Source organism: Hoplias malabaricus, chromosome 8 (genome assembly GCF_029633855.1).
Source record: "Hoplias malabaricus isolate fHopMal1 chromosome 8, fHopMal1.hap1, whole genome shotgun sequence".
Lineage (NCBI taxonomy): Eukaryota > Metazoa > Chordata > Actinopteri > Characiformes > Erythrinidae > Hoplias > Hoplias malabaricus.
Window position 1 is genome coordinate 10,005,739 of NC_089807.1, and position 144,179 is coordinate 10,149,917.

Consider the following 144,179-nt stretch of genomic DNA (forward strand, 5'->3'; position numbering starts at 1 on the left):
ACTGCGTTTGAGCAACTACAGACACGTAAAGCTAAAATCCACAAATGTATTGGAATGCGCAAATTTAAAACAACAACAAAATAATAATTTAAATTCACAAATGTGTAAAAAAAGATTTGCATTTGTAAATCAAATGTCATGAATGTGTGAATTTGTACCTTCTCAAACGGCTTAAAATAGCGCTTTTCCGCTGCGGTTCACTGGAAAGAACCAAGGTTCCAAGAATCAGGAACAAACGCAGTTACAAAGTCCGTTACATTTGTGAGTATTGTTTTACAAACTCAAAATCTTTTTGACCCTTTTTTGACTCCAGAGATATCACTCAGCAAGCAGTTAGTTAATCAAAAGCTACTTAGCAAATTGACATAAGGTAGGTTAACATCACAAACAAAACTATAATGGCCTCTTCAGGATTGCTCTGTACACAGAATTGACATCTGGTTAAGAATGAGTGGTCTCAAAAACTAGGCTACACATTTGGTTTTGTCACTCATTTGACTTTCTCTGGACATTTAGCTCTGTGGGAATGTGGTAAGAGGACCTCTAAGATTCAGATGTGTGTACCCTACACAGAAATGCCCTAGACAAATAATGCCCTTCTTAAGCTCCTGTGGATGGGAGCTAACTATTTTCCTTCTAAAAATAACTTCCCCAGCTGCCACAGGAGCAGCACATGGAACTGACCACGGTTGTCCAGAGCCATAAAGTTTCCCTGCACCCCACCGGGGAAAGGGGATTCTTAGAGTGACGATCTCCTGCAATGGGGTGCTGTAGGGAGCCAGACTGCTGTATCATACATGCTCCACTTCAAATGCAGACTCAGAGTTCCCTCACACTCTGTAAGCTAAAACCAGCTGCTGTGACGTGTGTACCCTGTGCCAGCTGGAAATGGACGGTTCTTCCAAGCTCAATCTAGTTTCATTCAGGATGTGCTCCATGTACTCAACAGAGAGTTCCCTCTGACATGTCTCCAACACCCTGCTCTCTCAGATTTCTAAAAAAAAACATATGGGGGGAAAAAGAAACACATTCAATTTGCTTTCATATGATAGAGGAGAAAAGGTGTGTGCCCCACAGTTATTCCTCTGATGAAACCTAATATTCTCAGAATGATGGAAATGTGAAAACCTGACACTATGTGAACACTGTAGGCGTAGATTTTTTCTGACAAAGCTTGCAGCTCTTTTTACCTTTTCTGTTTTCATACCCCACAGTTTCATTTTAACTTATTTTTCAGTTTAACTTATTATTTTTTTTATGTAATTTTTCTTCCCTTACTGCACATGTTTTCTTTACCTTTGATACCATTTTGATGTTTTTCTTACCTCCTTCTCTATTCTATTGTATTTCTATGAGGTGTTTATACATGTATCTTTGTGTTTTATATTATTTTGTTTAAGTAAAGAAGAGACTTTATGATGAGGAGAGGTTCACCACTGTTCCAGTTGTCCAAGTTTAAATACAATGTTCCTCAGTGGTCACTGTCACACAGCTCCAGGCTCCTGCGAGTATGGGTTCACTCCAGGTGAGTCCAGTTTTGTGTGTTCTCCCTGTGTCTGCGTGGGTTTCTTTTGGTGATCCGGTTTCCTCAGACTGTCCAAAAACACATGTTGATAGGTGGATTGGCTGCTCATTAATTGTCCCTATGTGGGAGTGTGAGACAGTGTGTTGCCCTGTGATGCACAGGCCAGGGTGTGTTCCCGCCTTGAATGGGATAAGTGGTTACAGACAATGAATGAATGAATGAATGTTCCTCAATGGGTGACTGCAAGTAATTTAGGTATTCCTGTAATTAAGCCCAGAAGGACAACTGAATACCTGTGACCTTTGATCCTTCAGATGCTCACTGAAAGAGAGAGAGCTCAGGTGCACAAGATTCACTGTAGCAGCACCTAGTAATACGCAAATCCATTCCATTAATTGATTAATCAAAGATATTTACAAAACTGTACCTTAGGACAGTCAGTTATATTCAGATTAACTTTTCTATTGTTTCTGCTTCTTAGTTTCTAACAAAAAGTCATCTCTAATCACACCAGAAGGCACTGTAAACCTTATACTTTGATGGAGTATCCAGCCTGTTTAGTGAAGAACTGGAAACAGTTTAATGTCTGTCCATGCTCTCACCTCAAACCAGAGCTGTCTGAAAGAGAGGGATCCTTCTCAGATGGCTTTGTTCTCTCCCCAACCCAGAAGACGTCAACATTATTCAGTAATAAATGTGAGTGGTAAAAAGAGCTGTAGAGTGGTGGGTGTTACAGTTAAATTCTGGCGCCTGCTGCACCATTTAAGCTGGAATGAAAAAGGCTATTACGTTATTAAGAGGTTTTTCTAGTAACTAAAGCACAACTACCAGCCGTGCTAACTCTGTTAGTTTTAGCGCAGTTCTTTAGTTATTACATTATTAACTTATAACCTATATTAAATTGTTATAACAGCCCACCTCAGCTCTAATTTTCACTTATGGTAATGTTTGCCTTAGTTGTGTCTATATCAACTCCAACATGGATGCCCCAAAAGCTGGAGGAAACCCAAGTGGACTTGGGGAGAACACACCAAACTCCTCACAGACAGTCACCTGGAGCGGGAATCAAACCCACAACCTTCAGGCCCTTGGAGCTGTGTGACTGCGACACTACCTGCTGCACCGCCGTGCCGCTGTGAGTGACCAAAACTTGCAAATTAGTCAGCAAAGTCATACATCTGCAACTAATGGTATATTTATTTTACATACATTTTACAGTAAATGCAGCCTGTTTCCTAAAAGAATTATAGGAAACTTGCAGTAAATGAGGAGCCTGAAATGCAGTGCGTATACGATCACATCATATTAAACTGAAAGTACAGATGAATTCATGGAGGTATGGGAATGAAGTGTAAATGTTCTGTAATACAACTGTTAAGTGATTTAGGATTGCACAAGAAATCCATATCATTGCTCTGAATTTAATTTATAAGCTGGAAAATCATGACTGTTTGATAGCATGAATGATTCCCTTAAAAAAACAGCATGCTTCAGCATGAACTTAAATTCAAAAGTCAGTGTCTCAAATGGTAAGGGGTTTATTGGTGGCAGTGGCATAGATGAAGGCACCTTTAACACTGAAAGATATCGACATATCTGTTATATAGGAACTTTACAGGAAAAAGCAACAGTGTAAGAAGTGTTAGCTATAATACGAAGAGATTGATTAGTTGTCCATTAATAAAATGTTTACACAATGTAAAGAACAGCTGTTGGGAAAATGAAGATGAAAGCCTAATTGTTGTTGTTGTTGTTGCTAATGTGCAGCATTTTGACCAACATCTTTTTCATAGACACTCATGTTTATTTCAACAAACTACATTATGCACAGTGTAATATCAGCTGTTTCATATAACAGCTGTATAATCAGAGAAAATGGGTGTATAATGAAACACAGTGCATTGATGTACAGTTGCACAGCTGAATGCTTGTATAATATAAAATATACATGGATCAGTTAGTGTCTTTAATCACCAAATGATTTACACTTAAGAGATTTATTTGGGTGCTTTTATCCAGAGCGACTTACAACAGTGCTTTGTTATTTAGTCAAAGACGTACGTTAGAGTTCAGCTCTAGTAGATACAGGGGCAGAAACTGAAAACTAGTAAAAAAGCAGTACAAAAATAAGTATAACCAGGTGAGCATCAGATTTAAAAAATCTGAAGTGAGCAGCTGCTAAAAGCCATTGAAGAATGCCACAGTTGAGTAACGAGATAAGGTTTGCAAAAAGGAAGAGTGATGTAACATCCTGCCCCAACCCTCTTTGGGAACATATAAAGTACAGTTATAAATATCAAGTGCAAAGTATAGGGTATGATCTGTGTAACTAGATTCTAATAAGGATCAAATGCAATGTAGAAATCCTGCTTTTTGTTTTAATTTCACATGCTGGCCCAGCTGTATTGAAAAGTTAAAGTGAAAAGTAAACTTTAGTTTAAATTATGGTTTATTTTGCTGTAGATACAACACTACACATTTAACCTCATAAATATAGTAATACAAGCTTCAGTATGTGTGTGTTTGAGAGACAGAAACAGAATGACAGCGTGGGCGTTCATGTGGTGTATGTGTGTGGGGAGTGTGTGAGCTAAAACTTCTCATACAACATACCACAACAGTGCGCTGATGTTATCTTACCCCTAGATGGCGTACACAAGCCTTTTTCTTAGCAGAGGAAGATCTTCTGCTGTCCTCTAGTCCAAACACATGGACCTGCGGCCTGTCTGGATTGTTGTAAAAGGCAATATGCTGAACAGCTCTTGTTTGGGAGCATATTTGTAGGTTTGGCTGTAATGGAGTTGGCTGAGGGTTCTGTATCTGTCAAAAACACTGCTATAATTATTATAATAATTCCAGGACACTAGGAGGTGACAGAGCACGCTGTTGTTCTTGGTCAGTGACAGTTTAAGTAGGCCAACTGTGTCCCTGCTAAAGCGCTTGATGCATCTAAGAATGAAATGCAGTACAATCTGCAGCTTGTTGCTCTGTACATAAAACGGTATGAAAATGTCATATCATGGTTATTGTGGCCAAAATTATTATGTTTTCTTAAAAGTTGAAGTTAAGTTAAATTCACTATTGTTTTATTTTGAAGAAACAAAATTAGCAGCACAATACTCATTTAAGTAAAGTTTAAACAAGAATAGACATAAATAAACATTCAACTCGATTTTCTGTTTGCCTTATATAAAGCAGTGAGATAGCAATCATTGTATTAGTTTTTTTAGCTCAGTATCTTAACTGTTTAAACTTCAATTTTATTGTTTTTGTGGAAATGTGTTTGGTAGAGAGACAAACCCGAGGTCCAGTTTTTAAGAAGCAAATATATTTCAGATAGCTATAACTGCACAAAGGAAAATAACATAATGTTAATGCTGGCAGCAGAATGATATCGAGTACCGTTTAGTGTAGAAAAAGTAAAAATGAATTATCAATTTAAAGTGGGGGAGGGGGTACTCAAATATTATTATAGCGCCATTTACATAGAACGGTGAGCAGCACCATTTAAAGGAACACTATGTAGTATTTCAACCTTAAAATTACAGGCTCTAAATGATTGTAATGTTCTACAGGGCTGTAGTAGGGAGAATAGAGCATCGGTGGCGGATATGCCGGGTCCTCTGCTAGTTTACTGCACTAAGCAAGTTCTGAATCATGGGGCGAAGGTTTCTCGCAAGAAATGGGTAAGACTTAACTGCACATAGCTCACAGGTGGATGTTTGCCTAGCTACAAAAAGAATCTAGCTCGGTATTCCCGGTACAGACATTGTATGGCAGAGAGAGAGAGAGAGAATGAGCAGCCAAACAACAGTTGATTCTGGACTGAATTTACACATTAGGGTGAACTGAAATGTACCTGAGTGTGTTGCGATGCTAGTTAGTGATAGTTTTGTTGACGAAAGTGTTATAATCCATTTTTGAGCATAATCCGTTACTGAGCAGTGAGCCAGGGTTTGCAGCTGCTAACTTTAGCTGGATTAGCTCACTTTTTCACCTTAGACATAGATTTTGATAAAAAGTGCTTTTCGCCAGTTGTTATGTAGCTTAAATGACTGAAGTTACACTTTGTTTCTGTGGAACCCAAGCTTTGTTGAGGACAGTGAATGAGGGCGAGCAGTAGTGTCTGTTTATTTTAGCCAGATTAGCTCAGTTTCTAGCACTGGGCATCGATTCTGGTAAGTGCTGTTGGTGGCTGTGGTTATAACAGCTGTTGTACCACCAAAGTTACACTTTATGGTTGTAATAACATGGTCCAGTGTGTATTATGAGCGATATATGGGTTTTATCATGTAGTCAACATTATTTTATTTGATGACACATATTCCCCCCGGCTCAACATCAGATGAAGCCCCGAGAGCCGTTCGCTACTTTTGTAAACATCACTCAATGAGTAAGTGAGTGCAAGAGAGAGAGACAGGCAGAGAGGGAGAGAGGGGGGGGGGGTGTTTGTCTGTGAGACAGGGAGAGTGTGTGCAAGAGCGAGAGTCTTGCGCCAGATTCTGTGACCATCGAGTTCTGTGACCCTAGAGGGCGCTGCTTCATGTCCAGCATGACAGCTGCCTTCAGAATTTGTGACCCCACTGAATATTAATTACATAAATGTAACGTGATTGTTTATAAGGTTTATATGGAGATTCAGTGGGGGTCCCATATTCTGATGGCAGTTGTCATAAATTGTGACCCCCTATGCCAAGGCTAAGAAGTAGTGTCCTCTAGGGTCATAGAGCTTGACAGTTGTGTCTGAGTGAGTGAGCGAGAGAGAGAGAAAGTTGTGTGTGAGACTTGATTTCACGACAGTACTCTAAACGTGAATTACACTCAGCAGCAGGTAGGGGGTGTTCAGGAGACAAAAAAGACCATTCTTACATTGTATTCTTTCAAGGTGGAAGGGGCTCCACATTTGTAATTTTGGCTAATTTTGGTTGTTCTTTCATAAGTTTTAGGCCACAACTCTAGAGTTGGTCTTTAGATGTAGCAGCAAAACAATAAAAGTAATATTATAAACAGGTGGGTCATTCATCACAGGTATTATGCTGTTTACTTACAGAACACTGGACACAGAGAGAGAGAGAGAGAAAGAGAGAGAGAGAGAGAGAGAGAGAGAGAGAGAGAGAGAGAGAGAGAGAGTCCCCAGTAAAGCAGATAATGACTGCTCAGGCAGGACAGCAAGCCCTACCCTAGAATCAACTGTCATGGCCCAAGATTAATCACTGTTTGCATTTATTCTCCATTCGAGCATTCTCCACGAGCACCCACCCATCATCCCACCCACTAATGCTGCACAAACACATAAAGCAGCCCACATAAACACATACATGTTCACTTCACCCTTAGATGCCACGCTGAGCATGGACTCACCACTGTTGGTGAAAATATTCCTGTACATTGTTCATCAAATGAGGAAAATACGAGGTTTCAGCTACAGCAGGTCTGGCTGTTCACTGACTATTTTCAGCAGTGGAAGATTTCTTGAGCTCTCCATTTCCTGTTATGCAGCACAGATTGAACTTGTAACAAAAAAAGATTGAGCCAAGCAGTGAGTAGGCACAGTGCCAGAGCTTGCTGCCTTTTCTTCCCTCCACTGCTACAAGGATACTGATCTGCCTCGAGCCTGCTGTACAACTCCTCTTTAAGAAATTCCACTACACCAAGTCATGAACAAGATCAACACCAAGGATCTTACACAAGACAAATCTTCTAACATCGTACACAGTGATGTTGATTAGACATGCACATTTAATGTTGGTCTACAGGCTTTTTTATGCACTAAAATAAATTCCACCAATTCTCAAATAATTCTGCATTTCTGAAGGGTTGATATATGAATGTTTAATGTGAAGCATACAGCCCAGGAACCAGGGTTCTCTCTGCCATTTTTTTTATTCTCAAAACCCAGGCGTGCAACCTACAAGAGTTCATTCACTTATTCATTCATTCATTTATTGTCTTTAACCGTTTATCCAGTTCAGGGTCACAGTGGGTCCAGAGTGTACCCGGAATCACTGGGAGGGGTGGGGGTGGGGGCGCCAGTCCTTCACAGGGCAACCCACACACTTACACATTCACTCACACACTCACACCTATGGAGTCACCAAGCCAGCTACAAACCTGTGTGTTTGGACCGTGGGAGGAAACGGAGCACCCAGAGGAAACCAATGCAGACACAGGGAGAACACTCCAAACTTCTCACAGACAGTCACCTGAAGTGGGACTGGAACCCACAACCCCAGGATCCTGGAGGTGTGTGAGTGCGACACTAGCTGCTGCACCACAGTGACGCCCCCTGCAAGAATTCTCTGATTGTAAATATGAAACAACACAAAGTGTCATTGATGCAGATCTGATCCAGAAGGTGCTTTGCATCTAATGGTCTTGTTTGATTAATCTATGGCATGCATATACAGTCAACCCTAAGGGCACCACTGGTCAAAATTAAGTAAATATACACATCATCGGCAGCGTTTTACTTAACGTACTGAAAACAGAAATAAAACTGGAAAATTGCAAAATTGGTGTATTATACTTTTTTGTTTGTTTTGTTTTTGTTTTATTAGTTTCCAACATCTTAAACTTAGATGTAAATATAGAAGGTTGTCATTTATTTTCTTTTGGAAAAATTAAAGAACTTGTTTTAACCAATAGCAATAGCAAAGAGTGTGTTTTTAAAAATGATATTGGAGGCTAAAAGTTAATCTCATTTCTATAATAAAATCTTTCTCAGGCATCTGGCAGTGTGTTTATACACATTCCTGGGAGGTAGATTTGTAAGAAATGGACGTCTGGTTCCTATCACCACAATATAAATGCAGAGGCAGTATCCTGACGTGGGAAAGCACAGCATCATTTCTGTATTGAATGCTTGTATGAAATACTACCTTCTGTGGTTCCACCATCTGCCAGATCTTTGAAGGCAGTGATGTATCTTTTGCTGCCTTGCACACCCAAGAAAGACTTACTGCAGAAATGTTTGTGTTTTATCTCTGAGTCTAATAAATACATCTGATATTATATGAGTGCTGTCTGATTTCTCCCCCAAATTCTCTCCCATAATCATATGTGTCAGCACAGCCAGCAGCACGTTTCTGAACAAAAAAAAATGGTAGAAGCAACAGCGATAAGGTGGATCCAGTTTCAGTTTCTTAAAAATGTAGGTTAGATTTCATATAGATTGGGGGAGGGGATACCTACTTATTTGTCTATGTGTCTTAAAGGTGCTGCACTTTGACCACACAAATTTCCCATATTTGTGATAATAAACCCAGTAAACATTTAGCCGTTGATTCAACGTTGAAATAACGTAATGACTGCCGTCTAATCAACGTTCTCTTATGGTTGAAAAGGAAAGTTGAAAAGACGTCCAAACACAAACATTGAAAAGACGACTATTAGACGTATTTTCGACGTCCATTGACGTTATTAATTGGTCCCGAAATAAATTACTTGTATAAAACGCATTTTGGACGTCCACTGACGTTATCGATTGGTCACCACTTGATAACTAACTTATTAAGATGGATTTTGGACGTCCATTGACGTTTAAAATATGTCCTTGACCCACAGACTACTATTAGACCTATTTTGAAAGTCCAGGGACGTTCCTTGTTTACTGGGAAGTATACTTTGGCTTTGATATTTCTGACCAAAGTAAGCCAGAGTTTAGCTAACGTACATTTGATCATGGGTATTTGACAGCATGTTTGCAAATTACTGCACTTCAAATCATATCTCAGAGATGATTTGGTTTACAGCTAAATTCATGTCAAAACACAGCCCTCTAAGGAACTGACTCATAAGACAACAGGACCAGCAAGACACGGAGGTTACTACAATCTACTACAAGCTTTAATGAGAGGCACTAAATAGCACACCCTTGTGGAGCTTTACCTAAAGAAACGGAATATGTGAGTGAATATATGTAAGAATCAGAGTTGATAAGTGCATGTGAAAGTGAGTATATATGTGTGTGTGTATGACTGTATGTAGAGTTAGTGTGTGTGTACGTGTATATATATATATAAATATATGGGTGTATATGAGTGATTAGATATGTGATTAAGAGTGTGAGTGAGAGAGTGAGGTAGTGTGTATGTGACTGAGTGAGCTACGTTGAGCCAGTTCCCCGAGCTTCTTCTCCCCTAACAATTTCAGCTCCTCGCAGCCAGGCTCTTTAAATAACAGTACAGCGCCGTGCAGCACAGCCCTGCCTTCCTATTGGCTGGTTCGAGAAGTGGGCGGGGTCGCCGAATGAGACGTCCTTCGAGCCTCTGCGCGAGCTGTCAATCAATTCTCCAAAGCCTCGCAGTTAAGAGTCGAGGCGTTTAACAAACAAATCTTTCCTCTGCCTCACGCTCTCTGACACCCAGACGATTCCTCCGCGCTCCTACGGATGAGAAAGTGGGGGCGGGAAGTGAAGGGGAACCTCGACGACCACCGGAACGGCATGCGGGCTCGAGCCTGCCTCGTTCTTCTGAAGTGTCCGCGGGAGCAATCCAGGAGTTACTTTCGTTAAACAGGACCGGACGAGTCCTTCAGAAACGGGTGAGTGGACACACTAGGAGCTCTTTACGCTACTCTTTCAGTTTCATTTGGAGTCCAATTCGGGGCTGACCTGCTGTAAGTCCGTGCTGAGGCGGGTCAGAGTGTAGAGTGACCGTTTGGTGGTGCGGGTGGACTGTGAATGAACCTGTCTGCGTTTACCTCAGTTTAGTTCTGGTCTCAGTTGAGCGGACTGGGCCTGTTAAAGTCCGGACGCGTCTCTCGAGCTGCAGAAATGCCACTGTTGTAAACGAGAGGGAACCACATGACACGCTTATGATCAGTGTTTCCCCTCAGTCCCTGTGAAAGCGGGAGACACTGGCCTCAGTGCTATTATGTAAGTGTTTTATAAGAGTCCAGAGACTTGCTTGGTGTTGTGCTGCTGTTGCTCTGACCTCCACTGAGCTCCTCTACACCATCACTGACTACTGTCCAGTACCTACCTCAGGGCACTCTGCTCCCCTTCAACACGTTCACCAAGTGACTAATGAAGAATACCAACACAGATTTGTCTTTCAGTTCACTTCAGTCAACAGTAATTGCATTGATATTCATTGTATACACATGGAGATGCTGCACACGTTTGAACAAAATCTGTAATTTTCTAATGTTAAACTTAAGCGGATTGTTGAATGTGAATTTTTATATGACTTTAATATGCAGTTGTAGGCAAACATTCAGAACCCCCTGCTTAAATGACATGTTTTGTGGTTTTTCTCAGTTAAAACAAGTTAAAACTTTTCCTGGAGGCTGCAAACAGAAATGTGAGAGGGGTTTGGGGGGGGGGGGGGTTATATTGGGAGTTATTGGCAATGTTCTATAACATTGCTGTCCAAAGAATGACATGTATCTCCATTTTTGTCTTTGTTTAGTTTGCTGCATCATGTGAACACAGCAGCTGTTCTTCACATTGTGTGAAAATGTCACGATGAACAGACTGATAGAAATGCTCCAACATTTCTCTGAATAAAACCTTTTCTCATTGACGTCCATTGAAAGTTTCCTTTTACTGTAAAGTTACCATTTTGGAGGTTCGATTCCCGCTCCGGGTGACTGTCTGTGAGGAGTTGGTGTGTTCCCCTGTGTCCGCGTGGGTTTCCTCCGGGTGACTGTCTGTGAGGAGTTGGTGTGTTCTCCCTGTGTCCGTGTTGGTTTCCTCCGGGGGCTCCGGTTTCCTCCCACAGGCCAAAAACACACGTTGGTAGGTGGATTGGCGACTCAAAAGTGTCGGTAGGTGTGAGTGAGTGAGTGAATGTGTGTGTTGCCCTGTGAAGGACTGGCGCCCCCTCCAGGGTGTATTCCCGCCTTGCGCCCAATGATTCCAGGTAGGCTCTGGACCCACCGCGACCCTGAACTGGATAAGCGCTTACAGATAATGAATGAATGAATTACCATTTTGGAGATTCATCTTTTTCTTTGAGCAGCGCTGCCACGTATCACATTGAAATTAAACTGTACATTTCTAAATGAGACGATTGATAATTTTTTTTTCATTCATTCATTCATTATCTGTAACCACTTATCCAATTCATGGTCGCGGTGGGTCCAGAGCCTACCTGGAATCATTGGGCGCAAGGCAGGAATACACCATGGAGGGGGCGCCAGTCCTTCACAGGGCAACACAGACACACAGATACATTCACTCACACCTACGGACACTTTTGAGTCGCCAATCCACCTACCAACATGTGTTTTTGGACTGTGGGAGGAAAACTGGAGCACCTGGAGGAAACCCACGCAGACACAGGGAGAACACACAAACTCCTCACCGACAGTCACCCGGAGCGGGAATCAAACCCACAACCTCCAGGTCCCTGGAGCTGTGTGTTTGATAAATTTCCCCCCACTATATTCAATTCAGCAAAATAAACTATAATTGTACGTTCAGTTATGAAGTAGGGTCTGATCTGTACACCGTTATTTACACCCAGAAAATTAACTAAACATATCATTTGTTGGGCACTGAAACAGTTGTAGCTTAAAAGTTACAGAAGCTTGGGACCTAAATGTAACCTGTGCAATCCCTAGACCAACAGGAAAAATGGGGTGGGGGAATGAAGGAACAGCACTCTCCTCTCCCTGATGTCTACAGGTGAAGTGCCCTTGAGCACACTTTACTGCTCCCTAAACACAGAGGTAAATTGCCCCCTCACTTTAAGTGTGGGTTCATATTCACTACCTCTAGCGACTAGTGTGTGTGTGTGTTCCTGTATGCAGTTGCGATAAAAGCAAGTTTCATTTGTACAGGTGTTACACACAGATGTATTGATGTTCATAGTAATTTTTGTTTAGGAAATGACTTTAGTATCTTGTGTTTAGCAGTTGGTGAGGAAGTGCTGAACACAACAGGAAATTGTAATGTATTGAATTTGCTTGGTGTAATTGTTTACATGAATACAATCTATTACATCTTCAGGATTATTATCACCTGAAACTAAAGGACACTGCATTGTAGGTGTAATATTTTTCATTCAGGGTTCTGCAAATTTTGTCTGTGTTCTGATACTTACTTACGACTATAACCCATTTATTCTGATCCAAAGAATTTCTTTCAGCAAAAAGCCTGATGTAATTATCCTTTTACAACTGCAGTAGAAGGTGAACACATCAAATCTTCCTTGACTGGCTCTTATAGGCTGTTAATGTGAGCAAGGTCTGGAGACACGAACCCTGGCTTCTTGTGTGAGCTGATGGCCCTGAGCCTCCACAAGGAGACCAATGTAGGCTTTCCATCTTTTCTAGCCACACTTACTCATATTGTAATCAATGGTGGTGGTTGGTGTTTTTTCTATGGCGGATTAGAGAAGCGCATCTAATTTTGCTGATAATCCAGATTACAGTGCTGCTCTGTGTGCCGAGCTCAGAGCTCAGACTGATTGTGCTCACCTCATTAGCCCAGTGCTCACAGGGACGTGTACTATTAGCTCTTTGGCCTGTATGCAGTCCGCTTGCCTTTAGTGTCCATGTGGTCGGTATGCACTTTATTGATCAACTCTCTGTTGCTGATCACGTATACATTGTTTTCCTGTTGACTGTGCAGAATGTTATGCTTACTTCCTTTATTTCTTTATTTGTCTATAGGGGAATTCATCCCAGGGCTTCAGGCAGTGACCTGCTTTCTGTTATGACTCATAAGGAACACTTACTCTGTGTCGAACACTTAAAAACTGAGGATGTGTTCACCCTCATTAATGTATTCATGACAGAAGTGACTCTGTTTCAGATGTCGTTCCTACTGAGCAATTGACAATGTGAGTTTTAAATCAGAAGTTAGCAAGAATTTCAAAAGTTCACTATTTCAGTATCGTTGTTTGTTTGGTCAGTTCACAGTTTGGCCTGTCACCTGAATTTACAGTTGTTGGCCTGTTCACAGCAGCTTGGGTTCTTGTGTGTGTGTGTGTGTGTGTGGTCTCACGCAAACACACCACTGAATTTCAGCAATGGTTTACCATAAACTCAGTATTCGACTGGACTGTACATCCATCCCACAGAGGGGCAGACCACTCGGTTTAATCAGGTTCAGATATAATTTCACCACTATTTATTGGAACTAGTCAAATAACCTACGTTCTACAGTTTCTCCCTGGCATCTAATCCTTCCTCCGAATGTGATTTGATGAATTTGACAGTCTTGATTTTGTTTTAACCATCTATAATTTAATATTACATTTAATATATTTTTTAAATTATTTATTGGTGCAGATAAATACTCTCAAGTTCTCTCTAACAAACTAAACACAGAAAATCGCAAACTGCAGAGAAAATGCCCAGTCATTTGAGTGTGGGTGTGTGCAGAGCCTTGTGCCTTCATCTTCCACACCCATTTTACTCTGAAATGATGCATAGTTCTGATCACTGACATTTGTTCCTATGTGAATCAGTAGATGATAGACATTTTGAAAGAGAAAGACCGGCTGAGAAGCGAGGAATGTAAAAATGTTAGGGATGTTTATTATCTGAAACAGCTTTGAAATCATTATATATTTTATATTCTAGAAAAATGCAGACAGTGAAGTACATGCCATAATGTTTGAAAATGGAAGTAAAACATGAAGCAGAGCGATTTAGTTTGCAAACCTGTAGAAGGTGTTGTTCCATGTGGGATCATATAAACATCAGGTGCATCAGTTAAATCTCTGATCATTGAGGCACGTTTGTGAACAGTTTTTTTTTCCCATAGCCCCAATATAGACACAGTAGCTGTGGACACTTTCTTGGTCAAAGCAGAAGTGCAGGGACCAAGTGTCTCTGGAGCCACAGTCATGTTAGATCTATACACACATACAGACACACACTCACTCACGTGCACATACACACATGCATTCTCACTGTGTGAGAGGCCTCCCTCCTGCAGCCTGTTGTACTGCAGCATTAATATTTCATAGGTCCACCTTTAGAGGAGGAGAAAGAGGATGTGGAGAGTAGCCTAAGGACTGGCCTAAGGACAGCCATGAGCCAAGGGAATGCTCCATTGCAGAACACAACACACTGAGCTACTGTTCACAAATTGACAAATTATGACGCTTAACTTCTCACACACTTTACTTAACATTTCACACATCTCACACATTTCACCAGGGTACAGAAACAGATGGGTGACAGATTTAAGGAAGAATCTACCCAAGCGTTTTAGTAAGTGTTGGTTCACGTGTCTGAAATTGTACTGAGAAATAGAACAGCATTCTTCCAAAAGATGTTCCCAAGTTAGTGATTTGATGATGGTGGTGGAGAGTGCAGTCAAACACATCAGTTCAAAATCCTCATAGCATTTGATTTCCATCATGATTTTAATCCTCACAAATCTATTCATTGAGCCCTTGTACTCTGTGGATGGGCCATTCAATCAGAATGACTTTGCAGTGATTTGGAGTGACCCTCCCTTTGAAGGAGAGATCTGGACGTGTTTCGTCCGCAAAATGCCTCCACAGCAAAACCAACCCACTGGACCTATTCCCTACTGGAGTCTGTCATTCAGGCTTGTACTCTTGTTTTGTTGTATGCCACATATGTACATACCCATAAGCCACATGGAGGACAACGGAGGAAAAAGACCATATCACATTGTCCCACGTCTCTGTAGATGAGTGCTTATAGCTTTGCAACACCTGAATTCCGAGTGCATTAATGTATGCATTGTAACTATTATAAATGGGCGTATGGAGCCTGTTCAGTTTTTATAGAAGCCACAGAGCATGGCAGGATGTTAATTGCTTAACAGTATCATACAGCACACCTGTCTAGAATTATCTGCTCTCAGTTCTGCGCTCATTTTTCAGGTTTCCGGTTTTCCCTTAAAGATCGATTCACAGACAGTGTCAGTCTGCATTTACAGTATATTGCACATGATCTAGTTATAGATGACCGAAATCACATAGTTCCAGTACTACTTAAATATCTTCACATCTATTTTTTTTGTGAATACATTGCTCATTATCATATGCAGTATTCACCCCCTTTCACATAATTACACTTCTTATTGCCTGCTGAATGGGTACAGTTCCTGTTTTGTGAGAAGTGCAGTGGGTATTAATCAGTTTCCTTAATGTTGAGAGAAAATAGAAGTAAGAAGGGTCACACAGTTTTGATGGTCAGTTTTATTAAAGCTTGTAATACACTGTGTGTAAACAGTGGGTGAGACTGAGGAGAGGCCAAAAGGTGCGCTTCAACCAGGTTTTGCTCATGCTCTGGGAACAAAACTCTGTTTACACATTCATATGGTGGAGACTTGACTTCATTTTGGGGACCAAAAGCTGGCCCCAATGGAGATATGTTTTAAGTTTAGTGTAAGGTTAGGGTTAGTCTAGGAGTGTATGGTTAAGACTATGGTAACTTCTGAGAGTTTATGACACAGAGGAAATATGAACTGTAATTACTGTAATCAGAATGTATTTACATAACAATCATAGATGCTTTTTAGTATTAATTGCTTTGAAATTAATTTTTCTCAGTTGTGGAATCACCTTTTTGGAAGGAATCACATTTCTTTTTCTTTATTAAAGATTCAGGTTTTTTTTTTAACATGGTCATCTTTTGGTATTAACTTCCAGTGAAATTAGTGTTATTACTTTTTGTTTGGTAAAATATGTTTTTCCATACACTGTAACTGCAATGCTGATGTCACTGGTATAACCAGTTTGTTGCATCTGTCTTAACCCTTTAAAGCCAAACGTATCATATATGATACATGATCTTTGGAGGTGGCTCTTTCATCATCTAATGAAGAGAAATACCGAAACACACTTCCATCTGAGTTCTCTTTACTGAACTATGAAAGAAGTGGAAGCATTTCCATTTCATAGATGTAGTGTCTTCTGTCAAATGCTCATTAATTATAATAAATATTCAGAAATTTCAATCTATTCTTTAAAGCAGCAAAACACATTTAGACAATTTTACAAAGTATTTTTAGTTTTCGAAAAGCCTTTGTCTGTTGACTGACCTCATACCTCAATCCAAGGTTCAAACAGTAACAGAAACAACTGTAGTTTCTCTAAATATGGAAACAAGGTTGTGCCGATCAACAAAAAAGAGCCTTTGTGGTTCTAGTGTTTTTATTACAACAAATTTTATGAAATGTAAAAAGGTCAGGATGAAGAACTGAGTACTCAAACGTCAAGGACCTCTGGAGCAGTGTTTCTCTTCGGCTCAATGTTACGTTTTCCTGTAAAGTTCTGAAGAACAGAGACAATCATTTGCTATTCGTTGTTTAATTGGTATTAATCAAAATTAAGGAAATCTAAATTTTAACTGATGCAGTGAACTAAATGAAAGGCCAATTAAAGAAAAAAAAATATTGTTACAGTGTAAATATGCTGCATTCAATATGTATATGATCCAAAATTTAAAAATTAACTACGTTAGTATTTTTAGTTAAAGGGCCACATAATGTGTGATTTAATGTGTGGATTAAAATGTCCAAACTGCTGCTACTGTTCTTTAAAGTGACTGACAGTACACACTGTGTGTTTAGTGCTCAGTAAGTGATCGTGTAGTATAGGATCTGATCGTGTAGTGCAGGGTCTTGCTCTTCATGGCTGCGTGCTGCTCTGTTTCCTGCCTGGCAGAGTGTTATTATGCTCCAGCGTGTAAAACTAGAAAGCAGGGGAATTCTGATGACTAAGCAGCCAGACACTTTCTGCTGTTAATGTGTGTTTGATATTAGACGACCAGTGCACGAGGGACATTCGCCACACTTTGACTTTTATGATTCAGTTGATTGAACACCACAGATCACAGGGTTAAATTTGGCACAAGGAAGCAGTGGGTATATTGGACACAGTACTTATTGTGTAAAGGTTTGTTTTGTAATATTGTGTTCTGTTGTGAGCCACAATGTTTTAATCTCTGTGAGATTTTCCTCGGATTTTCTCAGCGCTCCTGCAGCACAACCCAAAGTACAGAGTTGAGACGACTCTTCTCGTGTCTTATTGTGCAGTGAATTGTTGCTGTTGAATTATAGATGAGCAGAATATGTGATGTGACACACACACACACACATACACACAAACACACACATTCACATTCATCTTTTCTGCTGGATCACTGGGCTCGATTCTAACGTGACTTTATTTATTTGTTTTCTCTCTCTCTTTCTCTCTCTCTCTCTCTCTCTCTCTCTCTCTCTCTCTCTCTCTCACACACACACACACACACACACACACACTGTCCACCCTCTTCTTGTATGTGTATATATATATATATATGTGTGTATGTGTGTATATATATAATTTTTATATATTGATTTATTTATTTTGGGCTTGAGGAGACATAAATTGAAAAATGATTCAAAACGGATTCGATGAAAAACGCTAAGATGGTTATTCACCATGTTTCTGTGTTTCTAAAGAAACTGATCCACTGCGATGTGAGCAGCAGCTGCATCAGTGATGATGCCAAAGGAAAACAAATCAAGAGTTAGCATTGTTTTCCTGCATTGTCTAAGTGCTTAATTAATTACTTACTTATTAATAGAATGTATTACATTTACCTTGCCTTTGCAGCCTGGCGTCAGGTTTCAGGCTACACCTTTTGTGTTTTGATGTTAACAAATCACAGACTCTGAAAGACTGGATGAATGGAAAAACAAACAAGGCAGTCTTCAAGCAGTAACAAAAACCTGCTGATTTATTTTCTACATAGAACCTTTTACATACAAGGAGCACCACACAGGAATGAGCACAGACGCTGAAGTAAAGGATGTATTGTGGTGGTTGGTATGATGTAGTCAGTAACACTAACTTCAGTATAGCAGACCTGGGTGAGTACAACACACTTAACACTGCTGATGTTTGTAGCATGATTATGATTGTAAGTTGTTCCGGATATGAACGCCAGCTCAATGCTTACAGTAATAACCTGTTAAAGTGTTAGGAATTATGTTCAGGGATTTGTAATGGTGTAGCATGGTGCGCTGACCCCGGCAGTACATTTGAACCTCAGTATTATAACGGTACACCATTGTGATTAATATATTATTACTAATGAGAACCTTATCTTAGTCCAGAAAATCGAGCATTTATTTATCTGTCACTTCCTTATCTGCGGTCACCCCTCGGTTGCCAGTACTAGGTCACGTTGTTTTGCACCAGAAGGGTGATTAGCAGCTGATTGGCAGCTGTGGCTCTGTTTCCCAGCATGCACGGTTTGTTAGCGGCTGAGGCCAGTGCTTTAGTAAAGGACACGTAGCCTGTGCTGGTTTGGTGCCCTGTGTCATAAATGTGTGCCAGGCCTGGTGAACAGAGGCTGCAGTCAGGCGACAAGCTGCAGGAATAAAGGCCACATTCTCCCTGAGCCCAGCCCTCTTCTGCAAGCCCCTCATTATGTGGATGGAGTGGAGTAGAGTCTGCTCCACCCTTATTATAAAACTCTCTATTATCACACACCACACTGCGCCCACTCCTACACTCCTGCCTTCATGAGCTGCCTAATCGCTTTTTCACTGCTCACTGTCGCTCTGCTCCGGAGCTCACGGGTTATTTCAGTCTTTCTGACTGTATGAGCTGATCTTACAGTGATTTGATGCTGTTAAACCCTTATAAGCTAAGAGTCTGTATGCTGAGCCACACTTAAATATCATTCATTCATTCATTATCTGTAAGCGCTTATCCAGTTCAGGGTCACAGTGGATACAGAGCCTACCTGGAATCATTGGGCGAAGGCAGGAATACACCCTAGAGGGGGCGCCAGTCCTTCACAGGGCAACACACACTCACACACATTCACTCACACACACGGACACTTTTGAGTCGCCAATCCACCTCCCAGCGTGTGTTTTTGGACCATGGCAAGAAACCAGAGCACCCGGAGGAAACCCACGCGGACACAGAGAGAACACACCAAACTCCTCCAAGACAGTCACCCGGAGCGGGACTCGAACTCATAACCTTCAGGTCTCTGGAGCTGTGTGACTGCGACACTACCTGCTGCTATATTTGTTATAGTGCTTATAAAGATGGAACTTTATTGTAGAAGTAACACATTGCTCACCACTTTGAAATAGTTCATTCCATATGTTATTAAAGGAACACTAGATAATATATATATATATATATATATATATATATATATATATATATATATATATATCTACCATCCTCCAAAAGTTACATAGTGCAGTTTCTGCAGTGCTAAGCCTGGATTAGCAACTGCAGAGGTTCAGATCGTCCTATTAGAGGTCCGTGAAGCATCACAGTGATTTTGAAGCTGTAATTTTAAGGTAAAAATATTACAGTGTTCCTTTAAGTCATCAGATGAGGAGATCTGCTATTCGTGAGAGGCTTGGAGTAGAGATGCTACTCATTCAAACTGAGATGTTCAGGCATCAGATAAACATATCCCCTGCTCACGCTGCACTGCTGCTCTACCAGGCATGGGCAACTGGAAGGAAGCCCAGGGGTAGACCCAGAACTCACAGTCTGAGAATGCCTGGGGAAGCCCCAGGAAGAGCCAGAGGAAACTGTGAAGCACAGCAGTATCTGGGCTTCTGTCCATGGTCTGTTGTCACGGGGACCCTGAAAAGGCTTAAGTGTACAAGAAGATGAGATGAGATAAGTGACATGCCTTGAGTTAGTAAGTGACAGGTGAGGGGCATGTAAAATGTCAATTTTTATTCCTGGATGCGCCCCCTTGCCTGTATTAAAATCATTATTTGCATTTCATTAACACATTGATTCATCTAAACAGCCTGTGTGGATAGGCTGGTCCTTCCTGGTACAGTGCTAGCCAGCACAGGTGTCTGTTTGCCTTGACTTGACAAGTTTGAACAGTGTTCTCCTCCAGGCCTGCTGAATTGTCCAGTGACAATGCATTAGTAGGAGTTTGAAAAGAGGAGATAGCTGGTTTCCCATGTCTTGAAGAAACGTGTGCTTGCGTTCACCCTCCCAGGTTGCTGGCATTGTGCCTGATTTGGGGAATCCTAGCTCTATGGTTGTCAATCAAATGACGGGGAGAAAACTGGGACACAAAAGTAAAAACACCCACGGAAACCTGTAACATCCGCCGATAGTCGAGATACAATCAGCAAAAAAGCACACAAACCGCTGTCATTTGTTAGAAGGCTATTTCACAGTTTTCAGTAATATCTCAGTAATAATCTCAGTAATGATTAACAAATATATGGTTGTTATCAAATAAATACAGCCTTTTTAGGAACCACTTAAGAATCTTGCTGCTGCGGAAGGCCTGAAAAATAAGCTTGTAGTTTGAGGTGTTTGAAGTCAGTTAATCTCTGACACACAGTACAGTGCACACCGGTTTAGTTTAGCAATGGCTCCCCCTGTGGAGGAGAGGAGCTGTATCTCACGTGTGAGCCAGTGTGAATCAACGGTCACCTGAGTCTGCCCGTGGCAGTCATGGTGCTCCCAGCTGCCTCTGTGAGAGGTGTGGCCTTCCCATGCCTCCTCTGCTTCACCAAACAGATGCTTGAGGTCTAATCCAACCTGCCTGACATTATAACGAGCGAGGGACAAAATGGCTGGCTGACAGTGACAACATGTGTGAGGGGCTCTGTGTGCCAGATGAGAACGGGTGGGCTGCCAGGACTGTTTCAGTCTGGACTGAGATCTGCTCAGCTGAAAAAACCTGTAACCATGGGCTTCACTGGCTTCTGTAATAATTATGAACACAGCAGCTCTATAAGGGAAGAGGTATTGGCTTTCTGAATCATCCTTGTCTTGCTGCTGAATAACAAGTCAAAGAGTATGAGGAAGAAAGAAATAAAGAAAGAAAGAGAAAAGAAAAAGAAGGCTGGCTGCTGGGAGTCCTCCTGCTGTAGCAGACACCGCTACTGGCCAGCTGCCCCCTCTGTCCCTCCCTCCCTCCCTCTCTGTCTGTCTGTCTCTCTCTCTTTCTCTCTCTCTCTCTCTCGTCTTGCTTTCCTGCCTCTCTTCCTCCCTCATTTATCTCTCCTTTATTCTCACTCTCCTCAATCTCACTTTTTTATCCTTTCTTTCCCATCTTTTGTCTTGTGAATTTATTTCTTTCAAGTTTGTATTTTTTTTATCTCTGAGTTTGTCAATCTGTCTGTCTGTCTGTCTCTGTCTCTCTCTTTCCCTCTTGCTCTGTCGGTTTCTTCATCGTTAGTTCTCTGTGTGATTCTGTAATCTGAGGACAGTGCAGTGTTAGCAGAGTGAGGGTAATAATGTCTGCAGTATTTACATTAGGTCTGTGTCCTACATTTACTATATGTGATGTGTATAGTAATTTGGATACTGTTTCACACTAAATATTGCTATCCTTTTAGTTTGACATTAAATGGGCATGTGCTCTGTCAGTAGCACTCTTCTCCACATTCCCGTTCACTACAATGAACTGAATTACACTGGATGATTTGTATCAACCTCATTATGCCACAAGAAATAAGGACACTTAGAAAACACTATCGTTTCAGACTCTATGAGTGTGACACTTCACAATGTAGTTTTTGTTTCTACTAATTTATTTACAGCAAACAACAGAGAGTCAAATCTTAAGCCTTTTTTTTTTGCCCAGAGCCCTAATCACTGTTACTGCAGAATATATATTTTGCCAAGTGAATGTGGACAAAGGACTTGGTGTTTGAGTGTGAGGGTGGTGGGGGGTGGGAGGGGGTTAGAGGGTTAGAGGACAGGGTTGGGGTGTGTGTGTGTGTGTGTGTGTGTGCTGGGGCAGGGGGAATGGCTGATGGAGAGTGCTGGTGCAGTAGGGAGGGGATGGAGGAGGGGATGTGCTTTTGTTTTGTTCTCGGTTGCTGAGCGATAGGGACTAAAGCATTGGGAACAGCTGTGAGGGCCGAAAGCTTTCTCTCCCCTCTGCTGGAGAAGCCCCGAAGGCAGCACACAGATAGAGCACAGAGAGAGAGAGAGAGAGAGAGCGTTGCAGAGGGGGTGGGAGGCACTCTACCGGCATATTGCAAGAAGGAAAATATGAGGGAGAAAGAGAGGAAAACAGTTGCTGGCCAGTAAAGACCAGGAGCTGGTGAACAGAGGATGAATTAGTTCAATTGAAGAGCCCTTATACTCTTCTGAAAATGCTCTTATACTGCTGCAACTGCAATAATAAAAATAGTAATAAATATGACAACAATACAAATAACAACCATTTTCTAAATCTTACAGTGTGTTACAGTTTTTTTTGAGCTGTGTCTAAACATAGGCAGAAACACTCAAATACACAGAAGAAAACATCACAGCACACTATGAGTGTGTTCATTCAGGTTTGATTTGTTACAAATTATATAGGGTTTTCAATCCAGCATTTTCTATTAATACAGGCCCAATACAAATAATAATAAATAATAGAAAAAATATATATATCTGCTGTGTGTTTACTGTCATTTCCCAAGTACAAGCTGAAGATACACATCAACACACGCACACACAAAAGAAGAGCACTTGTAACGGCTCAAGACATTCATTTGGTTTATGAGGACAGTAATGTATGCTTTGAAGGAGTACTTTTCCCTCATGTAAAGCATTCACTGTCCGTGCTGACAGACATTTCCTGTAAATCTTCCCTTGTTTTATCCACAGAAAACCTGCTGCTGCTGCTGGTGAATAATGTAAACAGAGAGAAATGTTTAGGAATTTGAGCTGCTTCATTTACCTACTGGTAGTCATCAGTTAATCACTGCTTAGGGATGCCGAGTGTTGGTTTGCAGCTTGTCAGTCATACCATTACCTTCTAAGAACTGCAGCTTTGTGGAACACTAGGACATGAGGTCAAAATGCCTTCTAATTCAGTGAGCTGCATAGTGTAGATGTGGGGGTGTAGAGAATCGGTTATGTACCACAGTGTGTGTGTGTGTGTGTGTGTTAGTTACAGTATGATGGCTGGTTACTGGGGCAGCAGACTCTACTGTATATTCTCACACCAAGGGGTCTCCCGCTGTAGGGAAAGCTCATGATTGACTCACACCCACACACACACACCCACACACACAACATACAGTGTTAAGACAGTGTTAAGGGCCATTTTTAATATGTTTTTCACTCTGCTCTTCATAAGTTTGAAATCACTTGCCCTATTTGCAGCATTTATTGCTTTAGATGATTACAGCTGCTTTGTGAACTGTTGAATTACTGTGAATAAGAAGTGGATAAAGCTGTAAATAACATACTGTAATGACCTTTTTATCCGACTTATCAGGCTCTACATAATGAGGGCCCAGCATGCATTTCTAAGCTCCTGTGCCCATTTGAGAGGGCGAGACCCTTAAGATCCTCTAACCAGGGGCTACTAGCGATGCACAGAACCAAACCTAAGACGAGGGCTTTTGCAGCGTATGTTCCTAAATTGTGGAATAATCTCCCCACTGACATCACATATTAAAGACTTACTTTTATTCTGTTGCTTTTAGTAACTCTTGAATTTGGTTGTCTTTGAAATACGTTTAGTGTTTTTGGTTCTGTTATTTCATTATTTTATTTATTTTTATAATTATATATCATTTTTATATATCTATTTTGGGCGGCACGGTGGTGCAGCAGGTAGTGTCGCAGTCACACAGCTCCAGGGACCTCCAAGTCCCGCTCCGGGTGACTGTCTGTGAGGAGTGTGGTGTGTTCTCCCTGTGTCTGCGTGGGTTTCCTCCGGGTGCTCCGGTTTCCTCCTAAGGTCTAAAAACACTCGTTGGTAGGTGGATTGGTGACTCCAGAATGTCCATTGGTGTGAGTGTGTGTTGCCCTCTGAAGGACTGGTGTGTGTCCTGGGGTGTGTTCCTGCCTTGTGTCCAATGATTCCAGGTAGGCTCTGGACCCACCGCGACCCTGAACTGGATAAGCGCTTACAGATAATGAATGAATGAATGAATTAATTAATATTTTTATTTTATATTTAATTATGTTGTACTGTGAAGCACTCTGTGACTTGCTCTAGAAAAGTTATATAAATAAGATTTACTTACTTACTTACCTTTTTTACATTATAGCTTTTGTCAGGTTTCGAACTTGAGTTTTTTAGCCAAATGTTTAATCCACTATTTCAGCGTGTGAACAGGTCTCACATATTCCAATCATTTTATATAAACTAATATTTCTGCACACATATTGGTTTTATATTGAAGAAAACACTGATACTAAATGTTGGAAAAATGTATTCATGTTGTGTAACTACTTGTAGGAAAAAGTTACACTGGGAACATATCCCCACTATTTTTGGGAAAGTGTACCCTGAACAACAAATAACATCTTGCTGCAGGTACAAGTTTATACAGCGTGTGAAAATGGCTGTAAGACCACGTGGAAGTCATGGTTTATTATATACTCAGTTAGGTTCTGAAACTTTCGTGTCAGACATCATTCATAAGGCTACATGATACTCATGACAAATGACATGACGAACTTCATGAACATCTATAAAGGTTTATTTCAACAAGCGTAGCATACAACACGCCTGGCTAAAGCAGTTCATTTTTTATGATATCTTTCTTGTGGGGGTGAGGGGGGAGCTATATTTTAATCTTTAAATGTTCATGTATGTTTATGTCAGTTGTAGTAAGATATTATATATTCAATTATTATGTTGTATAGTGTGGATTTTAACTAGTCTTTTTGTAAGACGTTCCCAAGCAGCCCCCATTTTGGAATCAGAACAGACATTAAGACCAGGCAGTGTTACTTCTGAACAGCACTAAATAGCAAAATGACTGCCTTGGATTGCTTTGTTTTATTGCATTTCATCTCTGTCTGTCTGTCTTGTGTTCTCGTCTGTAGCTCAGTGGGTATACGGCTTGGCCACTGTGCATTATTCTTACAGCTGCTAAATTCTTTATCATAAGTCAGGCCACACTGCTTCCTTATACTAATATGACTACAAATGTAACTAATATTCATAAATCCACCTCCCTTTCATCTGTGCGTGTGCACGTCCTCAACTGTTTGCTATCAAACTACTGCTTGATGTGGGATGAGAAAAATCAGATATGCCTCAGTGGAGCTGCGAGAAAAACAGCTTCTAGCTTTGAAGACGGGGCAATGTCCAAACTGTGGAATGTTTATTGAATTAGTCAGCATGAGAGAAAAATGTCTCCATGAGGGTTTACCATCAGCAAAAAAATAGTGTTCAGCCACACATTGCTGAGCTGCTTGTGTTTCGGAGTCACCATGCTTTCCAAGTGTAGGCTTGGTACAGTGTAACTTCTCTATGAATAGCTCCTCTGGAATGTATCGCACTCACCAAGCTGGTTTTGTCTGTAAGGAGCAGCACAGGCCTCGCTACTGTACGTTTGTGTTGGTTCACACATAAACAGTGGCTGCTGGCACATTGGAGCACCGTATACGTAATGCTTATGAAAATAACCTCTGATAGTATACTGTCTATGGTAAGTGCCTATGACAGCGCACTAATACACACACACACTGCAATCAGTTGCAGACTAATACACAACTACTGTGCAAAAGTTAGAGACCACACTTTATTTATTTTATTTCTAAACTTCTAGTAAGTTCAAGTGTGTTGTTTTTCTGAAGAGGGACCAAGCAGAAAAACACATGGTTATCAGAGCATGTGGTATACAAAACCCCACCGAACTAAATATAATATCAATATTCACTGTGTATGATGCTTTTCCACCACATGGTCCCTACTCTTCTTGACTAGGCTCTAATGGGCTCTATTATCGTTCCACTAGGCAACTTGGGTACATAGAACTGGGTACTTTTTTAGTCCCTAGTTCCACGTGAGTGAAGTTGCTGATGGTTACAGTTTGGTGCCATTTTTTTATTTATTTTAAACTTCAAACACAGTAACTCAGAATTTACTCAAACTCATTAGGACTGGAAATAAAACAGACGAGGGTCAGTCTCTGACTTCTGCACAGCACTATGTACTGGTGTCATTGTACAATTCAAATTTAAGATAAGAATTATTATGTAGAGAAAAATAGGCAAACCATATTTTATCTCGTGGAGTTTCAGATCCAAGAGTGATCCACTTGCACGTTTTCAGCTTTCCTTTCTCCACACCTTTAAATGTTTCTCTTCCACTATGAACATGCACAGTTGCTGAATCAACTTTTAATGGGACGCCTCCTTTTCCTGCAGGATTTTATTGGGGCAGATCCGTGCCAGAACCTTTAGTCTTGCTCTTTAGTGTGAAACCTTTCCGCTTGCGTTGGATTGTTGTTTGCTCTCTTGAAAAAGTTTGCTCTCCATAAACGCAGCTGAGGCTTTTTAAAATGGCTCTACGGCGCTGTCCAGGAGAGGCGAAATGAAAAGGAAAAACAGGGTGATGAATGGAGGCCTGTCACATGTGGAGCCCACTTCCAAAACCACAGCCATTACTGTCTTAGTTTCCCTTCAGCACGGGCAGGCGTGTATGTATTAGTGTCTGCACACATGCAAACATGTTCCTGTGTGTGCGTGTGTGTGTTTAGAGGGGTATCAAAATCTAGTGCTGTATCAATATTGTTCTCCATGACAACGTAATCAACCCAAAGTGCATAGATTTTCCCATTCTTTTTTGCTGTGTAGGCACCAGTCTGTCTCTGCTGCCGCCCAATCACTCTGCATCTCCGCCCTGTCAGTGAAGCGGATCGCTGACAATGATCCACAGTTTTTGCTGCCCCATCATGCTGGCTATTTTTCTTGCATGATCACATTTTTACCTTCTGCATTTATTCTTTTTTCTTCTGTATGTTGTGCTGTGATCTTTTCTTTGATTCGGTGAGGACAATCCCTCTCCCCTCCCTTTCCTCCTCTTCATTCCCTGTCCAATCCAGCTCAAGGCTGTGGCCCCAACCAGCCCACCACGCAACGCGCAAGCACACACACACACACACACACACACACACACACATATGCACAGACACCCACACCCTCTCTGTTTCCAGTCTAGTCAATGCTATTGTCTTGAATCAGTACAGTCAGTAGACTGAGTCTAATATGCATGTCCTTGGCTGTCCATGTCTCAACTGAAGGGTAAATGGTGTAAGGCACAAGACATAATATGGTAATTATTATTGCAGTTTTGAGAGTGGTTTGACAATGTAGGCATCTAAAAAATAAAAATATTATTTGGTCAAAATGATTAAGTCCAAAGAACGGACAGAAAAACATTTTCAAAATTTTGTTAAAAATCTCTATTAAAGGAACAGTAGGTAAGATTTATGCATGTGATAGGTGATATATTTGCACCGGGGCTCCTCCTACAGTTGTGAAAGTTTCTGTTATAGCACAGTTCTGAAATCAAGAGGGGGTAGGAATAGTACCATACCCTCCTCTAAAAGTTACATAGTGCAGTATCTGCAGTGCTGAGTCCAGTGTAGCAATGACAGAGGTCTGTTCTGCCCATTGCAGGTCAGTGGAATATCACAATGATTTTGAAGCTGTATTTTTACAGTAGAAAATACTACTGTTCCTTTAACATAATGTGATTAAAATTAAATTTGATTAAAACATAAACATAACCAAATAGATTTATTTATTGAACAGCAAAGAGAAGTAGCAGTAGGACAGTGATACAGAGCTTTGTCATTCAGCGCTGGTAGGAGGCAATACACAGAGAGAGGGCTGCTGTGTGGGAGAAGAGTGGGCAGGAGGAGAATAGGCAGCTGGACACCTCGCTCCTGAGATGCTCTGCTGCAACTCAGCCAGCGGTACAACCACGTCATGCTCGCCTGGCAGCCTGGAACGCAGAAGATCCCTCAGACACGCACCAAAGCAAATAATAAATAAATAAAAAGCAAAGCAGGAATCACATTTCAGACCTGCTTTAACTCCTCCCTGCCCTGCGCTATTCATTGCCCTGAAGCTGCCTCTCTGCAACACGCCACTGTTTATTGATAGGCCGTTATTAATTATGATGTTAAAATGAGGAAGCACACTCAGGCACCCCCTGCTGATGTGTGGCTGCATAGCTAATGAGCCAAATTAGATAATGAGGGGGGCAGAGGCATGCCAAGTGCCCTCCACAGAACAGGGAGGGGGCCATGTTGAGTGGAAGAAGGATAGAGGGAGGTAGAGAGAGGGAACATTAGCTGGAGGAGACCGAGAGAGAGAGAGTGAGAGAGAAGAGGGGAGAGAAAGAGAGAGGGAGGGAAGGAGTTTAACTGGCACCACAACTCCCTGTGTCTCTTTCACCAGGACCCTGAAGAGGCCTGTAATTAAGAGCACTGTAATCAAGCAGCCTCTTTGTCTGTACATATGTGTGTGTGTGTGTGTGTGTGTGTGTGTGTACATTTTCATGACCAATTAAATGGTCCTGACTTGAGTGCTTTTTAAACAATGCTACAATTATCATTTGAAACTTAAAGAGCAATAGCACAATGCCATTTTTTCAGAAAACAGTATCAAACACAGTGCCACCAAACTGAGAGGATGAAGCCAAGCACATTCTTCCTCAAAGATACGCGAAGCCAGCCACAAGCTCTTTCTGAACTGCTCTAACAAACTGTCATTGGACAGCTTAATGTGCTGGAGGTGAATATGAATTCGACAGTTCGACTTTACAAATATTTGCAATGTAAATTTTAACAAATGTATTAATTTTCGCATAAAATTGTGATATATTTATGAAAACCAAAAACGTGTTTTTATGAATGTATCTGTATTTGTGCAAATTGCAGTCTGTGAGACACAGATTGTGATGTATTCATTTGTGAACAGTGAAACACATTTGTGACTTGTGTATAATTTGTGTATTAATAGTAATAGCAGTAATAGTCCAGCAGTTTTAGAACAACATACTTCCACAAGTGATTGCAATGGCTTTATACGTTTCATCCTCTACACTCGATAATATCAAAACACTTTTCATCCTCGCTCCCACAAACACAAGTGAAAGCGACGTATAGCAGATGTCCAAAGATCCCACAGACTTCAATGAGCTCAAACTCTTCTGAAATGGAGCCACTACATCTTCATGAAAATAATGGATGTTGTGCGCCCTTGGCCAAAAATAGAATTGTTACCAGCGTAGAAGTGGAAAGCCAGGGTGTGTCATAGATTATGGTTTTATTAGTGCTCATTGCACAGGCAACTTGCAATCTGTGGATGCACCATTAACACTTAAAGGTAAATACACCTCTTGGTGGAGCACACATTGCCATCTTGTCTTTTTCAGAGATTATTTCTGCATGAGAATACCAAGGTAATTTCTGGACTGTGTTACAACAGCATCACTCTGTAAATGTTACTCTTCTGGCTTTTCAAATGGGGGTATATTCACCAAGAAAAACAAAAACCACAACACTTTTATAAGGTAAAACCTCTTTTTTGTGTTATGTTAAAAATACATACTGATGGTTTCTACATTATATTATTTTAAAGTGTGTCTGCATGTGTTTGTAGAACAATCCTCACTAGAGGAAGGTAGTGTCATTCTGCAGTGCTTTTAGTGACACTTGGCTGTATTGCTGGTTTGTTAGCACCTTTTTTGGTACCACCTTAAAATAATAGTTGCTTTTAACGCAGAGATAGAAAGGAAAACAGTGACCTCTTCCGTGTCTAATACTGGAAGTGTCAGAACACTTACTGAAAATATCAAAATAAAGAATAAGCGCAGACCTGCGGATATGAATTTAGTCATTTCACATGTTAAGGTACTCCACATTATCACTGATGTATAAAAAGACACTCTGTTGGTGGTTAATTCATTCAATAGTTAAACTTATCAGCAAACGTGTTGAAGCCAACAGGCTTAATGCCGACTGATGGAGAAGGTAATGTATGGTCAGTATCTGGCAAGATCTGAGGTTTAACAGTGTAGATGGATGTGGGTTCATTATTTGGCAAAAACAAGGCACCACTGCCCTTTTGATCTATGTGTTATGACTGATTATTCATTCATTCATTCATTCATTCATTCGTTATTATCCAGTTAAGGAGCCTACCTGGAATCACTGGGCGCAAAGCAGTAACACACCCTGGAGGGGGCGCCAGTCCTTCACAGGGCGACACACACACATTCACTCACATACACTCACACCTTTGCACACTTTTGAGTCACCAGTCCACCTACCAACATGTGTTTTTGGACTGTGGGAGGAAACCCATGCGGACACAGGGAGAACACACCAAACTCCTCACAGACAGTCACCCGGAGCAGGACTTGAACCCACAACCCCAGAATTATGGAGTTATGTGACTGCGCCTGACAGAATGACCAATAATATATTAACAACATAATTAATAACTATATAAAGATATTTTAAACCATTTATAAACCCTTAAATGAAGTCTTACTCTAAAGTAGTACCTTTTTCTTTTCTTTTTAAATCAGAGCATGGTGTGCTGTGAATGAGATGTCAGTTGTTCATTCACATGTAGTGATATAACAAACGCTACGTGAAAGCAAAATTTTTTTTTTTCTTTTCTAAATATAGGGACCCAGTAGCGAGACTGAATTCTCGGCTCCAAACTGTTGCTCATGATTTAATGGTGAGTCATGCTGCCCACACTGGTTGTGCAGCACTCAACGTGAAGGCTGTTAGCAGGAGGCTCTAATAATGTAGCGTAAAGATGATCAGGCAGTGTTGTAGTGCGTAAGAGAAAAGAGAGAGAGAGAGAGATGGAGAAGGACATGGTTTCTTGCTAGTCATGTAGGGAACAAAGGGGATGTTGTGGATGTCGCCCAACAGCCAGCATTTCTCATTCCTGCCCCGACTGCTCACTGAGCCATTTCCTGTTTTTGACCTGAAATCTTTATTTAGAACCACCCCTCTGCTCACCACTCTTCTCCTCACTCATGACACACAGAGATGGGCAGAAAAACACGGCTTCGCACCAGCTCCGATCCATTCCAAAACAATCCTCTGGCAGGGTCCACTTGTTGACAGTTCCAGCTTTTGGACGGAGCTACATTTTTCAGATAAACTCACACACTGCAGACGTTTTCGGGTTTGGTACAGTGTTTTCTGGAGAACTCTCGGCCTGTGTTTTCTCTCCTACTGTTTCTGAGCCGTCTGAGCCTGTTAGCTCCTGGGTTGGCTGCCCTAAATCTGAAAACACACTGGAAACTTAAAATAGGAGAGAGGCCATCACCCATGACATCACTGTCACCATACCTCAGCAGAAAATACACACAGCACTGTGTCACTGGAGTCACAGTATATGCAGCATGTCCAACTCTAAAGATTTAAAACAGCTTACTCTGCAGGAACAGTGTAATCCAACCTGCAGTTTGAATAGACAATAACATTATTCTCTTACTAGGTCTATAGACAGGACTGTCTGTGGATATGATAGTGGTTTTAAGGGGTAAAGAAGCAAATCATTGTCTCATATTTGCAAGCTTTGACTTGTTTGCTGGTGCAGGGGAGTTGCAGAATACGCTTCATTCCTGTCTGAACTTCTGTGAATCTTACATATATTAATAAACATTATTGTAATATGCTTTTTATCAAACGTTTATTGCCTCATTTACTGTTAAGTTCAATGTATTCTATTTTAAAATGCTGATATTTAGCTGTATTGGTACACGTTTCTTTATATTCCTTTGAGCAATGACTTTTGGTAAGCTGTTGTTGTTATTATATTAACCTAACACTGTAGTTTAGATCTGGTGAGCAGTACACCTCCACCATCTTACCACATGAATGGGCTTTGTGGCATTGAGGCACAGTGGAAAGGCAAACAAAGCAGCCTTACTGCCCACTACTTACCATACCCCAGATATTAACATTTAACTCAGTTATTTTCATGGCATGGTTTTGATAAGAAAACATTGTTCGTTTGCAAACCAAGACTGCCTCATCTAGCCACTGTCCACTGTGGAGAACAAGTGAAGAAAATATCTACGTGATACCAGCAGATTTGATTTCCATAATATTCTGCAGCCACTATATATCTGTCTTAATGATGATGGCCCTTGCTAAGACCACTCATATTATAGCCTTACTACTTAGGTAACAGGCCACTGACTGTCATTAAATAAGGATTTATTTACTCAATGATAAGCTCACCTATTGAGCCAGAGACTGACCTATTAAGATGTTAAATAATTCAGACTAATGCAGATGTATATCCATGCTTTTTAGAGATCAGAAGTGTGTTGTACCCTCTCACTCATAAATAAATCAATAAAATGTAAAAATAATAATAAAATAAAACCACATACAGGGATTATTATATACAGGGATATGTAATAAGCAGTCTCTTGTTGTGTCTGAGGGTTTTATACAATTGAAGAGTTAATTACTAAAATGAAAACACATTTGTTCAGTGGATGTCAGATGTAATGATTTAGATTTGAACTCGTTTTTGAACTCGTTACCCGTTTTTGAACTGTGCACTTTTTCACCTTAATGCGCAAGGTCTGGCGTTGTTGTAAAATTGTGAAGCAAGTTCTAAAGTAGTTGAATATTATGTAATATGTATATCATATGTTGGATAAGCGGTTACAGATAATGGATGGATGGATGGATATATCATATGTTTATTGATCCCAAAGGACATTGTAGTGTCACAGTACTGTACATAGTGCACAAGAGAAGACATACAGAAGACAAAAACAATAAATATTGCAGGGATATAGAAGTGCGTTACAGGGGAAAAAAGGTGTGGTTCAGTGCTGTGAACCACGCCCCCTTCTCACTCAAGCGAACCAATCGGAGTAGGGGAGGGCGGGACTAGATTGTGAACGAAACGCTTGTCGAAATTCTATGTAAGCTCTAGAAAAACAAAATCCCGGACATTTTTTTAAGTCTAAAAAGAGGACATGTCCGGGTAAAAGAGGACGTTTGGTCACCATATATAAGTGATAAGATATATTACAACACAAGTGAAAAATGTCTATATACATAAATGACAGTGTACGAGTCAAAACCAGTGTAAACAGACAAAAACAGACACCACACATATGTTGGTTTTAGGAATGCTAAATACATTAAAGAGAAATGTCTCTTCTAATAAAGCATAGAATAGTAATGTTGCATGTGCTCAGTGTTCTGTGAGGGTTACCGCATTTTGCAAGGAAAGTGATCTTTGGCCAGTAAGCTTGTTTGGTATCTGTTAGATCTACAAATATATTTTAAGGTGTTTTTTGTGTAACGTATAATTGTAATTCAAAATTCAAACATTCTTTTATCATATTATGTTAACTGTTGCACTGTAGGGCGGCACGGTGTAGGGCGGCACGGTGGCGCAGCAGGTAGTGTCGCAGTCACACAGCTCCAGGGGCCTGGAGGTTGTGGGTTCGATTCCCGCTCCGGGTGACTGTCTGTGAGGAGTTGGTGTGTTCTCCCCGTGTCCGCGTAGGTTTCCTCCAGGTGCTCCGGTTTCCTCACACAGTCCAAAAACACACGTTGCAGGTGGATTGGCGACTCGAAAGTGTCCGTAGGTGTAGGTGTGAGTGTGTGTGTGTCTGTGTTGCCCTGTGAAGGACTGGCGTCCCCTCCAGGGTGTATTCCTGCCTTGCGCCCGATGATTCCAGGTAGGCTCTGGACCCCCCGCGACCCTAAATTGGATAAGCGGTTACAGAAAATGGATGGATGTTGCACTGTATTAAAAGTGACACGTGTAATTTCATTCAACAGAATATAACCTAAAAATAAAGTAGTTTGAAAAAGGCAAGTGAGAAGTATGTATTCATCACAGCATTCGTTATGAGTTCCATTAGGAAAAAGCTCTGCAAAAGCAAGTGCATCCATTTGTTCTGTTCTTGGGGATAATATTGGTTCCAAAAGTGTGTGTGAATTTTGGATTTGAATACGTGTTTTTACTTAAATGTTTTTTAAAAATATATATAATAATAATTGTCATATTTAATGCTATGCAGTTACCATAAAATAACAAAAGAGCGTGGGAATGTTTGAATTTGTAATTACAATTCTACATTACACACACTGAAAAAAGTTATCCATACTTATTTGTAAACCTAAAAGTAAACTAAACAGATTTTGGCTTCTAAATAGACAGGAGTGTTATAACAGTTCACACAAATCACAAAGTGACCTTACTGTGTCCTGCTGAAAACTGGGCAGAATGGAACACACTGGCTGAAGTGATCTAGGAGCAGATGGAAAATGTAGCTCACTGAGAACCAGACAGTATCGTTGTTGTCCCCTGTATCTGCTTTATTCCTGTACATTATTACTGCCACATTCTTTCTGTCCTATTAATTTTGGAGAGCAGTTGACTTCACCATGTCTTATGCTCTGGCCCTCTGCTGTGAGTCATATCACCTTGCATGTTTCAACACCACTACACTAAAAATACATCACAATGACGATGGAACCTGGTACTGGGTGCCCTCAGTTCTGAATCTTCTTCTCCTTTCTTTCTCTGCTGCCTACGTTCTAGTTCTCTACTGGCACTCTTACAAGTCCACTACCTTAATTGGACAAAAATTAAGCATGCAGCAGTATGAGTCAGGGGATGGTAATGAACACAAACGGAGGCAGGCACTTATAAACTACCGTAGTACAACACCGACTTCATACAGAAGAACGACGATGAGTAAATTATTTCACGAGATAAACTAGACTAGGTCTCGTGTAAAAAAAGGAAGGGGGGGGGGGGGGTAATGCAGTGCCTAAACTTGCCATGTGGTGGCAGTTGAGCTCGTGTAGCTCAGTCCATAAAGAGGGCTGGCCATAACACTGGTTTTCTTCTGCTGGACATGAAAGCCTGTCATGTAGCCTGCTTTAGAGTTAATGCAGCACAGCGTGGAGAACTCACCGGAGAATTAACTATGATATTAAGTCATTAAGTGACATGCTGTGAAAAGTAATAGCATTTAGGAAATTACTGTGAACGCCATTGTTTGGAACTGTAAGAAATGTGGTATTATTAATAACAGTTACGGTGTGATAATGTAATTACAGAGTTGGAGCCGTGGGTAAATTGTCACGAAATAATTACATAACTTTTAGCAGAGAGAGACAGACAGGAAAGTGGGGGAGAAAATGGAGAGACAGGCGAGAGAACGAAAAAAGAGACAAAGAGGGGAGCCAGACAGAGTAGAAAGTGAGAAACAGGCAGGAAAGAGTGAGAAGAGACAGGTGAGAAACAGACGAGACTGAAAGGAGAAAAAGAGACTGAACGCTAGACAGAAAGAGGGAAACAGGGTAGAGACAGACAGTGAGAGACAGAGAAAGAAAGAGACGGAGAGAACGGGTTTTAAAGGGTGGGTGGAAGTATAGGGCACAGTCAGGGGCTGAGCTTGTGTGCGTGCGGACTCTACGTCACTCCTCTCCGAGGGCTCGCGCTGCGCTCCGTGCTCAGTCCGCCTCCGTCTCTGCTTCAACTCACCGCTGTTTCTCCTCCGCGGTCTTCTGTTCTCCTCCTCGCTTTTTCGCCGCCAGTCTCTCTCTCTCAGGACCGTACGCCCTCAGCGTGGAGACTCCGAGACCGTCGCCGGGTTTGAAGTCGCGCTGCCGACGATAAAAGCGATTCTTCCCGATGATTCAGCTCACGGCTCCGCTCCGAATAACCGTGGTGAGTGACCAGCTCCGACACCGAGCGCTTCAGTGCTACTGTGTAGAAGTGGCTTACTAAGCTCTGGCTGCGTTAATGTAACTCAGTGTTGTGTTTGTGGTCGTGTGAGAGAGTGGATGTAGGCTGTGTGTGTGTGTGCTGGCTGGGAGCAGTAATGTATTCCTTATTGTTGTCTGCTTCTCCCTCGTAAAGTTGAGCTCGGTGTCGAGAGAGAAGCCGAGGACTGGACGGAGATAGTGCGGTCTGTGCCCTGGTTGTGTTCACGTTCGTCGACTTTGTTTACTGGCGTCTCCTCGCCGTTTCTCGGAGTTAACCTTCCGAGGCAGAAGCGTGTCCCCTCCGAAACGTCTCCTCGAACATATCAGCTGTAAATAATGGATGTGGTTGTGAGATAATGCTAGCATGGATCCTACTACTGTCCTTTCAAGAAAGGCTAACGAGGGTCTGCTTTACTCTCTCTCTCTCTCTCTCTCTCTCTCTCTGAGCCGCTGGACTGTGCTCTGTGAAGGATTAACACTTTATCATTTTTCAGTTCATTCGCACTGTACTTTATTACACTTGATTAAAGTTATGTTTCAGTGTATAGTATTATAGACCACTTAATTGAAGACGATAACAGTGTAGGCGTAAAGTGTTTTAGACTTGAGCAGAGTGACAGTATCTTATATTTACTGTGGTATAAATATTACAGTATTTACATATTGCTGGTATCTGATTAAATGCAATTTTTTTTACAAAGAACATTAAAATACTCGTGTTTAACTGAATGTAGATGTGTTTCTTAAATGTAGCATTACTTCTGCATTGGGTCTGTGTGACCCAAGACATCAATACTTAGCATGCTAGTTTGAAAGCTGCCTACCATTGTCAGCTATATCTTAAAACAAGCCTGCGTTGGAGGCCTGTGCTATGGTGAAACGCTGTGTTCGAATCCCTAACCTGTTGTTTCTGTGGTTAGTTCTCAATGAATGAGATAAGGAGCAGGCTGAGTTATTGCTTGCCATTTGGCCTTGGGAGCATTTGTGTTATTCTGCATGAAGATTTAAAAAATGGTTCACTGAAATCTAAAACTTGCAGCTTTTCCCTGCACCTCAAATGCAGTCAGTCAGTCAAGCCGTGGTTGGTGTCCAAAGTTTGCTTCTTTAGTTGTGCACTGGAGTTACAAGACTGCTTTAATAGAAGTGGATTTGTGGTGAAAAAACTAAACCAAAACAAAAAAATTGCAAACCCCAGACACCAAACGTGACATGGCTTGTTTACTGCATGTCGAGGAAGGGGAAAGTTATTGAAATGTAATTTTTGGACAGATGATTTTTTAATGTGTGCAAAAAGCCTGCAAATATATGAAACTGTGATTTTTTTTTTAAATAGACCAGTATTTCTCAATATCTTGGAAAAAATAAAGCTACAGTGCATTCTGCAGTACCCCTGGTGAGATCAAGGCAAAGTCCAAAGTACATTTACACGCTTCTCTCTCTCTCTCTCTCTCTCTCTCTCTCTCTCTTTCTTTCTCTCTCTGTGTGTGTCTCTCTCATGCACACACTCACACACACACTACATTTAAAAGGGTTCAAGGTCCAGTTAGATTGGCTAGTGAATGTCCCTGTTAAAGTAGATTACACTCATTGCTTTTTTTTGGGTTATTCAACTTAATTTCTCTAATTTTTTCCTGTCTTTTCCTGCCTGCCTTTTTCCTCCACTAACCTTATGCAAGAAAATGTGTATTGCATGAATAAAACATCCATGGAGCTCCCCTGGCTGAGGCCTTTTGACCTCATGAAGCTGGGCAGGACATGTGTCAATCACGTGTGTGTGTGGGCGTGTATCTGTGTATGTAGTCTGGCACTGTAGAAAAACCCTAGCTTGCTAATGTTGGATGGGCCAGACGTGTATTACCAAGCCTAAGTGGCATGCAACAAGGTCATTTAAGTTAGTGCAGGAGGTGTGGGCAGCTTTCACATCTCAAGTTGCTGGACTTGGTCAGTGCAGTCAGCTGGAATGTGCAGCATTCTTGAGGTGAACGCTTCCATGTACTGCTCAGTCCATTGTGCCAGTATAAGTGGGCCTTTTGTGCTGTTTCTTTACTCTCAGAATGCATACAAATTCATATTGCTGCAAGGTTTCCTTAAACACTTTGCATTCACATTGCAACGAGAGAACGCACCCATAGTTTCAACATGTAGAGTTCATAAAGGCTCAGCTGTTTCCCTCAAACTCTTGAACACTCTTAATATTCAGTTATCGTACATAAACATATTATACTTTGATTGTAAGCACGAGAGCAAGGAATGAAGATAAGACTTCCACAATTACAGATTGTTGTTCATTTGTTTCTCTGCGTAAATAAGCCTCATTTCACCCTGTTTTCATGGGTCAGTACCCTGACAGGACCACCAAAGAGCAGGTATGATTTGGGTGGTGGATCATTCTCAGTGTGGCAGTGACAATGACGTGGTGGTGATGTGTTACTGTGTGTTGTGCTGGTGCAAGTGGATCAGACACAGCAGTGGTGCTGGAGTTTTTAAAAAAAGTAGCTAATCAGTTGCTGCACACTTCGCGTTGGTCGTCCTCTAGTCCTTCATCAGTGGAGTCAGGACGCTGTCGGCTGGATGTTTTTGGCTTGTGGACGGTTCACAGTCCAGCGGTGACCTTAGGGTGTATAATAATTTCAGGAGCAGTGCTGTGTCTGATCCATTTGTACCAGCACAATACCCACTAACACACAACCACCAAAACTTCAGTGTCACTGCAAAGCTGAGAATGATCCAACAGCCAAATGAATACCTGCTCTGTGGTGGTCTTGTGTGGGTCCTGACTATTGCAGAACAGTGGAAAGGGGGATATCAAAATATACAGAGAAACAGATGGACTACAGCCTGTAATTGTAACGGATAAAAATGGAAAACGAGTGTAGATAAAAGATGTACCTAATAAAGTATTTGTATGTAAAACTGTACACCATATTATTCATATTCATAAGGCACTAGGGACATTCCTCTATTTTCATTACTCTAAATCCTCTGTTAAATTACAAAGCCATAAAAGTTTTAGTGAAACTACATTTAGTGGAAATAATGACACTTAGTTTGTAGGTACTATTGTGTAGACTGTCATGGCTAGATGTTTGGTTTTATTTTCCCTTAACCACAACGTTAAGTGTGTGTCTCACACCCCCACATGCTGCATTAAGCCTTTGGCCCCTCTGGTCAAACCGGTTTGAAAAGTGTTCTGCTCTCTGCCAGCATTTAAACTCTCTTTAACACAGCTGAAGAGCAGAGTTCAGATTGAAGTGCCTTCACTGCTTTAAAGCATTGTTTTAAGTTCAGACCCATTTCTGAAAAGCAATGGTAAAATGCATCTGAAACCTTTAAAAAGACTGAGTCTTCTCTTTCAAAAAGTATATTGTATTAGGTAAAAAAAAACTGCAAACAAAAAAGTTTAGATGGGGCCAGTGTTGGAATGAGGAGGATGTTTAGGCGATGCTGATTTACTTCACTAAAATGTATGCTTTTTTATTTTTACAGCATTCGTAACCACACATATAAAGCCTGTATTTTCTGTAAAACATAACATTTGTAATGTTTCTGTATCACTATAAACTGGTGTTGAAATTTCACAGTAAGAGAGACCAATAGACCAATAGTAAAATATGCATTATCACCCTGCACATGGCCATGTATTAATTCCCAGTTCACTGAGCTATGTTAATTGATTATTTTATAAATCAAGTGAATTGATAATTCATGATAGTACTAATTCCTCAGCTGTACACTTTTCCACATTCCACACGCGCCGCACATGTATGGAAGGCGTAGAAGTGTACAGTCACATGTAGAGCCCAGCCACATTCTGCGTGCTGAGGGCTCTGCTGCTGCTGCTGCTGCCACTGACGTAAAGCCTTGACTGCAGTCTGCATGCTGCTGCCTCACTGCACATGTGCCTGACACCCACAACACTGGCGGCACCGTATGGCCACCATGAAAATTCTGTTTTCCCTAAACGCTAAAGAGAAATGCAGTGTCGCTGTGGCACATGTCAAGGAACAGAGCATAGTGTGAGAACGTGCAAGTGATAAACCACGGAACATCAGTTATAAATGAGTCATTGTACTGTACTGTTTTACTTGAATTTAAGAAGTGGCTGTGTGTAAGTTTATATGGTTACTACAAAGGGTTCTACAGCAGCAAAGAGGTTTTTGCCTTCATGCTATTTTAAAAAAAAAAGCCTCTGGCTGTAGGTTATATTGAAGTGATGAGGAATTCGAACATAATGCACTGGGCTGCCTGTAAGTACAGAGTTCATTTTACTTGATTACTGCGTGTAATTAATGTTCAGTTCGGTGTGGAGAACAAAACCCATAAAAGAGAATATTCCACAGCAGCAATGATGAAAAAAGTCATTGACATTAGGGTTATCCTGGAATAATAAAGACTTCTGTAATGAACAGAGCAGTGAACGAATTAATGCGGTTGCTTCAAGTACAACGCGTTTTTGCATGGTCACTGCTATTTATTATTAATGTTCAGTTCAGTGTGGGCTTTACAGCACCAAGATGACTTTATCCTTATGCTTTAAAAAAAGGTTTGAAGTTATAGTATAGAACTAAGACACTGAAAACCAAAACACTTAATGTCTTATAACTCCAAAGGAGCAAAGTCATAGAATCATTCAAATCTGGCACATTATTCTGTTAAATTGTTGGCCTTACTTGTTTTTATTTTTTTTTAAACTTTATTTACTTTATTCTTTTTATTGACAGCAAACAGAATAACACAAACATGTTGCATTTATAATGTGTCATCCTTCTAATATTCCCCATCCCTCCTTTATCCCTAATTATACTCCACCCTTTATATGTGTTGGCCTTGTATTAACACTTCTTGTTATTCACGCAGCTGGTTTAGTTAGGAATGACAAAAATGTCTGCTACTGCTAAACCTGTGCTGTACCATAAATATGTCATTTGGTCTGTCTGCCTCTCTACCTATAATGCTCACTGTTTGTATCTCTGTCTCTCTCTCTCTCTCTTTATCTCTCTCTCTCTCTCTCTCTCTCTCTCTCTCTCTCTCTCTCTCTCTCACTCTCGGGTCCCTCTCGCTCTCCTTTCCTGCTCGTGCTCAGTATTATTGAGCCTTCGTCAGGAGGGCCCACACAAATGACACCCCGTCTTTGTGCCGTCAAGTGCCATGACAAAGCGCGCTGAGTAAGTACAGAGGCCAGGCGGAGAGGAGGATGAACATGGATTATGTGCCTGTAATGATACTGTAAGATGACACCAGAGAGAGCGCTGCTTCTGCTTCTCTCTCTCTCTCTCTCTCTCTCTCTCTCTCTCTCTCTCTGCTCCTTCATTTTCTCTGCCTATCATTCTTTATCTCTGTCACTCTCCTCCCAGTTCTCTCTCATTTGACACAGTGATATGTGTGTTATTAGATGCAGGCTGAGGAAGTGATGTTTGATGGCTCTAGCTGTATATCTGCTAACGGCTTCACCTCACCATCTGCGTGGATCCATGACCAGTTTTGTTGTCCAACTGTCAGCTATGTATGTATGCATGCATGTTACTGTGTGTGTGTTTGATTGTGTGTGCGCGTGCATATGTGTGTGTACGTGTGTGAATCTGTACCCTCAGGACCTGAAATAGCACAGCATAGAGGTGAGGGGGAGGGGAAGTCAGAAGCTCAGGCATGGAAACGTGCAGATCCTGTTACAGGATCATAATATCACTGAAAAAAACTCAGCCCTCGCTCCCTCGCTCACTTGCTCAGTCAATCTCTTAATCCCTCACCCGTTCAGACTGTTACCTGTTCACTCACTCATTCACATAGTTGTTCACTTGCTTGCTCACACCTTCACCGGGTCGCTTCTCATTTGTTCACTCTCTCCCTCACTCCCTTGCTCACTCACTCAAACCCACACGCTGTTGCTTACTCACACGTCCAATCATTTCTACACCTACTCATTCATCCTTTATGTATTTACTCATTCCCCACGTCACTGCTCTATTCACTCACAACCTCGCTCACTTGCCCCACAATCACTCACTCATTCACTCCCTTATTCACTTCCCACGCTGCCTCCCTCACTCCCTTGCTTACTCACTCACTTGCAACCTCACGTCTTTGCTTAATATCTCCTCCGCCCTCTCTTCCATCCTCACTTACTCACTCATTCACATCTACACTCCTGTATTCACTCGCTATTATTTTATTTTTTATTTAACATTTAACATTTAACTACGCAATTCAAAAATAAAAACACCTTCTTATTGACAAATGACCAAATGCCACTCACTCACTTACTCACAGCCTCCTCATTCGCCCCTCACTCTGTCCTCCACACGGTTCTCCTCTGCTTCTGCAAGCAGCACAGCAGCTAATAGACTTCATCCATCTCACCTGGTCCCTCATGTGAAGTTTTCTGTTGTGTGTTGGGTTAGCACACACCGTGCAGCCAGACTAGTGGCACTGCGGCGTTTTTCCAGCTCCTGCTCTGGCAGCTCTGTGTTCTCCTGTCCAAAAGTCTCAGCCTTGGTTTTTACACTAATTCTGGACTTATCCGGTGCTGTGTTTCACACACTTAGCTACTGGCAGGAGTCGTATCCAGGAAGTGAGCCGTGGATAAAGCTGCACTTTTAAAACTGCGCTGTAAAACCGAGCCTTTGCCAGCCATTTTACAACACACTAAAAAGAGAGTGAGAGAGAGAAGAGAATAATGAGCTCTCGTTTGATGTAGTGTTTTTTCTGTTCGGCGAGAGATATTATGCGGGAGGTTGTGGGGTGGTCGAAGCAGGGCCGTTGCACGGTACTGCTGCATTAGTGCTGGAGAGAGGTGGCCAGTGATGTGTTTCTGAGTGTCCCTGTGTGTTTGTGTGTGTGTGTGTGTGTGTGTGTGTGTGTCAGGGAACAGACTGTGCTGTGAGAGGCTGGAACACAGCACTCCCTGCTTTCTTTCTCTCCTCTGGCTCCTCCTGTTGTCTCAATGCGCTCTGTAGATTCAGGTCAGGGGCAATAAGTAACAGCTGCTCTTTTCCGCTGACCCACAACTAGCTTTCTCTCCCCAAATCTCAGCCATAACCACCTCTAAGCAGTCTGCTAAACGTCTATTAGCACAGGAGACTAACTACCAGGCCCTGTCTATCTCGTCTTCAGCTTCTCTCCTGCACCAAGTAACCTCTCACTTCAGAAGTGGCAAGATGAGGATGGAGGGTGAAGGAGAAAGAAACGGAGGGAGAAAGAGAGAGGAATGTGCAGGGTGGGGTAGCGGTGGCGTTTAAAGTGCTGCAGACAGTGCTCTGAGTCACAGGGACTCGTTCAGCTGCCCTTACATTCCTCTCTCTAGCTGGAAAGAGCTGAATTTTTAGGCTTTGCTAAAAGCTGAAGATAATGGTTTAATGTATGGCTGCTCAAAGTGATCAGAGCCCACATGGGAGTTATGAGGAATAGAACCTTTGTTTGGCCCAAACTTGTTATTTATTTATTTATTTATTTATTTATTTATTTATTTACTCACATTCACTTCATAAATCTAGTCAAATCAACTGTGAATACATTTATTTTTTAACAGTTTAACTCGTTAAATCCCAAGGGCCTGTATGTGGGTCTTCACTTTCAGTTCCCTCTGTCATAACTACAGACATAATGCGTTTGTTTCATAATAGTTACAGGATCGTTTACTGTCATTCTGTTGTCAATCTTTTTGTGATTGTGTTGTTAACTCAGAAATATTCTCTAAATAATTTTTCCTTCATCTCCTTAACCGTGAATACGGATTGATCTGTGTAACACTGCCTTTGTCCTAAATGCTCTGTTTGGCCATTTCATTAATATTCACTTGTATGGACTTTCAGGACTGTTGTGCTTTTGTACATGGTCACATCAAATAACTATTAACCTTTTATCAACAGTATCAGGAGAAGATCAGGCTGAAATTTTTACCGAATGACATCAGTAACTGAAATACATCTTTTTGTTTTTTAAGAAGGTTTCTTCCAGATACATTCACAGTACATTATATAAGCCTACACACATCTATAGTTTTACAGAGGCTTTGCAAGAACTTTTAGAAATAACGAAAATAGCTGTTTTTGTTGGCCCAGTGTGTCCTGTTTTAATGTTTGATCACAGCGCCTTTGAATCAGTCTGTGTTTGAATATTCAGGAAAGCCTGGATTGTCCATAGAATGTTTGTCCAAACAGTGACACACACACACACACACACACACACTCATATATATGGGTGGGGTAAATTAGACACCAAGTGAACAGTCAGTTCTTGTAGTCGATGTGTTATAACTGGGGAAAAATGGGCAAGTGTAAGAAAATGCATGACTTTAAAAAACAATTGTGATGGTCATATTGTTTTGGTCAGAGCATCTCCAGAATATAAGTCATATCAGATGTTCCCAGTCTGCTGTGGTACGTACCAAACAAAAGTTGAAGGACGGTCCATAAACAAGCAGGTTCATGGCTTCCGCCAACAACTTTATGAGCCGACTTGTTGTTCACTTGCTGCCTAAAATATCCCACTTCTTGACAGGTGCCACTGTAGTGAGAAAATCAGTGTTATTTACTCACGTGTCTGTGGTTTTAATTTTGTAGCCGAGAGTTTTATATTCATTACTGTTTTTTTTTTCGCCCTTTAATTTCAGTAACCCCCTCCATCTCTCTCTCTCTCTCTCTCCTCTGTCTCCCTCTCTCCTCTACCTCTTTGTCATCTCGTTGGGTGGATTCCCAGCTGACTGTGTTTGTCATGGTAACAGGCAGCGGGCTCAGCCACTTGCACTTCCTGACTTAGTGGAAATGCCTGGCAGAGCTGCGGCTGCGCACTGCTTACATGCACGTGTTTGTGTGTGTGTGTGTGTGTGTGTGTGAGCGCACAGACAGGGCCAGGGTGCATGAAGCTGTCAGCCTGGATTAGGTTCAAGCACACTGCAATACTGCCTACCGCTACTGGGCTTTACTTTATGGTAATGAGGAGAGGCCTCGCGAACAGGCTTCTTTTTCTCTCTCGCTTTCTCTCTCTCATCTTTCTGTCTCTCTGTCTCTCTCCCTTTTTCTCTCTCTTGCTTCTTACTCTGTCGTCTATCTCTTGCTCTCCACACACTCCTTTCCACCTTTCTTTTTCAGTACCTTCCCTTTCTTTTCCTCTCTTGCTCTTTTTCTTTACTCTTTCCCATTCTTTCTTGACATCCTCTCTCTTTTTTCACTCACTCCGTCACTCCTTGTTTCTCTAAACTTCCCAAGATTCTCTCTCTTTTTCTCAGTCTCTTTGACTTTTCTCTCTTTTCCTCAGATTCTTTTCTCTGTCACTTTTTCCTCTGTGTTTCTGCTGCCATGACAGTGTTCGTTGTTATTTTCTTTTTCCTGCCCCATCGTGTGTTTATTTAGACACGGAGAAAAATGATAACGTTTCAAATAGGGAAAGTTCCTCATTTTATTTTGCTATGGGAGCATGTAATTGAATGTTTCAAAATAAACCAGGTTCACTAGTGTTAAGTTCAACCTGTAAGACTGGGACTGTACATTGTGGGAAAGAGGGATTGTGGCTGTTGTCAGTTCCTGCAGCATGGAAAACTACGTTAATGTATATTATCTCTATTTTCTTTGTTTTTCTTTTTTTTTTCCTCCCACCTCCCCCTTAACGTCCACTCCCTCTGCTGTATACATACATTTACTTTGAATTTTAACATTGACCACCTTGATTGTATTTTGTAAATATAAATCAATTTTGAACCTGATACCTTTTCATATAATATTTAAGTTACGGCGTTTGAAACGTTCCACTGTAAGGTGGAGTGGTGAACTAGTAACTGGCAGAGGTGTCATGACCGAGTATAAAAGGATTATCTATTAAAGACTCATTTCATAAAGAGGCATTTCTCAACATGGTGCCTAACGTCCTGAGAGAACTCTCAAAACAACAGTCCTAAAGTTGAGATTGCTAAGTGTTTAGGTCATTGACTGTGCAAAGAAAGATTCAGTCATTGCATGAGAAATGGTAAATGTAAAAATTTAAAAATGTAGACATATCGGCTCAGGACTACTTCATAACCCTGTTGCCATTAACAATTTTTGTTTAATTTGATTGTGGCTCCATCAGGAAACACAATTTTAAACTCCACTAAGAAAGAGAAAGCCATACTTCGATTATCTGCAGAAACACATCTGGAGCAAAGTTACTCTCAGATGGTCTGAAAATAATTGTTAAAATATTTTAGCGAAATGTTCTCTGTGTTAGAAAACAAAAGGGACACATGAAACTAGATTGTTATCAGTGAAAAGTCCACGTCTGTCAAATTTAGGGGGTCCATCATTGCAAAAAACAGTGATCGTCAATCGTTAAAGAGTAGCTACAATCTTCTTTTCAGCGAACTCCACCCCTAATTCATCTTTGAAAAGATTGTGGAGTGGAGAATATCTCCTTTGGTCTGAGCTCGTGTTCTTCCCGTATTTATGAGTGTGACCAAAGTCCTTCTAGACAAACCTGTCCACACAGCAGCCATATTTAAAAACCTCAGTGCAGTTGCTTCAAGTCATACACCTTTAGTTTTGAATAGAGAGAGACCAAAACACTCAAAACTGAAGCTCAAATTCCTGTTTCAAAACCATCTGCAATCACTGATACTATCAGACAAACAAAACATATGAATAGTTTGTAACTTTTGTCTCAGTGAGGCACAAAATCATGATTTTCAGCTTCTTCTTGGTACTGCACTTGTACAGATCTCAACATCGAGGGGGGCTTTCCTCACTAGCACCGCATAGTCGTCCACACCGACGACTGGTGCGACTTTATCCGTACACAGATGCTGTGTTCAGTGTTACGAGAACCCCTGTTTATATTTGAAACCGTGATCAGTCTCTTTATGTATAATAATCAAGCAGTAACAATGGTTGACTGATTTGAAGACATTTGAGATGATGTCTCGTCATCGGCACTTATAGCAGGGTCGGGCCAGAGGTGGCGCTGCAGAGCCACAATAAATATGTTATTTTGACAATTCGGAAAAACAGGGCTGTTATATTTTATTATTATAGAGCAATACATTTCGGGTGTTAATAAAAAAAATTAATGGGTCTTAGGATGTAATTACTTTTTAAGTGTTATATTGCAGTTAAAACTTTTAAATTAATTTGTTAATTGTTCAAACAAGAAGAAATCCTACACACATACACACAGTTTACAGAGACGCAGGACGATCTAATCTGTATCTTGGTGTGTGTGTGTGTGTGTGGGTGTGTGAGTGAATGGTCACTTGCTGCCTCTTTGTCAAGCACCTTTTGTATATATTATATACAAAGATTATATATATGTTATTTAGAAAATAATCTTGAATATTTTTTGCTATGTATTTGTAAAAAAAATATTCTCACTTTCTCTCTCTAGCCTCATGTTCCCTCCTTTTTCTTGTTTTCTGTCATCCACTCTCTCTCTCTTTCTCTCTCGCTCTCCGTCTCTCTCTGTCTCTCCCCCCCTCCTTCTGCAGCACTGTGGTGACTCAGTATACTGTAACAACATGGCGGCCCCTGAGAGTGGCTGTAAATCTAGAATATGCTCTATCTGCGAGTACAGTAGCCTCAGAGAGCGTCGTGCTGTTCCTGTTTCCTAACATAGGGCCAGGGTCCGCTCCCTAGCCGGTTCTCTCTCCTTCTCTCTCTCTCTCACACAGCCGGACACTCTGCTGCCCCGCCGCACTCTGCCCTCTCCCCCTGCGTCCCACAGACGCTACAGGAGCCAAATAGAAGAGCTGCGTACTTGCATGACACATTTACACCAAGACCTCTTACTGAAAGTCTGACACACACTTGCCTCCCTCCTCTCAGCAGCACGGCTCAGGAAGCCGTAGTCAGAGCAGGATTCCTGTAATCACTCCTGCACCCCTTCTTCTCTCTTTCAAACACTTCTCTTTTGCACATTTGATAAAGGTCTTAGGGGCTAAGACTGCATCTGAAGAACGATGTTAAGGTCACATTTCAACTGCCACTAAATTACCTGCTTATTATTTTTAATAACTTCTCAGAATCTTTTCCAATGCAAAAACATTGGGTTGTTTATGTTGTCTGTGTTGATTGTGTAAAATTCTTTTAGTCACATTTTTGCATTGTGTAACGCTTCTGCATTGTTTCTCAAAGAATCATAATCAAAGCAAATGTTTGTGAATCAGAGATTTAAGCCCCTAGGGAACTCCTATCTGATTCTCACAGGAGTGACTGATAGCAGGTTGAAGTATTTGTCATTTATAAAGTTGCTGGTTTATGTAAAGCCCTGTCCCCATGTTGTGTTACCTTATCTGTTTGGCACAGTTGTAACGTGAGTCGTTATGTGCTCTTTCTTCTCCGCGGCGGCTGCACAGAGATTGTAGTGAATCTCACCCCAGTGGAGGCTCAGAATGCTAATATGATGACAGCTTGCGGGCCAGTGTCATGGCAACAAAGCTACAATCTGGTAATAGAAACGGTCTTTTTATTTTTAACCCAAGTCAACTTGTTGATGCTCCAACCAACTGCTGTTTGGGTTGGCTGTCTGTTTCGTTGGTCGTGTATTTTGTCCGAACATACCATGTACCAGCTCATAATGTTTATCTGCCTTTATTTATGATGACTTCAGTTTACGTGCCTAACAAGTTTTAACATACCATCTCATCAACTAAACGCTACGTGGTTCCTACCCAAGGAGCATTTTTTTTGTATATTACTGTGGTATTTGGCCTTTATTGCTTTTTATTTCATAATTGTATATCCTTGTCTTAAGTTCTATAAACCTTTTACAAGTCACTGTTATGGCTAGTCATTGTTACAATGGGAATGTGTATGTTTCATACACATTTAACATTTTCTGTTGATTTTCTTTCATTAGAACCTTATGGAAATATTTATTAAAATGCTTTCGGTCTGTAAACGGACATGTATGTTTAGGTTTATAGGTTTATGTCATTTGATTTACTTCCACATGAAAACCATAGTATGACTTGGATGGGATGAGTTTACAGGTCGGTGAAGTAAGGTTCCCACAGTGCAATTCTGATTTTGATGCCACACAGAATAAGACACGTTTATAATTCATATGTTTGCAAAAGCTGAAAAGCAAGCTTGCATTAACCAAATTTGACCCTGAGAAAGTAAAGACTGTGTTTTCAAATGTACATCGTGCTTTGGACGTTCCTGGATTTTAATAATGAAGATTCTCCATTTTAGGCCAATCTCTATCAACTTGATTTGGGCAACAGACAATATGCAAACAATCCCTTGCTACAGAATACGTCCCCGTATGTTGTTTCAATATTTTTTGATTGTAAAAGATAAAAGCAGCCATCATGTTATATCTGCAAGAGCTCACAATTTATAAAGACTTATTAATATGGCAGGTCCAGGACACAGATTCTCTGGTAGTATTTACTTGAGCATACTTCACCATGTAAAACTAATCCTGTCCAAACTGTACTTAAGCAAAAAGATTACAGCTTAGCCTCTAATGTTTTCTCTTGCTCTCTCTCTCTCTCTCTCTCTCTCTCTCTCTCTCTCTCTCTCTCTCTCTCTCTCTCTCTCTCTGTTTCTGATGTAGATATATGTTGGGTAAAGGAGCAAAGCGGAAGCTGGACGAGGATGATGAGGGCGTGGAAGGCAAAGCGTTGGCGGCTGACGGCCTCTCCAAGGTGTCCTACACTCTGCAGAGGCAGACCATATTCAACATCTCTCTAATGAAGCTGTACAACCAGCGGGCGCTGTCCGAGCCCAGCTTGGAGAAACGCGTGCTCATCAACAACATGCTGCGGCGCATCCAGGAGGAACTGAAGCAGGAAGGCAACCTGCGGCCGCTTTTCTTCCCTCCGTCTCCTCCGCCGGACGACCCAGTGGATGAGGGCTTCCGGGAGGCGCAGCCGGCCTTTGGTGCACTCTCCATTGCCTCGACAGCTCCGCCGACCCCTCCAGCTGTGTCCCCTGCCCCGCCTCCACTACCCCCAGCCCCACCAGTGACCAGCCAAACCCCGCTGGACACCTGCCTCACCCCAGCCTCATTGTTGGAGGAGGACAGCGCTGCCTTTTGCACACCTCCGCCCCCCTCACTTTCCCCTACCCACCTACAGGATGTCACGTCCCGACTCCATCCACAAGTGGGTGGAGACACATTTTCCTCTGCCCTGGATGACATCGAGGAGCTGTGTCCAGCATCCCAGGCAGCAGCAGGGCCTTTAACTACCTCCTCCTCCACACTCACGGCGGTCCTACAGCTGCCCCTCCAGGCACCAGTTCAAGCCAGTGGGGCCTCAGACTCCAAAGACTGCAGCAAGCCCTGCAGCCCCAAACTAGAGGGGCTCAGCCTGCCACCTCTGGAGCGTCCACCTGCAGCTACAGCGGTCAGTGACTCTAAAGTGATGGACACTCTCCCTCCCAACGGTTTAGACATGAGCACTTCTCCCTCCGCCTCTTCTTCCTCAGGCTTCCTCACCGACCTGGCTCTGGACGATATCCTTTTTGCCGATATTGACACCTCCATGTACGATTTCGATCCCTGCACGTCGGCAACAGGGGCCGCCTCCTCCAAACTGACCCCTGTGATGACGGCCGACGACCTCCTTAAAACTCTGTCCCCATACAGTGGCCCCACCCCAGCTGTCAGCTCCAACCAGCCTTTCAAAATGGACCTCACAGAACTGGACCACATCATGGAGGTCCTGGTAGGGTCATGACCAGGTCTGAGAAGGGGAAGAGGAGGAGTGGGTGCAAAAATAAATCAAAGAATTTTTTTTAAAAGAAATACAAAGTGTAAAAACTGAAGACTTATCTCTGTGGATGTTTTGTACAGTTTATAAGACAAGGCAATTGTAATAATCAATGGTGATGTCACCCAGTACTACTTCTCAAAACACTGTGCATGCACTGTGCTCGCCTTTCCAAAAAAAAAAAGAAGAATATGAAGGAACACACTTGGTCAGATTTGAGTGCCTTCATTGAAAAATGACCACTTGGTAAATTTCCTATCCTTTCATTATTGTCTCTTTTGCATTTCTCATACTAAGCAGTGAAGAAGTAGCAGCTCTCTTTCCCCTCGTCAGCATACAGGTGCAAGTGCGTGCAATGCTGGGCCTATTTGCCTGTTACTTTCATTTTCACAAAGCACAACTGATTTCTTTTTAAAAAACAGGAACCTGGTATATGTGCTTCTTTAGTGTTATTATTCTTATGTCATTGACATTAGAGAAATATTTACATGGGTCTGCTCCAGCTTTGTCCTGACTGAACCAGGCTCCCACTTTGAAATCTCAGATATGAAGTGTACATACTATACCCTGTCTGGCTTATTTATACATGAACTTGGTGTAAATGTGGAGGATTGGTGTAGAAGTTTCAAAGGGTCTACACTGTTCACTTGGGTTCAGGCAATAAGTGCAAACTTCTTTGATGCACATTTAATGTTGTATAGTTCTAGTCCTGTCAGAGGGAGTGCTTTCCCTGAATGGGAATTACCAAGTAAAATCCCTTTATTCTGTAAGAAATGGATGCAAATAATTCCCTCTTTATCAAAGTGTTAACTGCTTTTAGCTCTTTATTGTCATTATCTGTTGAAATGCATGAACGTGAATTAATTTCTTTATGTTTGGGGTTTCCATAACGAATTCAATCTCATTCAAAAACACTACACAGAAAGTTAGTGCCTGTTCATGGAAACAATATCATTTTCAAGGGTGATTTATTTTAAAAGAGTCTCTTTTATTTTCATTTGTCATCTACTCTTGTTTGCCAAACACTTCCTCTGCCTCCGGCGCTCTCAGATGGTACGAAATGCATTTTACTGCATGCAGAGTGACAATATAGTAGGCTAAAAGCCAGTTGTAGGATTTTAGGTGGATTGGTTTTATTTGACCGTATTTATACCATTGTTTGAACTGTACTGATTGCCATCTGCTTTTCTCCTCATCTTCTTTTGTCTCTCAGCTTTCTCTTATTGGTTTTGGCTAGTGGCGAGGCTCACAGTGATCATTAGCGTGGAACATCACTGGAGATGTACGGTTTAGAATATGCAAATGAGAAGGTTTGGAATGACCACATAGAACATTTTTAGATGATCTTCATTAATTGCCCTTTATTCCCTGATTAAACAGTACCTTGTGTGTGCAGATGTAAAATATCTTTGGCTCTGAAACTCACTACAAACCACTGAATTACTTCAAACTGGACTGTTTTCTGACTGTCATGAGCAAAGGGACCATTTCTCTTATCAGCTGCTTAGTGTTACAGCCCGTTGCACTGGAGAGCGCTGTCTGTCAGTAATGGCTTCATGATCAATGTCATTTCCTTTCACAGTTGGATTTTAAGGATATTTTTGTTTCATTGTGCAGGTGGGCACAGACGTGGTCCTTATTCAGGTGTGACCATTGTGGATATGGGGTTTTCATTCACTATTTACAGAGAAGCCTTGAGTGGGAGTCCGTTTAAACAGGTCACAGTCAGAGGAGCTGGAGATATTATCTGAAAATTGAATACAGTTATGAGTGGGAGTATGAGAGCCATGCAGGCAATACTGTTCATTCTTAATGATAATTATTATTGATTATTTTAAGATATTTGGATTTGGAGTGATTTCTTTTTGTTTTAAATTATTTATTCTTCATTTCCTGTGTAAATATATTTATTTTGATGTGAAGCTACCATCTGGATTGTAATGTGTACAGAATGTATGGTAGGAATGTACTCTGCTTATAGGAATGTATCATGCTTAATGAATTGGGTTGGAAGCCATTTTATTTTCTGTTTTGAAAATGCATTATTTTGTCTCTGTTTTGTTGCCTATATTATAATTTTTTTTGGGGTGGAGTTTGTAGCTGTTTCTAGGTCTACACTCCCAACCCCTATTTAAAGATTATTATTTAATGTCTGTTTATTTCTGTTTGTGTGCAAGGGAAATTTTGTGAAGCAATATTTTATTCTCTTCAAACTTCAGAGGTTCAGACTCCAAAGCTTCTATTTTTGTTTTTCTGGAAAGTCTGTCGCTAACACTCAATGCCAAAATGTATGAAGAGCAGAAGTGAATGATGTCTGATTCTGGTTTCTGTTAGTTTGACATGTGTACCCATCTTCAGCCTGCGACGTGGGCCACGAGTTTGGGGAAATATTAAAGTAGGTAAGTGGTTTTTAGGAGAGAGACAGAGACCACTGCTGGGGTTGGAGAAGGGGAAGGGGAAGGAGGGGGTTATCTCTTCTTCTGCTCAATAAGAGAGGCTGTATTTTTCACAGACCTTGGAGCTGTGCCTTTTTCTATGCAATTACCAACATATTCATTTTGAGAAAAAATGAACCCATCACTGTATTTGCATCAAGGTGTGGACTGTAGAATATATATAAAATATGGACAGGTGTCTATGAATTTGAAACAGTCTTACTTTTGTAGTTTTATATCATACAATAAACTATTAAAAGATATGTTTTGTCTTTTTTTCATTTTATATTTAGAAATGTCATATTGTTTATAAAATCAATGTAAATGTTTCTTACCCATAACATACACAACATACATTGAATTTTATTCAGTTTGGGAGTTCTTAATCCGTGACTACAGTCAAACTATTTGTAACCGACATAATGAGATTGATTGTGCACTTAGAGTTCTACACTGTCCATTCCTTCATTATCTGTAAGCGTTTATCCAGTTGAGAGTCGCGGTGGGTCCAGAGCCTACCTGGAATCATTGGGTGCAAGGCGGGAATACACCCTGGAGGGGGCGCCAGTCCTTCACAGGGCAACACACACATTCACACACACTCACACCTACGGACACTTTCGAGTCGCCAATCTTTTTTTTTTTTAAGAAAAAACAAAAATAAGTAAAGTGACGAAAAGCAGTGATTCTGCTCCTCATGCTCCTCACTTCTGGAGTAAACTGTCTTGTACTCCACAGAAGCTGAAAACATTTGTCAAGGCAAGGAGAAAGGTGCTGTGTTTGATCCTTGCAGTATTTTGACCAAAGCAGACTTTTCCTTGAGGACCTAGAATTTTTTTCACTTGTGGTAAATAATATGTCTATAAAGGCTATAAATATTGGTAGATGGGGTGAAGCATGTAAGTAAAAAATGGCAGGTCCCAGAGTGCATTGAAGCCAGGCATGGTGCTGTACTCTGAAAGTAAACAGGTTATTTCAGTTAAAAGTTCCATTTGAGGATGCAGTAGATGAAGCCTTCAAAATGAAGATGATGCTGAAGTATGCGGACTTGGCGGCTGAGGTGAGGGAACGCTGGTGGCAGGCACATGTTAGACCAGTGGAGATAGGTAGATAGGTTAGGTTAGATAGTAAGGAGATTTGTATCCAGGTCGGCCACGTCCCTGTTCAGCATCAGGGGGCGGACACTGGTGGCAGCTGTGAAGGAGTTATCAGACACAGCTGAAAGGTGTAGTCAGTGTTTGTGGATAAAAAGAGCACAGTCTAGTTTGGGGAATACTCTGTAGAGGTGTTATTATTGTTGTTGGTGATGTAGCATATAAAGATCACATCACATGGAACTGGTGGCACTGAGCATGCATTAACGGTTCCAGTGGGGCTAGGTACAGTCTTAATTACCAGGGAGGCCAGTGTGGATTTGTGGTTGTGGACGGTAAAGGGAATGGTAAGGCTGTAAACTTGCTTGGACGGAGGCTGGGTCTTGGTGTATTTCAGCAAATCACAGATGATGGGATGCCCCCTGGGAGGAGTTAGCGATGCAGTGGGTGGTGTGGTTACTAATGAGCTGTGCTCTGTGAGTAACTTTAGTTGTTGTAGCTGGTTGCTAATGTTAGGGCCCTATTCGAAGCCCTAATGGTTTGGCATAGGATATTGTACATCGTATGATTATAATGTCCTTTTTTATCATTGTAAAAAATATTTTTGAAATACAAGTATATGAAATACACAATAAAAAATTGAGGTTTATTAGGTATGTAAGTGAATATAATTAAAATACAAACACTTTAGTTTCAAATACTTTTGTCCATGTCCACACTGAGCATTTCTCTGGATCAACAGTTGCCTCCATTTTATACTGGTGACTCATGAAGTACTGTAGGAGTCTATTTCCAGCTCTGGGGCCATGGTGCTGTGGAGGGCAGAGCCACTTTTAGTAGTTTTGTGTCTGGCCAGAGTGTGAGGCAGGAGAATCTGGACAGTGGAGAGTGGCCTAGTTGCTGTAGGGTCAGTGATGATGTTTTTCCCTCTACTGTCTATATGTGATGAGTGACTCATACTGAAGTCACTGTACCACTCACTCATTCACTCCCTCTTACTCACTCACTCTAGCAATCTCTCTTAACACACACACTCTGTCATTCACACTGTTTCACTCATTCACACTCACCTTCTCATTCACACATTTATTCATTCGTTCATTCATTGTTTGTAACCGATCACCAAGTTCAGGGGGTGTCTTCAGGCAGGTCTGAAGCCTTCCTGGTTTCATTGGCCACAAGGAAGGAACACACCCTGGAGATGGTGCCAGTCCTTCACAGGGTGACACATACTCACACATTCACACCTCCGGACACTTTTGAGTCGCCAGTCCATCTACCAATGATTGTTTTTTGACCATGGGAGGAAACTGTAGCACCCAGAGGAAACCCATGCGGACACAGGGAGAACACAAAATAACTCCTCAGAGACAGTCATCTAGAGCAGCATTTGAACTCACAACCTCCAAGTCCCTGAAGCTGTGCGAGTGCAACAATATGTGCTTCACCACCATGCCGGCCCACTTTTTTATTTGGAGGAAGTGTGATCCTTAAAGTGACAGGGTATCATCGGGTACTCTTGTGTTGAAATGGAGTGGTGCTTGTGATCCAGAACTAATCATCCCACATCAGTACCTTCCCTCATTAATGCCTGAATGAATTTGATCTGCGCTGAGTCTGATTCCACTGCAATGTTCAAATGTTTAAATCAGCAGGTGTTCATTAATCTACATATCACTCTCCATTAGTGTTTCACTGCAGTGAGTTCACAGTATCTGATGAAGTTCATTGCTTTTCCTGGTCCTTCAGGATCTCTCACCAAACATTAAGATGAAAAACACTTCAGGGTTGTCTTCAGTAGTCACCCTGCACACACACACACACACACACACACACACACACACACACCTGTCCAAAGGGCCAACTGTTCTCTGCCACCCACCCCCATGTTTTAGAAAACATGGTGAACAGGATTTAATAACAGATTTTTACCACACAATTTCCACCCAAATGTTTAAATAAAGAAGTACAAAGACAATAATTTAACTGTTGAAACTGAGAAAATTTGGGACAGGGGCATGATTACCACTGTGCTGCATCACCTCTTCTTTTAACAACACTTTGTATGTGTTTGGAAACTAAGGAGACCAGTTTTTGTAGTTTGAAAGTGAATTTTTCTCCACATTTAGACCAATCCGTGCAGTGAAATACAATGAAACACACATTTATGCACTCACTAGTGAGCACTAGGTGTAGTGAGCACACAACCTTAGCCACGGCGCCTGGGGAGCAGTTGGGGGTTAGGTGACTCGCTCAAGGGCACATTGGTCATGACCTGCTCTGGGGATCAAACTGGCAACCTTCTGGTTACAAGCTTAGTTTCCTAACAACCAGGCCAGGGCTTCAAATTATATGGTTTCTTTATTCAATAATAGAGCTTTAATTTGCATTTGTGGATGCAAGTGAATCTGTGTTTCACAATGATTTTCAAAAGTATTTCTGACCCCATTCTGTGATTTCCAGTATTTAATTTAGGGCCTGAAAATCACGGCCTGATAATAATGGTTTTTGGCTTTGTCTTATGCATCTAGAAATTTCTTTAGATTTTATGAAACTTTATCTACTGTCTATGATCCCCAGCTTCTTTATTGTTTTAAGTTGAAAAACATCATTCTAGACTTGTTTCAATACTGACTTCCATTAAAGCTTTGTGTTCATTTATAGGCTTTTTTCCTAGAGTCAGTAAATGAAATGGCTACATCATGACTCCTTCCTGTCACAGATATCGGAATACTGTGAATGGTTTTCTGTAGACCACAGTTACTGGGATGTATGGAAATAGTGGGAAAAAAGGGAAAACCTTTTGGAGAAAAAAAGTTTTCTCCATTTTTGTCCATCATTCACATGCTTAATGTACACACTGCTCCCTCTATCCCACTTCTCTGTCTCACTCTCTCTTTATTTCCTGCTGTATTTGTGCAGTTCTCTGGTTATTTGATTATTCTGTAAATATTCCACTGTGAGAGAACAACACAGAACTACTGAGCAATTAGAGAGCGGACAGAGTCAGAGACAAACTGCCGAAGCAGCTGCATTTATAATTGGATTCTGCTCAGTTCACAGAGGCCATATACAGCCTTCCTTGTTTCTGTGGAGAGAGAGAGAGAGAGAGAGAGAGAGAGAGAGAGAGAAATATATCCCCCTATTTCGACTTTTTGCTATTTTTTCTCTCATTCTCTTTCCCTTCTTCTCTCCTTCTTTCACTTTTCCCATTCTCTCTCTCTCTCTCTCTCTCTCTCTCTCTCTCTCGTTCTCTCCTTCTTTCCAGTTTTCTGTCTCTCACTCTCGTGCTGTCAGACTGGCTTTGTGTGGATATGTGAATGATGGTGTTCTGCTCGCGCCGTGGCTGTGGTAGGAGCCACGCCTTCTCTCGGTCTCACACACACACACACACACACACACATACACACACACGCGGAGCCATACATGTTTATATAACGCCGACGTCTGTACAACAGCGCCCCCACGGGCTGGAATGTGAATTGCAGGGTGTAATATCTCCCCCACCTCTCTCTCGTGCAACATGCTTAACTGGTGATGCCACATATTTGAGTACATTCACACGCTGAATGACAGTGATTCCAACACACATATACAGTCATAAGAGCACATTTGGTCCCCCTAGACAATATGTTCATGCATTCATTCATTCGTTAATTCAACCATTCATTCATTAATTTTCTGTAACCACTACATCCTGTTCGGGGTTGCGGTGGTTTCAGAGCCTACATTAAATTCTAAATGTGTTTTTGCATTCTTCCATATTTTAATGCACAATTACTGTTTACCTGCAAAATGTAGCACACTAAAAAACTATTTTATGCCATTTTCTTTGTATTTTATGCTTAGCTTTTTTTCCACGGTGAACTGTAACTTTCGGGGAAATAGCGACCTCCCTGGTGAAAAGGTGGAAATACACACAACGTAAGAAAACATTTCGTGGCGGTTGTCACAAGTGAAAATAACTGTGAATCTGACTCTGATTGGGATCAGGTTAGAAGCCAGTTCTAAAGAGAACCTAAGAGTCTTTGAGGTATGAAGTGAATTTTCTGATATTGTCGTCATATCTTCCTCATTTTGAGGCGCTCTCATATTCTCACATACCAGCACATGTCCTCACCTTTATCAGTAAAACTCCCATCAAATCCCACCCCACAAATCTGATATTTTTGAAGTTTCTCAGTGACTCACAGCAGCACAGTCGTCATATTTCAGTGTGATTTTTCCTCTTGATTCAGCTTTAAGAGTTCAGCTTTAAATTTAGCAAGTATATAAAAGCTGTGCCATATAATTTAAGGGGAAGTGCCATATCTAAGTTTAAGCTCTGTTAACTTAAATAGGTTAAACATTTTTGACCAGAGGTGTCCAAACCTTTGCTTAAAACTGGAAGTAGTTGTTTACAGAATTAACTTGAAATCTGCAAAACTGCCAAAGGAAATATACATATTCAAATATGCAAAATTGTGCAGATGTTTTGTGTATACTGTATTGTCCTTCTCCTGAATAAATTCAAGGGATGCATCTTTTTTCCACATTTTCTACAAAACCATGAAGCTCAAAGGATGTGGATTATGACATTTATAGAAGGTGAAAACAGTTATATTCCATTCTCCTTAATGTCTAGCTGTGGCCTGTTTACGCCTCATGCTTTGAAATATCACATAGTGACAATGTAATTTTTCATCAGTTTGCCTCCATGCAACACCAGATAAATAAAGACCTTCAGATGTAAATATACGTATGGCTTATTATAACATGGAAAATATAAATGAGGTTTAGCCACTTCTCTCAACTGGAAGCTGTTGTGGTGTTACTCTGAGGGGGTCGAGACATATGTCAGTGCTAAAGGTCTTTGAGAGTTAATGATTATAAAATGCTGAGCTGCTGTGAGTGGAGATACTGAAGAGCAGCTGAGAGATGGTAGAAGCTCAACAGCTACAGCTCAGAACTTATGAGACAAGTGACTCTGTGGGCTGTGGACAAAGATCCCTAGATATACATGTCTAGTAATACACTTTAAAATGGACATATTAAACCCATCCATTATCTGTAACCACTTATCCAATTCAGGGTCACGGTGGGTCCAGAGCCTACCTGGAATTATTGGGCGCAAGGCAGGAACACACCAACACCTCACAGACAGTCACCCGGAGGAAACCCACGCGGACACGGGGAGAACACACCAACTCCTCACAGACAGTCACCTGGAGCGGGAATCAAACCCACAACCTCTAAGTCCCTGGAACTGTGTGACTGAGACACTACCTGCTGCACCACCATGCTGCCCTCATATTAAACCCCTTTTCCATTAAATGATAATGATCCACAGCTCTGTTTAGCACAAGAGCCCAGCTGTGAGGCACAAGGAGCAGAAACTCCTTTGTCATTTATTTTTTCTCCATTCTTGTTTACTTCATATTTCATCAGTACATTTATTTCTCCAGGCTCCTTGTGATTGTTTGCTCTATTTAAGTTTGTCTTTGTGAACTCACAGAAACTTGAGTGCAGAGCTGTGGAGGGCTTCAGGGGAGGAGGTGTGGCAACTCTAAAGTGCCTGCACTCTGCGTAAGATACAGCACAAAATTGCAATGACTCACTTTATCTCATGTTTTTTGGACTTAGGAAGAGCACAAAAAACTGACTGTTTCTTTTTATTTCACAGTGTATGGTTTGGTAGATGCTATAAATACACACATTAATTTGTATTTGCACTGATATTGTGATTTATTTTTTCCCTCTCGGAGTTTGTACCCTTTAAGCCAATTTGAAATCAGAAAATAAAATTCTTACACACGTTCTCTTCCATCCATCCATTATCTGTAAGCGCTTATCCAATTCAGGGTCAAGGTGGGTCCAGAGCCTATCTGGAATCATTGGGCGCAAGGCGGGAATATACCCTGGAGGGGGCGCCAGTCCTTCACAGGGCAACACACACTCACACATTCACATCTACGGTCACTTTTGAGTCACCAATCCACATACCAACATGTGTTTTTGGACTGTGGGAGGAAACCGGAGCACCCGGAGGAAACCCACGCAGACACAGGGAGAACACACCACACTCCTCACAGACAGTCACCCAGAGGAAACCCACGCGGACACGGGGAGAACACACCACACTCCTCACAGACAGTCACCCGGAGGAAACCCACGCGGACACAGGGAGAACACACCACACTCCTCACAGACAGTCACCTGGAGGAAACCCACGGGGAGAAAACACCACACTCCTCACAGACAGTCACACGGAGGAAACCCACGCAGACACAGGGAGAACACACCACACTCCTCACAGACAGTCACCCGGAGGAAACCCACGCGGACACGGGGAGAACACACCACACTCCTCACAGACAGTCACCTGGAGGAAACCCACGCGGACACAAGGAGAACACACCACACTCCTCACAGACACTCACCCGGAGGAAATCCACGCGGACACAGGGAGAACACACCACACTCCTCACAGACAGTCACCCGGAGGAAACCCACGCGGACACAGGGAGAACACACCACACTCCTCACAGACAGTGACCTGGAGGAAACCCACGGGGAGAACACACCATACTCCTCACAGACAGTCACCCGGAGGAAACCCACGCGGACACGGGGAGAACACACCAACTCCTCACAGACAGTCACCCGGAGGAAACCCACGCGGACACGGGGAGAACACACCACACTCCTCACAGACAGTCACCTGGAGGAAACCCACGCGGACACGAGGAGAACACACCACACTCCTCACAGACAGTCACCCGGAGGAAACCCACGCGGACACGGGGAGAACACACCACACTCCTCACAGACAGTCACCCGGAGGAAACCCACGCGGACACGGGGAGAACACACCACACTCCTCACAGACAGTCACCTGGAGGAAACCCACGCGGACACGAGGAGAACACACCACACTCCTCACAGACAGTCACCCGGAGGAAACCCACGCGGACACGGGGAGAACACACCACACTCCTCACAGTCACCCGGAGGAAACCCACGCGGACACGGGGAGAACACACCACACTCCTCACAGACAGTCACCCGGAGGAAACCCACACGGACACAGGGAGAACACACCACACTCCTCACAGACAGTCACCCGGACGAAACCCACGCGGACACGGGGAGAACACACCACACTCCTCACAGACAGTCACCCGGAGGAAACCCACGCGGACACAGGGAGAACACACTAACTCCTCACAGACAGTCACCCGGAGGAAACCCACGCGGACACAGGGAGAACACACCAACTCCTCACAGACAGTCACCCGGAGCGGGAATCGAACCCACAACCTCCAGGTCCCTGGAGCTGTGTGACTGTGACACTACCTGCTGTGCCACCATGCCAACCCATGTTCTGTTTAGAATTAAAAATTGCAAATTACATGCTACAAGATATCATTTGAAAAAAAAGCAGTTGACTTTACAGATGAGGTTTTCTGCTTCGAAACTGCAGTGTTCCAAAGACATTCTCAAACGTGCAGATTCAGACAGCCAGGGATTCTTTCATCATCTAAGGAACTAATCCAGTCGACGTGTGGAGCAGGGCTTTCAAGCTATAGGCAAATGGTGAAGGTGTAAGTGACCTGACAGAGCGTGACTGCATATTCACAGATCCCTGCAAACTGAATGAAGGTGAAAGTGTACAGTTAATCTTAGCTAGGTTTAAGAAATAAGGGGATAGAAAATGACTTCTAACTATGTCATTTTGATGAACAGGGCTGTGCTTTTAAAGGTTTAACAAGAAGGGGGCTTCCTAATCAGTTAGGAGCATTCCACCATTTAACACAAATTTCTCTACAAATCTCTGAGGTGTTTACAAACTCATTGAGAGCAGTTTGATGTGAAATGGGTCATTGCAAAGAAAACGGTCTATTTCACTTCAGCGATGATGACAGGAACCAGGGATCGAAATGTCTGCAATGCAAATGAATCCACTCTGTTCTGGCTAATATCTTAAATCACAAGTGGACCCAGACATGTCTTCTGAGTTTATATGCTTCACGACGGTAAATAAAGATTATTAACTTCCTATTTGGCATTATATGTGACATGTCATCATGTTTGAGCTTTGAAAATGTGTTTTAAGGCAAAACCTTGGGCCAGACATCAGCCAGAATAATCATTTTACTTCCTGTAAGGTCCGATTTAAAGATATGAAGCTCTCTCAACGTCTGATACTGTCAATAGCTCTTTGAACATTTCTGACTCTCTATGTTTCTCTAGAATGAAGCATTTTGATACCAGGTCACTCTTATGACTCTGTTTAATTCTACAGAAAAGCTGAGTGGAATTCCCCTTAAATGTTTTCAGTTTTTTTGAGTTATTACTGAATATAACGCCACGGAATTCTATTAAACTTTTGGAGTTTAAGAGTTTAAAGGCATTGGACAATGTTTGTTTCTGCTGAATATCTAAAATTTTAGTGATTTCTTTTTGTTGACCCCAAAGAACATCAGACCCTAAGGGATGCCATAAGATAATATCTCACTGTGACAGGTGCATTATACTGAAACATTTAAGGCAACATATATTTTACAGTTTACACCAAATTTCATTTGAAACAAAAAAGGAATGTTTCAAATAGCGGAGTCTGAGCTGGAGACAGAGAAACAATCTTGAGTCTCATCAGCAAATGGATGACATTTAACATGGTATTTAGACACAGACCTTTATCAGTGAGACCACGGTAAAGCACACTCAGCCAACCTGAGCATCTGCAGCTGTATGCGTGAGAAGTTATGTGTGACTGCATATGTGTGCATGAACGTGTTCATGTGATTTCCAGTGTGTGTGTGTTTGTGTGTGTGTGTGTGTGTGTGTGTGTGTGTGTGAGTGGAAAGGCCCAAAGAGAGGAGCCAGAACAGGAAGTATGAGGCAGACCACACACAGCTGCAGCATGGAAGCAGTGGGTGTGAGGAAGTGTGTGGGAGTGTGACATTCAGAAAACACAGACAAACAGCCATATTCAACGAGAGAGAGAGAGAGAGAGAGAGAGAGAGAGAGAGAGAGAGAGAGAGAGAGAGAGAGAGAGAGAGAGAGAGAGAGAGAGAGAGAGAGAGGGGGAGAGAGAGGGGGGGGGGGGTATACAAGTAGATGAAGAGTCATAAACAGTGTTGAACATCATGGAGAGAATGACATGGTAGAAACGTTTTAGGGCGTCTTTGCCAGACAGTACTGGTTCAGGCCTGTGTTTGGCACCTGTTATGCAGAAAGCTTCAAAATCAGGAGCAGTAGGTTAGCCCTTTTATTTACAGCATTGTCTGAGGACTCTTAATAGTTTAGAGTGATGTTCCTGCATGAACAGGGACCTGAAGCCTGCTTTGCTCTGGAGAGGAGTTCTTTTACACTGTATGCTATTCCTGTGCTTGTATTTAAGCAACTTTGGGTTTTTTTGTTCCATGAGTGCCATACTGGTGGCTGACAGTTGGTGTCAGTTGGCTGGACGCTGACAGCATGCGAGGCGGGCGGTCAGGACAGAGCGAGTGTCCATCAGGCCCAGGTGGGCACGGCCCGAACGGTGCCAGCGCCAGGCTTGTCTGCAGGGCTTTCCGCCTGAGCAGGTGAAGAGAATGGAGCAGTGGGAGAGGAGGCCTGTGCTGCTGCAGCATTAACCTAATTACAGCCTGGCCCCACTAAATAAACACTTATTAAATTTGCATGCTCAAATACACTTATGCGCAGACTGGGTCACAGTGCATGCTGCCTCTCGCCACCACTCAGGAAAGAACACCAGGGATCCACACACTCTTTTCACCCAATTCATGACCACAGTGTATTTGCTTATGTTAAAGATAAGGCAGTGTCCTGGAGCCCTGAGGGTGGAAGTATACGGACACATTTTCTAAAAATCTACAGATGGCAATGCCCATGCAAATTTAAAGTCCTTTGGGTAAGAGTTAACTGATGAAAAGAGGAAAACTACTGCCCAGTGAAACCTTTAGGTTCCTCAGTGTGACCACAATAAAGCACAAACCCAAGTGTCTGTGTGAGAAATGACTTTTGTGTGTGTTTTCCAGCGTGTAACTGTGCGTGAGAAAATAACATATCACTAAACATAACATTTCAGAGGCCAAATAATTATAGCACTAATGATTCAGGCCCTATAGCACCCTATAGGTGTGGAGCCCTCATAGCCCTCCATTGACTGAACCAACAGTACACATTTTACTGGTTTACTGCACAACACTGCCCTCTAGTGTTTTAAAGGTGGCTGATCCTTAATAATTTCACAGGAAAGGAACAATGTTTGAAAGTATAAAAAAATAGATGAAACTCCCCTAAATTCAGGTTTATTACAACAAGTGTACATAAGTACAGCATGATTTTTTAAAAATAAATAAATAAATAATAAATCAAAAGGAGTAACAAAACACATAGAATATTAGTTTTAGAAAAGCCGTATTTCAGATTTTAAAGTTGGGGGGTGGGGGCACGGTGGCGCAGCAGGTAGCGTCACACAGCTCCAGGGACCTGGAGGTAATGTGTTCGATTCCCGCTCCGGGTGACTGTCTGTGAGGAGTGTGGTGTGTTCTCCCCGTGTCCGCGTGGGTTTCCTCCGGGTGCTCCGGTTTCCTCTCACAGTCCAAAAACACACGTTGGTAAGTGAATTGGCGACTCAAAAGTGAATGTGTGGCGCCCCTTTCAGGCCTTGCGCCCAATGATTCCTGGTAGGCTCTGGACCCACCACGACACTGAACTGGATTAGTGCTACAGATAGGACCTAATACATTACATTACTTTATTGTATGTACAAACTTCATTCCCAGAAAAGCTGGAACAATGGGCAAATTGTTACAAAAATATTATTTATTTAAAAGAATATTTATTTATTTACATTTTTTATTCAATTTAGATTGAACAATGTTCCAAAAGGTTGGGATGATGAACAAAAGGCTGGTAAAATTGTGTAATGCTACACAGATTTAATTCATTTCATAGGCAACATGTTTGTGGTGAGTTTTTCAGAAACAAATATGGGGAACGGTTCACCATTCTGTGAGAAACAGAATTGTCCCATAGTAAAACAGAGGTGGCAAGGTCCATTACAAGTATTTGATGCGTTATGAAATGAAAAATACTACATTGGAGACCTGACAAATTGAGCAGCTGAAATCGTGTATAAAGGAATAATGGGAAAACCTTTCACTTTCAAAACTAAAGCCATGGGTCTCCTCAGTGTTGTTAAAATAAGAGGGGAAGCAACACAAAGGTAAACACTGCCCCTGCTGCTGGCATCACAAACAAAATGGCCACAATTTCAACTTGTCCAATCAATTTTTTGGACACTGCTACAAGAGACACCAGTACATAATAGAACATATCTTTCAGAAACGGGCTTAAAGATATTCTCTGTGGAGCTCTGTCTCTAGGGAAATGCATTTATACCTGGGCAAAAAAATGTAATGTATTAAAAGGGAATTCTGTGAAATTTCCAAAGTGTGTGTATAATTTAACCGTAAAATAATCCAGAATGTTTTGACGTATAATGTGCTATTTTCCTTGGTGTTAAAAGAAATGTGCTGTCAGAAATGTTTAAAATACAAATTTATTACATGGAATAGTTATACACTACCCTAGGCCTGGGAAAGCTATAAATAAATAAACAAATAAATAACCAATGTTTTACCATTTACATCATTACATATACCGCGACCCTGAAATGGAGAAGCGGAGAAGAAAATGATGATGATGATGATGATCATTACATATTAAATGTCAAAGCGGTTGTGTTGTAGTTTCCCAGGTTGTTTTCATTTTAATGAAAAATGTAAAGGCAACATTTAATTCAGTACGTAATTAAAGAAATTGTGCAAACCAAGCAGCTCTGTTTCAAAGAACCACTTGGGGGCATTACTCTCTCTCTCTCTCTCTCTCTCTCTGTTGTGAAACACTTGGTTTAGTATAGTATTCTGGAATTTAACACCTTTTTTAAATTAAAACAGAACTGTGGTGATATAATAGTGATACACAATCATGATCTAAATTTCTGCACCAGTTTTTTTTTTCTCATCATGTAGCCCTCATGCATCGGTGTGTGGTTATACAGGGGTTGGACAATGAAGCTGAAACACCTGTCATTTTAGTGTGGAAGGTTTCATGGCTAAATTGGAGCAGCCTGGTGGCCAATCTTCATTAACTGCACATTGCACCAGTAAGAGCATGTGCATCCAATGGTTCAAACATTGTGTCCTGAAGGCGGTGCCGTGTATCAGGACGACAATGCATCAATACACACAGCAAGACTGGTGAAAGATTGGTTTGATGAACATGAATGTGAAGTTGAACATCTCCCATGGCCTGCACAGTCACCAGATCTAAATATTATTGAGCCACTTTGGGGTGTTTTGGAGGAGCGAGTCAGGAAATGTTTTCCTCCACCAGCATCACGTAGTGACCTGGCCACTATCCTGCAAGAAGAATGGCTTAAAATCCCTCTGACCACTGTGCAGGACTTGTATATGTCATTCCCAAGACGAATTGATGCTGTATTGGCTGCAAAAGGAGGCCCTACACCATACTAATAAATTATTGTGGTCTAAAACCAGGTTTCAGTTTCATTGTCCAACCCCTGTACGTGTGCAGGGCTATGCAGTTAAGAGATATGAATTTTCTGCATCCAAGAGAAACATCTTTGATGCACCCAAGGAAGTGTATGGAACTTGGATCCACTGAGAAATTATAGGCTCCTGGATGGGGCTGTGTATTGTCCAAGTGGCTCCTAACCTCTCCTTATTGGTGGAGGGTTAAGGGGCAGAGCTTTGGAGAGCAGTTCACATTAAGCATGCATCCTTTAAGAAGAGATTTCATGTTCTATTGGCCTTTAACCTGTGTCCATTATCCTATACTATATCAAAATATGGCCTATTTCATATTGCTGCATTTAGAGCACGTCTAGATGAACAATGCATGGAACTCAATTCATGTCTACAGCAATACAGATTCATTTTTTAACTCAAAGTGTTCATCCAAACAGATTATTAACCCTCTATGGCATAGTGTTGCCCTCAGGCAACAAACTACATTTTTGGCCATAAAATCTTCCCTTTAAAAAAAAACAAAAAACAATATTTAAATAATTCCAGTGTCACATGACACATCAGTGACCAATAACATGGGGTGCAGAATGTCGTTGTCAGTTTGAGGGTGGAGCAACCCTTTCGGAAAGCAGTGCTGCATAGGTCACAGTGCTAGCAAAAGCTAAGAAAAAGCCTTAGTTTTTCATGTTTTTCATAGACATACATTCACACAAAGATATTCATATGTACATAAATCTTTAATGAGCTACATTTTATTGTTTAAATACATAATTTGTTTATAATTATATACTAACACTTCATGTATTCATTTGTTGCCACAAGGCAACATTGTGCAACTAGACTACTTTTTAGTTCCATATGGATGGATATGTGGTAGGGTGCAAAATAATGATCACATTGAATGTTTTTGCTGTCCAATCTACCTGTTCTCACAGAAAATGAGACACAAAAAAAATGTTATGGCCAATAGAAACCTGATCAAGCAGTTAGCAGCGTAAAAGGTGTAAAATGTTTTAAAGTAAAATAAGATATACCCATGGGCTTTTTGGTGAGGTATTATGCTTCCAGTATGGGAATGAAATTATATAAATAACATTTGTATGAAATACACCTTGCGCCTTGATCCTGAACTGGATAAGCACTTACAGATAATGAATGATTTAATGAATGAAATGCATAAGATCTCATTTATCCCTGCCTGCTTTCTTCTTGAAGCTGATTGTTTGCCTGTTGATAATGATGAAAATGAAGAAAATTATGTTGACATTGCTTTGCATATCATATAGACTTTACTGCTCTACAATGACTTGCAAAATCTCTTCAAAAAAAATAGCTTGAAGTACTCCAGGGGAGACCAGATTCTGGGTAATCAGTAAAGTTCGCACTGTGTTGGGTTCTCCACCGTGGTAAGCATGGAACATCATTGTCAGGTACATAATCACCCTTTTTTTCAGCATTTTTCTGAAGACATGTTGCAAGTCATTGTAGAACAAATCTATATGCAATGCAATGTCAACAAGCCCCTAAATCTCACTGTCATAGAACTGGAGCAGTTTCTGTGTACTGTGATGTATGTGTCATTATTTGGGTTGCCAGGCACACGCAAATGCCGGAATTGTGATGCACACCTGTGCTTCACAACCACCAAAAAGTGTGAAGTTCCACACAGAATAGGAATTCACAATTAGCTTAAAAAGAAACATTTTATGAAAAAATATCCCACAAAAAAACACACATTCCATCACACACACACACAAAATACCTATAGTATAGAGTTCCAATGTTACAATAATGATGCATAAGTCTTATTTTGTGGTGATTAATAAATCCTGGCTGAAGCTTGTTGTAATATAAAATTCTAATGCATATATCACACGTTTTTACATTGTTTCACATATTAAATGTAATACAGAAACCCTCTGTGTTTTAGTACAACTGTTGCACACTGTTGCCCTGAGGCAACAAAGTAGCACTGGCTTGTGGTTTGGGGGGGTATCAAATTGTATGACTGTTACATTATCAGGGACCCCCAAACTATAAAAAATAGGCAGTAATATTTTTTTCTAAATAAATAAAAATTCATGCCATAGAGGGTTAACGTTATAAGGTCTGTTACTACAACACTGTAACACTATTTTAGCATTAGTCGTTGACTGGACTTCTTAAACATATTAAACACTTAAATTAAAATACGCTTCTTCTTTTATTGAGGAATTGTTGTATTGAAGGTAAAACAAGTACAGAAATGATGTACTGTGTGCTGACAGACAGGCTGCCGGTGGGCCGTGGCTCTGAAATCTCTCCAGATTAGCTTCATGAATCTCTGGATTAAGCTCCGTCCTCATTCACGTTTGCGTCATCGCAGTTCCCCGCTAGAAGACTCCTTAATCTCGGGGCATATTTTTCGACCCCCAGTACCCTCCCTGACCGCGGACCACCGGCTCAGTGTGGTCAGACACACCTCTCTCTCTCTCTCTCTCTCTCTCTCTCTCCGCTGCTCAACATCCTAATGCTCTTCTGCACAAGATGGCGGAGCTGAGCATGGAGAAGGACGCAGTAGTAAGTAACGGAGGGCGCTGAAGTGTTCCCGTCTTTATATTTTTCACGTCACAATTATATGAGCATGAAATGTGTGGGAGCGCGGTAATCCTGAACCGAGAGGGTCTTTCCGTTGCGGCTTGTCTCTCCAGGTCGCGGTGGTGGGTCTTTCTCCGGTGCAGCGCAAGACTTATTTCTCTCACAAATCTTTAAGAAACGGATTTCTGGGCGATTTGGATTAACTGTAGGGCCTAAGTCTGGAAGGAAGAGGGAAAGGCAGGGCCTCGGCTTCTCCTCCCTGTCGTGAAATGTGTTGTATCTGTTTACATTTCAAATCTCTTTCCCAATTGTCTACTGTAAGGTGTGCGCCTCGGTATTGTTATTGAGCATCCGCGCGCTGGGCGGTTTAAAGCGTTTGTTCGTTAGTGACAGTCTCTGAAATAGCTTGAGAAATAGCGTTTGGCGATGCTTTGCACCTGCTAACCATCCCTTATCTCTCTGTGTCCTGGCTGAACCCGCAAGAACACCGAAGATGACCATCTTAATAATTCCTTAGGAGACCCCGGCTTAATCTCCCCCGACAAAGAGGACATCTCCCGGATTCTGGTAGAGTAGCCCCTGCTATAGCACTGACGATGTGTGTTCTAATATTACTAGAGTAAGACAAGCCTGTCTGATTCATCCTCCCCCATTTGTAATCTTACAGACTGTTCCGTTCAAAGGGCGGATCAGAGGTGGGATGAGGCCAGGGAAGAAGATCATTATCATGGGCATCGTGGATCCAGAACCAGACAGGTGGGCAAGAATCAGCATATGGTTTAGTTGAAAAAAGGTGTGTGACCCTAAAGAGCCTCATCATCCACAGTTTAAGGAGGGTCAGTCTCACCCCGGGGCCAGATTTCTGCTGGAGCATTATACGTAGAGACAGGGCATGTGTGTGCTAGACTGTGAACCGGACTGTGGGGGTGAATGGCCTCTTGGTGTGTGTGTGTGTGTGTGTGTGTTTGTTTGTAAATGTGTGTGCTCCATGGGCGTTCACCTACTCTGCCACAGAGAGTGATCTCAGAGAGATTTATGGAGTGTGTCTGAAACTAAAGCTCCACCTCAGCAAATGTTTTTTGGTGTTGGCCAACATGGTAAACTTTGATTCATGAAATATCAGACCCCACATGTGCATCACAGAAACTGTGGTCGAAGAGAGACCTCTGCATTTTACCCATCCATAGAATTAAACACATACACAAAGTGATCAGGCGCAGTAAACACACACACACATACAGACAGAGCAGCTGGCAGCCACCTTCAGCACCCAGAGCATTAGGTGACTTGCTTAAAGACAACTCTTAAAGGACTGAGTAAGGAGAGATCATTGTTCCCCGCAGCCTGCAGTTCAAACTTCACCTCACTTCACTAACTTTAGGCCACGTCTCCCTTAATCTCTCTGAACCTAACCCATTAAACCATAGAATTATTATTCAGTAACTACTAAGGATTATTGAACACCTGTGATAAAATGTTAAATATTAAGGGGTTTTACTCTAAATACAGTGCCTTAAAAATAACCTTTGTTGTTTCTCCATATTGATCCTTTGTTCTTTGTTCAGTTTTGACATCAATCTTACCTGTAGCTGCAGTAAAGAGAAGGATGAGGAGGAGCTCAGAGATGTGGCCCTGAAACTCAGTGCCCGATTTGCTGAACGGCAGTTCCTACGAAATGCAAGGGTCTCTGGAAAATGGAGTGAAGAGGAGGCTTCCATTGCATACTTCCCTTTCATTCAAGACCAGCCCTTCAGGGTAATTAAACACATAGTACTCTGCAGCATTGTTTATAAGTGCTAAAACCGATAGACTTGATAGAAACATCACCAATGTCACGTGGGTCAGTGAAGATTAGCTTTGCTATCGAAAGAAAATTACATTCTAAAACCAGAGGTCTTGGGTAGTAGGTTTTGTGAAAGATGTGTCTTGCTGAATGTTGTAGAAAAACAGTGAAGAGACCCCAGAGCCAGTGGCAGTTTCAAAAAGGCTGAGAAATGTGTACATTTTATTCACCTCTTAGGGATTTGTGTACAATTTTCATTATGCATTAAATTCAACTTTGATTCATTTAAGTGCAGCTCCTGGCAAAGACTCGTTTAAGTGTTGCTACAACACTAGAGGCATGTCGGCAGGATACGAGTGCAGAGTCTCTTTTATTGGGTCTATAAAACACTAATTGTCAGAAAAGGCTAGGGTTAAAACACAGGCAGACAACGGTAATGCCTGTGAATACATCATCAAAACCCAACAAACAGAACAAAGGTTCACTAACCCTTTAATTAACGGGAAATAACATCAACAGAGCTTCAAATTCTTGATACCAAGCAGACTTCAAAAAACACGGTCAAAGAGAAGGTTGTATTGGAGAGTCCTGAGGAGCCCATGGTCACCTGCAGGTGTATTTACTTGTGAAGAGGTGGAGTCAGGGAGGAGCTGGAGGAGGGCTATTCTATTCCCCAGGGGTAATTGTTCATTGCAGGCTCTGTGACAGTAACCTTGTTTATATTTATAGTACTATTTTATTATTACTTTAATAGATTATAAGGTACTTATAATAGGTTATGCCTGGTAAATATTTTGCATATTTTGTTGATGTTGACTTCAGTAAATATTAGGCATAGAGTAATGTTCAGTTTAATAAATATATATATATAACTTATTACCCAATCCTTAAGATGATCAGTAAATTACTCGTCTAATCGATAGTGACAGTCCTACTTTGGCCTACGCAGCAGTCAGTGACTAGCTCCATTTGAACTTAAAAATAACCCTACAGCCACAGCATTGCTATTTCTTAAAGCCAAAGATCTTTGGGTCAGTTGAATTTTGCTGTTGAATGATCGTGTCAGATTGTGGAGCAATGTCTCAATGCTGAGTAACTGCACTGATCACAGACTTCTTTTGTCTTTACTGCTACAAGAATGCACAATATGTTATTTGTTAACCATTATTGTGATATTGGCCTTAGGAGAATGATAGTGCCAGGGCTTGCAATATGTAAATAAGCCCTCAAACAAATCACTAATTGTTTGATTGTGCTGTGAGCATCCTCACCACTTCCTCACTGGTGAGATGAGTTTAATGGGTGTCAAGAAAATATTTACTTAAAGAAACATTAAGCTTTTATCCTTTTATTACATACAAGAAAGAAATAATGATCACGGCACAATCATAATCACAATTATAGTATTTCCTCTCTGCCCTGAGGAGCTGATATTACAGTTAAGTTCATAAATATTAAATGTTTTTTAGCAACATGCTGCTTTATTAGTATAATCTCTAAAAAATACATGTCATCAGAATAATCTTTACCGTGCAAAATGTATGGTCACTGATGTAGAGCAGTGAGCTGTACAGTGGCTGAAAGTAAAGATGGCGGATAATGAGTTGGTGAATGGGGCTGGAGAAAACGGGTCACTCCACTTTCAGATCAATCAGTGTTCCAATACAGAGCTGAGATAAGCATGCAAAACCAGACTAGAGCTTCCTTTTAGCATTCTGCCCACAGTATGAGCCTCAGTGACAGGAAGGCTTTTTCAGTCTTTCTCCCTCTCTGTGTCTCTGAATGTACATTCTTTCTCTGCTTTTGCTCTCATTCATACAGATTGAGATCCATTGTGAACACCAGCGTTTTCGGATTTTTGTCGACGGACATCAGCTGTTTGACTTTTATCACAAAGTGAAGTCTTTGATGACCATTGATACGATCAGGATAGATGGGAGTCTACAGATCACCAAGCTGGGCTGAATTCCCACACACCTGAGCATGGTCCAGAGAGAACTTCTCACAGGTCACATAACCCACCTGTGTGTTGAAATGCAGCGACGGTGAAGGCCTCTGGGCCTCTGCTTGTTCCCACAAAGACATCATCACAGCCTACATTTTCTCATTCTATTTTTGTTCTTTTATCCTTTCACTACTCTTCTTCAGAGACTAAGATGTAACAGGTGAATGGTTGCAATGTCAGCTTTGTGTCTTTTGGGGTGTTCTTGAATCACACTTTAGCTTTTTGGTTTGGTGCAGATTGTTTCGAGGGGCTGTGGGTCATTATATGCACTCTGTGGTACTACCCTGCACCAGGGGACCAGGGGAAACTTGCTGCTCCAAAAAAGGTACTGCTTATTCATAGTTCTGCACAGTGCTGGCTCCATACTGATGGAAAACTTTTAAAGACTCAGGAAATCCAGTATATTAAGTCTGTTTAAAAACATAAAGCAACATGAATAAACAGAGGAGATGATTAACATATATTTGGATTTGCTGTTCCTCCCACATTTAGTGTGTTGCCTGACTGTGATTTCCATTTCCAGCTGAATGACCTAAATAAGAGGCATTGAGGATTATCTGGTGAGCTCTACGTTGTGTAGAAGCATGTATGATTGACATTATGTAAATACCTTAGCTTCTCTGTGTAACTGCTGTTCATTGCAACCATTCCTTTTAACTGGGGATACAGATCTTGCACTGACATAATGTAGAATGTAGTACATGGGGATTTGTTTGGAGTCGAGTATGAATACCTGGAGCAGAAATGAAGACCTGATTAATGAAGTTAGTAAGATCTTAAAAGCCATTGAAAACCATAATGATCACTCTATGGTGATTTGTTTTAAATGAGCATAACAAAAACAAAAAAACATTTTTTGCAACTTTTTCTTTAGTCAAATTTCCAGTTATAGATAGAAATTTACAGACTTTGCAAAATGTACATTTACAAAAAAGTTAACATTCTTTGTGCTTCGTGGTAATTACGACTGAAGTAACATAGGGCTGAATTCTGTCATGAATGTAATGTCATGAGCTAAATAGCTAAGACGGAAGAAGAAAGAAGCTTAGCTATGAAGTATCTTAAACTAATAGCACTAAATCTTATTATTCTATTTAACTTAAATGTTGTCATTCCTTACAAAACTACTTTGTGGATTACATGGCCAAAGAATGGCCTGCATTGTATAGCCATGTGTCTGTCTCTCTCAGCTTTGTGTTTTATTCATGATGTCTTTGGTATCTTTCTGTTCTTTCCTGGGCTTTAAATACCCTGTGGGGTTCTCCCCAGATGGAAGGACATATGTTGTCTTATCACTACCACATCTGCTTGCATATACAAGTTGATGGTGATTAGTATTAGCATTGTTTGTAAGCTATTACTAATTATCATTCATAACCCAAGGTACAGACTGAGCCTCATACTTTGCATGGCATTTTGCCAAGCGGTATTTATGGCAAGTGTGGGTCCATGCCAGTATAGAGGGATGTGTCTCAAGTTATTGACTGATAAGTATTTTAACTGAGCACTGCTGTGTCTTATATTTACATCCCTAAACAAGCTCTGCTAAAGTTGTGACAGATTCTTGACGGTGATGGTCACTCTGATTTGAATGTCCTATCACAGCACAGCATGAGGCTCGGAGCTACTACAATACCAGTTTTCAGCTGCTCTCAGATCAGTTATAGTTGCAGGCTTTGCTCTGCAGGTGCTTAAAACTAAACCTTCATCTGGAGAGTCATGTAGCAATTGTCTGGTTTGTGCCATTAACTGGTGTTCTAGCACTTTTTTTTTTTGCTTTGTTACCTTAAGCACACTATTTTGACATCAGTGATTTAGCAATACAAGGATATGGCCATTTCAAGGGCCACATTTTATTTTTTATCATCACTTCAAATATATCGCTCTTCCAGGTTCTATTATGAAGTGTGACTAAAGACAGGGGTTAATGAGGAATTAATTAATTTTTTCCTTATTTTTATATTACTTTATCACACTAACAAAGGTTTCGGTTGTTCCACATAGACTCTCTTATGATATATATCCTGTACAAACCTTTTCCCTCTGTAATTATGATAAATAATGATGCTCGTAGTTGGTTGTAAGTAAGTAAGGCTTATTTTATAACAACCACTGGAGGGAGAATGTGACTAGAAAGTGGAGTTACAGGCCAATTCCAGATTAAAGTACCATTAAAAAAACTGCTGGGTGTTTTCAGGGGGACATACATTTCTAATTAATAACAACTTCTGTTTTATTCCTAGAGATCTTACTATTTATTTGTGATATTATGAAAAGACTAAAGTCTATGTGGGTTGACTGAAAAAAGTGGTAGTTTGGAATTTAAGTTGTTATTTATTTAAAAGAATATCACATTCTTGGAACATCATTGTGCACCTGAACAGTGTTGAGTTTTGAATAGTTATTAATGTGGTGTGTCATTTTCATGCAACTTGGTCCTGTTTGAATGTTCAGACATGATGAATTGTTTGAACCAGCGCATCACCCTTAAAACCAGGAGCAGTGTACAGCTGTAGTGTGAGACCGTCTCAAGATCACTACGCTCTGGAGGAATGGGGAGGGAGTGAGCTGATCTGTTTGTCATGAACAACTGAGTGGAATTCATTAAAGCTAAATGTAGAGAGTCAGTTCATAGTATTCTCAATCCTCAGATTAAAAGGATAGATTAGTACAACAGTCAGTCAAAACACGCTGGTCTCATTATTTTTTGATTTCCATTACTTCTCATTGAAATTGCAAAGAAGTTTGGATCCAATGATTTGCTTAAGTTCATGGGTCACCAGCTCCGCCCCCTATGATCCAGATTGTCCTCTAGTGTCTACACACACACACACATATAAATATATACATACAGAGCATTGTTTTTGGACTGTTGTGTAAAAACCTCCAAGAAGATATGAAAGGATTTGAACTGAATGATGTTGTCCCTGATTGTACACTATTGTGTTTATGACTTTGGATGTATTTATTATTCAACAGTGTAAGAGTGTGTTCATTTTCTATTTAACATCACTGAGAGTGAGTGATGGTGTGTGAGATAAATAACCCAAGTGTTACTAGATTGTCATGATGCTTCTAGCTGAATTACTATCTTTTAAAATACATAGCATGGTAATTATGACATTTTTTCCATTGCATAATTTGTAGTTTGCCATTACGCTACTGTGATGAGGAAGAACCCAATGTGTCGATTATTTGATTTTGGGAATATTTCACATCTATTTACACAGTGGCCTAAAATGTAGAGCTAGTTTGTGCTGTCAGACATGTTAAGTGTGGTTGTACAATCAATTTGAAAAGTTAATTGAATGCCTGAGGTGTAAACATCGGCCCTGTGTGTTCCTGTAGCTGCATTTTAATTTAAAGATGTGCCTATGGAATAATGGCTTTGGTTTTTGCGAACCAAAATTTGAATATTTACCAAAATATCTCACAGATTGGCTTAGTATTTCTTTAGCACTTTTGAAGCTAGGCTTAGAGTGTGTAAGAAATGATCATGAACCTCTGTAATGTAAAAAAGCACTTTTTATAATACATGTTAACCACGTGCAGCCATTGTAAAGCATCAATAAAACTCAAACAGATTTCCTGGCCAAGCTGCTCATGTTTGTGTTGCACATGTATTTACAATAAATAGCCTTCATTTGTGTGAGGACCCATGTGACCACTGCACTAAGACTAAGAAGGTTGTGTTGAGGGCAATATTCAGACCTTGGTCATGGATAATATTCCCAGTCATGGATTTAGTAAATAATAAATTAGAGTTGGCAAAAATAGATGGTTATATTTTGTGTGCTTGAGGCCACTCTCATGTTTAAAAAATGGCTTGTCAACTTACCGTTTTTAAACAAGAGCTTCTTTGTGCAGTCTCTGTGAAGCGACTTTGTTTACTTTGATTACAGTGCTGTGGTGTATAGCATTGTTATTCAGGCATTTCCTGACCGTTCATGAGGGTCACTGGGGTCAAGTGCTATGTCAAACAGCACTGTGCAAAATTGAGGGAACATCATATGAATGTATTCAAAGCTGAATAAAATATTAGGGGAGAAAATCTAAACACAGAAGCATAAAATATTTTTGAGATACTTGTTCACAAATTTTAAAAGCTCCTTTAAAGCTGCACAAATATTCAGACACTGTAGAGTTATCTGTTTAATAAAAGGAGAACAGAAACACTCACATATATTTTCAGCTCTGAAGCTACAGTGAAGCTTAATTTTTTTTTTTTTTTTGTCTGTCTCTGTAGGAGAATGTCAGTGGTCTACCAGGCTTTACAAGCTTGTTAGAAATGGTATATTCTCTAAACCTTTAAAAACATTTATTGAACTCTTATTTTGAAAATTTTTGAATAATATATAGTCATTTGATTTTCCTCTTCCTTGTGCTAAGGGATTGTTTAATCTCATAGATATAACCTCAAACAAAATAGTGTGCATGTAATGGTTTGTGTGGTTTTGAATGAAAATACTGAACTGTGACTTTTATAGATTCGCATCATGGAATACTTCTGTTTAATGTGCACTGTACCCTCTCAAAAAAAAAAAAAAAAGTATGCTACAGGCACATTACTGTCACTAAAGTTACAAACAGTGTAAATGTACTTTTAAAGGTAAAGCAGTGAGTTTAAAGTCCAGTTGTGTTCCCAAAAGGTACATTACACTCTCTTCTCCACACAGAGGGATGAATATTTGTAGGATTTCATTACAGAATTGTGTAAAATAAAAGAACATAAATCCTGGAGATTAAATTGGGCATATGGAATCGACGCCATTTTAAAACATGTAGTTATAATAGAATTAACTACAATTATGTTCCCTAATTTAAGGTAGATATATCCTTAAGAGTACCACCACTGTGATGTTTTTCTGACCGTGTATATTTTTAATATTGAAAACCAATATGTGTCATTTAATATGAAAGCTGGTGTTTTCGATGTTTTGTCTCCACCTACTGCCATCTATAACTCACTGCACTGTTATGGAACAGGCCAAGAAAACTGACAGCATAGAAATACAAGAAACAAGAAAATTATGCTATATAAGGGTTTAATAAAAGTATTTTAAACAAGCAAAGCAACATACTTTTCATAGTACACAGTTGCCATGATCACAGGAGGCTGTGGATCAAACAGGATTAGGGCTTTTAATTTATTAATTTTTTTTTAATGTGAAGTACGTTATATTCCGTTAATAGCGGAAAGCTTCTCACATGTATCCCGATGTCAGATGTAAATACTGTCCATATACTATTAGTCTTAGAGTGATATACTGGAGTTATGCAATGTATCTATATATTTAATGTTAGACAATATTACCATCATTTGATTGCATTTCTTTCAGCGGGATTATAGAGGGAGCTGTAAATCGCAGGGGGATTTGTGTATACTTGGCAACTTCGCCTGAGCGTGGCTCTGGGCAGGACTCGCTGAAGTGCTGGGGTTAAACATAACTATTGCAGCTTTCAACATGGCAGTGTTTTGCAGATCGGCCGCCTCAGTTCTGAAACCAGTCGCTTTGATGCCGTCTGCGTTTGCGGCTGTGCGACACTGCAGCTCGGGTAAATACACAGAGTTTATCTGACTGTGACTGAACTGTGAAGTGTTCACTATGTTTCAATGTCACCCGCTCACTGAGGACGGTCGGTCAGTGCACACAGCTTTAACGTTAGCGTGTGGATAAAATGCAAACCGCACTGCACTGGAATATAATGTCATTAAGATATAAAACAGAGGGTAGTCACGGTTTAGCTCAGCTGGGGTCGAGGCTGGCATTGGCTTCTCATTCGAATGTTCATTTCCACCTTAAAAGGTCCACCTTAACTGGTGCAGCAGTTCCACTATTTTTAAGGTGGAAGTAAAAATAAGACGTATGGCTAATAAGAATCTTTAGTGGCGTCCAGTAAATGTAATACGTGTGTTGTTAGCCTGCCAACTAACTCAACAGATGTTTAAACATAGAAATGTTTGCTAACTTAGCATTAAAGCTAAAGGATGCAAACTATCGTTAGCTGAAACAGTTTGACGTTACAATGAAAACGCATTTAAGAGCATTTTCTTTAACGTTTCTTCTTAGATGTATGAAATACGATTAATATATATATATATATATATATATATATATATATATATATATATATATATATATATATATATATATTCTGTAATTCCATAATAAGTTTTCTAAATTAAATCATGAATATGTCGACAAATGAATTCAGAGTGGTTTGATGTGAAATATTTACACATTTCTACTTTTAGTGATAAGAAATAGGATCGAGTGTATATTTAACACAATGTTCCCTGTCCAATCAGAACAAAATCAGAAGAAATCATTCTTTGAGGTTGGACTGTTTTGCTTTATAATGTTTTTCACTTCTATCTCCAACCTTAGTCATTCTTAAAAATAAAATTTCTGCCCAAATGTGATGTTCAGTGCCATTATAAAACACTATATCTTACGTCATACCACATATTCATAAAGATTTTGTGTAATTTTAGATGCTTTTAGGAGACATTCAGAACTTAAAATATTTGGTTCCATTGCCATTACTTTAAACACTTGTGAATCAGAATGTTTCTATTTATTGGAAGTTTCTGAATCTTAAATATGTCATACAAATGTTAAATAGATGTGAATTTATTCTTCTTTTTTGCTGTCCCTTTCATAGGTGGCCAGTATCAATATATCGTGGTTGACAAAAAAGGAGAAAAGAAGAATGTTGGATTCATCCAGTTAAACAGACCCAAGGCCTTGAACGCTCTCTGCGATGACCTGATGCTTGAAGTGGGTAAAGCCCTGGATAGCTTTGAACAAGACAGTGAGGTTGGGGCTGTGGTCATCACGGGCAGCGAAAGAGCATTTGCAGGTTTGGAACAAAATATTCAAATGTTGTTTAAGTATTCATGTGACACTGTCAATGTATGTGTACTTCATGTCCTAAGATTTTAATTTCATCAATGTCTTGTTGTTTTTAGCTGGAGCAGACATCAAAGAGATGCAGAACAGAACGTTTCAGGAGTGTTATGGTGGAAACTTTTTGGCTCATTGGAACAAAGTGTCAACAGTTAAAAAGCCTGTAATTGCTGCTGTAAACGGATTTGCTGTGAGTAATCAAACGTTTTAACTGCACTTTTACCACCACCTTATTCGGCAGTGTTGTATTAATATTGTCAGTGTACCTCTTAAAGTATTTTATCTTCTGCTTTAGCTTGGAGGAGGTTGTGAATTGGCCATGATGTGTGACATCATTTATGCTGGAGAAAAGGCACAATTTGGACAGCCTGAAATATTATTGGGAACTATTCCTGGTAAAACAAATGTTTTTGTTTTTCTCTGACTAAGTCAAACAAAGTGATGATGTGGTATTTTTAACAGCTGTTTGGTTTTTGCTGCATGTTTGGAGTTGGTTGATTTTTGAGTAAATATTCTCCTAAACAGGGGCTGGTGGTACTCAGAGACTCACTCGGGCTGTGGGTAAATCACTCGCCATGGAAATGGTTCTTACAGGAGACCGGATCTCAGCACAAGAAGCCAAGCAATCTGGCATGTACTTCACTTTTAAGTCTTTTGTTTTCCCCCCCCATTCATGTTGTTTTCAGTTTAGCTTTGCATTGCCTCATAGACAAATATATTATTATTCCAAGCTGAGTTTTCTCTGCATAATCAGCTGTCTGTAATAGTGTTTAACCTCCATAGGTCTCGTGAGTAAAGTGTTTCCTGTGGATCAGTTGGTATCTGAAGCCATTAAATGTGGGGAGAAAATAGCCAGCAATTCCAAGCTTGTGTCAGCAATGGCAAAGGAGGCAGTCGGTGCAGGTGAGCTGTGGTTATACCAGATTCTGTTGAGGGATGTCTGTTTTTTTTTTTTTTTTTAACCTGTTGTAAAAGTAGATTTAAGGTTTAATGATATTTGGAAAGTTTTGTTCAGTTAGAACAATTTTGGTTGTGATATTTGTTACTGTAATAAGAGCAGTCACATCAGTGCTGCGATTAATACCTGACACACTTAAATAAGCACACCAAGACTTGAGAGAGATCCATGCAAATTCTGCTGTTTTATGTTTTTTTAAAATAATGATTTAGTATGGGCAGCATGGTGGAGCAGCAGGTAGTGTTGCAGTCACATAGCTCCAGGTGCCTGGAGGTTGTGGGTTCGATTCCCGCTCCGGGTGACTGTCTGTGAGGAGTGTGGTGTGTTCTCCCTGTGTCTGCGTGGGTTTCCTCTGGGTGCTCTGCTTTCCTCCCACAGTCCAAAAACACACGTTGGTAGGTGGATTGGCGACTCAAAAGTGTCCGTAGGTGTGAGTGTGTGAATGTGTATGCCTGTCTATGTTGCCCTGTGAAGGACTGGCGCCCCCTCCAGGGTGTATTCCTGCCTTGTGCCCAATGATTCCAGGTAGGCTCTGGACCCACTGCGACCCTGAACTGGATAAGCGCTTACAGATAATGAATGAATGATTTAGTATGAATTAAAGACCTCCTATACATAATATATTGACAGTGCCTTGTAGCACACATTCTTTTCTTATAATTATTTTCTTAATCAGTTCTTAATTTTAAATTAATGTGTGTGGTTTAAATATAGGTTTGATGGATTATCTCATTTAGTTTTGCATAAAAGGTCATGTCATAAACCTGTCCTATCAGTATTTTTATTCAAATAGCTTTTATCTTATGGTTCAATGTCATACATTGGAGACTTAATAGATTGATTTTTGTCTAAGCAAATGTTCTCTGGCTTTGGTGTGCTTCTGAAACTGTCATTTGCATTCATGGAAAAATTATCCTTCGTTTTCAGCATTTGAACTTACACTGACCGAAGGGAATAGATTAGAGAAGAGATTATTCCATGCCACATTTGCTACGGTACGTTTTACTGCTAATTTGATGCTATTTTAAGATTTTCTTCATTTATGAGAGAAAACTAATGACTGGACTCAATGTTTCTTAAACAGGAGGACAGAAAAGAGGGCATGTCTGCTTTTGTTGAGAAGAGAAAAGCTGAATTCCAGGACAAGTAGAGGTTTATATCAGAAAATGGTGATTGTAAGACACTAATGTTGGTGATTAGATGATGTTATTAAAAGACTGTACTTTGCCTTAATATGATTTCATATCAAGGGTTGAATCCAGTGTCAAGAAGCTCACAAGGAACCATCACAATCTGAAGCCTGTCGTTCCATCGCATTTGCCTTTCCCTCTCCAGCAAAATATATTCACAGGAAAATTGAAGTCATTTTGTGCATTAATGTTTAGACACCATTGTCTAATAAACTTCAGATAATGTAAACTGTACCTGGCTATTATCTGATGAGGTGTGGATACTGTGGTTAATGTCAAACACTCTGTTATCTGAGTATTTTATTTTATTTTATTTACAATCTATTACATGTGCAGAACTGAGTGCTGGAGTCTGATGTAGCATGATGCTTTGCTGGTGTAAAATTCTGACTAAATCTGGTAAAAACTGTTTATTATCCAGTGGTCTCATTCATAAAGTATATGTAGATATAGTTCCACATAGGTTTTTAAGGTCTATACATTTGCCTACAAATAATATATAAAACTCAGTTTGTTAATTTGCATAGTTAAGCGTATATCGCTCAGAGTGGCGCTGCTGTGTTTGATTATAAACTTAACTTTCATAAATCCAAATTTTTACGTCCACATTTTATAAATCTTTAAGGGTATAAATTCCCTTATATTTTAAGCTCACGTTTTACATACAAATATATTATAAATGTGGTCTAGATTGATTTTGATTCATTTTTGGGCAGAAACTTCAAGTAAAATCCTAATGTTTTGATTATGTGGGGTTTGTTGTAGTTGCATTGTTTTAACACTAGGTAGCGCCATTGCACAGGTTGATTTTTAGGGTCTCTACGTAGCTTCATGATGGAGAAGGAGAAATGTGACTGAGAGCTTGTATACACACGAAGGAAAACTCAGTCGAGTCTTTATTATAATGTTTTCTCCTCTGATGTATATTCAGCATTAAACATCTTGGCTTAGCGGTCACTTTAACCAGACTCCGGCGCTCTGGGCTTTTCTGATGTTAATAATGCAGTTTTTTGAGAAGTGTTTGGTTTTGACAATTCTACCCAATGTGTTTTTCTCAGATTCCTTTCTCAATATCCTTCGTCAGAATGTAGAAGTGTTTTAAATAACAAAAAAGTGGTTTATATATAACTATACATTCTGCTTTCATTCAGGTGCTGATCTATTAATATGAAATTAGTCCCCACCTCTGTCCGCACGGAACAAACCCGTTTCAAACTCTTTGGATCTGTGAAGTTTGAAGCACTAATTTCCCTCAAGATACGTCAATGATAACAGGGAGCTCGTTATAGCCCAGGTGTGGAGTATGCATTTAAAATACACAAGGAAGAATTAAAAAATACACAAACATTATTCTACCATGTATAGTGTAGTCAGGCATCTGAATAAAGGCCGGACCTGACGCTTTTTGAGTTCTCAGTCCTCCGTCCGGAATAAGGCCTGTATTGAGCCTGAAGTGACCTCTTTTTTTTTTTTTTTTTTTGGAAAGAACTAGTGAATTAATTGGTTTCTTTTTTTAATTGTGATTGCGCGTTCATTTTCCCCTATTGGCTCACGCACCAGTCAGAAGTAAACCCTTGTGTTTAATTGGTTTAACGGCGTTATGTAAAATCGTAGCTCATCGCCCACCGGCTACTGAAGCTCCGCCCTCGCCGCGTTGCATGGAGCGTGGAGAAATTAGATTAATCGTCTCAAGGAGTCAACGCAGAGCTTGAGATTTGTGGGACCCAGGGTGTGCAGATATAGACCACAAAGACCAGGCTAATAGCAAACTTTGCAAGGAAAAGACTTAAATATCACAACATCGGGTTTGGTGAGATCCTGCTCAAAATAGTGAATTGTCCAAAATTAAATGTTTTTTTTTTTGGTGTTGTAATGTCTGTGCCCCTGTTTCTCCTCATTTGGGCTAAAGAACGTGACGCACAACCGCGTCTTTAATGATATTAAGTACAATAAAGCAAAAACATAGGACAGAGTGAGTTTAAAAGAAACGTTCTGTAAATAATGTGACAGTAGATGTTTAAACGTTATTTGGAAGCATCCTGTCACATCTGAACAAGACACAGCGAAGACGGGCCTCCTCGTGGCTCTGAGGACAGCCATAACGGCTCACTGGACTTCATCTACGCAATAACTCCGCGGTGTAAAATCATAGCCGATATAATATCTTGAACCTTGAAAACGTGCTAAATAAAGATCTAATAAATTTATTTAAATGAGTCTGATGCGTTCCGTTGGATTAAAACAAACCTGCGAAAACGAATGTGTTACAGCGTTGAAACGCAGTGGCGAAGAAGCGAGTTGGACTCTCACTGCACTTCTGCCCTGAGTGACCAATCATTATCGCCGCATCACTGCACGCCACAGACTCTTCCGTTACTATGACAAACAACTGGAGAAAATCATTTGGCGCATGCGCTCTTTCGTTGCGCACGGCTGATAAAATGTTTATCAAAGTTGTTTAATATATCAAACTATATAGACTATTTGTCGTGATGTGTAGAAAGGAAACGAAGGGAATTAATTCAAATTAAATGTGTAAACCACACGAACTCTTAGAATGTACTGGCCTCGGGTCACAAGCCACTTTGACGCGCAGGTCCTTTTGGTTAGTTTTTAACAGCCGTTTTGTTTTTATCGTTTTGAGTGCAGTGTGGATATAAAGGAGCAGAGCGAATTGAATTATAGCCCAGTCTCTCTTCCTGCAGTCCGCGGAGAGGGGTTTTTCTGGCTGAAAATCCCGGGGCTCCTTCACACGGCGCCTTCCCACATTTCCTCTGAGTCCGTGGCCTAATTGATTTTAATTTTCATTCAGTGTTTCCCTTCTCCGCGCTTTCTGCTGAAGCTGAGGAACAAAACTCTTTTAAAGGAGGAGAATAAAGCGGAGAGGTCTTCTTCATGAAAGCGCTCGGAGTCGCGCAGGCGCTTTGAAGTGCATCCCCCGCGAGCGGAGAGGTCAAAATAATAAATGTAGACCCAATTGAGGCGCTCCGCGCGCACAAAGGCGGCAAAACGGTACATTCTGGCGGAGGCAGCCCCTCATAGCGAGATCAACTCATTAAAAAACAGCAGAACCAAAGCTCGAGCAGCGTGGTCCCCCCGCGCAAAGAAAAGAGCCTTCACTCTCATCACACACTCCTGGCTCCGTGGAGTCTCTCTCTCTCTCTTTCTCTCTCTCTCTCTCTCTCTCTCTCTCTCTCTCTCTCTCTCTGTCCAATGCCATTAACTGGAGATATTTCACTCAGCTGTCCCGGGACCCTTCCATTCTGGTCAGGTGGGTAGATTAAATTAGTGGTTTATTTAAAACGTGCCCAAAAGAATTTCAATGGATTTCCACACTGTATTTATTACACACGTTGTTTGATTTAATAAATCTCAGTTCGGCTCCCTAATAGAAATTTTATTAGATAATGTTCTGTTGATGACAGGAGGCCCGTGACTGGGTTAACCCTCTGGGATCTAAGGACGTTTTCTCAATCCTTTCTAATCTTAAATTCACATTTACACGTATTTCATCTTCACGTTTCATATCAAACTTCACAGACTCATAACTATTCAGATTCATATGAAGATTAGGAGAATGTAAATGTGAATTTAACCCTTTGAAGATTTACAAAAATTCAGAAAACACCCTTAGACTCCAATGAGTTAATGTTCATTCGCTCATCAGCTTTTATAAACTTTAGACAGGATCCGCCTAGAAGTAAAAGACCAGAGCAGACCTTATCCGAGTCTCTGAGCTCATGATGGACAAGAAAGTCCACCGCGCTTCTGAAACTCATATTTCCGAGCTCTTCACCTGACCGTTCACTTTTGTTTTCTACTGTATTCGGAAATACTTTAGTTAACAGTTTCATTTGATTGGTTTAGAGCTACATTACCTCAGTTTGGCTGTTTTACCTGATGGATCACAACATTTGTATTACTTTGCCACAAACAAATAAATATTTCAAATGTATGACTGAGCATTTTGGCTTTATAAATAAATAAATATATTTATATATGTAAAATTATATATGTATATATATAAGTTTACATTTAAAACCCAGAGCTTTATAGAAAAACAAACAAACAAATAACTGAAAATGGAAAGGATTGTAAAACTCCTTCAGGAAGATTTTCCAACAAAACCAGTCGGTTGTTCACACGTCTGTGTTTAATATTTGGTGAAAGTATAAGCAAATATGCCTTTAAAATAACAACAAAACAAACTGATAAAGGAGTCAGTGTTTGTGAGAGAACTACAAAAAAATTGTGTTAATTAAATAAGATGCAAAAATAGTAAAGTCAAATAAATAAAATAAAATAAAAGCACTGACACCTAAACAGACGAAATCAAGGTTATAAACACTCCGAGGAAGCGTGAACCGACTTTAGAACAGTTTTACATTAGTGCAGATGCGGACCAGCAGAGTGTTTAAGGACTTTTTGTCCTTAAGTGAATGTTCCATATTTCACTCTATAATTTAAAGGAATTTATATAATTTAAAGGAATAATTGTTTTGTGCCATATCTGTGATTTATTTATTTGCTTGGAAGTGCACACGCTACAACTGTGTGGATGAAGGTGAACATGTACTAAATAAGGTGATTCCTTCAGGGCCAGGACCTCTTTTATCTTCACTCACACAATCATTGTTAATCATTCACTATGTGTTCTTTTTTAGTTATATATATATATATATATGTGTGTGTGTGTGTGTGTGTGTGTGTGCGTACACATAATTTTGTCATGACGAAAGACTCAGAAAAAAAAAATAAAAACAAAAAACACAACAAAAACAGCAACAAAAACCTGTTTTAATTTGACTTCCGTTCAAAACTAGCGACCTCCTGGTTATAAATTTACTCTGAGGTGTATCGTGGAGAGAAAACTAGAGAATATTTTTTAAATAGAACAACAATTAACAAAACCACTCATTTACATAACGCTAAACTACTGTGTTGAACACGTAATTCGTTGCTGTACGTTTTTTCTTCCTAAGTGTAATCTAAGTTATTACCTTATTCCCAGACATTTTACCTTCATTTCAGGTTTCAGAGTCCAGAGTGTTTTCTGCAGAATCGTTACGGCAGGAGAAATAAGGCACTGTTAAAAATCCCTGAAGAATATGATGCATTCACAAAGCAACGTCTGGTTTGTTTTGACGTGTTGAATTTATACACTACATTAGCTTTAATTAAAGTAAACAAAACAAACAAACAAGACAAACACCGGTGAGGGGGCTGCTTTGAGATTATACAAGACAAATCCAAATGTGAATATTTACTGTGGTGAAGTGGATGATTTATTGTTTTGTCCTCGACTATTTTTTTAATTTATTTCTGAGTTTGTAAAGAAATGAAAGCACATCTCTCTCTCTCTCTCTCTCTCTCTCTCTGTCTCTCTCTCTCGCTCCATCTCTCTCTCTCGGTCTCTCTCTCTCTCTCTCTGTCTGTCTGACCAATGAAAGCCTCTGCGGTGTCACGTGACTTGTTTCGGTTTCGTCCGTGGCTTGTGTTGTTCATTTGAATGCTGTGAAATGGTGGTGTTAAAGGGAATCCCCGCGGTTATATCGCCCGAGCTGCTGTATGCTCTGGCGAAAATGGGCCACGGAGACGAACTGGGTAAGCAGCTTAGAATGAACAGATTTAAAGCATTATCTGCGCCATCAGCGACTAATGATTCACCGGTTCGGTGTAAAGTTGACAGTGTGTGTACTCTGTGATACAGAGCAGATTTCTGGCCTGTAGAGTCATTAGACTGATTTAGAAATGCTCATGTAATAAACTGAAAGTCATTTAGTCATATTATCATACAGAGGCCAAACGACAGTTCTCCCGTATATTGAACATCTTATACTGCTGTAGATGCCATACTCTATATTTCTCATTTCCCCTTTAAGACACACAAAATGGCCTTCCTCTGTTTAGTTGCCTTCTATTGATTTTAATTCAGAAAGCAGAAAAGGCTGTCCAAGCTTTCCATTCATTCATTTTCTGTTACTGCTTCATCCTGTTCAGTGTCACCTTGGCTGCCATGAAGAAAAACACCACAGGGTGCCAGTCCATCAGAGGGCATCACACACTCAGCCAGTCACTCACACACTTCAAGCAGTTGGCAATTTCACACAGCAAGTCCTAGCAATATGTGTTTTTAGACTGTGGGAGGAGAACGGAGCACCCAGAGGAAACCAGTGTAGACACAGGGAGAACAATCCAAACTCCTCACAGACAGTGACCTAAGTTGGGCTTTGATACCACAACCCCAGGAGCCCGGAGCTATTTGTACAGCAGTAATACCTGTTACAACAGTGCACCCCCTAGAACACTTCCCACAATGTTGATGTCTAAATAAATGTAGGTGATTTAACCTCCGTAGGCTGGATGTGTTATTTTACATTACATCACGTAAACAGCATGTATATTCAAAAAGTACTATTTTTGGAGCTTAATTTCCAGATAGAAAAATAAAAAATGATTTTCCTTAAATGGAAATTTAAGGAAATTTGTTGTTGTTTTAGTCCTTGCAGATATAAATTTCCCTGTCTCCTCTGTTTGCAAATCTGGACCCACGGAGATACGAGCTGATGGTATGTATTTTTTGTGTAAAATCATAAAGAGTTAAACCACAAACTGACTTGACTTCTGTAAAGTGGCAAACTTTCTCCAAAATGGTAACTTTATAAGAGAAAGAAAAAAACGTTTTGTATATTTTAGTGGACATCTAAGTAATAAAGATTTTATTCTAAGTCACTTTGGAGTATTTCTATTGGTCCATTCATCAATAAATTTCACAAGACGTGAAGCACAACTGCTGTGTTCAAATGATGTAGAAAACTAAAAATGGACAAAAATGGAGATACATATTTCTCTTTGGACCATTTTTATATAACAGTTGCACATAGATTTTTCAAGATGATAATATCTTGGGCTTTGTTTTCAAGGTGATAATATGTTGGCTTATTATTCTTTCAGGTTTGACCATTCCTGTCCTTTTGGAAGCAATATTGAAGTTTCTTCCACTTGATACCTATGCTTCATATCAGGTGGGTCATCATTTCTGGGGTCATTCATTTTATTTATAGATGCATTAATATTAGGCTTTATGACAAATCTCTTGCCTTGACTCATCTCTGTATACATCTTCTGAACTAGTCTGTATTTCCACAATTAATACAGTCACTGAACAAGGTCTTTCCTTGCAGGCAGTAGTCATGGATCCTGTGGAGAGTGATCGGGGTATAGAACTACCAGTGTGGCACCTATACTCTGTGTTACTGAAACAAGCAGAACCACAGGTACGCTACACAAGATAGGTCCATGTCTCACTGGTGTTTAACTAAAAGACCAATACTAAAAAGGTCAGATAATTAAGGCACCAGCAGATAGTCTAACTAAAATGTATTACAAAACATTTCTAAATTTAAATGTGTGTTATGCAATATTCTGCTAGTGGCTGTTGGACTAGAGACAACAGAATCTTAGACCAAAATAAACAGTGCCTATTCAACCACACCTCCCCTCTCCCATTGAGCAGAGGACCATATGTGGAGCTCTACAACAAGAAATCATGCCTACTCCTGCCAGTGAGTCATAAAAAAAAGACATGGAACATTATTTAGCCATCAATAGACAGAGACAGATATGACCAGGTGATTTACAATGCGATTTCAACTGTCTTATTTCTGTTTTATCCCAAGCCACACACTTGATAGGGTGTAAAAAATATGACAGAAGGTAAAGTGCAGTCAGGTGTGATTTGGGACACAGAGTACAACCGGTTCAAAAAAATGCAAAAAAGCAGCCGGGATATTAAAAAACGTTTTAGAACATAGTTGTTCAGTGTGTTTACTAAATTGCAGTGTGAAACTAACACTTCCCTGATCAAATGTGTACAATGAAACAAAAACACAAACTCTTCTGATCCTTGTCAGTGCTTTTAGGTTTGAAATGCTTTTAGTGTCCTCCAGCTTGGAAAACCAGTCCAGTGTTTATTCCTGTTGTATCAATCTCTGTCAGAGGTGTTTTTAAATGAAAATGTTTCTTTTTTTTTTTTTGGTGGAGGAATATTCTGCTATCTTGCATGCACAATGATGTGCCTTGTCTCTTGTGGAGGGCAAAACATACAGTGACCAGTGTGGCTGGCCAAAGTTTCCACAGGGTGGAACCAATGTGCATACGCAGCCGTCACAGCTATGTGACAGTTACTTTAATCCACTATATCTTTACACTGAAATTGGTTGTTTGCTGTTATATTAATGCTTAAAATGATGGCATTTATTAGACGTTATTAAAACAGGAAGAATAATAAATCATTTAGCGGCACGGTGGTGCAGCAGGTAGTGTCGCAGTCACACAGCTCCAGGCACCTGGTGGTTGTGGGTTCGATTCCCGCTCTGGGTGACTGTCTGTGAGGAGTTGGTGTGTTCTCCCTGTGTCTGCATGGGTTTCCTCCCACAGTCCAAAAACACACGATTGATGACTCAAATTCCTGCCTTGCGCCCAATGATTCTAGGTAGGCTCTGGACCCACCGCAACCCTGAACTGGGTAAGTGGTTACAGATAAAGAATTGATGGATAAATCATTTAGTAACAGTGCAGTTATCAAAGTTTATAATTGGGGAAATTTTCTTACATGATAACACTTGTTTTACAGGCTAATTTAACTACACTGGAGCGGTTTGCTTTCTATGAGCGTGCTAAAAATGCTTTTGCTGTGGTTGCAACAGGGTATGTTGTTGTTGTTTTTCTTTTTAATCTAGCATTAATTTTACCACATTTTAACTTCTGTTTCAGTATTTTAATTAATCTTGAATCTCTGACAGGGAGACAGCTCTTTATGGCAACATCATCATCAAGAAAGGGGTCATTCGTCCTGAAGAACTGTGCTGATCACCACCTGAGATCTGTTTCCTAAAAATAATAAAAAAAAGACTGCTCCAAAGAATATTCTAATAATTGCATGAATTGTGGAATAGTAGATTTGATGAGTACATGATTCAGTACGACAAGGCACAGAATAAGATTGGACTGATAATTATGAATGTGAAAGTGAATTTATGTCATCATGGGCCTAACTTGGTCGACTGCACTGTTGCGATCTTACAGTTATCAGCTTAAACCAGTTTGGCTACATTTTGAGGAATTTAGTTGACAGAAGAGTGCAAACAGAAATCATTGTGACCTGACCCATATTCCTTTGCAAATCAGAAAAAAGGTGGATAAATTTGTTTGTAAACCGACTATAAAATGCTTATTATTTTAAAGTGATAACATGTCATTTCTGCTCACCAGGGTTGTAAACTTCTCTCCTTGTTCTTAATGATTGCTGCTACAATTGATCACTTTAATTTTCTAGCTTGCATTCAGCATGCTCAATGCCTCAAAACTAAAACAACCAAACCAAACATACTATGTACACACAAAATACACTTTAATAAAATGTGCAATTAATAAACGTATTTTCTCTGCTGAAAAAGGAGCATAGACTGATGTTGATTTTGTCTGGTCAAGAAGGAGCTTGTGATTTCTTTTTCATAAACAGCAGGGTTGATGGTAATAATAATTACTGGTGAAACTTATTTGACCAGCAGTCACAAGTGTGGTTTTATTACAGAAGATAAGTTACTGAGATACTTTTAATACACATTGTATACGAATACAGTTAAAATAATCAGCTTAAAGTGGCATAAATCCATGATAGTATTTATCTCTGTCTTCTTCTGGTTCTGTGTAGACCCCCTTGGGCTTGTCTTCAAAAATTTGCATCACTTCCAGTACCGACTCTGATGGAATGTGTCCATGATACAGGTCGTCTTTGTCCTCTTCTGGGCTCCAGTGCATGAACTTATCAGACATTTTTGCTTCTTCTGAATCTTCAACACTTGTTATCACTGGTTCTTCCTCTTGTAACAGCTCTTCAATGAGCTTCTGAGGTTCAGCGTGGTAGAGATCATCCCTGTCCTCCTCAGGTTCTTGATATAGCTGGGACTGACCATAGAACTGTGGCTGGACACTGTCCGGCAGCTTGATGTCAGCTGTGAGTTTTGCATCAAATGAATGGTAAAGGTCATCTTTGTCATCTTCAGGCTTGTTGTATTTCTGCTGTTTGACAGCTTTCCATATTAACATACTGGGGTCAACATCTGCTTGGGTTAGATCCAGTTCCTCTGGAGGTTCCACCTCCTTCAGTCCAAACGTCATCTTCTCATCAAATTTATCAGACCTAGTGTAGAGAGAACATGTAAGATCAAGGGATGACCTGTTAGGAATATCATATCCAAAAAAATATATATATATGAAAGGAACACACTCACAGCCATTTTGTATCTTGTAGTGCTTCATCTCCTTTTCTCTGCCCAGGAAACAAATAAAGATTGTGGTTATCTTGAGATATCAAGGGTTATAATGCTACGTTGGATGTCTGTCTTATCAGCATTCTTTAATACAGCTATGGCTAAGATTTATGTTCTGGACTTTACTCAACATGAGAGTCCAGGGTGATTAATGTCTTTTCTGATACAAAACACCTATTTGAAAGCCTCTGTAAAATGAGTAAAGATGTGGGTTTTTTTTAATTAATTGTATGGTTTACACAATCATTTTAGTAATTTAATATAGTCATAACACTAAACTAAACAGCGTTTAGTTTTTAGTCTCAAATGTTTTCAAACCTGAAAAAACACTACTTTTCAAAACCAGTGTAGTTTTAGAGAATTATATGAAATTATTCTAAATATGATTCTTGTGTAATTTCACAGGTTTCAGTTATTCATTAGTAGGACAACAGGAAGCTGAAAAGAAACATGTAGAAGTTATAGATGTACTCAGAATCATCATTGAAGAATCCTTAATGTTTAAGAATGAATTTAAAAAACCCTTTGGCAAATAGTTTGTGTAGTTATATTGACACCTTATGAGATATCATTGTACATAAAAAGGTTAGTGACTTGCCATTGGTAAGTGATGTACTGTAAATTGTTATACTTTAGATTTCCAGTCTGGTAATAAAGCAGTTGATAATTAAAGGTTGTTAATGTCTTACATTCAATGTTCTATAATTTACATAAAGAAAATAAATTTGAGTATGTGTAAAGATGTGTAAAGACATCCTCAACAACACAAACATTAAATAGTGTCACACATGAATACTTCTAAAGGCACAAGATTACAGAACCATGCATACATACCCATAATTTGTAAGGGCGTGAGGAGCTGCCATACAGCAGCACTGACAGGCAGAGCAGAAGAGAAACCCTTCAGTTAAAAAGAAAGCATATTGTTGATTATTGAAACACCTCTAAACATTCAGGTTTCTAGCTTAAAACTGTTTTTTCCTTTGCCATAAATCTTTTGAAACTTACCGGAACATTGTGCCCCTTGCACCTTCTTAAATCTTATTACTGCAATGAATATTGGATGGAAGGGAACAAAGCTGTGGTGTAAAGCAGATATTGTCATAAAAAGAGTAAAGTTCATTTGCTTAATAGACCTTTCCTGGTCTTTGGACTTCAGCGTTATGCAATAATTTACAAAACTGAATGGATTGTACTTTTAGAGTACACCAGTTGTGTATAATGTTGTACATAGAAGTAGAAACCTTGAGTAAAGCCAGAGACACAAGGGGACCCATCAGTTTCTGGTTTATAACAGATAGCCAAACCTCAGACCACTGTTGCACCTATGCACACAGCTACGCTCTTTGAACTTCCACTGTACCTTTTTTTGTGACAGAAAAAGTGATTACATGACATAGGTTTCAATTAATGCACCATATGTAGGAGAATTTTATGATGTGAATATCTAACATATTTCTGTAAACCTGACAGAATAACATTAATTTTGAATGGGCAGTCCTTTCTGATTATTGTAGAGAAAGTCCCCCTTGTAAAAGTCGTATTTGCCAAACTGGATTGACTAAAGGCACCCACACCTCCACACGACCCCCACTAAGCTGTGTGAGGAAGATTGAAGACAGATGAGCATGTTGTGATCTCAGTGCCAAGCACTTGGTCTCATTAGCCCAATCAGCCACAATAACAGGATGATGTTTACCCAGAATACTGGAAAATGGAGATGGAGTCAGTCTGACTCACTTTCACCTGCAAGGCCTTGTTTACAGGCTGAGAGGACAGACTCTTCAGAGCAGTAACCGAATGCGTTCGCCAGTTGTCAGGAGTTTCTAGATGTTACTGAGGTGTGTGTGTATGTGTATGAAAAATGAAGCAGTCAGTGAGCTTATAATAAAAATAATAATGTTACACTTATATACTGCCTTTCACATCCCCAAGGACCCTTTACAACTGAGAAGGCTTTAAAAAAATAGAGTGAGAAATATTTCTGAGAAATGTAGGATTTGACATCTCTAATGATGCACAACAGCCCTTACTCTTGGTTATCAAAGGTTATTGACATGTTTAAGATGATGCTTGCGTGTAATGTAACATGCCTATATTCTGTTTGTTGTTTGTGCCTACCCATCTACCTTTTAGCTGTTTCTTTTTCCTCACAGTCCCCTCCTCCAGTGTTAGATTTGAAAGACTTCAAATTTGAAGAACTCTCAGGCCTGAAAATATGCTTTATAATTTTTAATACCGATTACAAAAAATGAAATAATATATGCCTTTTTACCTGTTCAAGTTGAACCTGAACTCATGAAAAACCATAATCAGACAATTTACCAAAGCTTCTTGTTCTAAAGCAGCAGATGACTCATTTCAGTATAAATGTGTAATGGAGTTAAGATGTCCTGAGCAGAGAAAGAAGCCACACCTGCTCTGTTGTGCTGTTCTCAAGGCCTTGTTTCAACCTCGAGATGGCTGACTGTCCTGCCCTGTGGAAAATTTGGCCCTCTCCACATTTGTTTTGCCCTCTACTTGGGGAAAAATGTTCTTCAGCAAAACAGCTTCTAACAAAGATTGAGACAAATAAGCATCACATCTGTACTGACTCCATCACGTCTCTGAAGTCTAGAGTCCTTTGGAAGTGCTCTCCCGGGTTAGTGACTCCTCTTCTCGCTAATGTGGTTTGATTGTGCCCTGAGAAATACTGCTTTTGCTTCTCTTTGTCTGGTATGTTCCTGTTTCACCCGGCTTGTGTGCTCTCTGGGGACTGGGAGGGTGGATTTTCATGTTCCACATTAAATACTGTTGCAGTTACTCATTGTCTTATGATATGAACGTGATATTAGCATGCTCTCCTGTTTCTTATGAAGATTCTTCATTTCACCTTAAAAGGTGCTGTAAATTAAAATTGCATATTGCTCTGTGTTGTTCATTTGCCATTCAGAGCGTTTACACAGTTTATTTACAAGCACACTCTGTGTTAAAAGCAAGGCTGAAGTTATAATTTCGATTCACCATTCCATCTTAAAAGCTGCTCTAAATTAAACTTGTAAAGTTACTGCCATGCTGTTCTTTTCCACTCAGGGTATTTAGAAAATGCTTTATTTTTCTGTGCGTTATTTACATTATATCAGTGTTCATTAGCACCGACCTGTAGGAGCTAGGTTTTACCCTAGATTTCAGCATAAACTCTAAGGAGATGTGGTTGAGGCGGGAGAGGGCGTTGCTGATTAACTGCTTTTGTTTGGTTTTGAGACGCTAGCACAGTGTCGATCGTGGCAAACATTGCAGTGAGCTTTATCTGTTGGAAAGCTATCTGAAGGCTGTTAATGTACTATTTCCAACAGCTTTCAGCAACAGCTGGAAATCAGTCGGCAAGTAGCTGATAAACAGAAGGGGCCCTAGGGTCACAAACAGAGACCTGTATTGATTATTATAAAGAGGCACAACACTGGAGATTTTCTCCATCAGAGCCGAGGAAAATGAAAATAGCAGAAATGTCCGAACTAGCCATTTTTCTATTTTTCTAAATTCTAGAATTTCAAACAACTTAATCACGGTTAAAAAAACACAAACACTAAAGTTACCGTATATTTACCACTTTTTATAGTGCCACCTCGTTCTCGTACGCAGCTACTGCACCATTTAAGGTGGAACGTGAAGTGAAAATTAAAAGGGCTAAATGTAACCCAGTAAACAAGGAACGTCCCTGGACGTTCATTCATTATCTGTAACCACTCATCCAATTCAGGGTCACGGTGGGTCCAGAGCCTACCTGGAATCATTGGGCGCAAGGCGGGAATACATCCTGGAGGGGGCACCAGTCCTTCACAGGGCAACACACACACACACAGTCACTCACACCTACAGACACTTTCGAGTCACCAATCCACCTGCAACATGTGTTTTTGGACTGTGGGAGGAAACCGGAGCACCCAGAGGAAACACACCAACTCCTCACAGACAGTCACCCGGAGCGGGAATCGAACCCACAACCTCCAGGTCCCTGGAGCTGTGTGACTGCGAAACTACCTGCTGCACCACCGTGCCGCCCCCTGGACGTTCAAAATAGGTCTAAAAGTAGTCTGTCCGTCAAGGACACATTTTAAACGTCAATGGACGTCCAAAATCCATCATAATAAGTTAGTTAAGTGGTGACCAATCGACAACGTCAGTGGACGTCCAAAATGCATTTTATACAAGTAATTTATTTCGGGACCAACTAATAACGTCAATGGACGTCCAAAATACGTCTAATAGTCGTCTTTTCAACTTTCATTTTCAACCTTAAGAGAACGTTGATTAGACGGCAGTCATTACGTTATTTCAATGTTGAATCAACGGCTAAATGTGTACTGGGAACTGCCAAACTAAGGGGGATTCACTTTTTTTTCCTTGTCACTTTTGCTTCAATGTCCCCTCTTTTACATTTGTGTCAATTACATAACTTTAGTTTGTCCCCTATAGGTTTTCCTGTACTGTTTTCTCTAGTATGAAATACAATCAGATCTGTAAGTTTCAAGCTAGGTTGCAGTTTTGTCACATTTGCCTTTTCTATATGAATGCTCACACAATAATGAGGATGGCAGAAGTTTTCAAATGATAGACATTAGAAGTAAAGAAAAACAAAATAAAACACATCTCTTAATGTTCCCCTTCAGCCACCGATTAAACATCCCAAAAAGTAATTCCTCAGAATGACAGAGTTTATTGCCAAGAAGTTTTTTTTCACTCCATGGCATATGTTGAACATTTCTTGATCGCTAATAGTTGGAGTTTAAATCCATGGGCATTTTTTTTGAAAGCCCTGTTTGTTTTGCTTATGTCCGGCTGCCTGTGGTGTAATTATTATCCTCTCAGCCTGCTCAAAGGGCAGGGATTATGCCATTTTGATCAGCCACCTGGAAACTGAAGCTTGTCTTCCACCACAAGCTCTAGGGCATCTCTTTAGCAGCTCTTTATCATCTCTTACTAACATGCAACTTGCATATGCCTGTAATTAGACTGCTTGTGCTTTTAATGTAGCCAAGACCTCATAGAGGCCTTTGATGTTTATTGCACAGCAGCCTTTAATGAATAATAACATTAAAATGTAGACTTTGTACTCCCCAGTGAAGTACATTCAGTGCTGATTCTTTAGAATTGAATCATTTTGGATTGATGTACAGTTTAAACAAAAAGGGAACTGAAGATAAAACATGCAAGCATTCAAAATATTGAGACAATTTAAATATTGGATATTCTGTAACACCATGTGAAAGTTACTTGCATAGTGAGGTTATACCATTAGACATGAGACAATATGAGACAGTGTTGGGCACAACGCTAGCTTTATTTTTCTGGCACAAAACAATCCCAGGTTACATCTGGGAGATGAGAAACAGTTACACTAACTGTCAGGACCTTTACTTTGTTTTTTCTCTGAAACCAATAACACTTTCAAGTCGATCACATGCAAAAGCGCTGAGTAAAATATTTAACAAAATGAGCAAGCTGATGCCTAAAAGAGTGAGAACCCTGTGCTGGGTGAAATATAGAGCAGGTAGAGCCCTGTGCCAGGTGGAATAAAAATAGTGTGTATGTGAGAGAGAGAGCTCTGTGCTGGGTGAGGTAAGGAGCTGTGACAGATCTCTGTGCTGGGCTGTGGCTGCACCTGGAAGAACTGTTTTACTTGGAAGAGCTCTGTCTTGCCTTTCCTTGCTGTCTGAAACACAGTTGTTGGGTGATGGACTATGGGAGCAAATGGCCCACGGCATGGAGCTAAATAGAATTTTACAAAATATTTATTAGAGCCAGAAATACAGACCTCAATCTTGATTGAGTCCCTCATCTCTCCTCTACATGTGTTTCATTGAAGAAGATGGTGGTTTATATTCCAGGCTTGCGAACAGGTGGAGGGAATTTTATATGAAAATATTAAAGAAAGGAATGGAGACCACTGATCACAAGTCATCTCATTAAACAGAAGTGAATTTGTAATGAACACTGGAACTATCTCTGTTAAAATGTGCATTTTACATGACATTTTCATCATTTTACAGGACAAAAGGCATATTATTTTTCCCCATTGGAACTCAGCAACTCGCCTTTACACTGAGCACTGCATGTTACATGAGACTTAGAAATGCCCAAGAACGATAATGTGTAAAAAATTATCACTGCATTATTTTCCATTAAATATTAAGAACATTTTTGCCTTTTTACCTTTTGGAATTTTTGCCTTTTGGATAGCAACAAATTAATTTCCTGGTTTCAGTGGTATATTCTGCATCAGTTAATTTTTTATTTACTGAATGAATGCTACTAAACGTTTCTAAAACATAAAATCTTTTGATTCATTCATCTTGTGTAACCGTTTTATGTTGTTCAAGGTTGTGATTGCTCCATAGCCACTGGTATCACTGGGCGTGAAACAGGAACACCAGGCCTTCACACACTCACACAGTCGCTCTTTCTCTCTCACACACAAAATTGTGGACAATGTCACACAGCCATTTCACCTACCAACATATATTTTTGGATCGTGGGAGGACACTGTAGCACCCAGAGGAGACCCATGCAAACTCATGGAGAGCACATTAACTCTTCAGAGAGATTTGAACCCTGGGCTCTGAGACCCTGGGCCTGTGGGGCATTGACACTGGTTGCATCCACTCAGTGCCTCCCAAGTTTTTCATACAAATTGCAAGTTTATAAACTCACTTGTTTTTGTTCTTTAACGTTGCAAACATCAACCAAAAATATACATCTTGACATCTTTATTATTACGGGTGTACGTGGAGAAGGAGAAACATTTTCAGAAAGAACAGTACCCTGCAATGAAGGATCTGTGTAATGGGTGTGTTCTTGCCTTTGTGCCCAACTTTTCCAGGCAGAATCCAGACCCACCGTGACCTTGATCAAAGATGAAGTGGTAAAGGGTAATGAATTACTGAACGAATAAATAATAAATTAACAACAATATTAAAAATCTATTAGAAATTTAACAAAACAACAAACAACACAAGTTCAAATTAAATTGTGCACATATGAGGACACCCAACCAGTGTTTACAGTGCTGATTTTCAGGTGTCATTTTATGCATTTTCATGGAGTTTAAAATCTTTTTTTTTTCCGTTTTTACTCATGTCAAATGGTTGCTGAGCTTTGGATGAAGGATATAATGATCTATGTTCCTAACTGTCAAAGTGGAAGAAAATGACAAGCCTTGTAACAGACACAAGAACATTGTACTTTGAAGGTAATTGATAAGTCAACAATTTTTTTTTTTTTTTAATTAACAATCTCTTTCTGCAGTTCAATATGGCCGTTATGTATATTTTTCAGTATATTTATCAGCAGGGGCAGATGATTACAGCCAACAGCACTCAGGAGCACTTAACGCTACAAACCTCACCCTGAGAGGCTGCTGACATATTAGCTGATGATGGTATATAATCAGAAACCACAAATGTCAGCAACACCACCGCCGCCTCTATGCAAAATCCAGAAATACCCACACAGATGGAGGATTTAGCGTGCGGTAGTGTCTGGCTGTAATATTTGCCTTTAATATTGTAATTTGCCCATGGCTTATATCTTTTTTTACGCGTAACAGGTGAGGGTCAGTTTGATTTGATCACATTTGCTCATAAAATGCAAACTTGGCTGTGTTTCCTTTGGGCCGTGTCCAATCTCCCACTGTGCACGTTCTCTTTTGAGCCGCTCCAGGAATGTTCCAGAGGTCCGCAGCACTCAGACTCCGCGGCTCACTGCGAAAGACGAGCTTTGTGTGAAAGCTTGCCCAGGGATACTGATGCTGATGGCCAGGCACCTCTGCCAGCTCATAACATATACTGTAATGCACCGTAAAACTGCACTGTGTTTATTGTACAGGCAGACTTCTCACTGCAGGCATAAAATAAGCTGCTGGTTTTACACGGAGGCCTGCTAACCGACCCCTACAATTAGTCTGACAGAGTGCACTGAGAACACTGGGGCATCTACAGGACCCACACACCATCCATCACATTTCCGTAGCTAGAAGCTGTACATTTCTTCCACACTTTTATTAAAAACTGAAATGTCCTGAAGAGTCTGAGTACAGCGGCATTTGAGAAGCAAATGAAATATAAAATGACATATATATTAAGGATAATATACAAATATTAGGAGAAAACAAAATTAATATTAAGGCAAAACGCAAGAAAGTAAAAGAGGTCATGACAAGTTTATAAAGAACACGATGACCTTAAAGCCTTCAGTGTAGTGCACTCTGACTCTATCGGGGACACTGTTTTTCTGTGTTCTCGTTTTTGGGTTAATACCAAATGTCTTGCCCTGACTCTCTGGGCCAGTGCAACCCTAATCTGTCTTGAGCTGTTTAAAACAGACAGTGTCAAACAGTTCAAATGCCTTGTGCTTTGTGTGCTTCACATTCAGCAAGGTCTTATTTCTAGCATGGCTAACACCGAATTTATGGAACAGCAATTTTTAATTTCCACTGAATTCAGTGGAATGAGGGGTGCAAAAAAGGGCTTGATTTGTTTATTTTCTCACCCCACAGTTGCAGTCTGACATGATTTGTTTAAGTTGGTCTCAGAGCCGTCTGTGGCTCTGGAGAGAGACGATGTGCTACCTACATCTGCATTCCCTCACAGATCAGACCTCAGGAAAATCACAGGCCGGGCTGTAGAAATATGTGCATCTCCCCAACGTGCTGCTCTTGCTTCTGTTCGGCATCGTACCAATTAATTTGGATGACAATTTTGACATATCACTGCAAAGCCATGAAACCACAGCTTGTGTTGAGTTGTCCTGACTAAATATACAAAGAGTACATTAACAGCTAAGTGGCAGTAAATGATATTAACCAGTCCATGCTTTCTGCTCCGAGAAGGCCCCTCCGGTTCATTTCAGACTGCCTTCTGTTTAATTATTCAGACATCATGATTGAAGGCCCTAATTTTCTGCCTGACAAATATCTGTGGGTTTGATTTTTTTTTTTTTTTACAAGTTGATTGGTATCCAGCCGAGTAGCTTTTTAAAATAAGCAGCGCTGGGCTAAAGACTGCAGCTCAGTAAAATACTGCCCTTTTAGTGTTTGCTGTATGCTAAATTGGTTAGTAACTACTTGCATTTACTGAAGTGCATTAAAAAAGAATGTGGTTACTTTTTTTTTTACACAAGTTGGTTTTAGACTTTAACGTTTAATTACACTTTCTTTTATGGATATAATTTAATTCTGTTATAATGGAGACAGCACTGTTTCAGATCTGTGTTGTCCACACTTTTTTAGGGTTATCACTCTATTAAGACCAAAAAGAAAAGAATAGACCTGGACAAACTACAGCTCCTCTGACTGATACTGTTGATTGATACTGAACGTGTGAAGTAGTTATCTGAAGTGCTACTTTCTACTCAAGTTTTTTGCAGCTAATTTGTTGGCATTAAATTTTCGACTAGAATAGAACAGCAGAAATTGATAGAAACCTGTGTCTGATCTCCTGATTGAAGAGCAGTGTGATTAACCCTGTACATTTATGCACAGTCAGTATGACAGCACAGTTCATAAACCCTTCACAGCATGTGAAATCCCTCAGTTACTAATGATGAGTCTCATCATGTCTGAGTATTCAGCATGCTCAGGCATCAGACACTAATCTCAACATCTCTGACTGACAAATCACTGAGGCCAGCAGCTCATAGCTGTGTGTGAAAACGGCTGTTTGAACTTTCTCCAAAATCCTGCGCCTGCAAATGAGAACCAGGGGCAGACACGTACACCGCTAACTTCCTCCACTCAGCTAAGGATGGCTCCATGTCGTCTGCATCTACAGTATCTGCACTCAGCAATATTAGATCCATGTGTGGCAGCTTTCAGGCTTTTTCTCCTTCCCAACATGCTGCCACCCAGAGGCCACATGCTTCCTGAAATGGCAGAATTGGGGAAGAATTTGCAGCACAAAGCCTTGTTTTAATCCTGATCAGTATTTGCATAAAACTAACAGAAGTCATCTTCACGCTGCTAAATCTCACTTAGTAACTAGTCGAAATTAAATTGACATTAACCTTTTCAGGTACATGTTTTCAGTAGTGATAGCCCTCTCTAACTACAACTGTATATTTGTGAGGGTGTGCCATAGAAAACCATGAAAATGCGGTTAAAAAGAAGTGAGTGACCAGTAAAACTCTATAAACAGAGTAAAATGTAAATACAGTAAAAAATAATTTAAAACAATAATAAAAAACAATTGCTTGAAAAACAAAAGGAAAGAACAGTAAGGAAACCTGATTTTCATGCAAATGCATGATATTTTACCTTTTGTTATGTGTGTTATTGGTCTTGATATTTGGTTTACTGTAGGATCAAAAAATGATTGATTGTATGTTTTTGTAAAAAGTTGCTTACAGGAAAAAACAAGGATGCAAAAGAATTTCTTTTTATACACCTACCACAAGCTGTTTAAAAGGAATTATTGCCAAAATTAGTTGCAAATTTCTTACTTGCCCAGTTTAATGCTATTTTCCACATGGCTTTAAAAACCATTAAATTGACTCCTTCTGTTTATTTCTTTGTTTAGGAAAGAGTTTCAAAAAGCCATGAAGTTTATTAGTAAACAGTTTCCCCAAATGTAAGCAAGACTAATCTTTAGCTTTCATCATGGTAATAAGGGGAGCTGTAATTGGCTGCTTTGTTTGACCTACTTCGGAGCAAAAATATTGTCATTAGTTATAAACTAAATCCCTTAATGACATCCTGTCATTAAGGGGAGGCTAATATGCTAATGGTACAAATGAATTATAAAAGAGTCGAGTTGGTTTCCATTAGCGTTGCACTCTCAATGAATGGCTGGGACACACTGCTTTAATTTAAAGCATGCAGGCTTTAGTTCTGACCCAGACGATGAGAAAATGAGTGCCAGCTCCGTTTGGATAAGGCCGCGCCTGCCGAAGCTCAGGCAAGGGGGGATCGCTGTGGGATTTTGATTTCTGTTATGATTGAGCAATTATCAGGGCACTGTGAGCCAGCCTCAGCTCAGGATCAGTTCCACACAGACTGGAGTTCAAACAAATAGTCCTGATTTGTAGAAGATGTTTCTGTCCGAACCGTGTCGTCATTCAATATCAGCTGATTTCAGCTTGCGCTCGCTAAATCCATCCCTCAGTAAATCAATTTCAGCCACTGATCAGGGAGGAAACAGTGTTGCATGTGGTACAAAAAAGGTCCAGAATATAAAAATCCCCGCCAGAATTTTGCTTCAACTGGCCTGACACTTCTGAAGCTGGTTTTAGAGGGAAATGCCAGGCAGTTGGAATAATAAGTCAGTGAGGATTTTTAATTTTACTATTTGCTTTTAATACCTCTGATTAGAAAATGGGTTTCTTGATGTTTGGCATTTTATGGCGCTTTTCCACTGCATGGAACCTGTAGACTTAACTCGACTCGGCTCTTGTGTTTTTCCACTGGTCCCAGGTACTTTTTCCCTGCTCGTGCTAGGTACCAAACGTGACATGTAAACCCTGCAGAGTGCTGATTGGCCAGAGAGACAAGTCAATCACTATGAAATACAAAGCTCATTCAAATCCAGTATAAACATGTTGCTTGTAAACTTAAGTTACAGTCTCTTAAGTTACAGTAGCTTTCAAATTTATTTTTATCAGACTCACAACGGCAGCTCGTAACTTTACCTTCAGGTGTTTTGAAGATGTTTATAAGCTCCTTGAGTCAATGGAATTTCTGAACGTGCAACAAGAAAAACTGATCTGTGAGAACTGGGGCGCAGAGCCGTGTTTAGTCAAAAAAATACAACAGCACGCCAACACACAAAGGGTAAGCAACACCCGAATTTACCGCTGTCGTTGTTGTGGTTTTTAAACCCTGTGATTCCTGTAAGAGACAGGGTTCTGCGACCTCACCGGCTCCATTTCGTGGGTGAGCTGTGCTAGTGGAAAAGCAGCAAGCTTTAAGCAAGCTGAGCTGAGTTGAGTCGAGTAGAGCTCATGCGGTGGAAAAGCACCATTAGTGTCTTAAAGTGGGACATCAAGTAAAGAGAGAAGAAATCAGAGATTTCAGAGCAATGCATCACTACAGATCTTATGAAAAACACCAAAAATTTTCACATATTCTTGTAATAGTTATCCACACTACTGCTAATGAAACGTCTGTGTGTGTCAAAATAACCCCTTGTCTAACCAGCCATGATCAGAATGACCGGTTTCAGCTCCTGTTCCTTTAAATTACAATGAGCCCTAGCTCAGTTCATCGCCAGCACCAAAGAGTGAGGTGCAAGGAGCAAAAGCACTGGTTTTTAAACATTCTTTGTTTGGTCTCTTTCTTCTCCATTGTTCTGCTCCATTTAACCTTGTCTTTTTGCTCTCACATAAACATGACTGCAGTGCTGTGATTGTAGAGATGAGGGGGCAGGACAATGCTACAGTCTCAGCACTCTACATAAGAAGCAGTATAAAATTAGGATGGCCTATTTCACCCTATGTGTTCTGACTGAGCCAGATTACATAACCAACTAGGTTGTATTATTTCACACTTTGTGAGTTTGTAGGTGCTCCAGATTCTCACATTAATTGAGCGTTTTTCTTTCTTCATAATTTACATTTAGGTAAATGTCTGGCAAAAAATATGTATTTACATTCACCTTTAAAATGTCAACTCAGTCAATCCATATCCAAGTCTTTATTAAGGGTGTGTCGACTTGACATTTTTCTATAAAAATGAACAATACTTATTGTGTACTGCATGGCAAGAGGAACTCAACACAACATCCTTGTCAAATGCAGGCCTGGGTTTGAAGCACTAAATTAAAGAAACTTAATTTAAAACCCTACATTGAGTAGATCTGCTATATAATATTTGTTATAAAATTATATTTAAATCATTACCCTAAAACAGTATTAAAGTATTGTTTAGGCCTCATATGGATTCCTTCTGTATGATCTTAGTTATTTTTTGTCAGTAGTCAAACAAAAGCTAATGCTCCCCATTGTCAAGAGCATGGCAATGAGGTACTTCAGGGGTTAATGAGACTATATCAGATACAGATCGTTACATGTTCCATAAAGCACCTTAAAGGCCTGGGAGTTTCTCAAGCTAGCAATGCGAATAATCATTATACAGTAGAAGATGGTAGAATGATGTGTATTTGACAGAAGGAGTCTGACCTATTGACCCTGTCCCAATATATAACTATAGTTAAGGCTTGCAATCCCTGACAGTCTTTTATTTAAATGACTACAGTTTCTTCATCTACTGCTTTTGCCCTCAGCTAATCACAATGCCCTGGAGTGTGTGAGTCTAGTGTTTCAAAATGGCAGAGAAAAAAACAGCAATAACGAGGAAAATGACTTAGAGCTGTCAGCAAATAATGACTGTTGGCAACAATGCGTGACACACTCACGCTGGCGTAGGTTTGCGTTGAAAACTGCGCCAAGAATAAATTGTCTGTCTGTAACTATTTAAAGGCAGCATTATGGTGTGATTTATGCACAGAAAACTGATATTATGGGCCAGAACATTTTCCAAGTGTAGCAGCTTGCAGCAATTTAAATTATATGGGGGGAAAACCACCAAAACAAATACTTGACTGAGTTCCCATATTGAAATTGATATATTTATATGGATTAATTTGGCTCAAATGAGCAGTTATAAATTTTTGAATCTATGTAGGGACCTAAGGTCCCTTTACAGGAAATATGTCACAAATTGTAAAGTGCCTTTCCCAAAGTGCGCACTAAAACAAATTCACCTTGTTCCTATAGCTCCCTAAGTTCCACAGTTAAATTTTGTAGTAGTACATTATATAGCCATCTACTCATTTATGATTTTGGAACATTTTTTTTAATCAAAAAGTGGTTTGATGTGGTTTTATACATGTGTTTGTTAATTAGATATAACTATTTATGCTCAGCATATCCTCACTGATATCAACTAGAACAAATATTATTATTTACATTAGCATTTACATTTATATTTGTATTTAATTTGACCATTTTATGATGAATGGCCCAAGAGAAAGTGTTGAAATTACTTTAGAATTTAAATTAATATTAATAAAATAAACAGATTTATTTGGTCTAATAAAGTTTGTAAACACACACAATATACCGTTGTTACGTTTAAAAATTTACCTTTCATTGGACACAAAATTCAAGCTATTAATATGAAAAAATATATAGTAATTATTAGCACTTTGGTAAATATAACATAGCTTGTACACTGATGTTATTTGCCACAGTCATATGACAGCTGGACTTGCATAAGGATATAGAAAGAGAGAACATCTTGCATAGATTGGATGATAGGACATGAATGATTCTTCTGTTTATTCTGTGCACAGCTGTATAGAGACTTAATGTGCTTAATTATGTAATCCATAAAACTAGCAGATTCTCAGACATCTAAATGATAAATTCTCCCAAGGCTGTGGCCGCAGAGCTGTGGGTGTGTGCATGTGTATGTATGTGTGTCGTTACTGTGGCCTCCACCTCTCATTTCCACAGTAATGTGTGCCAAATGTGATTTGTACACAGTTTTTCAAAAGTGGAGAGTTGACCTTTGCTTCTATTTCTATGGGTGGCAGTTTGAAAAACCTTCTAATTGTTGATACCAGACCCATCTCTGAATCAGCAGATCTGTTATATAAAAGCCTTGGAATGTAAGCTGTTTTTAGAATTTCTGATGTCTTTTTATCCTAGTGACATTTTATACTAATCTCAAGGAAATAACAATGTGACTGACTTATCTGAAGCTTCTGAAGTACTAACCAAACAGAATGCTCATTTGGTAGTGTTTTACCTAGTTACCACTCCTTGAAATACACCACTGATAATGATTCTATTTAAAGGGCACATATTACACCCATGTTCCACAAGTTTACGCAGTTCTGAAGTTTTACTGAAATGTCTGTGAGATGATTTAGTCAAAATACCACAAAAATTAAACAACACAGTCCTTTTGTTGACCTGTGTAAACAGCCCTCTTTTTTGTACATTGTTGTTTTGCCATATTTCTATCAGCACACTTCTTTCTCTGCACTCATTGTGTTTGTTTTACATGATGTACCCTCGTCTTTCCACCCTCACATAAATGCTGGTCCGGTGTTCTGATTGGAGAGACTTGGACAAGGGAGCGGGACAAATCAAAAATTTCTGCAATCTACATAAGAATTAGCACAAATCAGAACATCTTTGTTTATGTTTTCTCAGAGATCACACAAAAGATCGTTTATTTATTTTAAAAACAACCAATTTCACAGTTCTGTGGGTTGGTAGGAGCTAATGCACTGAACAAGTGATTTTTTTCATGTTATGTCTTAATAATTACATTTGTGCACTTTCAAAGCAGTCTTTGGACGCTGAAGGTTTTCCAGTGGCTTCCTGTACATGACCAGCCAGCAATGGACACAATACTGAAGGTATTCCTAACAACCTGAAAAACAGTCAAGGATTTAAGAAGTCTGTATTATCTGATAATGCATTGGGCAGTGTTATTGAGGCCAGCATTGTGTTCTCAAACTTTGAAGTGTAATGATCCAGTTGTTCAGTGGCTAGCACGTTCTAGTCTCAGTCCACAGCACATCACAACCCACGTTTGTCTGGCATATGTGAGTAATTACAAATAACACATTTGGCATAGCATGTGGTAACTGTGAGGAAATCAGTGTAATGTTTGGCTCACAGACCTTGGGCTATACAATTAACATTTACAATGTGTTTTTAAATACAGCACAGCCATTAGTGACTAAAGCTGAATGTGCTTGAAATTCTTTAGTAGAGCTTTCATGAATTCTAAAGACACCCTTTTCAAAATATCTAATAAGGAGATTGATTGGTTCATTTGCTGTTCAGGCGCATAATGATTTAGACATTGTACAGTGAATGAGGATATTTGCACAAATTTATGTTTGAAGAATGAGGTTCTTTGCACAGTAAATCCTACACCATATGGTTCTGCTTGTACTTGACTTTTTCAAATCTGTCTAGTTCCGATAACAAAGCAATTAGAGCAACATTGCCAACAAATTTGAGTGAATAAGAAATGAAAAAATGAATTACACCAACTACTGATCAGTTAGCATAAATCATTTTCCAATTATTGCACTGTTCATTTTGCTAGAAGTCAGGGAGCAGAACACGGGATAATGCTCATTAACAACCAATTTAAACCATAAAAGTGATTTCTTTGTTACATGATTTCTGAGTGCGTCTTTGATAAATATATATCTTTTGTACTCTTATGTAAAACAAAACGAGACTGGTAGCATTTCTACAAATACACGTAGCATTTGGCATAAACATGTAATGGAAGGATGTCTATTCAAACTTCATTTTGCTTTCAAAAGCTAACCCTTAGGCAAAGAGGTCCACGTTTATGCGAGTGCAGTCCTTCCACCTCTAGGACTAATTAAAAAAGGCACACTTAAGTTAAGTCAATGAGCATCACTCACCATTACCACAACCTTCACCAGTGGGAAATAAAACATACGAGACATTTTTAACTGCTTTCTAAATGCATTAATTACAAGCCATTCGGAGAGACCTCCATGCAAGCTCTGGGATGACATGAGATGTTACTATGATGAATGGGCCAATATTTCTGCAGTGAATTCTCATTCGCATCACTTTTACTGGCAAAAGAACATTAGGAGAACTTCATTCAGCATGAGAGCACGCTGCTTCTCATTCAAACTTCCCTTGGAAGCAAGTAATGTAGCGTGCAGAAAGCCTTTGGCTAGCATTTATTGACACCACCACAAGCGCTACACAAATGCACCAAATGAAGACCATCTGCTTGTGAGGATGACACTGCTTTTGGCTGTTACTGCTTGTAGCCCTAATTATTTCTCAAAGGAAGGCCTGTGCAGAGCACCCTCTAATCCTGTCACTTACAATCGAGGACTATCTTCAAACGAGCATAAACATTTCTGCCCTCAATATGCACAAATGGAATAATCTTGTAGCCACATAAAAAGATATATATTTACCTTATTTGAATGGTATACGCATCTACAAACAGAATAAACGTCTGAGCCACATTACGACTGATGAGCAGAGCTGTGCTTTCACTGGCATTCCTCCGGACGGCCTGTAATAAGGGGTGATTAGATGGGACAGATTCTGGTTTGGGTCATACAAAACAACAGGCCTGCATGTAATTTTGGCTCTTATTGCTTAGAGCTCCATGGGGGTAGTGAAAATGTGGAGAGGGTGGGGGGGCTGGATTATAAGAGCCCTAACTCATCTTTAGAAGAGCTCCATTCCATTCTGCCCATTGTCTGAGTGGGGTGGGGGAACTGGGCCCGCTCGGTGGCGCCGGGCGTTCTTATTGCAGAGATGGCAGAAAGCGTCTGGGTCAGCGAGTCACCTGGCACCAGCCGTAATGGCAGGACTCTGTATGTGTGTGTGTGTGTTTGGCCATGGCTGGGCACCGGGGGCCACACCGGCGACGCTGAAAATGCTCCCCTCCTCACGCGATGACAGGCCAATCTTTGGACAACAATGCAGCGTAATTTGTGAGAGGGCCTCGCTGTGAGAGTGAAGATGGGTAATTAAAGAGAGAGAGGACAGTCAGAGGCAGTGCTGATGACAGCCGTCCGCTGACTTTTCTATAGAGCCTTGTTATACGCTCCATCGTCATGGAACTAAACAGGCTCTGTAGTTTTGAGCTGGACTTGGTGGCAGTGGAGAGTGAAGTGGGGTCCTGGAGTTCCCTGACTGAGAGAGGGCAGAGAGCATTGTCCTCTGACTCACTCTCCTTCGTGGGAACAGCTGAAGGAAAGGGAAGTTACTGAATTACGTCCAACTCACCTGGTGCTCGCTTAAAGAGATGCTTTGCTCAGTAGTCAGGCAGAACACCATTCAGGTTTAAAGAGACATAACCCTATATCTATTCAGTGCACTACTGGAGTTTTGTGAGCTCAGTGTAAAATGTTAAATTTTACTCTCTCTCTCTCTCTCTCTCTCTCTCTCTTGCTCTTTCTCACACACACCCTTCTGGAAAATAATTCTGCAAAGCTAACCATCCTACAACGGGTGAACATGTGAAGAACACCCCACACTCCTCACAGACATTGACCAGAAGTGAGGCTCAAACCCAGGACCCTGTGACACTGGAGTGGTGTGGCAGGGACACTGCCGTGCCACTGTGCCACACTTATGTGTAATGTAAAAATATACAGTAGTAGTGATTTTGGCAAACTTTAGACAATAGATGGGTCTGGGTCGTTGAAATGAGAAATAAATAGTATTATCTCTTAAGTTTAGACTAAATGATTACACAAAAAGTAAAGATGCCTATATGTCTTTTGGGAGCAGTGCAGGGGTCAGCCATCTTATCCACAAAGGGCCCCTGCAGTAGGAGAAACACAATACATTTCCGTAAAGAAACGTTAAATTATGGGATTTCTAAAGATACCTGTTAGTAAAAGACATGTATATGGGTTAAAACTAAAACTTTTATAGTTTAAAGCATCTACAAATAAAGCAATGATTCTATTCTTAAACTTTTCCCCCTAGAACTGTGTTCAGGTCAAGTACCATTTAGAAACCTTTATTTATAAGTGGGTAATAGCCAACAAAGCCCACTCAGTCATGCCCTCCAGCACAGACATAGTGAGCCTTAGTTCTCTGCATTGCCATAACTGCTAAATTAAGGGTGTTCCTTTGGCTATTAACTCATGAATGGAGTCTTCTCTCTGCTCAGTTCAGAAATGCAAGAGTCTTTATGCTTTTCAGGAAAGTTTAGACTCTATACTTTTGTGAATATGATTGGCCCCTATTGTGGACTGAGATAATCTGTCTTGTCACTTAACAGCTCAGTTTGTGGTCAAAGAGATGGCACAAAAACCTCTTCAGTAATGGCCATTAATAACACCAGCAGACAGTTCAACACCCATTTGCGCACTATATGGCCATTAAGCTGCTTATGGTCTGAATATGATAGGACCTAAAGCAGAACAGGAAGCGTTTGAGACTGTTCCTGTTGCTAATGTGATGACTGACTTAACAACAATGGGAGACTCCCATGGTATAATGGACTACAGCCACATTATAGCATGCTGTATTCACATGTGAATCTCAAGAGTGAAATATTTTCTCCCCTCCGGCTGATGCTGATATAATAGCAACAGGCTTCAAGCCACATTAATGGAGCAGGAATCGAATGGGCTGCTTTTTTTCTGAAGTCTGTTGGTGACTGGATGTTGTGGGCTGGGTTCTTCACACTTCACGAATGACCTCATCATCATTTTATTACCCCACACACAACTGTGGCGGTTTCAAACTTTTGTGTCCTCCATCACACAATGCAGATGTGGCTTACACCAAAGACTTGTGTATGTGTATGTGTCTTTAGAAGCACTTGGCACAATCTGGGGCAGACTGTGGCTTCCCTTCACAGACAGCACACTTCCAGCCGCACTATATTCAGTGTGAGGCAGCAGCCAGTCTGCTGACAGACACCTGATTTACGACTGCCTCTCTGGCTTTTACTGCAAATGTTAATGTGACAGAAACTGTTGACTTGGGGGAAGTAGTTCTGCTGAGGGTCATAAAGCCTAGTGTAAAGGGCCCATGCTTTAATGAGCTCTGTGCTTGATGATATGTTTATAAGCATTATCATTACCTTTTCCTTACTAGCATTTTTGATGTCACTTGGAGAGTGAGCCACCTCCTTCGTGTACTGAAATGTCACTGACATTTCAATACATCGTAAAGACTTGGTAGACCAGCTGATGATAGGTTTATGGAGATCTTTTGATCAGGACTGTCTTCACAAGAAAGCTTGTGAAAGCATGGGGTAAAGCAGTGTGCCGTTTCTGTCATCCATGAAGAATAACTAGACCTTAATCTGGTGAACCCAAGAAAACAAATCCAGTAAAATTAACACACAGAAGCCTAAAGTTATTACAAGCATTATCTGTTATGTTTAATAATAGTAAAAATGATTAAGTAGTTGGACTCTTAAGAGAACTATACTCACTTTTCAAAGTAGAATTTAAATGTTAAGTTATAAACCAAGTAATAGTGATTAGATGGAAATAGACAATGTTTCTAATGCTAACCATACACTAAAAGATGTTGTCAATACTCTGAAAAGACAAATGACACCCTCTCACATCTAAAGACAATGTTAAATAGTTTTTAGTCACAGACTATGATTTTTGCAAAGACTGAGCATCTTGCAGGAACATTAATTGCAAGACTGCAGCTAGAGTCTTCAGTAGATTCCCAGAAATCTGTTTTAGAACCATAAATGCAGTACTTTGCAGTGTATATTGGTTATTTAAAATGTCACTGTCACTATTTGCATTAGCAAAGTCTAAAGACTAAAAAAGCTTGATCATCCCATGTGATTTTATCCCAAACTTGGGAATTTGTCTGCAACACTGAAATCTTTTGAAAATTCATTTGGTGTAAGACCGTCATAACTCTTGTTCACAGTGGTTGTGATAGGAGCCAGTTGCTCTGAAGTTCCTAATTCTTACAAAAACACCTCACTTAAAATTAATATATGAATTAATTACAAATGCTCTTTCTAATACAATAGAAATCATAGTTTCTACACAACGAGAGTATATATCCCATAAAGTTATATCAAATTTAAATAGATAAAAATAGGGATAGGTATTTCTTTCAAGTTTAATCATCAATCATTTACAGAATTACATAATTAATGATAAGTTGTTTTATTATAAAAGTTATTTTATTTAGCACTCATTTTACTTTATTAATTACAATTACAGCACTGTGCCTCTGTTAATAAATATTGTTGATCTGCTCCAGGTCGAGGGGAGAATAAAGCTAGCTGACAAAGATCCTTATGCAAGAAAGCACCTGACGGCTCCTGTTCGAGAGAACTATCCACCGTTTGTCTGTTTCAGTTCTTCTTCGATATACTGGCTAGAGCCTTCATTAATTTGTACGTTTTACATTGCCCTCTGGTGGAGCATAGACTTCACTCATATATTTTTTTTTAGTTCTGTCATGAGACTTTATGAGAACAAGTAATGGTAGAAAAGTTCATTTAATTGATTTTCCTAATTTATTAATCCATTATCAGAACTTTTGGAAATTAATTCATTTTTTTAATAGTCAATCTGTAATTAAAATATTGTCTTTTTATGCACACACACAAATTGTGTATAAATTGTAAGGTTAGAACCTGTAACTTCGACTTTTAAGTGTTAAATGCAGTAAACATTTCTAAAAAGCTTGACCCATCAAAAAAGTAGCCATATCTATATACTGCCTCAAACTTTTACTGTTGCTTTAATTAAGATGTTTTAAAATGCCTAATTATCTCTTTCTCTCTCTCTCTCTCTCTCTCTCTCTCTCTCTCTCTCTCTCAGCTCTTTCTTTTACTGTCACGCACACTCACTCACACAAACACATACACACACACACACACACACACACACACGGTTACACCTTCTCTCCCACAAACACATGCATAAACATCTGGTAACACTTAAATAGGTTTTAATAGCTATTTACTGTGATCTGTGCTTTTTTTTATTTAAACACATTTTCCACTCTGCAAATGCTAATGTTTCATAACCCCCCCATCCCCCCACACTTTTTCTTCTTTGGTCTTGCCAGCGTTAAGTATGAGCTGCACGTGTGAAGTGATGCACTTATGGATTGGAAAATGTCAAACAGCGATAACCCCTGGTGTCAGGCTGTGGGCCGCTAACCGCTGTGGCTCTGCGCTACTGATGAAAGGCGCTATAGCAGAGAGGGAGTATGGTGGACTCGTGCAAAGCGTGAATCATGCAGTTTTAATAAACAGCCATGAGTGCTGCGAGGCTGCAGCCGCGTTGCTGAGGTCAGCTGCAGTGAGCCGTCTCCAGCGAGGCTCCAACGCTGTGCCTTGAAACCTGACCCTGCAGCCACACAACGGGACATGTGTTCGCTCTTACTCTAATGTGAAAATGGACACTCAAACATTCAACTGTGACCTGTTTTATGGTTTTACACAGTCACAGAGCCCTATAACTTCTAATCGGAGCCAAAGAGGCCTTGTCTCTGCTGGATCAGTGCTAAAAACACGCTACAAACAGACAAAACGACTCCACTCACAAATACACAGCTTTTGGAGATCTTTCCTGGCTCCGTCATTTACTCAATCAGGTGAAGGCCTGTGGTTTAAGGCACCAGTGAAACTGAAATATAGTCTGCTGTAACTAAACCTTGTAATATCATTTTATATTTGAATGGATGTTAATGGATCAGGGTGTATTCTGGGTAATTTTGGGCCATGTTTATTGATCCACTCTTCATTAAAATTTGGATGTAATTTAATTTTTCAAATTGTATATATATTTATAATATAACTTATTATGGACAAAAATGGCAAATGATAAATTCAGGTTGACATTGTTCACATTCTGCAAATTCTGAATCATTCTGCAATTTCAAATTCCTCATACACTGATACGAACAAGTGTAACTATCCAAGAACAATCCTATGCTGATCATCTAGGTTTCTATGTGATCTGCTGTTTCTTTGGGAGCTGCTTGTCCACACAAACCCACACCCGCAACACTCCTCCAAAGCGCTCCTCTAAGGAAATGCTGTCTGTTATAGACTTTCTGCTTTGTGTTTTGGCAGCAACGCAACAGCTGGCAGGCTGGACACCCCTCCTTTGGTCGTCACAGTGAGACCAAAACACTCCTTTTTAAGATAATTACTCCATTCAGGGGCTGACAAGTATATAATTGATATGAAATGAGTGCCTCACTGTTAATTAGACTTGGCTCACTTAACGCTGTGCATGCAAAAAAAGAAAAAGAATTTTATTCATTAGTTTATCTTTTTAATGTATGTCTTCATAAAACTCATTTTAACTCTTAGTTAGATTCATGGCAATTTATTCATTCCTTTTTCACTTTTACCTTCCAGAAATAGTTCTGAGAAAATGAAGTATAACATACTGCACTGTCTGGCTCAATGGAAAAAAAAGCTTCTGAAACTGCATTTAAAAAGAAGGATTAATATCTATCAAGAACATTGGACTTGTAAAAAACAAGCAAGACTTTTTGCAAAACATGCAAACAGTACATTCTGCAACATAAACAAAGAAGCTGCTGCTGTTTTCAGGACCGTTGACTAACCATTCCCCCCATTCCTCAATGTCACTGAATGAGTTTGGGTTTAAAAAAAAAAAATAATTAAAATTAACACTGAATGTGTAATTTCTACAGATATCTTTTATAAAATGAAAAGATTTAGAAAGTAAAAAAAAGATTAAAAAGTTTTAGAAGAAGAATGGCAGCTGTAATGAAGGTCATGCTAAACTCAGAAACAAGGACATGCTAAAAATTATGTCAGTCTAGGGGATTCTCTGATTTTTGTACAGTATGTAAAAGTGATCACTAACTCGTTCAGGTGTTGTGAACTAAAAAATAAACAGAAAATGATTCATAGCCTTTTTTCCAGTCCCAGGTAATACTGGGCTTGGCAGTCCCTGTGAAAACACATAGAGGAAACAAACCTAGAGGTACTGTTTGTTTTCAAAGAACACACCATGTGGTACAATGTCACCCATGGCTTCACTGTTTACAGATTACACCTATAAAGCATCGCTATTGGTCAGGATGAGAGCATAATTGACAATTGACATCCAAATTTCCCAGATATTTACAGACAAAAAAAGATAGAGAGAAACCTGCAGATGTAATTCTCACACATCGTTGCGCTTGTGGTGGAATGTGAATTGTTCTCTCCGTGGCTGTGATCCATCAGTGATAAACACCAGTTATGACTTTTTGGCGAACAAAAATCTGCAATATTTGAGGGCACCATTTTTCATCAAGCTGTTGACAGATAATGACCAGACATTTTCCAGGAATCAAATCGGTCCTACATGAGTGCTCGAACAGTTACAGATCTGGCTGCTTGCCTTCATTTTCTTTATTGTGTTTCACTGTGTAGAAAGCGCCTACATTCTTCTGGAAAGTGGCTACTACCGGGTTTCGGAAGTAATTCATCCTACTGTACGTTATCAGCAATTGATTTAAATATGTCTGTAATTACGCTGTGCATTATGAGTCTAATTAATTGTCGATCGGATGAATAAATGAGTGATTGAGCACCGTGTCATGTTGGTGGGTCATAGTATGTATTTAATTATAATGACAGCCATCAAAGTAAAGCACAGCCAAAGCCTTTGAATTTCTAAGCTACAGCTAATAATGGAGCTCAGTGTTTGTCTGTTGTGAAAGAGAGTGAGGAGAATGGCACTAACAGCAGAGCAAAAAGTCAAAGAGGAACGCCCACTCTGTGTTTTGCTCTTGGTCTCCGGGTTCTTTGAGGGGTCCCTGCGGTGGAGCTGTGGGGGCAGTATGGGGTGGACACATGGCCGGCGCTCAGTCAGGTGAAAGCGTCTCCCCCACGCTGGCGTCTCAGAGGCTCGTCTCCAGGTCCCACTGTGGCCCCTGCCTGCCAGCTGCAGCCCTCTGACCCCTCAGAGCCCAGAACAGCCCCCGGAGAACCCATCTCACGCATCTCAATACAGCAGCACAAGGATGGGGAACCTCCAGGCCCCCTGAAGTCAACAAAGTAGGGGTATGATCGTGCAAAGCAAACTATGGACGGCTGATCATATCAGAATCATATCAGTATCTCTAGATTAATGTTTATGTAGATAGATGGATTCTAACCAGAAACACACATATGATTTTGAATACTTGGTTACCGGGCTAAATTGCCTCTGTGGTATTAATTTGACTGAATTCATATCACTTTGTAAATAAACATTTACTAAATTAAGTGCTTCATCCTGAACTGGAACATAGAAAGTCCAGAGCTGAACTAGAACCATAGGATGCATGAAAACATCACATCCCAGACAGGGAGGCAGTACATCTCAAGGAATCACAGAGTAAAACATTTAAGCCAGAGCACTTACCAAACTGTCTGCAACAAATATCTGCAGCTGTCAGGAATGTTCAGAAAAAGAAGTGACAAGTAAAAAGAACCAGAGTTAAAAGGGGAGAAGGTTCTAGATTTCCCTCCAACAACCTAACACAACTATGGAACATAAACCAGACTTTACTGTTTATTGGTATGTGTTTGGTTGGTGTGCTCCAGACAGTAAGAGAACCTAACGTTGCCCTATTGAACCCTTTTTGGTTCTTTCAATTTTGTGAAACCTCTGAAATATTTCTATGATTCTAGCCGACAGTTTCCCTGTTGGAATGTTGGTTTTCAGAGCTGCTGCTGTAATGCGGGGCTTTTTGATAAACACTTTGTTATTCGTGGAGGGCAAAGGTTATCAGTGCCGCTGCAGTAACCTGACAGCTAAATCACAGCATGAAAAAAACATGCTGTTCACTTCAATTCAGTTCACTTCAGAACTTGGAGTCAGCTTCTAACCGAATCACGAGACCGCCTAAAGAAAGACATCAAACTTGATTAATTGTACTTCCCCAAAAAGGTCTCCAGTGGAACATGGAATACAGGCACTCGGGAGCATTTTTTGTTATTTACAAGAAAGTTGAACTTTTTCAGTCTCATTATACATCTTTTTGTCATAAATCTTTATGTGCAGAGAGTTCCAGAAAGAGGCGAAATCAATTGGACACAGGAGGCCGAACGCAGAGCAGAGAATGCAGCGCTGAGAACAGTCCTGCAGGGCAGACGGCAGTAAATCTCCCCTACATCAAGACCCCTCCGTCCTGTACTGATATCAGCCTCTCAGGTACTAAATCTTTACTGCTAACTTAGGGCCATTAGAAGCAAACCTAGGGATTGCTGACTAATTGATAAGGTCACAATTTGAAACATTCTCCGAGGCTCTAATTGAAAACATTAGGGAGGAAGACTGGAATTGTCTGGGGAGCGAGCAGGGGGAATCGTAAGGGGGTCTTTGATCTTGGAGCTTGTCTGCCATCCTGTTTTCCTTCAAGGTTTCCTGGTTTGTTTCAGTAGACAGAGGCAGACTCTTGGGGACAGGATGTTAATGGATCACTTAAAAGAGGCCTATTCTTTACGAGAGGGCTAAAGCGTTATCAGCTGGGTTAAAGACAGTCAGAGACATGTACGCAGGAGGGAGGGTAGTGACTGATAACCTGTCACCTCACTATTACAGTAGCGCTACTTGCCAAGAAAGTATCTGCACTAAACACTATACAGCGGGTGAAAATGCTTTGAAACTTCAGAACAAAATGGCAATTAAAGCTTGTTTTTTAAGGAATGCCACTGGTATAAAGTGAGTGCCTCACTGACTCACTGTCAATTAGACTTGGCTAATAATATGTTAAATATCCAAATAAAAATCAGAAGTGGTAGAGTGTCCTTAATCCAAGTAAAACTATTGTTTCTGGACTTAAATAGTAAAATATATGAGTAGCCAAGTAGCAGCTCAAAAATGACTTGAAAACTGCAGTGAGTAACTGGTATGAAGGCAGTGGAATATCTGTCACATTAAGGCTGAAGTCTGTATGACTCTGTTCAGTTTTGATACACTCACTCCTGGTTTAAAACAAATGCTAAACCATAATGTGTGATTGACATAACCAGTTTTAAAGCAGCGCAGACATTGTAACCATTGTGACAAACTAACACAGAATTAGCATTAAAGAAAAAATATAAAATCCATTGTTTAAAATACATAAATGCAATAAAATATGTACAATTTTAGAGCAGTACCTAAGTCCAGTTAACCCTAAGCCACCAATTTTGGGTTTTGACCAGGGACATCTTTACACAGGAATACTTTTACACAGGAATACTTTAACCTAAAAACTTGATCCACATAAATCACAACAATCTGCAGGACCAGTCTATCCAACTTATTAAAATCCAGCAAGAAATCCCTGAGATATCCAGCTTGGAAAACCATTATAAAAAAAATCACAAAATTTAAAACGAAGGAAATGATTAACTAACAAACATAATTCACAGATCAGATCAATCAGCAGCACCTCCTCTATCCAATCAGTAACCAACCAGCTCCAAACACCAGCCAAAATCACACCGTCATTATATACAGCTTATTATTATATTATAATAATAATTATATTATAATAATAATATTATTATTATTATATACAGCTCATTATATACACACCAGCACAAAGTTAACTTTTCTGATCACATTGTCTCCACATGATGACATTTATGTATAGCCTATGGACTCCGGAATATAAATATAAAAATTGCATGTGTACCACATTTCAAAAATACAATAAATATGTGTTTAATGATCAGTTTGAAATACTTGCCATCTGTCTTTCCAATCATATGTCTGTTGACAATGTTCTGCCTTAAGTAAAGAACTTCTGAAGCGCCCATATCTTGGAAAACTGTTAAAATGAAAGGGGGCTGATGTACTATGTAAACAGAAGTAAAGTGAACAAATGTACAGTTCACTTCCCAGTCCATAAAGCCTTCATCTGTCTGTTCAGCTCATTCATTATTCAGCCTGCTGTAGTTTAGCCCTGCTGTTTTATGCTGAAGTTATAAGGAGTGTTTTAGCCAAGACTACATTTTGAATGACGCACAGTCAGGGCAGCCTGACCGAACGAATGCTCTAAACATATATCCGTTTAAAAGATATGCAGTGTGTCTCGTTCATTCATCTTGTGCAACCACTTCATCCGGTTCAGGTTCGTGGTGAGTCTGGAGCCCACTCAGAACGATTGGGTGCAAGGCAGGAACACTCCCTGGACACAGCAGATGCAGTAACAGAACAACTTGATTATTTCTATAGGATTAAGTTAGTTTGGGAAAAGTTAATTATACATAAATCCACACAAGCTTTATAAGTAGAACTCGGTGAGAGATAACATGCAAAATATTATATAAAGATGAAATGTCAAAAAGAAAATCTTGAATGAACAACTATTCGTTTGAAGGCTTGGCTCAGAAGGAGCTGAAGAGAATGGGCCGTGATTAACAAATTTAGATAATCTGAATAAATCAGTGTGAATTGGACTGATCTCAGACATGACATTTTCTTCTCTATTTTCATAATCTGTATTAAAAAACATGATTGATAATCCCCTGGATGTTTTATTAACAAACTTTTGTCCCGAGGGGTAAAATAGCAAGACTCTCAAGCGGATCATTTGATTACAGCTCCTTTTGGAAGGCAGATGAGATGAAATAACCTGTGTGGATCATATCCCAGAGAGAGGTGGGATAGTTTCACTGAAACAACACAGCCCTGCAGCACTGCCAGAGCAATTTCAAGCTGTTGCTTATATGTGTTTTGGTCCAAAGTTTACACAGATTTGGAGCAGGTCAAAATACAAGATCCTATTCCTCCTTTTACAGGACCCTCTTAACCTTATTCAGATGGAAAGAGAAAGAATTATAGGAGAGAGCTGAGCCTGTGGGTTGATTTCTCTCTTTCTTTCTCTCTCTCTAGTGCTCCTCTCTATCACATTTTGCAGCATTTGAATCTCTGTTGTCTTAGCAACATGAAGCAAATCCAATAAGAAGCGGCCATTGCTTTTCCTCAGTGCAGATAAGTGAGATCCACACACATTAAGCACTGTTGTAAATCTACTGACAGAGTGTAATCTAGAGTCTAACTCCTGTGTGCTCGGGGTCTTTGGCTTTGATTACCTCTAATCAAACTCTCTTAGATCTTCTCTGCTAAATATAATGCATGCTTTGATCTGGGAGCACTAGCACTGAATATTTTGGTCAAACTGTGCACAGTGATTAAGATCGTGGCCTGAGCAGAGTAATGTAAATCACAGAGATCCAGTTTGGACAGAGCATCAGCCGTAATCATTTCACTGAAGTAAAAAGCAGCGCGTAGGGCTGCTCTGGGTGCGCAGCAAAACATGAATCTATGAGCTGTCGGGGTCTGCTGAGCACAGTTGGCTTTGATAATGCTCTTCCAAATCACAGTTGGCTCAGAGCAGAAACATTTACTTTAGAGAAATTTTTTGTTTGCGTGTCAAAGTCCCATCCATTCCAATGGCTCTGAATTATAGTGGAGATCATGCTGTTCCAGCATGAAATGGTGCCTGCAACAGAAAGATCAGATTTCATGAATTTTGCCCTTTCATCCTTATGAAATAAATATGTGCACCGTCCCCAAAAAGTCATGAAGGTGGGGAACTCTTTCTCCATTTGTAAAAGTATATCTATTGCTTTTCATCATGTTCAGAATATTGTGGGCGAAAAAAAAGTCTTGCTTAAATACGCGCTTAACCCTCGTATTTGCAAAATTCTGCAGCATACAAATAATAAATTTTTTTTGTTTGTCAGCCTGTGGTCAGAATCTTATCTAAAATATATTTGGACAGATATTTAATTAGTCGACATTTTGTACTTGTACTTGATAATTAAAATATATATGTTTAATTCTATGTCTTTTATATTCCTAAATAGTTTCTTTTTTGTTTGTTTTCCTTCCTCCCCCTGTACTGAAAAGTCCTGTATAAATTAAACTAAATTATTATTGTTTTTATTATTATTATTATTATTATAGGGAGAGATCTATCCCTTGACTCCTAAGATTACTGCACAGCCCCTCTGTTGTCTAAGGTGTTTTGCAGAGGTGTTTGTGGCCATCAGAAAGTGAATGAAAGTTGGAGCTCATGATCATCGCTCCGTTGTTTAGATAGCACTGTGAAAACTTCCCTGAGGGAGAATTGTGGACTGGCAGCAGCTCTGTGCATGCTCCCTGAGGACTTCACACTTTAATTGGACTGGTGCCATGGCCCCTGAGTGGCTGGAGATCAATGGTCTGCATGGCTAGTGTAGTGGCAGTGACCCATAGAGCAGGAATCTCCCTCAACACCGGCCTCACTCTCATTCCTGGGCTCCGGGGGGCTTCCCATACACCACTCACTTTATCCCACTCCCTCCTCTCCCTCCTCTCAATCCAGTCACACAGGCGCTAGCAGAGCCACAGTCAATAAGACAAACCCAGCTGTGATGAGATGCACTATCAGCGTTTTCCACATCATGATTTATGAAACCCATCTAATTTGTTCTAGCATAACTGCTCCTTAAAACACCCATCATTATAAGGTAAATACACTCAAAACAACTGTGCTCTGAACTGACTGGAATGAAAACGACATCATTGCAACATGATAAAAATTATACACAATTGCAATACACAAAAATCAAGTCAAGTGAAAGACAATCCTAATGTCATTGAGTTACATTAAAAAGCCAAAGCCCACCCTACATTTATTTAATGAAAGTGATTAGATATGAGAAAGTCCATTAACATAAATATGTCCAAGAACCTCCCCAGTGACGATCAAGTGTTTACTTTGTTAACTTTGTCTCTGTTTACATTTTAGAAGATGTATCATGAGAGGAATTAACTGTCAGTTCCAAATCTGAGGATTTCCGCTCAAAACCTGCTAGTGTCAAACGGCCAAATTCAGACAGTCAGGTTTTGTTCAGTCATAATCTTAAGGCGCAAACCTGCTGACTCATGGGTGGGAATAGGGACGAGAACTAAATGCATATTCATACTGAATGAAGGTGAAGGTGTAGATGTAAACCCCATTTCCAAAAATGATGGGACACTGTATGTATTTTTTTCATGTAAATAAAAACTAATTGATTGATTTCCACATAATTTAAACTCTATAATTAACTGAAAATTGGCAGTACTGGTCTTGGGCCTTGTCCTTTGAATATAAAGATCTCTCAGGATTCTCTAAACTTTCAATGGAATATTATGGAGCATAGATGGAGAAATCCCCAGGTTCTCTGCTGCTTTAGGTTGATAAACGTGGTTCTTGAATTGTTTCATTGTATACCTGTGCAGTCTCAGCCTCTTTGAGATGTTCCTATTAATGCCAATCACCTTAATGACTTGTTACAATTTAATCTAATATGTTTAGGTCAATTACACAACGTTACCTGTCTGGAACATATCGCTAGCTTCAAATAAATTAAGGACAAATATTTTCAAAAAAGAATTAAAATTTAAATTTAAAATGTTGTCTTTCTACTTTTTTCAAAGAGCGTGTTTTAATGATTTGCACATCATTGCACTGTGTTTTTATTTACATTTTGAGCAGCATGCCAACTATTCTGAGAATGGTGTTTGACCATCTATGCCACTTTGAAGGCATTAAGGGCTTGTGTCTTGGAAATAACCTCTAAATATGTCATTTTGATGAGCAGAGATGAGTTTTCCAGGGTTTATTCAAAGGCCAGAGTGTTGCTTTAATGGCTGTTTTGACTGGAAGCTGTCTCAGTTTATTTGAATCACACTGTGTTTTATTCCTGTGGAAATACATTTGAAACAAATTCACTGCAGTGGAACTACACAGCAGTTGAGTCTATGTAAATATATTATTGGCACCCATGTACTCTGGCATTTAACCCTTCATCAAACTTTAGGCTTATCATCCGTCTTTAGACCAGCATCCATTAACGGTTTTAATGTCAAATCTACTGTGACATTCTGCTCAAAACAAAACCGTGTATTTGCAATTCTGTCTTTTTTCATGTTTTGAGATAATTTGCTGCCAGTTACATGATGTTAACATTTCCAAAAATGACAAAGGACTGACAATGATAATATGTAACATAGTTAGGAGAGTGTGAGTCTGATGGGTGGCCTCACTAATGGGCCTAAGGGTTTCATGAGATTTAATGGGATCATCTTGATTGTTTTCATTCAGTTAACAGTCATAATTTCATTAAAGTAATGGTAAATCCATAACTCCATAATGCGGAGCATGAGATGCTCTAGGTGTGTGCTTTTGAACTCATGACTTGCCTTTAATATGGGTCAGCATGGAGGTGTAGTGCGGAGGTGTGTTCTGATATTACAGAGAGAGAGACAGAGAGAGAGAGTTTGCTCTGTGCTTATTATGGAGAGGAGCCAGTCTTCTCAGAGGCCGTGGGGGGAAGATGGCAGCACTGATAGCGGCCACATGGGTTCCATCAGAGTAATTGAAGCAGTCTGCCCAGCGCCAAAAACTGAGCCCTGAAGGACGCGACAAAACCAATTGATTTAAAGGCAATAGAGCCAGCACTCGAAAAATGACATTTTTATTAACATCTCTTAATGCAAAGCAGAGCTGCTTATGGCCTCGTAGGTGTCCCCTGAATATTTCTATTGCTCTCTCTTGATTAGAGGGACGTTTGGATGAACACACCGCTGGGTCAGTGAAGCATCATCTTCACGCTGGGAACAAAGGAGGATTGGAGGCATTCCTTCCAAATACCCAGCGCCGGAATCCAAATAGCTTTATTCTGAAATAGACTATGGGTTTCCAGATTGGCCTGGATAAGAAATCACAAAAAATATTTCTTTCCTTGCTTTCTTTCTTGTTATCATCAAAAGGGACTCAAAGCCATTTTCAGCTTAAAACTATATTCCAGACATATTCGCTTTATCTCTGTGTACCATATTTGTGCCATATGGCTGATTACCACAGACAATAATTCAAACATTTCCCTGAACCTAAAACATAATGGAAAACCTGTTGAATTTGAATGCACTTTTAGTCAAAAAGCAGGTGCTAAAACAACTTAACAATTGTTTATGGCTATTGACCATATGCAGGAGATAAATAGATGAATTATGAAAGGCTGGAATAGCCTTTTAAAAGATTACCATAAGACATGATGAATGACATCATCAGACCTGCACTTAAACACTGAAATTATTAATTTTTTTCAGGCCCAGCATGAGCCTTGATCCAGTCACTGATTTTATTTTGACACTGCAGTTTTGAACTCTTCTACTGGCTAGGGTGACCAGACATCGTCTTTTACCCGGACATGTCCTCTTTTTTAGACTTAAAAAGAAATGTGTGGGCGGAATTTCACAAACGTCCAGGATTTTGTTTTTCTAGAGCTTACATAGAATTTGGAGAAGCGTTTCGTTCACAAACTAGTTCTGCTCTCCCCTACTCCGATTGGTTCACTTGAGTGAGAAGGGGGCGTGGTGAAGTAGCCTAAAATCTTCTGATTGGCTACCGTTATTGGTAGATAACCTTCTCTGTAAACATTTAATTGGTCAGTCTGCACCTCAGTAGTCCTTGTTTACGTCAGGCAAAGCTCATGTACCTACCCTCATCATGAGCAGCTATGCTGAAACGTAAATGTAAGTTCTAGGTTGAATTAAAAAAGAAACTCCCATCTTTTGTGTAGCTTGGTGTAAAGGACCTAAAAGCACACATGGGTTCAGCTAAGCATACAACGGCAGCAAGGGGTGAAAACTCACCACCCCCCTCCCCGGAAGCGTGTCCTCTTTTTCACCATCTCAGATCTGGTCACCCTACTACTGGCTAATTTCTCAGTTCCTCATATAATTCTAAGCAAGTGTAAGTTAGGTTTGGTTCAAAGCCAGTGATGTTGAATGTCTTTAAAATCATGTTTACTGCGGCTACTACTTTTTGCAAAGGAAAGTTGTGAGTGTTTGTAAAAAGCAATAAAAGCTAGAATCTGTGGAGTTTAAATTACAAAAGTACCCTCACTGTTTTCACTGACCATAGGGTTGTCACATTTTCAGGAAAAAAGGCATTTAAAAAAATTTTAAGTCATAATTTGCAATAGATTCAACAATAACCTTCACTTTAAAACATAACATTATATGTTAAAAGCAATGCCAATACACAAATGTTAAGATTTGCATAAGGACATGGAAATATACAGCATCTGTTTATTTTATTTTTTATGACTGAGACTATTGATTGAGGCTAGTCTGCAATAACCATGGACTATGAAAAGATGTGGCATTGATGGTGGTATATGTCTCTTAAAAATGTCATCATACCCCCTCAACATGAATGGAACTTTCACACACATGCAGGTCAACCACGCTGTGGTCACTAATGCACACGATACCACGACAGTGGTTGGCTCTTACACATAATAATAGACTGAATGGTCCATTAGTCTGTGGTACAGAGAATTCCATAACTTTTCTCTGAAAGTGACCTGAAGCCTGGACTCATTGGACCACAGCACATGTTCCCACCTTCTATCAGACCGCCTCTTTCACACATAAACTAGAGAAACTCCAGAGTATCGGGTCCAGAGATGTTCTGGAGTGGTCTTTCCCACATGCAGCGCACAGCGGGAGATTTTCTGCGTCAGGTGCACTGTTGCGGATTGTCACGTTCACACATTTACTCCACCGGGTAAACTCTGGAATATTTGATTATTTGATTTGATTAAGTGTGAAAGGGGCAGCAGAGTTTCATGTTACATTTCTTGATGATGTTTTTTTTTTTTTTGTTATTAATAAGCCAGTGTTGATATATGTATAACAGATAATCGTGTCTCATGCAGTACCATCTGAGGACTCATTCACAAATGACTCACTGAGATTTCTCTGAATTCCCTGAATCTTTGTAAAATGTTATGTAGAGTAGTTGGTAAAAGACTCAATTCTCTGCAGTCTGACACAGAAAAATGTTCTTTCTAAACTATTCTCTCATTAAATTTTTCAGGAAGTGGTGAGACACAACCCAGCTTTGCTGTATAAACAGAGCCTTTGGCGGATGCTTCTTTTTATACATTTTTTATATACACCTCCGTATAGTGGAAGGATTCAAAAACCTATATATATATATATGTATATATAAAGTTTTCACTCCTAATTTTCCTCTGTCCCAACTTTTTGGGACAGAGTTGCAGGCATCAAAACTCTAAATTAGTTTACATTTACAAAATTCAATCAAAGTGCTCAGTGAAAACATCTGTCCTTTTTGTCCTGCTTTTGTCAGAAAATAACGGTTCAACAGCTTTATCATATCACACACTCCTGTTTTTATTATATTTTACAAAATGTACTGACATTCCTGCTAATGGGATTGTAAATTAATGGGTACAGATTTTTTTTTTCCAGGCTGAGTAAAAAAGTCAATTACATTGTGAGGGAAATAATGAGTACATTATGTACTTTGAAGTAAATAAGTAATAACTTTTAGGAGAAGATGATTAAAAAACTCAATCTTTCATCCCTTCTCCCCTCATTCATCTTTCAAGGCTGAAGAACACGATAGCCGTGTCTGTGTTTTCACTATACACTCCACAGAGTGACATAACAATAAAGGCTTTTATAACTCCCCTTCCCCAAGCGGAGTTTAGGAAGGATTATCATGGGCCTTTTTCTGAAGTGAGATATTGCATTCATGCCAGGTTAAACAGTCAGCACTCAAAACAAGTGGTTGACCCAAACTATCCATTCTCTAATTGTATGTCATTTCTTTTATGCGCCACACTGGACATCCTTGTGTGAGCTGGGGCAGGGGGAGAGAGGGTTCACGTCTCTGGGCTGTGTATATTGTTCAGAGCCATTGTCCTCTGGCTAGTCTGGCTCCAGCCCTCAGAAACCCTAATTACACGTCTGCAAAAACCACATACAATACCAGAGCAACAAGGCAGCTTATCACTGCAGTCTTGCCGTGCATGCTTTGGGTCTCCTTTGTTTTGCATCTCTCATTGTATATTATGTCTTAAGTAAATGGAAACATACCGTGAGCTTATTTACTGTAACAAATAAAGCAAACATTGAAATGTGGAAAGTCAGATCTGTTTCCTTTGGTTTCAGTATTGCACACGCAGAAGGAAAAACGGCCTTGGTCATGGTATTTAATGACTGAAATCTGAAAGCACCATTCAGAGTGAAATAGGAAATATAATGTTACATTTCACAGACAACTGTACTTCTGGAGAACAATGTCACCTCATATCAATCTATAAATGTGTGTGGTTACTCAAAGGAGAACTTACTTACATTCCTAGAGATAAGCGTTTCTAAGTGGTTCTTTGTTTGAATGTGTGGCTCTAGAGTCTTTAAATTTGTTTTCTATTGATAATACAAATCTTGAAAGAACTCTTCATCAGAAAGGAACCAAAACTGTTAAGACTGTTTAGATATTGATCTAGTTACATAAGGACTGAGAATGTTTAATAAAATAATGAAAGAAAAATAAATAAAGAGTTTCTGTAAATATTCAGTCTGTTTCTAACTTTTCACTGTGAGAAGAACACTCGGTTATATGGGTGTGAAAGGATGTGTAGCTTTCAAGAAACTGAAACAGGCAAATAAAGAATAACATTCACAAATCAAACCTGATGCCGCTGGTGTTCTAAGAGCAACAAAAGCAGCACGATTTTGTTTGGAAACAAGGCAAACATGAGACTAAAATATGGAATTGAATTTTCAATATTATATTCATTTGATGAGGTTTCTGTCTTTTTGTGAAATGAACGCTCCCTGTCTTATTGTTTTCACTGACAGAGGACAGGAATGAATTAAACAAAGGATACATTTTGCACAAGGCTTTACATACACAAAGGAACATGAGTTATACGAACCCTTAAGTTTCTATCAAAAGCAAAATCATTTGAATGATCTGAAGGTACGGACAAGAGGTCATGATAATGTAACAGTGAATCTGAACCAGTAGACTTCCATTACTTTGTTTTTCTTGCTCAAACACTACACCACTAGATTGTTGACTTCTTTGAGTCTGTAATAAGACATGACACATGGAGAAAAACATACAACCAAGGTCAAATGTGGAGCTCGTTAACAAACACCCCTTGTGGACACTGCTCTGTACTGGTTTTAACTGCTGTTTCACTTGAAGCTAATGCAAAATAGCAGCCACATATATTTTGAAACCTGACTGGTTTAAATGCTGTGAACTTTAGCTTAGCTTACATTTAGCTTCTGTTAGCTTCCCAATTTCTTTATGGTATAGTCTATTTTTAAATGCTTGTTATAAGCATGCCCCAACAGTGTACAGGGAAGGTTTGGCAGTTCACTAATATGTATTTACATAAACATGAGCAGTGTTCAGCTTATGTCTGAGTCAGTGATTATAAAAATTTGACATATTTGCACAGTAGCTCATGAGTTGAATGATACAGAGTTGTGGGATTAAGTAGCAAATTCAAAATTCAGAGTCTGCCAAAGCATTGTCCAACCCACCCTGCCTTACCAGCTTAGAAAAAAACAGTCCTTTTACCAGCGCTGTATTAAAATAACACAAGCTACTAAAAGTCAACACAGAGGCCTGGCCTTTTTGTAAACTCTTTTTTATATAAATAATGCAGAACTTAGTGATTCTTGCTAAACTGGATCATAATTACATTATTGGTTTACATAGTCTCCTGAATGTATCCCAAAGGGAAGCTCTTTGGCAACGACTTGCTTTAATATGTCTTGAAATTGTTACCAGCTGGCTTGGCTACAGGAAATGCTTCCCTCTCTTAAAAACCTCAAAGCAAATAATACAAGTAGCATGCAATATTCATAACCCTCTTTCGTTTTATTGCCTTCCATCCGACAGCAACATGTAGATCTGGTCTTGTGGTATTTCATTACATGTATTATTGTATAATGCCTTACACAAAGTCTGTGATATCATCCAATATCATCAGTCTGTCGTCTCCCGAGGCTTAGCTTGCTCCATGCTCCTATGAAAGCATCCCTTGACCTTCTAACCTCCTGAGACTAGCATCAGAGCTGTGTGGAATCAGATCATAACCCTCTCTCTCTCTCTCTCTCCCTCTGTCCCTCTGTCCCTCTCTCTCTCTCTCTCTCTCTCTCTCTCTCTCTCTCTCTCTCTCTCTCTCTCTCTCTCTCTCTGTCAGCAGTGACTTTTTTTGAAGACTTTCTGCCAGGAAGACTATAAATGCTTGAATATCATTCTATAGTGGCATTCAACTTCATTAGGTCATGAAACTATCAGACAACAGCTGTGAAAAAAGGTTGTACACAAAAACATATCTGTTGAATATTGTCCATAAATCCTTGAGGCCATCCAAAGCTATTACAGACTTCAATGGTTATCATAAATTTGTTTTCCCAGTGTTGGCTTTGAACTGTGGGAAAGGCTTCAGACTGTTCCCAGTGAGTAAGGCACGCTTTGCTAAAGTGATGACATCATGGAGGTTAAGGAATTTAAAAGGACCAGGGGAAAAGGTCTGTCTGTCTGCAGCCTACCTGTTTTCCATCTTCTTCATCAAAGGAGGCAATAGTGTCTCCACCGGAGAGCCTAGAAGGCTCTAAGTTTAATGCTATGAGGCCTTCAGAGATAAAAACAAGGCTTAAGAACTCTATAGTCACACGAAACTCGTACAAACAGAACTCAAAGCTAAACACCATTCTGAGGTTTTGAAGTAATCAATGTGATTAGAAGAGAGTTCAGACACAGTACCTAGTGTTGAAACAATGGCTACAGATTGGTTACAAACAGTGCTATGAAGGGGCATGTTTACCCTCCGTACATTTAAAATGAAAACATATCAATATCATGAACTATAGCCACATTTTGTTTTAAGAAACTCAATAGAAACTCCAGAAAGGAGTTATATAAGTTAAATAGAAACTTTACAAAAGGCATGACTAAGAGTTTTTGATGAGAAAGGGTCACTGAGGAGACGATTCAGCTGTGGTCATTTTGGAAATTGAATTTTGTTCTGTTGAGAAACTACACCTATTGTTTCATATTTGGTTTATATTGTCCATAGATGTAATTTGGGAGTGTTGGGTACATGTGCTCACCATTTTCTGGCTGATTTTGAAAGAATACTCCTCTACAAACTCTCCATTCTTTATTTATTCAGTAATAATCTGATTATTTTAGTCAGAAATATAAATTGTGACTTTCTTGTTGACAGAATCAGAAAATATTTGTGCTTATATTTTACACTTGACATTTCCTAAAAAAAAAAGATTATTAATCAAAATAAATTGAAAAACAGTTGTAAAATGAATATATTTAAACTGATATTTCAATGCACAGGTTCTCTGTTGCACCGTGGCCTTCAGATCTGGTGGTTGATGAGTTCATATACTGCATTTGGCACTGATTTGCAATTCCACACAAAGGCATATAAAGCACTGTTGACTCTCCAAATGTTTGATTCATGTGTTTATTTATTTTACCTTTATTTAACAAGGTTTCTCTTTTTCATGGGAGACATGGCTAAAAATGGCAGCAACACATGAACAAATGAAAATATGTCCATATGTTAAGAAAAAGAATGAAAAATGGATCACAATACATTGTTACTTTTGACATTGCTCATGTGTCCAGGTTTTCTAATCCCTACATGTCTTTTTGAACTTTTAGACATCCATTAATATAAGTCATTCTGAACCACAGCAGAAACCCCAGGTGTGTAAAATTCATGAAGAACCGTTTTTTTTTATAAGACTTTGAGCATATCTCTCTTGGTGTGTACTTAGTTTGTATTGGGATGATTTGTGAGTGTTTCTTGACTCCTTGTCAAGATCAGGTTTGGGCCTGCTTGCAGTGCTGTCTAACAAATTATATTGGATCATTCTCCAATTAAAGTTTCTATTTTTGTTACACCATGACCGCCAAAATTTCAAGTGATCTGCAGACCTAGTTACTGAACACACGTACATGATATTTCATATTTAATTGAATGTTTTAATGGAAACGTAAGCATATATTTATGGACCCATCGCCTTCTTAAACAACTGTTCTGACACTTAGTGTGTTTATGGGTGTGTTCAGATTTGTCAGATTAAAATCAACCCTGGTGCAATTGTTCTGTTAGTGTGGTTTTATAGCGTAAATGTGAATGCACCCATTTGAAGTGTACCTTCTTTGGTTTGTGCAGTAAAGCAATTTCAAACAGTTTTGACTTTTTATCCAATTTAACACCTCTCGCTGTGTTATTTGCTGTGTTTGTTGGTAAAACGACCTCCAGGTAAACACACACATCCCTACATTAAGCCCAGTTGATGACTCTGACAATTTCTTCGCAACATAAAAGTCATATGTGTGTCACTTGTCAGTTTTTTTCACTTAATATGGATCAACAGTAAAAGCGTCCATGTGAACTTGAACCAAACCAGAGCTTAAATTTAACAGTGTACCATATTTACACTTTTTAAAGCATGCAAACATAAATATGTCCAGAGGTTGGTGGAATAGCATGGATAATCATTCCACATTACATTAGTTTAACCATTGCTCATGCATCCTGGTTCTCTGATTCTTACATAAGGTTGTAAATCTTCATGGGCTGGCATCAGACAACAGCAGAAAGTCCAGCTTTACAAAATTCATGACCATTAGTTTTTGTCCAGACTGGGTCACTGAGGTGTTCATTTTTTGGAGATTGTTGTTTTATAGGGTTGAAAACTACAAGCTCATGAATACCATCATGGATCTGTTGTAAGCTCCTGGTAAAGGCCTGTCCCAGCCAGCACTCCCATACAGAAACAGTGTCCCCATATGGCTGAAGATGACATCAGATGATATCAAAGAACATCTTCAGATCTTCAAACTGGCTAGGCAGGGTCTGAACCTCTCACATATTGTTGTGATCTTCAGGGATTCTCATTGTGAGGCCCAAGTCAATTTTGTAACTGGCAACAAGATCCTTTGGATCCTGATGTCCAAGGGACTGGCCCTTGATGTGCCTGAGGATCTGTAACACCTCATCAATAAGACCACTTCTGCGTGAAAGCAGTTGGAGAAGAATAGAAAGGACAAGGATTCCAAGTTCAGCTTGAATCAGTCTGAATCTCATTAAAAGTAGTATTATTTTGGACAACATGAAGACTCTAAATAATAAACTACAAATAGTTTTAGAAGTATCTGGCTAATTCTATTGGTCAGCTGGTTATTTTGTGGGTACAGTGTGTACCCACAGGGTATAAGGTATATACATTGGCATTATTTCTATAAGCGTTCTTGAGGTAGGACATATTAATGCAGTTTGTGTTGTCAAAATGTGTTGTAGCAATATTATAAGTGACAAATATTGTTGACTGCATTGTCTAAAGAAAAAATTTTGAACACAGAAGCTGTCCTTCATGTTGTGTAAAATGTTCATCATGTACAAGACAGAAAGTAGTGCTCTGAATCAATCTGCTTATTATCGCTGAATGTCAACATTGAGTTAGAGTAATTCTATTACGTTTACGCCACCTAAATCTGTGCGTAAAAAATCCAGGACAACCAGCTAATACAGCAAATGCAATTAAGATCAGAGTAAACAGCCTTGGGCAGGCAATAACTAGAAGTGGAGCTGATTCAAGAAAAGTCTCCAACAGTGCTTAGTGAAATTAGAGTGGTACTGATAACATCTACTTAGCAAACTTCATTAGTTCTGGCCCTCAGTGCTCTGTGTGGTGAAGCTGCCTTGTCTCGGTCTGATGTCTGTGACATGTAACTCCTCTGATAGTGGATCAGAGCATGGCAAATAATGGATCATGCTTGTTTAACCGTGTGTGTTAATGATTCTTAGTATAGCATGGGAAATGAAATATATGGCAATGAAAAGAATTTATTTCCTTAAAAAACCATCCTGTTGTTTGAGCATCGTTTTGATCTTTCGGCAGAAGAATAAAAACTCAGACAAACATCCAGGGAGAATAACACAGTATATTATTTCAAACAGCCAATGGTACCCTTCTTAATTAATGCAGCGTTATTGTAGTATGCTTAAGTTATGTTGAACAGGGAAGTGACACTGATCAAGATATATGCGGCATGCCATGGCATCCATCAAAGGAGGTTTTCTCAGATATTGCCAAAGAGATATGAAAGATGAAAGAAGAAGAGCAATAGGCCTACTGGTGTGAATTCAACAGGCAGTGTTTTCTCAATATGGCCTCTGCTCCAAACCCCCATTGATGTGAAGGAAGCACTCCAGTGACTTTGGGCCACTGGCGTCAGGGAGCCCTCCTCCCTTGTCCACTGCGGCCTTGATATGAGCGTGAAAGCTGTTGCTAATAAAAGTTTCAAAGAGAGGGATGAAAAGGAGGAGAAATTGAGCAGCCAGGGCTGCATTATCCTTGCTCTGTGTGGTGGCTGGCTTGGCGGAGGTGTTCTGCAGCGGCGGGGGCTCGCAGAGGTCGCCGGAGATGTCACTAGCGTCGCCCGAGGGCAGGGGCGGAATCACTTGCTTCTCACAGGCTTCAAAGAGCGGGGCAATTACACTCAAGTAGCCAAATGGATAGATGTATTGGCTTGCCAGCAACTTCTTGAGAAAAACAGAGGAGGCCTTTGAGAGGGAGAGGAGGGGAGAGCCACACCTTTTGAGTTATGTGTAACAACTCGTATGATAATTACCAGGAGGAGAAAAAATAAAAGAAAGCTGCCAATCCGCCAGCACTAAAAAAGGAATTTACACCAAACATTGGCTCTGATCATGGGGAGAAAAAATAAATAGGACAGAAAAAACTGGGCCGGCCGGAATGGCCGCACTCCATATGAGCAATGCTGTTTAGAGAAGGCGTCCATTGTGAATGCTTCTCTCGGGCAGTGGCACATACGAAGTCAGATTCCCATTGAGAGTCCTGAAAAGAGCCTTTGATTGGAAATTGCTTTGGCAGGAGAGCTCACCTGCAGAGAGTGGTCTATAGCCCCTTTTGGAGAGCTCAGCAGCTGCCAGAGCTGTAAGTCTGGGCACCTAGTGGGCCGAAGAATGGAGGCTGCAGAGTCTTTCAATACAAAGCCACTTAGTAACAGAAGGCATGTGCCAAGCTTGCAAAGCCCGAATGAAAAGTGCCCTTCGGAGTCGACTAAATATCAGGGGGCACTTTTTCTCGCTCTCTCTCTGTCCCCTCTCCTCAGCCCCCTATTGCACTTCTATTCTGAGCACAATAGAAGACCTAAAGAGCCCTAACTACAGAAATATACCAACAATCACCAGGGAAAGGCCCGAGGAACTCGGCCGGAGTGTGGAAGCCATCAATTACATAGAGCAAAAGTTAAAAACCCAGCGGGAGCCACGCATTAGAATGCAGAGATATGCAGAGCTGCAGGCAATGGAAGCCTGGACTGTGCTTTGGCCTGACTAACAGGAGCCCACAAAATGACTGTGTGGAGCAGGAACCATGACTGAGGAGCTTTTACCACAACTTGTTTCAGCTGTTAGGGAAAGGTATGGTTTTTATAATTATCTTAAAAAAAATAATAAAATTGAGCTTAAACCCAAAATGAAAAGCGAAAAAGTACAGTCTACGCATGTAATTTCATTCATTCTGTATAAACACATTCTGTCACTTATTCCAAAATGAAAATTAAATTAATCTTCCCCATCCAAATGTTACTGCAACTTCCTTTGGACGTATAGAGGCATTAGTAAAGCTCATAGAAGCTCAATAAGCAGAAATGATCCAATAATCACATGCTGCTTATCACAGCTCATCAATAGGGAGGTGAATTAAAAAAAACTAGGAATCTGATGGAACCACACTTGTTGCGTCTTATTGAAGTGTAGCAGGGAAACAGTGTGACATAACAGTGTGGCATAACTCATAGCTGCACGTCAGAGAATACAGATTCGCCGCGGCCTGAAAGACTTCACAGACAGCAGAGGGCCTTAAAGGGATGAAAAGCACTCGACTGTGTGGACACTGAGGGCCTGAATTCCCCAGTTGCCTTTTTGGCTGCGGCTCTCAGAAGGCGCCGCCTGACACACTGAGAGCAATGTGCAGGGATCACACAAAGCCTCGTCAATTCAACTATCTCCCAGCAGCTAATTTATGATGCCCTCAAAGCAATTTTCACAGTCAGAAAAGTGCAATTGTATTTTCCAGCTCATTAAACCCAAGCACAACAAAGCTTTCATCCTCCCGCTTCAACCCCCCTCCTCATTCCAGGCCTTCAAACCCACAGTCTGCTTTTCAAAAGAGTCAACATGAAACGCACAGGCCTCCACAAAGTGTAATATAAACATTTCGCTCCTGTTTTTTTCACGTGTTTTCCTGATCATCACCAGGAATCTGTGTGTGGACGCGGCAAGGACGAGAGAGCCCCAGCTCGGAGCTCTCAGGAAGCCAGACTGTCTCAGATTCAGTGAGAATTTAAGGCTTGTTTATTCAGAGGGCCTCTTCGCTCTCCTCCCTCCTCTTTGTTCTGTGTTTCATGGGAGGACTTGGAAATTGTAATCTCAGGACAATCAGCTTGACTTATTTGTTCAGGTTCTGTCTCACTTGTAATCGTAGGAAAACCTTTAAATCACGTGATGTACCTGTCAAACAGCTCCAGTGAGCCTCCAGCCCCTGAAAGCTCAGCACTTGGGAGTCTGCTCTTATGTGGGTTGATAAAAATTAGGTGTCAAATTGAGCTTGCATAATGGAAGTAATAGCACCCAGACATTCACGCTATCTGTGTTTGAAAATCAGATAAGAAAACACTTTAATCCTGTGACGTTCCTCTCTTTCCCCATGTGCTCTGAAGTTTGAATACTTTCAAGTTGCCACAGAGAATCTGCTGTTAGAACAAAACTCAGAGAACTGAAGTATAAACAGACAGTTAGGTCATCAGTTAGATCGTTAGAACGTCTTACAATGCATTTATATTCAATAGTTACGGCACATACATTAAGAAGGAATAGTGAAATGTAATGTCTGATGTGTATACATATCCGGTGAAGCTGGGAGGTGTAATTTGGAGGGAGAATTCAGAGTAAAGCTGCTCTTATTCATGAGTTATGATTATTGATTATTAAAGATTTTTAAGGGGGTTTGACCTAATAAATTAAAGCAATATTATCCTAATTATAATCCAATGTTACACCTTCTAAATATATTGGTTTTGCAAAGATTGGCCTAAAAGTTCAAATGAAATGATGCTAACTTGACTTTAGACATGACACTCTCTCATCAGTTCCCCCCTTAAAGAATGTTCTCAAGTTTGTGGGGGACGTTGTCCAGAGAGATTGCTCTCAGAGATTGTGCAGAACAGGCTCTTTGATAAAACTGTGAGCTCTGCTGTAGAAAGTGTGCCCTGAAAACATTTCCATGCCTCACAGTCAGGCCTCAGTCAAAGCTGGGCTCTAGTGAAGGGGAAAATTGACGCTGTGGCTAAGGCTTTTGTGAAAACTAATTCATTGTATGGCAGGCCACTGGAGAGAGACTGTGAGTGGGTGAGAGAGAGAGAGAGAGAGAGAGAGAGAGAGAGTATTTGAACGTGTGGTCAAATTCTTTGGTCGCTCACTAAAACCACAAAGTGGCCACAATTAGTTCTCATCCCTATAGTGAAAGCCATGTGACCACTCTCATTGTTCTTGGCCTTGCCTCAAAAATCCTCATTTAAGTCTGCATGGAGTGTCCAGAAAAATGACCTCAATCGTCATTGTCGACTCTGCGGTGCACCTTAAGTATCATTTGAGTAATGCGTTCTAAATCGCGGTGCTTGAAAACAGACAGAAAGAGAGGAAAACAGCGTGAACTCCCATTACTCTTTTTCAGAACCACGTAACTTTCAGATTACTTTCATAACAGTTACTCATTCATAGACAGTACTATGTCACAATCCTCATGTTTTATAATTGATTGATAAACCTAGGGCTCAAGGGGTTAAAGGGGATTACGTGTGTTCATTTCAGTGTAATCATGCATGGTATAAAAACTGTGTAATCTGTTTGTCAATACTGAATTTGACACATACAGAAAGTGATTTAACTAAACACAATACTATCAAACTGTACAGATGTGCATTCCTAACCCTCATACTTCAACTTTCATATGTGTTTCTGGCCTGCTCATGTCTGAATAATTTATATACTGTCAGAAAGATTGTCTTTCTGTTGGTGCCCTCAAGGGTACACATTCATACCTTTAATTAAGGAACATAATGGTACCTCATTCTATTCTAATTGTAGATTTTTAAATTGTGTTACTTTCATATCCCCAATTTCATCTCCTGGACTTATATTATGTTCTTCTATTTTACAAAGTTCTATAATGAAATATTACGAATAGTCCCTTCTCCTTCTGGAGAAAAGAATGTAATTTACCTTTAGGGAACAAAATTGGACTTTTTAACACTGTTGTACCTTTACACGGTTTGTACATTTAGTGACCAATAACGCACCTCTACCGTATCATTCTTAGTAAATAATTCATATTAGTTACAGCTAATGTATTAGCTGTTAATGAATAATGTATAAAAGTTACTAAATAATACATAGTACTTAACAAAAGGCTCTGAAAGATACTGAAAATTTCATAGTAGGTACTGATTAACTCTGAAGATATAAATGTAAAATTTATAGTAGCTGCTGAATAATTCACTGCAGATTCTGAATATTTGTGGTTATAGTAAAATATCATTAGTACCCAGTCTTTCATAACTGTTAATTCATAATTCATAGAAGTTCCTAATAAACTCCGAACAGTTACAGCATGACTTGTAGTAGGTACTAAATATTTCATAGCAGGTACTGAATAGTTGTAGTAGTCAGTTAACACAGGCCTTAAGATTATTTGTATTGAAAGTGGGGTTAATAAAAAATAATGTATAATCATAAAAAAAATCAGACTTTTATGTTCCCACTCTTTTGGGAACTACATAAAATAGTGTTCTTTGTCAGAGACATGCAGAGGGCAAGCTTTGTGGTAGGTGTCGGGTTAAATCCCTCAGCAGGGCAGCTCAGCAGTTCATGGGCAGCTTACCCTTATAATTGTTCAAAAACAAGAGCATGGCAATTGAGCTAAAGCAGGCATTTTTTCTTTTTCTCTCTCTCTCTCTTTCTTTTTTTTTTTTTTTTTTTTTTTGAGGAAAGTCAAGCAACTTCAGGTCTGGGGCCGTGACGTTAGCCTGAAACGATTGGGTCAGGTCAAGCTCTTGTTAAGTCAAATAAAGGGTCAACATACTTTCTACTTATCCGTGTCACCCGAGGCCTCTGCTTTAAGTGCCCCCTCAGGGCTGAGTAAAAAAAAAATGAGAGAGAGAGAGAGAGAGAGAGAGAGAGAGAGAGAGAGAGAGAGAGTACTAAGGAAACCTTATGCTCATGGATGTAAACCTAAGGCTGACTTTGCCAAAGCAGTTTCCCTTTCGAGATAGTTAAGCATTTATGAGGCCTGACCTCTGCCAGTTTCACTCTCTACAGCCCAGTGGCCTCTGTTCAAAGGGACTGAAGGGAACGCTGCTCAGACCTTGAGGAAATACCACCACAGAAATAACCCACACTACTCATTTTTCTAAATCACACATCTTAACTTAAGCAGGAACTACCTTTGATAGCCAGGCTTTGCCTAAAATGAGAAGCAAACAGGCTTCAGCTTTTAGTGATACACCTATAAATATATAAATACCAGAATGGGTTATTAAAAAAATTTGTGTTTTTGCCCAGAGCTTTATGACACCACAGAGCGAAAGTTGAGGTGTATACTCTAAACTTGATATACAGAATACAGTCAATTTTAATATTAAATAATAACACATGAATCAAATAACCAAAAATATTCTTGTTTGTTTACTTTATCAGCAGTACTACTATTACTATCATCCTTGAGGTAACCCAGGCTTGGCGAGAGCCCCGGTTGTGAGAGGTAAATGATAGTTTTAATTTCCTCTCACTGGACTAGCTCCATTGCACTGAGCCTGTCATGTCAACACTCGCTCTGGAGCAGCGTTTGAACGTGTGCTCTTTTGTCTGACTGTCAGTCGGCTGCAGAGTTTAGGGTTCCCACTGCCTCTTTAAAGGCCAGGCACAATGCGCAAATGTAATCCTGTTGGAGCCTGATACAGACCATGAGATCTTTCATCTGAGGAGACTGTTAAAGGACATCACGAATCACAACTTTATTTTAGCAATTCTCCTCACTGCAATTTCACTTTAAGGCAATACTTTATGTTAAATAATTAAGCTATTTTAATAGCTCTTCTGACATTTCAGATACAAGCAAAGTATAAACAAACATCATAATTACAAACTGAAAAAATATTTTAAAGGAAAATAATCTAATTTAACTTGAATCACTAAATACATATATATATATACACACACACAAACACACACACACATACAAATTATCTCCAACAAGCATCAGTTATATATCATTGTATTGTGTATGTGACAATAAAAAGATTTCAATTCATACAGTGTTTAACTATTTACATTCTTCTGTTATTCAAAAAAATATTAAAATATTGTAAAGGAGCTGGCATTTCAAAACAATGTTCTAACAAATGACATTGTATACAAGTGACAATGTACATTGTATATAATATACAAGGTTTTTTTTCCAAATGTATATTATTGTATATTCAGTTTCAGTAGGCTCAGCCTTATTTGGAGATGTATGTAAGGATAATTGAACAGGAACTTTCAAACATCCACAGCAAAAAAAAAAAAAAATAGAAATAGAAGACGCTATTAAACATCACTGAAATATCCAGAAATATAAAAATAAATCTAATCGCGTCATATATATATATAGATCAAATACATTTTTCATTGCTGTCCAATGAAAAATATGTATCTTCAAAATAGTAACCTCACAGAAGAAGGGAAAAAACGAATTAATTTTTATCGGAAGTCCATTTAAGAAGATTTTATTCCGTGTGATTTTTGGAGTATAGTATTCACATGTATAGTATATGAAACATTGTTTAACTACTCTTAAAAATATATATAGTATTAATGCATTATTGCACTCATTGAGCTGGGCTTTGTCAACACTGTGAAAAAGTCCATCCCACTGGAGGCTGACCTTGAGGGACAGATCTGCTTTCAAGCTCTGTAATGACTTCTGACATGGTTTACTCGCCTCCATGCTGGGACAGAAATGTCTGCTGGAGTCGGAGGAGGAAATATCTGAAACAAGGCACCACTGAGGGGAGCCTGAAGCAAAACAGCCAGATTACACTTCAAGAGAAAGTTTTTAAATAAAGGTGCTTGTGTGAGGGGGTAAGGGATAGGGGTTAACACAAAACCTCCCATTACTGCTACAGGCCTTATCCTAACACTGGAATAAAAGAGATATGAACATTATGCAGTTGATCAGGAAATATATATGACCATGTAGAATTTCAATGAAATTCACACAGATGTTTATTACACACAAACATCACACTGGAATCCACAGAAGAAAAAAAAACTCCTGGCTGAGAAAATACTAAGAACACAATTGATTCAGAGCGGCCAAGTTTTAGTGGATCCTGCTCCCCACCATGACACAGCATGATGTACAGAAGAAAATACACAAGAATGGGGACTACTGTAAATGGAACTGAATTGATGTTGACAAGCCAAGTTATTATCCTCCACACAAGAGACTGATTTAAAAAATAAAACCTGAAGGCAAGAGTTCAAGCACATGAACCTCAAAGCGCTTATGGACCTCAATGGTCTTTAACATCCTCCAGAACATTCTCCTTTTATTATTTTGGACTACATGCCCAGGGTTATCGTTACCTGATGCGTTACGAATCTGAAAATACATTGTTTAATATTAAAAAGTGGAATTCCGTCTGTCACATTTCCAACATAAATGGTATTTAAAGGGTTTTGATGAGAACTGGTCAATTCAAGAAAAACCTACCAACTGAGGATTCATTAGAATACTGAGGAACCAGGGGTTGTGCCGTTACATTTACTGTCTAAGATTATGAGTGAATTTACATGGCTTCTGATTTTTTTAAAATGTTTGTAAAGCAGTGGAAATAAAAGTTGACTTTAGCTCATCTACAAACTACTATAAAAGAATGCACAGTGTATGTTGTATGTAATAATTTTATTTTTGTTAAAATAAAAAAAAGTTATAATTAACAATTCTGACAATTTTGAATTATTTTTACCATCTTTATGATTTAGTTTAGCATTTTAGAAAGCTGGTGGACGTCCCATTTCATATGATAAGATGTTCAACAATAACATTTCATGAATGTATGCTTTTAAAGTGATAGATTGGTTTATGAAAATGCAATTCAAACATTTATCATGAAAGTTGCTGTATGTCTCTTGATGCCAGTTTAAAATGCACCGTCAGTGCTGAGATGAGAAATGAGAAAGTTGAATGGCAGGGGGTGCTTCCCTGCACATTTGGCATGTGATGGACTCTGTGCAGAACATGCTGAAACTCGTGTGTGCTGCTAATTGTGATTATCTGTAACTGTAACCCTGCCAAGACGATGGCAATGTAACAGCTGCTCATTATGTTCCACCACAAACCAGAGCAGAAGAATGATCCGCACTCAATTATGAGAAATCCACAAAAAAATGACGCTGCAGTTAACACCATCAAAACAAATATGAGGGTTCACTCTTATTCTTATTCTTCCATCAGGCACCAGTCACCATTGTACAGTTCAAGAACATGAATCCCAAAGCATTAATGACCTTTTACATTAACTTTTACAATTGTCAGAACATTTTTTGGCTATATACCTATATATATATATATATTTTTTTTTTAAGGTGATTTAACTGATTCATGCCCAGCACAAATGTGATGTATGTACAGCATCCTCTGAGATGTAAACAAAGTGGTTTGCTTTGAAATGTTGCATTGTGGAAACATGCCTGTTATATTTACTAACTAAAATGACCAGAGATTATATGCGTATTTGAGCTCTTATATTTGCTCTAATGCAAATACAAACTGCAGTTAACAGTGCCATTAAAACCAGTAAAAAAAGTCAAAGATTCTCTCTAGTGTTTCTTGCTGCGGGCTCCATTCAAAAAAAAATTTTTTTTTTCAGCCTTCCTGACCTCCTCCTTCAACTGTGAATTTCTGTGATTTCTTTGCCTTTTTCTAAGCTTGAGAATCAAGGCGGAGGACGCATGAGAAATGTGTGTAACCCCCCTCGGACACAAACATTCCAGCTCCAGAATCAGATCCCTGCAAAACTTTGAACTCACACACACAGATCTAACATAAACAGCAGTGCAGTGCACCAAAGCAATTGTTCCACTGGCAAAGCTCTACTCAAACCAAGAGGGATTCCCAAAGAACAACATTTACTGTTGACTTTGCGAGCAATTATACTGAGCCTAAAGAGGGCCACAGGAAAAATTAACCATTCAATAAAAGAAGGAGCGAGGGTGGATAGTGGGAAAAAACCTTTCCCGAATGACAATAAATTCCCAAGAGGTCAAAATCATGCCCTGAGATGACGGCAAAGGAAATTACTTAATAGCCATAAAGAAGTGGAGCAACACAGACAGATACAGAGTCAGTCTAATGTTGGCGTTTAATACTGAGACTCGACCTCGGTGTGTCCCCAGTGAATTCATACAAAAATGCTTTCAGCTAATAAAAATTAAGGAGGTCACAGAAGACTGTTTCTTGCAATTAATTTTACCCATTGAATCTATGTGTGGGTGAACTTCAATGATTTGTTATACAAATACTCTAAAGTTTCAAGTGATACTGAAAAAAATGTGCATAGACCCTAAAAAGTGAAAGAAACTCTAAAAAAATAGTAAAATCCGAATTCATATTTTAAAGGGTAGCTAATTTAACGTAATTTATGTGTATTTGCCTCCTATATTTTTCACCTGATGGCCTTCCACTCTGCTACTGAGACTGTTAGCTAGTGCCAGGCGATGCTTCCACTTTAATTATCCATTCAAATTTTAGGGTTTGCTTGGTTTAAGTAAGGGAGGTTAAGGTGAACTCCTAAATTAGGTAATTAGCCAGACCGCTTTAATTAAGGATTATAGTAAAACAACAAACTAACTGAAGCTGTGCCCATGTGTCAAATTAGACATAATTTAACGTATGAATTTAATTTAGGTAAATGTATGTTCACAAAAAAAAATTTTAAATGAGAGTGCACGAGAATAAAATCTAAAAAAATTCATAGGCTTAAACTGTACTATCTTTCATCTGTTGCTATGGAGATGTTTAGCCCAGATATGATGTTTTCACTTTTTTGTATAATTTCAAAGTGTAGCTTTAAATACATTCAAAGTGAATATTCAAATTATAGTTGTCTTAACAGCAGCTTTTAATTGTTTAACTGGTTTGCTTAAGTTGGCTTTCAAAAGTTTGTATCTAGGCAAGACGTATTTACCAAAGTTTATGGTACTGTTTATC

At 39.9% G+C, this 144,179-nt stretch overlaps 5 protein-coding genes and 1 long non-coding RNA gene across 9 annotated transcripts in view; 4 read left to right on the forward strand and 2 right to left on the reverse strand.

The window, feature by feature from the left end:
• Window positions 1-9,854: 9,854 nt before the first annotated feature.
• On the forward strand, window positions 9,855-53,302 carry sertad2b (SERTA domain containing 2b). Of its 4 annotated transcripts, none has more exons than XM_066679068.1 (3): window positions 35,701-35,913; window positions 48,265-48,356; window positions 49,473-53,302. In XM_066679068.1, exon 3 carries the CDS (start codon window positions 49,477-49,479, stop codon window positions 50,596-50,598), a length of 1,122 nt encoding a protein of 373 aa, XP_066535165.1. In that variant the 5' UTR covers window positions 35,701-35,913; window positions 48,265-48,356; window positions 49,473-49,476; the 3' UTR covers window positions 50,599-53,302. The 4 variants fall into 4 exon arrangements, with proteins under 4 accessions (XP_066535164.1, XP_066535165.1, XP_066535163.1 ...); XM_066679069.1 differs by lacking the exon at window positions 35,701-35,913 and adding an exon at window positions 41,419-41,454; XM_066679067.1 differs by lacking the exons at window positions 35,701-35,913; window positions 48,265-48,356 and adding an exon at window positions 9,855-10,066.
• A 15,863-nt stretch (window positions 53,303-69,165) lies between these two features.
• lgalslb (lectin, galactoside-binding-like b) lies at window positions 69,166-76,649 on the forward strand. Its single transcript, XM_066679050.1, has 5 exons — window positions 69,166-69,264; window positions 69,766-69,849; window positions 69,950-70,038; window positions 70,848-71,037; window positions 72,887-76,649. The coding sequence occupies exons 1-5, from the start codon at window positions 69,232-69,234 to the stop codon at window positions 73,028-73,030; spliced, it is 540 nt and encodes a 179-aa protein (XP_066535147.1). The 5' UTR covers window positions 69,166-69,231; the 3' UTR covers window positions 73,031-76,649.
• A 1,686-nt stretch (window positions 76,650-78,335) lies between these two features.
• echs1 (enoyl CoA hydratase, short chain, 1, mitochondrial) lies at window positions 78,336-83,399 on the forward strand. Its single transcript, XM_066679157.1, has 9 exons — window positions 78,336-78,626; window positions 79,737-79,934; window positions 80,044-80,171; window positions 80,277-80,376; window positions 80,507-80,611; window positions 80,765-80,884; window positions 81,867-81,934; window positions 82,024-82,091; window positions 82,190-83,399. Exons 1-8 carry the CDS (start codon window positions 78,536-78,538, stop codon window positions 82,087-82,089), a joined length of 876 nt encoding a protein of 291 aa, XP_066535254.1. The 5' UTR covers window positions 78,336-78,535; the 3' UTR covers window positions 82,090-82,091; window positions 82,190-83,399.
• Window positions 83,400-87,618: 4,219 nt separating this feature from the next.
• Window positions 87,619-91,572, forward strand: fuom (fucose mutarotase). The gene is made up of 6 exons (XM_066679702.1): window positions 87,619-87,733; window positions 88,630-88,698; window positions 89,084-89,154; window positions 89,314-89,406; window positions 90,765-90,838; window positions 90,934-91,572. Exons 1-6 carry the CDS (start codon window positions 87,649-87,651, stop codon window positions 90,998-91,000), a joined length of 459 nt encoding a protein of 152 aa, XP_066535799.1. The 5' UTR covers window positions 87,619-87,648; the 3' UTR covers window positions 91,001-91,572.
• A 214-nt stretch (window positions 91,573-91,786) lies between these two features.
• Window positions 91,787-93,558, reverse strand: si:ch211-217g15.3 (uncharacterized protein LOC368914 homolog). The gene is made up of 4 exons (XM_066679197.1): window positions 93,472-93,558; window positions 93,298-93,364; window positions 92,425-92,462; window positions 91,787-92,333 (listed from the first exon to the last, which is right to left on the reverse strand). The coding sequence occupies exons 1-4, from the start codon at window positions 93,477-93,479 to the stop codon at window positions 91,787-91,789; spliced, it is 660 nt and encodes a 219-aa protein (XP_066535294.1). The 5' UTR covers window positions 93,480-93,558.
• Window positions 93,559-119,774: 26,216 nt separating this feature from the next.
• Window positions 119,775-144,179, reverse strand: part of LOC136705719 (uncharacterized) — a 31,043-nt gene continuing 6,638 nt past the window's right edge. Inside the window, exon 3 of the long non-coding RNA XR_010804076.1 lies at window positions 119,775-120,114. This is a non-coding gene — a long non-coding RNA (uncharacterized lncRNA). The remainder of the gene's footprint in view (window positions 120,115-144,179) is intronic.

Bases quoted from the DNA above. Each gene is read 5' to 3' on its own strand.
- sertad2b (XM_066679067.1), top strand. From the start codon at position 49,477: ATGTTGGGTAAAGGAGCAAAGCGGAAGCTGGACGAGGATGATGAGGGC.
- lgalslb (XM_066679050.1), top strand. From the start codon at position 69,232: ATGGCGGAGCTGAGCATGGAGAAGGACGCAGTA. The intron at 69,850-69,949 runs GTAGAGTAGCCC...GTAATCTTACAG, and splicing joins AGGACATCTCCCGGATTCTG to ACTGTTCCGTTCAAAGGGCG. The intron at 70,039-70,847 runs GTGGGCAAGAAT...TTCTTTGTTCAG, and splicing joins GTGGATCCAGAACCAGACAG to TTTTGACATCAATCTTACCT.
- echs1 (XM_066679157.1), top strand. From the start codon at position 78,536: ATGGCAGTGTTTTGCAGATCGGCCGCCTCAGTTCTGAAACCAGTCGCT. The intron at 80,377-80,506 runs GTAAAACAAATG...TCTCCTAAACAG, and splicing joins ATTATTGGGAACTATTCCTG to GGGCTGGTGGTACTCAGAGA. The intron at 80,885-81,866 runs GTGAGCTGTGGT...CTTCGTTTTCAG, and splicing joins AAAGGAGGCAGTCGGTGCAG to CATTTGAACTTACACTGACC.
- fuom (XM_066679702.1), top strand. From the start codon at position 87,649: ATGGTGGTGTTAAAGGGAATCCCCGCGGTTATATCGCCCGAGCTGCTG. The intron at 87,734-88,629 runs GTAAGCAGCTTA...TTGTTGTTTTAG, and splicing joins GGGCCACGGAGACGAACTGG to TCCTTGCAGATATAAATTTC. The intron at 90,839-90,933 runs GTATGTTGTTGT...AATCTCTGACAG, and splicing joins TTTGCTGTGGTTGCAACAGG to GGAGACAGCTCTTTATGGCA.
- si:ch211-217g15.3 (XM_066679197.1), bottom strand. The intron at 92,463-93,297 runs GTATGTATGCAT...TTTCCTGGGCAG, and splicing joins CACGCCCTTACAAATTATGG to AGAAAAGGAGATGAAGCACT. The intron at 92,334-92,424 runs GTGAGTGTGTTC...TCTCTACACTAG, and splicing joins CTACAAGATACAAAATGGCT to GTCTGATAAATTTGATGAGA.